The 132,981-nt window shown below is 37.2% G+C and overlaps 2 protein-coding genes across 9 annotated transcripts; both read left to right on the top strand.

Annotated features, from left to right (window-relative positions):
- The first annotated feature begins 28,269 nt into the window (after positions 1-28,269).
- LOC117336217 (fatty acyl-CoA reductase 1-like) lies at positions 28,270-58,269 on the top strand. Of its 7 annotated transcripts, none has more exons than XR_004534560.1 (15): positions 28,276-28,336; positions 32,948-33,159; positions 33,884-34,059; positions 34,954-35,026; positions 35,396-35,505; positions 35,962-36,139; positions 36,530-36,574; positions 38,202-38,320; positions 39,931-39,998; positions 40,951-41,032; positions 43,983-44,072; positions 44,603-44,732; positions 45,872-45,999; positions 53,645-54,861; positions 55,014-58,269. XR_004534560.1 is itself a non-coding variant. In XM_033896674.1 (14 exons), exons 2-14 carry the CDS (start codon positions 32,962-32,964, stop codon positions 53,802-53,804), a joined length of 1,557 nt encoding a protein of 518 aa, XP_033752565.1. In that variant the 5' UTR covers positions 28,270-28,336; positions 32,953-32,961; the 3' UTR covers positions 53,805-58,269. The 7 variants fall into 7 exon arrangements, 2 of the variants coding, with proteins under 2 accessions (XP_033752565.1, XP_033752564.1); XR_004534558.1 differs by having other exon boundaries at positions 54,938-58,269; XR_004534556.1 differs by having other exon boundaries at positions 54,900-58,269.
- A 14,488-nt stretch (positions 58,270-72,757) lies between these two features.
- Positions 72,758-132,380, top strand: LOC117336216 (fatty acyl-CoA reductase 1-like). Of its 2 annotated transcripts, none has more exons than XM_033896672.1 (14): positions 72,758-73,123; positions 99,756-99,960; positions 100,277-100,452; positions 104,672-104,744; positions 105,078-105,184; positions 106,185-106,362; positions 109,025-109,069; positions 112,564-112,682; positions 112,965-113,032; positions 123,950-124,031; positions 124,377-124,466; positions 125,335-125,464; positions 125,674-125,801; positions 126,870-127,233. In XM_033896672.1, exons 2-14 carry the CDS (start codon positions 99,763-99,765, stop codon positions 127,027-127,029), a joined length of 1,554 nt encoding a protein of 517 aa, XP_033752563.1. In that variant the 5' UTR covers positions 72,758-73,123; positions 99,756-99,762; the 3' UTR covers positions 127,030-127,233. The 2 variants fall into 2 exon arrangements, with proteins under 2 accessions (XP_033752563.1, XP_033752561.1); XM_033896670.1 differs by lacking the exon at positions 72,758-73,123 and adding an exon at positions 77,023-77,667 and having other exon boundaries at positions 126,870-132,380.
- The last annotated feature ends 601 nt before the right edge of the window (positions 132,381-132,981 follow it).

Here is a 132,981-nt window from a genome sequence, read left to right as displayed (position 1 = left end):
TATGAATAGCATTATGTGTGTACTCTTATTTGTAATGGAAGTATTTTATACTTTCTGATAATGTTTTAATATTTTGTGAAAAATGGTTTTAATTTACATTTAACTACCTGTTCCAATTAGTCTACCCCTACAATTTAATAGTCCTGCTTAAATTTTGTTTTTTTATCACTCATGGTCTTGAACTTGCTAGTACTTCAAATATTCTATAGATACAACATGATTTATTTTTTCGCCAATGATTTTAACTTGTTACTATTTGGCCAGAACTAGTCACCAGCCTTTATAGTATATACATTTACCAATAGTGACAGTCAGTAAATTTAATTATTATAAGGAAACTTTTACATACATCTTGTTACAAATGAATTTGTATAGACATTAAAGGTATTTAGCCCGGTGTAATCAGACCTCTATAATATACATGACATAGGAACTATATATACTTAGGTGTATGGAACTTTTAATGGCTTTTTGAACTTTATTGGTACTGAATTAACATTTTACTCTTGACATTATTTGTTCTACTGCAGTCATTAATTCTGCATTGGTGATATATACATATTTGAAAAAAGGAGTTGTTATGAAAATTATCTATACAATGTACTGGCAGTGAGTAAAAGAAAATGGATTGTTAGTGAACATGTGTTCTCAGTATTCAGTTTGTGATGCCATTGTCATCATTACCGAGAAGGATATGGTATATGCACATAAATTATACATTAGTGAAAAAAGAGGATGCAGTTGCTTGGTCTAACTTGATAGGATCTGCACTTACAGAGCAAGAGGCCACAAGGTCGAGTCCCATTATTGGCAGGATATTTTTCATTGCTCACAGATTTGGTGCCATGACCAGGATTAGACCCTAGGTTGTTATGTAAACACTACAAGAAACTGAGAAAAAAAACATAAATGGAAAAGAACATTTTAAACAAAACCTGTTGTGCAATCTTTTTCACTTGTGATTGTGTTGTTTAATGAAATACATTTGTATTTTCAAATGAAAAGTGTTAGTCAAGCCAAGAATTTACTTTTGTATACATGTAGTTATTTATGTAGTTGGAGATGGTGTTGATTGTATTAAATAAAAGGTTTGGTACTACTTTAATAGGTCAGTTTAATTTCTGCACTTCTTGGTTATATTTACTCTAATGCATTATATACAGACTTTCATATACATGTATTTATCTGTGGTACTTATTATTGTGTGTAAGTTGAAAGATGCAAGAATCAGAAAAAAAATAGAAATTTACACATAACAGTGTTCTATTAATTATACAAACCACACATTATGCTTAATTTTTCAGAACAAGTACCTGGGCATTCTGTTTTTTGCTTTATTCAGATATACTCATAATGAATAGAAAAATTGACTGCCCTTTTAATAACATGAAAATAACAACCCCCACCCCCGCACTCTTTAAAAAAAAAAAAAATTCTCAATAAGGATCAAAGGCATAGTGGTCTAGTGGTAGGATGCAGGGCTGCGTGACAGAAGGGTCACTGGTTCGAGTACCAGCACAGTCGCTGTAATTATAATTATAACTTTACTCCATTGTGTTCCAGTTGACTCGGCTTTAAATGAGTATGTGGAAGTGCAGTGTAAGAAATATTTCATGTAGGCGGAAAATGGCAGCTCTGGCTGCATGTTCCACAGGAAATTGATAAAGACATTGGCTAGTTGCAAAAAGTCCAATAACCATGGATAAGAATTTGTTAATCGCTTTGAGACAGCTATGTTGCTGAGATAAGCAGTATAAAACTCATTAAAAAAAAACAAATTAAAGTATATATTATCATTATTATTTCCATCACAATTTCTCTCAATTACAAAGTACTGTAGATAACTTATATGCACCAGTGTAAATGTACGTTCACCAAAACATTGTTTCTTTGAATCAAATTTTCATTATAGAAAAGGTATTCTCCAGTATTAACAATTATTATGGCCTTGGAATAAAAAAGCATGTAGTACACCTGAACTGAAAAATTGTCACATCTGAATTATAACTCTGATCAAATTTTCCCCCAAATTATCAATCTCTGTTTACCTAAAATGAATTAACAAATATGGTATGTTCAGTTTTATGGATGAATGTGAAAATGGAATAGCATAAAAGTTATTGACAATAAAGGTGAAATTTGAATTTTCATTTTGAATTTGTATCTTTTGGGGTCAGCTGTGCCCTAAAGAATCTGCTAACTTCAATGTAGTCTGTATATTTTGAACAACAACAACAATGACAACAAAATAAAAAACATATTGCTTAAGGATGTTGTTTTTAGCTCACCTGGACCGAAGGTCCGGTGAGCTTATGCCATGGTGCGGCGTCCGTCGTCTGTCGTCCGTCGTCCGTCAACATTTGCTTCAAATCGCTACTAGTCAAAAAGTTCTTATTGGATTTTGACCAAATTTGGTCAGAATCATCCTTGGCAGAAGGGGATCAGATTTTGCATAAATGGTGACTCTGACCCCCAAGGGGCCTGAGGGGCGGGGCCCAATAGGGGAAATTTATACAATTCCTTTAAATCACTACTAGTCATAAAATTATGAATGGATTTGAACCCAATTTGGTCAAAAACATTCTTGGGGGAAGGGGAACGGATTTTGCATAAATGGTGACTCTGACCCCCAAGGGGCCTGAGGGGCGGGGCCTAATGGGGAAATAGAGGTAATTCCTTCAAATCGCTACTAGTCATAAAGTTATGAATGGATTTTAACCCAATTTGGTCAGAAACATCCTTTGGGGAAGGGGAACAGATTTTGCATAAATGGCTACTCTGACCCCCAAGGGGCGAAAGGGGCGGGGCCTAATGGGGAAATAGAGGTAATTCCTTCAAATCGCTACTAGTCATAAAGTTATTAATGGATTTGAACCCAATTTGGTCAGAAGTATTCTTGGGGGAAGGGGAACAGATTTTGCATAAATTGTGACTCTGACCCCCAAGGGGCCTGAGGGGCGGGGCCGAATAGGGGAAATTGAGGCAATTCCTTTAAATCGCTACTAGTCATAAAGTTATGAATGGATTTGAACCCAATTTGGTCAGAAACATCCTTCAGGGAAGGGGAACAGATTTTGCATAAATGGTTACTCTGACCCCCAAGGGGGCTGAGGGGCGGGGCCGAATAGGGGAAATTGAGGCAATTCCTTTAAATCGCTACTTGTCATAAAGTTATGAATGGATTTAAACCCAATTTAGTCAGAAGCATTCTTGGGGGAAGGGGAACAGATTTTGCTTAAATGGTGACTTTGACCCCCAAGGGGCCAAAGGGGCGGAGCCTAATGGGGAAATAAGAGGTAATTCCTTCAAATCGCTACTTGTCATAAAGTTTTGAATGGATTTAAACCCAAATTGGTCAGAAACATTCTTATGTGAAGGGGAACAGATTTTGCATAAATTGTGACTCTGACCCCCGAGGGGCCAAAGAGGCGGGGCCCCATATGTGAAATAGAGGTAATTCCTTTAAATCTCTACTTGTCATAAAGTTATGAATGGATTTGAACCCAATTTGATAAGAAACATCCTTTGGGGAAGGGGAACAGATTTGCATAAATGGTGACTCTGACCCCCGAGGGGCCAAAGGGGCGGGGCCCCACATGGAAAATAGAGGTAATTCCTTTAAATCGCTACTAGTCATAAAGTTATGAATGGATTTGAACCAAATTTATTAAGAATCATCCTTTGGGGAAGGGGAATAGATTTTGCATAAATGGTGACTCTGACCCCCAAGGGGCCAAAGGGGTGGGGCCCCATATGGGAAATAGAGGTAATTCCTTTAAATCGCTACTAGTCATAAATTTATGAATGGATTTGAACCCAATTTAGTAAGAAACATTCTTTGGGGAAGGGGAACAGATTTTGGATAAATGGTGACTCTGCCCCCCGAGGGGCAAAAGGGGTGGGGGGCCCCATATGGGAAATAGAGGTAATTCCTTTAAATCACTACTAGTCATAAAGTTATAAACGCATGTTGTAAACTCAGAGAGTCTGGACTTCATTATTTCTTTAAAGCAGTTGGGATCCCCACGCTATAACCATATATAGCATTGTTTGAGGTTAACAAACAAAAGGAATTGAACAGGAACATTATTTTGACATTCGGTCAAATCCAACCAGGTGAGCGATACAGGCCCCATGGGCCTCTTGTTTGTTTTCATAATAAAGAATAATTGTAGTAAAGTAACAAACTAAATTATTTCTTTTTGAATAATTGCAAAACAAGTTAAAACGTTAAATCAACTTATCCTTGTTGGTTCAGATGGGAAGTCGCATCCAGGGGTCATTAAATCTGTCAGTTTTCTCTACCTTAACTTCATGTTCTTGATAAAATGTGATAATTAACAAATGTACGACGTGTTTTGGTCTTGCATGACACCTGCAGAGGTAAAAGTAAATCATACATTGATGTAATAGACCTGTGTTCATGTGTACAGGAGGATCTAGTTGAATATACCAAAAATATATTAAGGCGTCCAACATCTGATTTTGTCCAAAGTCCATGATCCACATGCCCGGTTCGTTACAAATGATATATACGAGATAGGTTGTACATATATATAATATTCCTATACATTAATATGTATACTAATGGTGAATCATAATTATATATAATTAATTTAGTTACACATGCAAAGAAAACAGATGTACACTATATGTAACACAAGGAAAATGCAAAGTTTGCCTACATTTCATTTTTTAGCTCACCTGGACCGAAGGTCCGGTGAGCTTATGTCATGGCGCAGCGTCCGTCCGTCCGTCGTCCGTCAACATTTGCTTCAAATCGCTACTTGTCAAAAAGTTCTTATTGGATTTTGACCAAATTTTGCCAGAAACATCCTTGGCAGAAGTGGAACAGATTTTGCATAAATGGTGACTCTGACCCCCGAGGGGCCAAAGAGGCGGGGCCCCATATGTGAAATAGAGGTAATTCCTTTAAATCTCTACTTGTCATAAAGTTATGAATGGATTTGAACCCAATTTGATAAGAAACATCCTTTGGGGAAGGGGAACAGATTTGCATAAATGGTGACTCTGACCCCCGAGGGGCCAAAGGGGCGGGGCCCCACATGGAAAATAGAGGTAATTCCTTTAAATCGCTACTAGTCATAAAGTTATGAATGGATTTGAACCAAATTTATTAAGAATCATCCTTTGGGGAAGGGGAATAGATTTTGCATAAATGGTGACTCTGACCCCCAAGGGGCCAAAGGGGTGGGGCCCCATATGGGAAATAGAGGTAATTCCTTTAAATCGCTACTAGTCATAAATTTATGAATGGATTTGAACCCAATTTAGTAAGAAACATTCTTTGGGGAAGGGGAACAGATTTTGGATAAATGGTGACTCTGCCCCCCGAGGGGCAAAAGGGGTGGGGCCCCATATGGGAAATAGAGGTAATTCCTTTAAATCACTACTAGTCATAAAGTTATAAACGCATGTTGTAAACTCAGAGAGTCTGGACTTCATTATTTCTTTAAAGCAGTTGGGATCCCCACGCTATAACCATATATAGCATTGTTTGAGGTTAACAAACAAAAGGAATTGAACAGGAACATTATTTTGACATTCGGTCAAATCCAACCAGGTGAGCGATACAGGCCCCATGGGCCTCTTGTTTGTTTTCATAATAAAGAATAATTGTAGTAAAGTAACAAACTAAATTATTTCTTTTTGAATAATTGCAAAACAAGTTAAAACGTTAAATCAACTAATCCTTGTTGGTTCAGATGGGAAGTCGCATCCAGGGGTCATTAAATCTGTCAGTTTTCTCTACCTTAACTTCATGTTCTTGATAAAATGTGATAATTAACAAATGTACGACGTGTTTTGGTCTTGCATGACACCTGCAGAGGTAAAAGTAAATCATACATTGATGTAATAGACCTGTGTTCATGTGTACAGGAGGATCTAGTTGAATATACCAAAAATATATTAAGGCGTCCAACATCTGATTTTGTCCAAAGTCCATGATCCACATGCCCGGTTCGTTACAAATGATATATACGAGATAGGTTGTACATATATATAATATCCCTATACATTAATATGTATACTAATGGTGAATCATAATTATGTATAATTAATTTAGTTACACATGCAAAGAAAACAGATGTACACTATATGTAACACAAGGAAAATGCAAAGTTTGCCTACATTTCATTTTTTAGCTCACCTGGACCGAAGGTCCGGTGAGCTTATGTCATGGCGCAGCGTCCGTCGTCCGTCTGTCCGTCGTCCGTCCGTCCGTCCATCGTCCGTCAACATTTGCTTCAAATCGCTACTTGTCAAAAAGTTCTTATTGGATTTTGACCAAATTTTGCCAGAAACATCCTTGGCAGAAGTGGAACAGATTTTGCATAAATGGTGACTCTGACCCCCGAGGGGCCAAAGGGGCGGGGCCCAATAGGGGAAATAGAGGTAATTCCTTTAAATCGCTACTAGTCATAAAGTTATGAATGGATTTGAACCCAATTTGGTCTGAAACATCCTTGGGGGAAGGGGAACAGATTTTGCATAAATGGTGACTCTGACCCCAGAGGGGCCAAAGGGGTGGGGCCCAATAGGGGAAATAGAGGTAATTCCTTTAAATCGCTACTAGTCATAAAGTTATGAATGGATTTGAACCAAATTTAGTCAGAAATGTCCTTGGGGGAAGGGGAACAGATTTTGCATAAATGGTGACTCTGACCCCCGAGGGGCAAAAGGGGCGGGGCCCAATAGGGGAAATAGAGGTAATTCCTTTAAATCGCTACTAGTCATAAAGTTATGAATGGATTTGAACCCAATTTGGTCTGAAACATCCTTGGGGGAAGGGGAACAGATTTTGCATAAATGGTGACTCTGACCCAAGAGGGGCCAAAGGGGAGGGGCCCAATAGGGGAAATAGAGGTAATTCCTTTAAATCTCTACTAGTCATAAAGTTACGAATGGATTTGAACCAAATTTAGTCAGAAATGTCCTTGGGGGAAGGGGAACAGATTTTGCATAAATGGTGACTCTGACCCCCGAGGGGCCAAAGGGGAGGGGCCCAATAGGGGAAATAGAGGTAATTCCTTTAAATCGCTACTTGTCATAAAGTTATGAATGGATTTGAACCAAATTTAGTCAGAAATGTCCTTGGGGAATGGGGAACAGATTTTGCATAAATGGTGACTTTGACCCAGGAGGAGCCAAAGGGGCGGGGCCCAATAGGGGAAATAGAGGTAATTCCTTTAAATCGCTACTAGTCATAAAGTTATGAATGGATTTGAACCCAATTTGGTCTGAAACATCCTTGGGGGAAGGGGAACAGATTTTGCATAAATGGTGACTCTGACCCTCGAGGGGCCAAAGGGGAGGGGCCCAATAGGGGAAATAGAGCTAATTCCTTTAAATGGCTACTTGTCATAAAGTTATGAATGGATTTGAACCAAATTTAGTCAGAAATGTCCTTGGGGGAAGGGGAACAGATTTTGCATAAATGGTGACTCTGACCCAAGAGGGGCCAAAGGGGCGGGGCCCAATAGGGGAAATATAGGTAATTCCTTTAAATCGCTACTAGTCATAAAGTTATGAATGGATTTGAACCCAATTTGGTCTGAAACATCCTTGGGGGAAGGGGAACAGATTTTGCATATAATGGTGACTCTGACCCTCGAGGGGCCAAAGGGGAGGGGCCCAATAGGGGAAATAGAGCTAATTCCTTTAAATCGCTACTTGTCATAAAGTTATGAATGGATTTGAACCAAATTTAGTCAGAAATGTCCTTGGGGGAAGGGGAACAGATTTTGCATAAATGGTGACTCTGACCCAAGAGGGGCCAAAGGGGCGGGGCCCAATAGGGGAAATAGAGGTAATTCCTTTAAATCGCTACTAGTCATAAAGTTATGAATGGATTTGAACCAAATTTAGTCAGAAATGTCCTTGGGGGAAGGGGAACAGATTTTGCATAAATGGTGACTCTGACCCCCGAGGGGCCAAAGGGGCGGGGCCCAATAGGGGAAATAGAGGTAATTCCTTTAAATCGCTACTAGTCATAAAGTTATGAATGGATTTGAACCCAATTTGGTCTGAAACATCCTTGGGGGAAGGGGAACAGATTTTGCATATAATGGTGACTCTGACCCTCGAGGGGCCAAAGGGGAGGGGCCCAATAGGGGAAATAGAGCTAATTCCTTTAAATCGCTACTTGTCATAAAGTTATGAATGGATTTGAACCAAATTTAGTCAGAAATGTCCTTGGGGGAAGGGGAACAGATTTTGCATAAATGGTGACTCTGACCCAAGAGGGGCCAAAGGGGCGGGGCCCAATAGGGGAAATAGAGGTAATTCCTTTAAATCGCTACTAGTCATAAAGTTATGAATGGATTTGAACCAAATTTAGTCAGAAATGTCCTTGGGGGAAGGGGAACAGATTTTGCATAAATGGTGACTCTGACCCTCGAGGGGCCAAAGGGGAGGGGCCCAATAGGGGAAATAGAGCTAATTCCTTTAAATGGCTACTTGTCATAAAGTTATGAATGGATTTGAACCAAATTTAGTCAGAAATGTCCTTGCGGGAAGGGGAACAGATTTTGCATAAATGGTGACTCTGACCCAAGAGGGGCCAAAGGGGCGGGGCCCAATAGGGGAAATATAGGTAATTCCTTTAAATCGCTACTAGTCATAAAGTTATGAATGGATTTGAACCCAATTTGGTCTGAAACATCCTTGGGGGAAGGGGAACAGATTTTGCATATAATGGTGACTCTGACCCTCGAGGGGCCAAAGGGGAGGGGCCCAATAGGGGAAATAGAGCTAATTCCTTTAAATCGCTACTTGTCATAAAGTTATGAATGGATTTGAACCAAATTTAGTCAGAAATGTCCTTGGGGGAAGGGGAACAGATTTTGCATAAATGGTGACTCTGACCCAAGAGGGGCCAAAGGGGCGGGGCCCAATAGGGGAAATAGAGGTAATTCCTTTAAATCGCTACTAGTCATAAAGTTATGAATGGATTTGAACCAAATTTAGTCAGAAATGTCCTTGGGGGAAGGGGAACAGATTTTGCATAAATGGTGACTCTGACCCCCGAGGGGCCAAAGGGGCGGGGCCCAATAGGGGAAATAGAGGTAATTCCTTTAAATCGCTACTAGTCATAAAGTTATGAATGGATTTGAACCCAATTTGGTCTGAAACATCCTTGGGGGAAGGGGAACAGATTTTGCATATAATGGTGACTCTGACCCTCGAGGGGCCAAAGGGGAGGGGCCCAATAGGGGAAATAGAGCTAATTCCTTTAAATCGCTACTTGTCATAAAGTTATGAATGGATTTGAACCAAATTTAGTCAGAAATGTCCTTGGGGGAAGGGGAACAGATTTTGCATAAATGGTGACTCTGACCCAAGAGGGGCCAAAGGGGCGGGGCCCAATAGGGGAAATAGAGGTAATTCCTTTAAATCGCTACTAGTCATAAAGTTATGAATGGATTTGAACCAAATTTAGTCAGAAATGTCCTTGGGGGAAGGGGAACAGATTTTGCATAAATGGTGACTCTGACCCCCGAGGGGCCAAAGGGGCGGGGCCCAATAGGGGAAATAGAGGTAATTCCTTTAAATCGCTACTAGTCATAAAGTTATGAATGGATTTGAACCCAATTTGGTCTGAAACATCCTTGGGGGAAGGGGAACAGATTTTGCATAAATGGTGACTCTGACCCAAGAGGGGCCAAAGGGGAGGGGCCCAATAGGGGAAATAGAGGTAATTCCTTTAAATCTCTACTAGTCATAAAGTTACGAATGGATTTGAACCAAATTTAGTCAGAAATGTCCTTGGGGGAAGGGGAACAGATTTTGCATAAATGGTGACTCTGACCCCCGAGGGGCCAAAGGGGAGGGGCCCAATAGGAGAAATAGAGGTAATTCCTTTAAATCGCTACTTGTCATAAAGTTATGAATGGATTTGAACCAAATTTAGTCAGAAATGTCCTTGGGGAATGGGGAACAGATTTTGCATAAATGGTGACTTTGACCCAAGAGGAGCCAAAGGGGCGGGGCCCAATAGGGGAAATAGAGGTAATTCCTTTAAATCGCTACTAGTCATAAAGTTATGAATGGATTTGAACCCAATTTGGTCTGAAACATCCTTGGGGGAAGGGGAACAGATTTTGCATAAATGGTGACTCTGACCCTCGAGGGGCCAAAGGGGAGGGGCCCAATAGGGGAAATAGAGCTAATTCCTTTAAATGGCTACTTGTCATAAAGTTATGAATGGATTTGAACCAAATTTAGTCAGAAATGTCCTTGGGGGAAGGGGAACAGATTTTGCATAAATGGTGACTCTGACCCAAGAGGGGCCAAAGGGGCGGGGCCCAATAGGGGAAATATAGGTAATTCCTTTAAATCGCTACTAGTCATAAAGTTATGAATGGATTTGAACCCAATTTGGTCTGAAACATCCTTGGGGGAAGGGGAACAGATTTTGCATATAATGGTGACTCTGACCCTCGAGGGGCCAAAGGGGAGGGGCCCAATAGGGGAAATAGAGCTAATTCCTTTAAATGGCTACTTGTCATAAAGTTATGAATGGATTTGAACCAAATTTAGTCAGAAATGTCCTTGGGGGAAGGGGAACAGATTTTGCATAAATGGTGACTCTGACCCAAGAGGGGCCAAAGGGGCGGGGCCCAATAGGGGAAATAGAGGTAATTCCTTTAAATCGCTACTAGTTATAAAGTTATGAATGGATTTGAACCCAATTTGGTCTGAAACATCCTTGGGGGAAGGGGAACAGATTTTGCATAAATGGTGACTCTGACCCAAGAGGGGCCAAAGGGGCGGGGCCCAATAGGGGAAATATAGGTAATTCCTTTAAATCGCTACTAGTCATAAAGTTATGAATGGATTTGAACCAAATTTAGTCAGAAATGTCCTTGGGGGAAGGGGAACAGATTTTGCATATAATGGTGACTCTGACCCCCGAGGGGCCAAAGGGGAGGGGCCCAATAGGGGAAATAGAGGTAATTCCTTTAAATCGCTACTTGTCATAAAGTTATGAATGGATTTGAACCAAATTTAGTCAGAAATGTCCTTGGGGGAAGGGGAACAGTTTTTGCATAAATGGTGACTCTGACCCAAGAGGGGCCAAAGGGGCGGGGCCCAATAGGGGAAATATAGGTAATTCCTTTAAATCGCTACTAGTCATAAAGTTATGAATGGATTTGAACCAAATTTAGTCAGAAATGTCCTTGGGGGAAGGGGAACAGATTTTGCATATAATGGTGACTCTGACCCCCGAGGGGCCAAAGGGGAGGGGCCCAATAGGAGAAATAGAGGTAATTCCTTTAAATCGCTACTTGTCATAAAGTTAGGAATGGATTTGAACCAAATTTAGTCAGAAATGTCCTTGGGGGAAGGGGAACAGATTTTGCATAAATGGTGACTCTGACTCCCGAGGGGCTAAAGGGGCGGGGCCCAATAGGGGAAATAGAGGTAATTCCTTTAAATCGCTACTAGTCATAAAGTTATGAATGGATTTGAACCCAATTTGGTCTGAAACATCCTTGGGGGAAGGGGAACAGATTTTGCATAAATGGTGACTCTGACCCCCGAGGGGCCAAAGGGGAGGGGCCCAATAGGGGAAATAGAGGTAATTCCTTTAAATCGCTACTTGTCATCAAGTTATGAATGGATTTGAACCAAATTTAGTCAGAAATGTCCTTGGGGGAAGGGGAACAGATTTTGCATAAATGGTGACTCTGACCCCCGAGGGGCGGGGCCCAATATGGGAAATAGAGGTAATTCCTTTAAATCGCTACTAGTCATAAAGTTATGAATGGATTTGAACCCAATTTGGTCAGAAACATCCTTGGGGGAAGGGGAAGAGATTTTGCATTAATGGTGGCTCTGACCCCCGAGGGGCCAAAGGGGCGGGGCCCAATATGGGAAATGGAGGTAATTCATTTAAATCGCTACTAGTTATTAAGTTTGAATGGATTTGAACCCAATTTGGTCAGAAACATCCTTGGGGAAGGGGAACAGATTTTGCATAAATGGTGGCTCTGACCCCAAAGGTGCGGGGCCCAATAGGGGAAATAGAGGTAATTCCTTTAAATCGCTACTAGTCATAAAGTTATGAATGGATTTAACCCAATTTGGTCAGAAACATCCTTGGCAGAAGGGGAACAGATTTTGCATAAATGGTGGCTCTGACCCCCGAGGGGCCATAGGGGCGGGGCCCAATATGGGAAATAGAGGTAATTCATTTAAATCGCTACTAGTTATTAAGTTATTAATGGATTTGAACCCAATTTGGTCAGAAACATCCTTGGGGGGAGGGGAACAGATTTTGCATAAATGGTGACTCTGGCCCCCAAACGGGCCAAAGGGGCGGGGCCCAATATGGAAAATAGAGGTAATTCCTTTAAATCGCTACTTGTTATTAAGTTATGAATGGATTTGAACCCAATTTGGTCAGAAACATCCTTGGAGGAAGGGGAACAGATTTTGCATAAATGGTGACTCTGACCCCAAAGGGGCCAAAGGGGTGGGGCCCAATAAGGGAAATAGAGGTAATTCCTTTAAATGGCTACTTGTCATAAAGTTATGAATGGATTTGAACCAAATTTAGTCAGAAATGTCCTTGGGGGAAGGGGAACAGATTTTGCATAAATGGTGACTCTGACCCAAGAGGGGCCAAAGGGGCGGGGCCCAATAGGGGAAATAGAGGTAATTCCTTTAAATCGCTACTAGTTATAAAGTTATGAATGGATTTGAACCCAATTTGGTCTGAAACATCCTTGGGGGAAGGGGAACAGATTTTGCATAAATGGTGACTCTGACCCAAGAGGGGCCAAAGGGGCGGGGCCCAATAGGGGAAATATAGGTCATTCCTTTAAATCGCTACTAGTCATAAAGTTATGAATGGATTTGAACCAAATTTAGTCAGAAATGTCCTTGGGGGAAGGGGAAAAGATTTTGCATATAATGGTGACTCTGACCCCCGAGGGGCCAAAGGGGAGGGGCCCAATAGGGGAAATAGAGGTAATTCCTTTAAATCGCTACTTGTCATAAAGTTATGAATAGATTTGAACCAAATTTAGTCAGAAATGTCTTTGGGGGAAGGGGAACAGATTTTGCATAAATGGTGACTCTAACCCCCGAGGGGCCAAAGGGGCGGGGCCCAATAGGGGAAATAGAGGTAATTCCTTTAAATCGCTACTAGTCATAAAGTTATGAATGGATTTGAACCCAATTTGGTCTGAAACTTCCTTGGGGGAAGGGGAACAGTTTTTGCATAAATGGTGACTCTGACCCAAGAGGGGCCAAAGGGGCGGGGCCCAATAGGGGAAATATAGGTAATTCCTTTAAATCGCTACTAGTCATAAAGTTATGAATGGATTTGAACCAAATTTAGTCAGAAATGTCCTTGGGGGAAGGGGAACAGATTTTGCATATAATGGTGACTCTGACCCAAGAGGGGCCAAAGGGGAGGGGCCCAGTAGGGGAAATAGAGGTAATTCCTTTAAATCGCTACTTGTCATAAAGTTAGGAATGGATTTGAACCAAATTTAGTCAGAAATGTCCTTGGGGGAAGGGGAACAGATTTTGCATAAATGGTGACTCTGACCCCCGAGGGGCTAAAGGGGCGGGGCCCAATAGGGGAAATAGAGGTAATTCCTTTAAATCGCTACTTGTCATCAAGTTATGAATGGATTTGAACCAAATTTAGTCAGAAATGTCCTTGGGGGAAGGGGAACAGATTTTGCATAAATGGTGACTCTGACCCCCGAGGGGCGGGGCCCAATATGGGAAATAGAGGTAATTCCTTTAAATGGCTACTAGTCATAAAGTTATGAATGGATTTGAACCCAATTTGGTCAGAAACATCCTTGGGGGAAGGGGAAGAGATTTTGCATTAATGGTGGCTCTGACCCCCGAGGGGCCAAAGGGGCGGGGCCCAATATGGGAAATGGAGGTAATTCATTTAAATCGCTACTAGTTATTAAGTTTGAATGGATTTGAACCCAATTTGGTCAGAAACATCCTTGGGGAAGGGGAACAGATTTTGCATAAATGGTAGCTCTGACCCCAAAGGGGCGGGGCCCAATAGGGGAAATAGAGGTAATTCCTTTAAATCGCTACTAGTCATAAAGTTATGAATGGATTTAACCCAATTTGGTCAGAAACATCCTTGGCAGAAGGGGAACAGATTTTGCATAAATGGTGGCTCTGACCCCCGAGGGGCCATAGGGGCGGGGCCCAATATGGGAAATAGAGGTAATTCATTTAAATCGCTACTAGTTATTAAGTTATTAATGGATTTGAACCCAATTTGGTCAGAAACATCCTTGGGGGGAGGGGAACAGATTTTGCATAAATGGTGACTCTGACCCTCGAGGGGCCCAATATGGGAAATAGAGGTAATTCCTTTAAATTGCTACTAGTTATTAAGTTATGAATGAATTTGAACCCAATTTGGTCAGAAACATCCTTGGGGGAAGGGGAACAGATTTTGCATAAATGGTGACTCTGGCCCCCCAAACGGGCCAAAGGGGCGGGGCCCAATATGGAAAATAGAGGTAATTCCTTTAAATCGCTACTTGTTATTAAGTTATGAATGGATTTGAACCCAATTTGGTCAGAAACATCCTTGGAGGAAGGGGAACAGATTTTGCATAAATGGTGACTCTGACCCCAAAGGGGCCAAAGGGGTGGGGCCCAATAAGGGAAATAGAGGTAATTCCTTTAAATGGCTACTTGTCATAAAGTTATGAATGGATTTGAACCAAATTTAGTCAGAAATGTCCTTGGGGGAAGGGGAACAGATTTTGCATAAATGGTGACTCTCACCCAAGAGGGGCCAAAGGGGCGGGGCCCAATAGGGGAAATATAGGTAATTCCTATAAATCGCTACTAGTCATAAAGTTATGAATGGATTTGAACCAAATTTAGTCAGAAATGTCCTTGGGGGAAGGGGAACAGATTTTGCATATAATGGTGACTCTGACCCCCGAGGGGCCAAAGGGGAGGGGCCCAATAGGGGAAATAGAGGTAATTCCTTTAAATCGCTACTTGTCATAAAGTTATGAATGGATTTGAACCAAATTTAGTCAGAAATGTCTTTGGGGGAAGGGGAACAGATTTTGCATAAATGGTGACTCTAACCCCCGAGGGGCCAAAGGGGCGGGGCCCAATAGGGGAAATAGAGGTAATTCCTTTAAATCGCTACTAGTCATAAAGTTATGAATGGATTTGAACCCAATTTGGTCTGAAACTTCCTTGGGGGAAGGGGAACAGTTTTTGCATAAATGGTGACTCTGACCCAAGAGGGGCCAAAGGGGCGGGGCCCAATAGGGGAAATATAGGTAATTCCTTTAAATCGCTACTAGTCATAAAGTTATGAATGGATTTGAACCAAATTTAGTCAGAAATGTCCTTGGGGGAAGGGGAACAGATTTTGCATATAATGGTGACTCTGACCCAAGAGGGGCCAAAGGGGAGGGGCCCAGTAGGGGAAATAGAGGTAATTCCTTTAAATCGCTACTTGTCATAAAGTTAGGAATGGATTTGAACCAAATTTAGTCAGAAATGTCCTTGGGGGAAGGGGAACAGATTTTGCATAAATGGTGACTCTGACCCCCGAGGGGCTAAAGGGGCGGGGCCCAATAGGGGAAATAGAGGTAATTCCTTTAAATCGCTACTAGTCATAAAGTTATGAATGGATTTGAACCCAATTTGGTCTGAAACATCCTTGGGGGAAGGGGAACAGATTTTGCATAAATGGTGACTCTGACCCCCGAGGGGCCAAAGGGGAGGGGCCCAATAGGGGAAATAGAGGTAATTCCTTTAAATCGCTACTAGTCATAAAGTTATGAATGGATTTGAACCAAATTTAGTCAGAAATGTCCTTGGGGGAAGGGGAACAGATTTTGCATAAATGGTGACTCTGACCCCCGAGGGGCCAAAGGGGCGGGGCCCAATAGGGGAAATAGAGGTAATTCATTTAAATCGCTACTAGTTATTAAGTTTGAATGGATTTGAACCCAATTTGGTCAGAAACATCCTTGGGGGAAGGGGAACAGATTTTGCATAAATGGTAGCTCTGACCCCAAAGGGGCGGGGCCCAATAGGGGAAATAGAGGTAATTCCTTTAAATCGCTACTAGTCATAAAGTTATGAATGGATTTAACCCAATTTGGTCAGAAACATCCTTGGCAGAAGGGGAACAGATTTTGCATAAATGGTGGCTCTGACCCCCGAGGGGCCATAGGGGCGGGGCCCAATAGGGGAAATAGAGGTAATTCCTTTAAATCGCTACTAGTCATAAAGTTATGAATGGATTTGAACCCAATTTGGTCTGAAACATCCTTGGGGGAAGGGGAACAGATTTTGCATAAATGGTGACTCTGACCCCCGAGGGGCCAAAGGGGAGGGGCCCAATAGGGGAAATAGAGGTAATTCCTTTAAATCGCTACTAGTCATAAAGTTATGAATGGATTTGAACCAAATTTAGTCAGAAATGTCCTTGGGGGAAGGGGAACAGATTTTGCATAAATGGTGACTCTGACCCCCGAGGGGCCAAAGGGGAGGGGCCCAATAGGGGAAATAGAGGTAATTCCTTTAAATCGCTACTTGTCATAAAGTTATGAATGGATTTGAACCAAATTTAGTCAGAAATGTCCTTGGGGGAAGGGGAACAGATTTTGCATAAATGGTGACTCTGACCCAAGAGGGGCCAAAGGGGCGGGGCCCAATAGGGGAAATATAGGTAATTCCTTTAAATCGCTACTAGTCATAAAGTTATGAATGGATTTGAACCAAATTTAGTCAGAAATGTCCTTGGGGGAAGGGGAACAAATTTTGCATATAATGGTGACTCTGACCCCCGAGGGGCCAAAGGGGAGGGGCCCAATAGGGGAAATAGAGGTAATTCCTTTAAATCGCTACTTGTCATAAAGTTAGGAATGGATTTGAACCAAATTTAGTCAGAAATGTCCTTGGGGGAAGGGGAACAGATTTTGCACAAATGGTGACTCTGACCCCCGAGGGGCTAAAGGGGCGGGGCCCAATAGGGGAAATATAGGTAATTCCTTTAAATCGCTACTAGTCATAAAGTTATGAATGGATTTGAACCCAATTTGGTCTGAAACATCCTTGGGGGAAGGGGAACAGATTTTGCATAAATGGTGACTCTGACCCCCGAGGGGCCAAAGGGGAGGGGCCCAATAGGGGAAATAGAGGTAATTCCTTTAAATCGCTACTAGTCATAAAGTTATGAATGGATTTGAACCAAATTTAGTCAGAAATGTCCTTGGGGGAAGGGGAACAGATTTTGCATAAATGGTGACTCTGACCCCCGAGGGGCCAAAGGGGCGGGGCCCAATAGGGGAAATAGAGGTAATTCCTTTAAATCGCTACTTGTCATAAAGTTATGAATGGATTTGAACCAAATTTAGTCAGAAATGTCCTTGGGGGAAGGGGAACAGATTTTGCATAAATGGTGACTCTGACCCCCGAGGGGCGGGGCCCAATATGGGAAATAGAGGTAATTCCTTTAAATCGCTACTAGTCATAAAGTTATGAATGGATTTGAACCCAATTTGGTCAGAAACATCCTTGGGGGAAGGGGAAGAGATTTTGCATTAATGGTGGCTCTGACCCCCGAGGGGCCAAAGGGGCGGGGCCCAATATGGGAAATGGAGGTAATTCATTTAAATCGCTACTAGTTATTAAGTTTGAATGGATTTGAACCCAATTTGGTCAGAAACATCCTTGGGGGAAGGGGAACAGATTTTGCATAAATGGTAGCTCTGACCCCAAAGGGGCGGGGCCCAATAGGGGAAATAGAGGTAATTCCTTTAAATCGCTACTAGTCATAAAGTTATGAATGGATTTAACCCAATTTGGTCAGAAACATCCTTGGCAGAAGGGGAACAGATTTTGCATAAATGGTGGCTCTGACCCCCGAGGGGCCATAGGGGCGGGGCCCAATAGGGGAAATAGAGGTAATTCCTTTAAATCGCTACTAGTCATAAAGTTATGAATGGATTTGAACCCAATTTGGTCTGAAACATCCTTGGGGGAAGGGGAACAGATTTTGCATAAATGGTGACACTGACCCCCGAGGGGCCAAAGGGGAGGGGCCCAATAGGGGAAATAGAGGTAATTCCTTTAAATCGCTACTAGTCATAAAGTTATGAATGGATTTGAACCAAATTTAGTCAGAAATGTCCTTGGGGGAAGGGGAACAGATTTTGCATAAATGGTGACTCTGACCCCCGAGGAGCCAAAGGGGAGGGGCCCAATAGGGGAAATAGAGGTAATTCCTTTAAATCGCTACTTGTCATAAAGTTATGAATGGATTTGAACCAAATTTAGTCAGAAATGTCCTTGGGGGAAGGGGAACAGATTTTGCATAAATGGTGACTCTGACCCAAGAGGGGCCAAAGGGGCGGGGCCCAATAGGGGAAATATAGGTAATTCCTTTAAATCGCTACTAGTCATAAAGTTATGAATGGATTTGAACCAAATTTAGTCAGAAATGTCCTTGGGGGAAGGGGAACAGATTTTGCATATAATGGTGACTCTGACCCCCGAGGGGCCAAAGGGGAGGGGCCCAATAGGGGAAATAGAGGTAATTCCTTTAAATCGCTACTAGTCATAAAGTTATGAATGGATTTGAACCCAATTTGGTCTGAAACATCCTTGGGGGAAGGGGAACAGATTTTGCATAAATGGTGACTCTGACCCCCGAGGGGCCAAAGGGGAGGGGCCCAATAGGGGAAATAGAGGTAATTCCTTTAAATCGCTACTAGTCATAAAGTTATGAATGGATTTGAACCAAATTTAGTCAGAAATGTCCTTGGGGGAAGGGGAACAGATTTTGCATAAATGGTGACTCTGACCCCCGAGGGGCCAAAGGGGAGGGGCCCAATAGGGGAAATAGAGGTAATTCCTTTAAATCGCTACTTGTCATAAAGTTATGAATGGATTTGAACCAAATTTAGTCAGAAATATCCTTGGGGGAAGGGGAACAGATTTTGCATAAATGGTGACTCTGACCCCCGAGGGGCGGGGCCCAATATGGGAAATAGAGGTAATTCCTTTAAATCGCTACTAGTCATAAAGTTATGAATGGATTTGAACCCAATTTGGTCAGAAACATCCTTGGGGGAAGGGGAAGAGATTTTGCATTAATGGTGGCTCTGACCCCCGAGGGGCCAAAGGGGCGGGGCCCAATATGGGAAATGGAGGTAATTCATTTAAATCGCTACTAGTTATTAAGTTTGAATGGATTTGAACCCAATTTGGTCAGAAACATCCTTGGGGGAAGGGGAACAGATTTTGCATAAATGGTAGCTCTGACCCCAAAGGGGCGGGGCCCAATAGGGGAAATAGAGGTAATTCCTTTAAATCGCTACTAGTCATAAAGTTATGAATGGATTTAACCCAATTTGGTCAGAAACATCCTTGGCTGAAGGGGAACAGATTTTGCATAAATGGTGGCTCTGACCCCCGAGGGGCCATAGGGGCGGGGCCCAATAGGGGAAATAGAGGTAATTCCTTTAAATCGCTACTAGTCATAAAGTTATGAATGGATTTGAACCCAATTTGGTCTGAAACATCCTTGGGGGAAGGGGAACAGATTTTGCATAAATGGTGACTCTGACCCCCGAGGGGCCAAAGGGGAGGGGCCCAATAGGGGAAATAGAGGTAATTCCTTTAAATCGCTACTAGTCATAAAGTTATGAATGGATTTGAACCAAATTTAGTCAGAAATGTCCTTGGGGGAAGGGGAACAGATTTTGCATAAATGGTGTCTCTGACCCCCGAGGGGCCAAAGGGGAGGGGCCCAATAGGGGAAATAGAGGTAATTCCTTTAAATCGCTACTTGTCATAAAGTTATGAATGGATTTGAACCAAATTTAGTCAGAAATGTCCTTGGGGGAAGGGGAACAGATTTTGCATAAATGGTGACTCTGACCCCCGAGGGGCGGGGCCCAATATGGGAAATAGAGGTAATTCCTTTAAATCGCTACTAGTCATAAAGTTATGAATGGATTTGAACCCAATTTGGTCAGAAACATCCTTGGGGGAAGGGGAAGAGATTTTGCATTAATGGTGGCTCTGACCCCCGAGGGGCCATAGGGGCGGGGCCCAATATGGGAAATGGAGGTAATTCATTTAAATCGCTACTAGTTATTAAGTTTGAATGGATTTGAACCCAATTTGGTCAGAAACATCCTTGGGGGAAGGGGAACAGATTTTGCATAAATGGTAGCTCTGACCCCAAAGGGGCGGGGCCCAATAGGGGAAATAGAGGTAATTCCTTTAAATCGCTACTAGTCATAAAGTTATGAATGGATTTAACCCAATTTGGTCAGAAACATCCTTGGCAGAAGGGGAACAGATTTTGCATAAATGGTGGCTCTGACCCCCGAGGGGCCATAGGGGCGGGGCCCAATATGGGAAATAGAGGTAATTCATTTAAATCGCTACTAGTTATTAAGTTATTAATGGATTTGAACCCAATTTGGTCAGAAACATCCTTGGAGGGAGGGGAACAGATTTTGCATCAATGGTGACTCTGACCCTCGAGGGGCCCAATATGGGAAATAGAGGTAATTCCTTTAAATTGCTACTAGTTATTAAGTTATGAATGAATTTGAACCCAATTTGGTCAGAAACATCCTTGGGGGAAGGGGAACAGATTTTGCATAAATGGTGACTCTGACCCCCAAACGGGCCAAAGGGGCGGGGCCCAATATGGAAAATAGAGGTAATTCCTTTAAATCGCTACTTGTTATTAAGTTATGAATGGATTTGAACCCAATTTGGTCAGAAACATCCTTGGAGGAAGGGGAACAGATTTTGCATAAATGGTGACTCTGACCCCAAAGGGGCCAAAGGGGTGGGGCCCAATAAGGGAAATAGAGGTAATTCCTTTAAATCGCTACTTGTCATAAAGTTATGAATGGATTTGAACCAAATTTAGTCAGAAATGTCCTTGGGGGAAGGTTAACAGATTTTGCATAAATGGTGACTCTGACCCAAGAGGGGCCAAAGGGGCGGGGCCCAATAGGGGAAATAGAGGTAATTCCTTTAAATCGCTACTTGTTATAAAGTTATGAATGGATTTGAACCCAATTTGGTCTGAAACTTCCTTGGGGGAAGGGGAACAGATTTTGCATAAATGGTGACTCTGACCCAAGAGGGGCCAAAGGGGCGGGGCCCAATAGGGGAAATATAGGTAATTCCTTTAAATCGCTACTAGTCATAAAGTTATGAATGGATTTGAACCAAATTTAGTCAGAAATGTCCTTGGGGGAAGGGGAACAGATTTTGCATATAATGGTGACTCTGACCCCCGAGGGCCAAAGGGGAGGGGCCCAATAGGGGAAATAGAGGTAATTCCTTTAAATCGCTACTTGTCATAAAGTTAGGAATGGATTTGAACCAAATTTAGTCAGAAATGTCCTTGGGGGAAGGGGAACAGATTTTGCATAAATGGTGACTCTGACCCCCGAGGGGCTAAAGGGGCGGGGCCCAATAGGGGAAATAGAGGTAATTCCTTTAAATCGCTACTAGTCATAAAGTTATGAATGGATTTGAACCCAATTTGGTCTGAAACATCCTTGGGGGAAGGGGAACAGATTTTGCATAAATGGTGACTCTGACCCTCGAGGGGCCAAAGGGGAGGGGCCCAATAGGGGAAATAGAGGTAATTCCTTTAAATCGCTACTAGTCATAAAGTTATGAATGGATTTGAACCAAATTTAGTCAGAAATGTCCTTGGGGGAAGGGGAACAGATTTTGCATAAATGGTGACTCTGACCCCCGAGGGGCCAAAGGGGAGGGGCCCAATAGGGGAAATAGAGGTAATTCCTTTAAATCGCTACTTGTCATAAAGTTATGAATGGATTTGAACCAAATTTAGTCAGAAATGTCCTTGGGGGAAGGGGAACAGATTTTGCATAAATGGTGACTCTGACCCCCGAGGGGCGGGGCCCAATATGGGAAATAGAGGTAATTCCTTTAAATCGCTACTAGTCATAAAGTTATGAATGGATTTGAACCCAATTTGGTCAGAAACATCCTTGGGGGAAGGGGAAGAGATTTTGCATTAATGGTGGCTCTGACCCCCGAGGGGCCATAGGGGCGGGGCCCAATATGGGAAATGGAGGTAATTCATTTAAATCGCTACTAGTTATTAAGTTTGAATGGATTTGAACCCAATTTGGTCAGAAACATCCTTGGGGGAAGGGGAACAGATTTTGCATAAATGGTAGCTCTGACCCCAAAGGGGCGGGGCCCAATAGGGGAAATAGAGGTAATTCCTTTAAATCGCTACTAGTCATAAAGTTATGAATGGATTTAACCCAATTTGGTCAGAAACATCCTTGGCAGAAGGGGAACAGATTTTGCATAAATGGTGGCTCTGACCCCCGAGGGGCCATAGGGGCGGGGCCCAATATGGGAAATAGAGGTAATTCATTTAAATCGCTACTAGTTATTAAGTTATTAATGGATTTGAACCCAATTTGGTCAGAAACATCCTTGGAGGGAGGGGAACAGATTTTGCATAAATGGTGACTCTGACCCTCGAGGGGCCCAATATGGGAAATAGAGGTAATTCCTTTAAATTGCTACTAGTTATTAAGTTATGAATGAATTTGAACCCAATTTGGTCAGAAACATCCTTGGGGGAAGGGGAACAGATTTTGCATAAATGGTGACTCTGACCCCCGAGGGGCCAAAGGGGAGGGGCCCAATAGGGGAAATAGAGGTAATTCCTTTAAATCGCTACTTGTCATAAAGTTATGAATGGATTTGAACCAAATTTAGTCAGAAATGTCCTTGGGGGAAGGGGAACAGATTTTGCATAAATGGTGACTCTGACCCCCGAGGGGCGGGGCCCAATATGGGAAATAGAGGTAATTCCTTTAAATCGCTACTAGTCATAAAGTTATGAATGGATTTGAACCCAATTTGGTCAGAAACATCCTTGGGGGAAGGGGAAGAGATTTTGCATTAATGGTGGCTCTGACCCCCGAGGGGCCATAGGGGCGGGGCCCAATATGGGAAATGGAGGTAATTCATTTAAATCGCTACTAGTTATTAAGTTTGAATGGATTTGAACCCAATTTGGTCAGAAACATCCTTGGGGGAAGGGGAACAGATTTTGCATAAATGGTAGCTCTGACCCCAAAGGGGCGGGGCCCAATAGGGGAAATAGAGGTAATTCCTTTAAATCGCTACTAGTCATAAAGTTATGAATGGATTTAACCCAATTTGGTCAGAAACATCCTTGGCAGAAGGGGAACAGATTTTGCATAAATGGTGGCTCTGACCCCCGAGGGGCCATAGGGGCGGGGCCCAATATGGGAAATAGAGGTAATTCATTTAAATCGCTACTAGTTATTAAGTTATTAATGGATTTGAACCCAATTTGGTCAGAAACATCCTTGGAGGGAGGGGAACAGATTTTGCATAAATGGTGACTCTGACCCTCGAGGGGCCCAATATGGGAAATAGAGGTAATTCCTTTAAATTGCTACTAGTTATTAAGTTATGAATGAATTTGAACCCAATTTGGTCAGAAACATCCTTGGGGGAAGGGGAACAGATTTTGCATAAATGGTGACTCTGACCCCCAAACGGGCCAAAGGGGCGGGGCCCAATATGGAAAATAGAGGTAATTCCTTTAAATCGCTACTTGTTATTAAGTTATGAATGGATTTGAACCCAATTTGGTCAGAAACATCCTTGGAGGAAGGGGAACAGATTTTGCATAAATGGTGACTCTGACCCCAAAGGGGCCAAAGGGGTGGGGCCCAATAAGGGAAATAGAGGTAATTCCTTTAAATGGCTACTTGTCATAAAGTTATGAATGGATTTGAACCAAATTTAGTCAGAAATGTCCTTGGGGGAAGGTTAACAGATTTTGCATAAATGGTGACTCTGACCCAAGAGGGGCCAAAGGGGCGGGGCCCAATAGGGGAAATAGAGGTAATTCCTTTAAATCGCTACTTGTTATAAAGTTATGAATGGATTTGAACCCAATTTGGTCTGAAACATCCTTGGGGGAAGGGGAACAGATTTTGCATAAATGGTGACTCTGACCCAAGAGGGGCCAAAGGGGCGGGGCCCAATAGGGGAAATATAGGTAATTCCTTTAAATCGCTACTAGTCATAAAGTTATGAATGGATTTGAACCAAATTTAGTCAGAAATGTCCTTGGGGGAAGGCGAACAGATTTTGCATATAATGGTGACTCTGACCCCCGAGGGGCCAAAGGGGAGGGGCCCAATAGGGGAAATAGAGGTAATTCCTTTAAATCGCTACTTGTCATAAAGTTATGAATGGATTTGCACCAAATTTAGTCAGAAATGTCTTTGGGGGAAGGGGAACAGATTTTGCATAAATGGTGACTCTAACCCCCGAGGGGCCAAAGGGGCGTGGCCCAATAGGGGAAATAGAGGTAATTCCTTTAAATCGCTACTAGTCATAAAGTTATGAATGGATTTGAACCCAATTTGGTCTGAAACTTCCTTGGGGGAAGGGGAACAGTTTTTGCATAAATGGTGACTCTCACCCAAGAGGGGCCAAAGGGGCGGGGCCCAATAGGGGAAATATAGGTAATTCCTTTAAATCGCTACTAGTCATAAAGTTATGAATGGATTTGAACCAAATTTAGTCAGAAATGTCCTTGGGGGAAGGGGAACAGATTTTGCATATAATGGTGACTCTGACCCCCGAGGGGTCAAAGGGGAGGGGCCCAATAGGGGAAATAGAGGTAATTCCTTTAAATCGCTACTTGTCATAAAGTTAGGAATGGATTTGAACCAAATTTAGTCAGAAATGTCCTTGGGGGAAGGGGAACAGATTTTGCATAAATGGTGACTCTGACCCCCGAGGGGCTAAAGGGGCGGGGCCCAATAGGGGAAATAGAGGTAATTCCTTTAAATCGCTACTAGTCATAAAGTTATGAATGGATTTGAACCCAATTTGGTCTGAAACATCCTTGGGGGAAGGGGAACAGATTTTGCATAAATGGTGACTCTGACCCTCGAGGGGCCAAAGGGGAGGGGCCCAATAGGGGAAATAGAGGTAATTCCTTTAAATCGCTACTAGTCATAAAGTTATGAATGGATTTGAACCAAATTTAGTCAGAAATGTACTTGGGGGAAGGGGAACAGATTTTGCATAAATGGTGACTCTGACCCCCGAGGGGCCAAAGGGGAGGGGCCCAATAGGGGAAATAGAGGTAATTCCTTTAAATCGCTACTTGTCATAAAGTTATGAATGGATTTGAACCAAATTTAGTCAGAAATGTCCTTGGGGGAAGGGGAACAGATTTTGCATAAATGGTGACTCTGACCCCCGAGGGGCGGGGCCCAATAGGGGAAATAGAGGTAATTCCTTTAAATCGCTACTAGTCATAAAGTTATGAATGGATTTGAACCCAATTTGGTCAGAAACATCCTTGGGGGAAGGGGAAGAGATTTTGCATTAATGGTGGCTCTGACCCCCGAGGGGCCAAAGGGGCGGGGCCCAATATGGGAAATGGAGGTAATTCATTTAAATCGCTACTAGTTATTAAGTTTGAATGGATTTGAACCAAATTTAGTCAGAAATGTCCTTGGGGGAAGGGGAACAGATTTTGCATAAATGGTGACTCTGACCCCCGAGGGGCCAAAGGGGAGGGGCCCAATAGGGGAAATAGAGGTAATTCCTTTAAATCGCTACTTGTCATAAAGTTATGAATGGATTTGAACCCAATTTGGTCAGAAACATCCTTGGAGGAAGGGGAACAGATTTTGCATAAATGGTGACTCTGACCCCAGAGGGACCAAAGGGGTGGGGCCCAATAGGGAAATAGAGGTAATTCCTTTAAATCGCTACTTGTCATAAAGTTATGAATGGATTTGAACCAAATTTAGTCAGAAATGTCCTTGGGGGAAGGGGAACAGATTTTGCATAAATGGTGACTCTGACCCAAGAGGGGCCAAAGGGGCGGGGCCCAATAGGGGAAATAGAGGTAATTCCTTTAAATCGCTACTAGTTATAAAGTTATGAATGGATTTGAACCCAATTTGGTCTGAAACATCCTTGGGGGAAGGGGAACAGATTTTGCATAAATGGTGACTCTGACCCCCAAACGGGCCAAAGGGGCGGGGCCCAATATGGAAAATAGAGGTAATTCCTTTAAATCGCTACTTGTTATTAAGTTATGAATGGATTTGAACCCAATTTGGTCAGAAACATTCTTGGAGGAAGGGGAACAGATTTTGCATAAATGGTGACTCTGACCCCAAAGGGGCCAAAGGGGTGGGGCCCAATAAGGGAAATAGAGGTAATTCCTTTAAATGGCTACTTGTCATAAAGTTATGAATGGATTTGAACCAAATTTAGTCAGAAATGTCCTTGGGGGAAGGGGAACAGATTTTGCATAAATGGTGACTCTGACCCAAGAGGGGCCAAAGGGGCGGGGCCCAATAGGGGAAATAGAGGTAATTCCTTTAAATCGCTACTTGTTATAAAGTTATGAATGGATTTGAACCCAATTTGGTCTGAAACATCCTTGGGGGAAGGGGAACAGATTTTGCATAAATGGTGACTCTGACCCAAGAGGGGCCAAAGGGGCGGGGCCCAATAGGGGAAATATAGGTAATTCCTTTAAATCGCTACTAGTCATAAAGTTATGAATGGATTTGAACCAAATTTAGTCAGAAATGTCCTTGGGGGAAGGGGAACAGATTTTGCATATAATGGTGACTCTGACCCCCGAGGGGCCAAAGGGGAGGGGCCCAATAGGGGAAATAGAGGTAATTCCTTTAAATCGCTACTTGTCATAAAGTTATGAATGGATTTGCACCAAATTTAGTCAGAAATGTCTTTGGGGGAAGGGGAACAGATTTTGCATAAATGGTGACTCTAACCCCCGAGGGGCCAAAGGGGCGTGGCCCAATAGGGGAAATAGAGGTAATTCCTTTAAATCGCTACTAGTCATAAAGTTATGAATGGATTTGAACCCAATTTGGTCTGAAACTTCCTTGGGGGAAGGGGAACAGATTTTGCATAAATGGTAGCTCTGACCCCAAAGGGGCGGGGCCCAATAGGGGAAATAGAGGTAATTCCTTTAAATCGCTACTAGTCATAAAGTTATGAATGGATTTAACCCAATTTGGTCAGAAACATCCTTGGCAGAAGGGGAACAGATTTTGCATAAATGGTGGCTCTGACCCCCGAGGGGCCATAGGGGCGGGGCCCAATATGGGAAATAGAGGTAATTCATTTAAATCGCTACTAGTTATTAAGTTATGAATGGATTTGAACCCAATTTGGTCAGAAACATCCTTGGGGGGAGGGGAACAGATTTTGCATAAATGGTGACTCTGACCCTCGAGGGGCCCAATATGGGAAATAGAGGTAATTCCTTTAAATTGCTACTAGTTATTAAGTTATGAATGAATTTGAACCCAATTTGGTCAGAAACATCCTTGGGGGAAGGGGAACAGATTTTGCATAAATGGTGACTCTGACCCCCAAACGGGCCAAAGGGGCGGGGCCCAATATGGAAAATAGAGGTAATTCCTTTAAATCGCTACTTGTTATTAAGTTATGAATGGATTTGAACCCAATTTGGTCAGAAACATCCTTGGAGGAAGGGGAACAGATTTTGCATAAATGGTGACTCTGACCCCAAAGGGGCCAAAGGGGTGGGGCCCAATAAGGGAAATAGAGGTAATTCCTTTAAATCGCCACTAGTAATGAAGTGATGAATGCATGTTCTAAAAACAATTCTTGAGGACTTTCAGACCTTAGATAGTCTTGACTTTATTAATCTTCAAAGCAGTTCGGATTCCCACACTATAACCATATATAGCATTGTTTGAGATTTACAAATAAAACAAATTGAATATGAACATTATTTTGACATTTGGTCTAATTCAACCAGATGAGCGATACAGGCCCCATGGGCCTTTTTTTTTTTTTTTCAGTGATTCAAGGAAAATAAAATATAATAATGTATCTTAAAATACAGTACAGTATAACAGTATTTCTACTAGTAGAAAAAACAAAGCTAATAAAATCTTTCAAACATATACAAAAATGTAACTTTGATCACTATCGAAAAATGGTATTGTTGAAAAAAATACGTGATTTTCTCGGTTTTATTCTAATGCATTAATATGTTAAAATCATCATTATTTAACGACTGACGTACAAAATACATGCCTGACAAATTAAAATGAAAGCAAAAACAGTTGCTTCCCTTGAAAGAAATTTGCATTACATACCAGACGGCGTTGATGTATGACTTCCTTTTTCGGGAGCATCACCAAGCCGAACTGTTGACACTTTCGAGTTTCGGGTAAGATTTTATATTTCTCTTTCTAATGACATCAAATAGGCCTATAAGGTCGCGCTTACAAAATCCAAACATGGAATTGAAAGTATTTTAAGGAGCTGTCACAAAAACAAATTAAGTCTGAGCTAATCCACGTTAGTTAGTGTTTACACTGGTTTACGAAATGTCTCTTTGCCAACGGACAGCTGATCAGGTTCCTGACGCATATGTAAACCTATTTAATATTTATGCGTCAGAAACCTATGATCAGATGACGCCAACCGTGCCGGCAGAATACAGGGATTTCGACAGATATTTCGAAAAAGAAAAATAATTTGAAAGGACAGAGGACTATCCAGTGTAGGGACCAGGTCACTTCGGCACTTGGGATTCGAGTTACCTCATGATCAACACTTTTTCCCGGACACCTCGGCACTTTCCTAGACACCTCAGTACTTTTTCGTCATTTAACAAAAAAAATGTTTTAAAGCATGTGTGCCCATTCAATATTTCGAGATATTTCGTTATTAATGACTAGATTTGATATATTTCAAAATGTGATGCAGAATTCCTGTGATCCAATACCATGCCACTTTAATCTAAATAAAAAAAGATTAATAGAAGTTATTAAGTGTCTTTAACTTTCAAATGTGATGTTTTCACAGTAATAATACAAACTACCAGTGGCATACCAGTGGCATACCAGTTAAAACGAATTATTACTCTTTATCGTCTCTCTCTAACAACATATACAATTGCAACAAATTACAAGCAGGTGTATATATTCATAAATATCAAATTCAACAATTAAAAGGTCTCATTCAGCTATTAAGTACCTACTAGTCTTAGAAAGTGCCGAGGTGACCAGGTGCTCAGGGGTATGGCATTCGTTAAAAGCTGCCTAACGTGACCTTAGCCCCAGTTACCATGTCTGATGTAGGGCAAGAGTGTACAACTCTATGAAAAAATGGAATTATCTGACAGTGACACTGCTTGGTATCACTAAGATTTTGGTGCAGACAAAAGAAATATGGCATGACCAAACACCTACCTGAGAAATAACCTATGGTTTATTCTGTCCGTTTAGTCCCTAACTCACGTACCTCTGCTCAAACTTTCACACTGTTGACCAGCCATTTTGAAGTGATAGTGAAAATAACCACTGAATCATATAACGCAAAGGACTTGAAATATCAAGTATCAATTATTGTGCTTTACTTCAGAGTTTATAAAATCAAGAAAACTAAGCATGTTATTTCCAAAAACCTGCTGTATTTAATTATACAAGAATACTTTTTCTTCACATATTATAACTGGTAGACTATATAGAAATAGATGTTGTATTTCTTTTTGCTTCAGCATGCTCTGATATAGGGTACGTAATGAATTAGGCAGACTGTGACCTACATTCCAAGGTAGTTATCAATATGGCATCAAATCAAGTGTGAAATGTTGACCACTGTAAAGCGAGGGTTTATATGCAGACGAAATAGAACATCAATATATAGGACTAAATTAGTGGATTGGGGTAAATAAATAATTTGTTTATCTGTGTATGTACGGTATGTACTGTCACGCCCGATCTTCTTTTATCTGCACCAAAATCTTAGCAATTCCAATGTTGAGATTTAATTTTCATATACGTGGAGTAATGCTCCCTGGCCCTATATCCAAACATGGTCAGGGTCAGAGGAAACACAGGCTAAAATGACAGAATTTGGATGCATTTCGCAGAAAATCTTTAGTACTTAAATTTACATACTCAATTAACTTATAATGAAGTAAATGAAATGTTTGGAATATCTACTGTAAATATGATTATGTCTTCAGTGGGTTTTTTGGGGTTTTTTTTTTTGCATTTGATTTTCTTTAGATTTTCTGATATCAATAAATATAATATTTATTCATAAGAGTCCCTTCGTTAGTGTTACATTCACCTGGAAATATAGCCGACAAATTCATGGAACACCTTATAATTTAAGTCATTTTAGGTAAAAAAAAAAGCTTACAGAAATACAGACCTATACCAGGAATTAGCTGATGTATTGTTATCATTTCAATTTAAAACTGCAAATGCCTGTGACTTAAAGTACATGAGCTCATTTGAAATCAGTGTGTCAGATTTGAGGTGGGTGACCTGTTCCATGTTGCTGATATTTTAATCAGATAGATATACTATGTGAAGAGATAATGTTTTTAGATAACTGCATGAGTTGGTATGTAAGGTTACTGATGATGGCTACATTGATAAGGGTGGAGGTGAAGAGAGTACACATGTACATGTATGAGATAAATCATGACCGAGTATTAGAGATTTAACAGCTAAACATGCCCTTAAAGGGTAACCTGTCAAAGTCCCAAAACAGCGAAGAGTACTTTAAGCTCATAATCCTACTCAAAAACACAACATCATAGTATCATTATAATTACAAATGTATATCTCAATAATTATCTAACAATACACCCATGCACTCTCACAACCAATAATTATCTCACAATACACCCATGCACTCTCACAACCAATAATTATCTCACAATACACCCATGCACTATCAGAATCAGTAACAGTTATTGATTCTGTGAGTGTGTGTATTGTCACAGGGACATGAGAATCTGTTAGTCTCTGTAATAGTAATTGGTATATCATCTCTGTAATAGTAATTGGTATATCATCTCTGTAATAGTAATTGGTATAGCATCTCTGTAATAGTAATTGGTATAGCATCTCTGTAATAGTAATTGGTATAGCATCTCTGTAATAGTAATTGGTATAGCATCTCTGTAATAGTAATTGGTATAGCATCTCTGTAATAGTAATTGGTATAGCATCTCTAGATCTGTAATAGTAATTGGTATAGCATCTCTGTAATAGTAATTGGTATAGCATCTCTGTAATAGTAATTGGTATAGCATCTCTGTAATAGTAATTTGTATAGCATCTCTAGTTGGTATATCATCTCTGTAATAGTAATTGGTATAGCATCTCTGTAATAGTAATTGGTATAGCATCTCTGTAATAGTAATTGGTATAGCATCTCTGTAATAGTAATTTGTATAGCATCTCTGTAATAGTAATTTGTATATCATCTCTGTAATAGTAATTGGTATAGCATCTCTGTAATAGTAATTGGTATAGCATCTCTGTAATAGGAATTTGTATAGCATATTTTGAGACATTTTGGGGGGCTAGATTAAGATTCAGAAAAAAGTGATACCCCTCAGTGTTCATTATAGTAGTAAAAGGAGAAATAAAGCTCTCTGTGAAGAAAAACCAACCCCACCTACATTTCTCGATGAAAAAAACATATTTCTAATGAATGTAGAAAAATATGCTTATGATTGTTGAAAGTATTGATAATCTTTCTTTTAATAATATCCTATGTATACCCCTAGAATGTATTCTCATTACGTCGAAAGCACCTCCATTTCATTCAAAACCGCACACCATTTCTGCAAATTGGAAAAAATCTGAGGTATATGGCAGCACGTATAATATTCATGAAGTCTAGCTGCAATGTCACTGACTGGCTATTTTGTAGCCCTGATCATATTCCTGCCTGAAAATCATTCTGGCTGTTTCATGGATTGGGCCACGGTGGCCGAGTGGTTTAGGTGTCCCGACACTTTATCACTAGCCCTCCACCTCCGTGTTGCGAGTTCGAAACCTACGTGGGTCAGTTGCCAGGTACTGTCTGTAGGCTGTTGGTTTTTCTCTGGGTACTCCGGCTTTCCTCCACCTTCAAAACCTGGCAGATCCTTAAATGACCCTGGCTGTTAGTAGGACATTAAACAAAACAAACCATAAGTTTCATGGACTGATATATTAGACAGAAGTAATTGAATAGAAATATAAAGAATGGACATGATAAACATTGTAGCAGACAAACAAAACATGACTGAATCAAAAGATTTATAGAATTTTGTTTTGGTCCAGGTTTTTGATATCTATATATATTGGACCAATATATATAGATATCAAAAACCTACCCATTGCAAATCTGATAGACCTGCAGTCTATGCTTATGAAAGTCAAGACATAAATAGCGATCACAAGGAAAATAATTGGTTAAAGTGGATATACAGTGTATATGTATCTGTACTGAAGAAGGATTGAAAAATATTTGATCTGCAGCATCCTTAAATTTGTTGACATGGAATTCAATGTTTGGATACTGGGGAGCATTATGGAAAGTAGAAGTAAGCCTTAGTCATTTGACAGTGTTTTCTTTCAAATTTTGGTGACAAGTAACATCCTGGATGAGAGTCCTGAGGATCGAGAACAGCTAGAGCGAAGGAAATTTAAGTACAGGCAAAGGTGTGGTGCAATGGGCCAGAAGGGCATGGTCAAAATAAAAGGAATTCCCTTCTTTGTGGATAATATGGCAAAAAATGCCAAATTTGATCTGGAGTATTTTGTGACGGGGGCTTTTTTTGCATAGACCAAGGGTGTGGCCCTCCATGAGAACAGTGTTGAGGCCTAATATGTTGAGGCCTAATATATAGAGATACATTTTTTAAAATCATCTTTTTATCAATGACTGATGTAAATGATTTCCATTACATCTTGGTTTTGTTTTTTGTACATTGCATTTAACTGAAATTAGTTAATTCATTTTTGCTTTTGTTTAATTTTAGTACAGACTGTCAACATGGCAACCGTTCCCTCGATCCCGCAGTTTTACCAGGACAAAAGTGTGTTCATCACCGGGGCCACTGGCTTTATGGGTAAAGCTTTACTGGAAAAATTGCTGAGGTCATGTCCAGGTATCCGTCGAGTGTACATCCTCATCAGACCTAAAAAGGGCAAAGAAGTCAGTCAGAGACTGGAGGAGCTGCTCAACTCTAAAGTGAGTACAGCGAGGGGGTTTACTTAAGAGGAGTACGGAGTACAAGAAAGAGATAGGAGAGTCACTCAACTCTTGTGAATAAAGGGGGGGGGGGAGGAATTCGACTCTATATATTATAATGTAAGTGCAGCTTAGGGGAGTCACTCAACTCTTGTGAGTACAGCAAGGAGGAGTCACTTAAAAGGAGCAAGTGGTTGGAGGGGGGGGGGGGGGTTGGTTATCACTCAACTTCAAAGTGAGTACATGTACAGTAAAGGGGGAGTCACTCACCTCTAAAAGGGAGTACATTAAGGGGATAGATGAGCTACTCAATACACCTCTAAAGGAAGTGTATACATGTATTTATTATAATTAAATATGAACAAGTGAAAATAAGAGGATACTCATTTAATTAGTGAATATAATCAGTCAAATTAAAGTGATACTCACCAATAAGTCTCCTCCTTATCAAAAAGATGTTTACTGTGTGAAAAAGTGTCATTCGCTAGCATTGCTCTTGACTTGCTGATTTATGTCTTGGGCTTATACTTTGTTACTAAATATTGTACTTTGAGTAATGGATGGGGTGGAATTATAGGTATTTTAGTCTGTTTCTGTATTTTTTCGTAGGTGTTGGGGACGTGTTATAGGTACATATATGTTATATACCTCTGTTTTCTTCCGTAGTTTTTGAGGAAGTGTTATAGTAACATCTACTAATGCATACCTCTGTATTTTCTCCCAGATTTTTGACCATGTTAGTAAGGAACAGCCAAACTACAGGGACAAGGTGTACCCAGTAACCGGTGACATTCTCCATGACAACTTGGGTGTGTGTGAATCAGACGAAAAGTGTCTCATTAATGACGTGTCTCTGGTATTCCATTCCGCAGCCACTGTCAAGTTTGATGAACTAATGAAGTAAGTTAAGGAATTGTTTTCTCTGTATAATATTGTTTATAAGTTTATAGTCAAACCAAAATGACCTGTCGCCTTGACCTTTTCGTGGAATATTCAAAGTGGGAAGTTCCATTTGTGCATAGGTGTAATAACAAAACATATTGATTAGGAATACTACGGTGTCCAGCAGGGTGCTGTTTTGGACCATCCGTTTTTGTTACAATTTTATATTGACAACACAGGGATTGTATCATTTATTTTTGATGCATGGTTAACACATATTCAAGTAACTATGTGATTAATTGTTCACATGTTAACAGTTTTGTCGCTTAATCTGGACCAGTATAAAACAAATGATGCAGCTGATGATAAGGTTTGTTATATTATAAACAACTAACAGATATACATGTATATATACAAAGTACCTATTTCCCCTAAATGACTTTAGACTCGTTTATAATCAATATGCTAATCAAAGTTCAACACGACAGGTCATTCTGATTGGACTATACATCGTTATAAAGACTTGACCATATAATTTTGTCACCTTCCCGTATGTTGCCATGACATTCTAAGTGACCACATAAAAAGTATAAGAATGACTGAGGTTGTAACATTTATAACCTTGGACAGGACTTCCTAGTGATGTAGAGTTGATGATGGGCCTAGGTGTATCTCAGCCATTTTCTGTTGAGTTCGAATCGAAGGGTAAAGGGTTTCAATTATTTTGGTTTTCTAGCTACAAGGTACATCCTGTATCATGTGTGATTAGAAATTTTGATATGCTGAATCCTGTGTGGAATGTGATTGGAGATTGAAATGAACTGTTGCTGGACTGTCTGTCTGCTATATATAGAATGTGTAATGTCACATAGATGTCTGTAAATTCATTTTATTTTTATTTATTTTTTTCAGACTTTCTGTAGAAATGAATGTTGTAGGTGTCAGTAGAATGATAACATTCTGTAAAAAACTTCAAAACCTTAAGGTAAGAAACCTAATATACTAAAGTTATGTATAAACTATACTAGTACAGGTGTGTGATACATTACACATGTTTATGTGTAAAAGCAGATTCTGACAAGTTCTATACTAAGAAATGTAATGGGTCCTCAATATAATATTGTTTGATCTCACACTGGGCTCAAATACAGTTGTCTGTGTTCCAAAAAATTATACAATATCAACCGAGATACTACCTACTTGATAGTGAAATTTTACATACATGCTGGTTTATCAGTAAAATATTCATGAAGTTCAATTACAAAAGAACCGTAAAGTGAGCTTAACATTGGAACAAAAACCATAGTTTCACCAGAGTCCTACAGCTGATAGGTAGATATTTTTTGTCTTGCAGGCCTTTATCCACGTGTCTACAGCATATGCCAACTGTAACCAGCCAAAGAACATTGAGGAAAAGATATATGAACCCCCTCTACACCCGCACAAAATCCTGGACGCTGTTGAGTAAGTCCTCATAGAGTAACTCATATTCATACAAGTGTAAATCTGACTACATGGTGATATGATTTTAAATGATTATGAGAAGTGTAAAATAGAAATGAAAGTGTTATTAGAAGGTATACCCGGTATATGATGTGGTATATATTTCATGATAGAGTGTCATGAAATTAGTAATGTAATTCATTCAGGAAACAACAGTTTGGATCAAATGACAGTTTACCAGCATCAGTGCGTTATAAACTATCCTGATTTTGTGATGTCTTTAAATGTAATCAAACTATTTACTGAAAATTGCATTTAACATGAAAATGTCTTAAAAGACCAGTATGGTAAGTGACATAATATGCATCAAAATAATTTAATTCATCTTGTTTTGAATCATGACCTTAAAAGATAGAACTACAAATTTTGACACTTTATTAAATTATTTCATGTCTAATCACTACCCCCTATAAACAGCTGGATGGACACTGACATACTGAACGCCTTGACCCCTAAGATGATCGGTGACCGGCCAAACACCTACACATACACCAAGTCTATAGCTGAGTACTTGGTCAAGGAAGAATGTGCAGACATCCCAACCGCCATCTTCCGTCCGTCCATCGTTGGGGCCACCTGGGACGACCCTGTGCCTGTAAGTGTAAATGATATTTGTGTTGTATTATGAAGTTGGTTAAAAAACAGATGTGACATATTGCTGGTAGCATATGTGTACATCTCGTTGCAGTTAGCTCTGTATCTACATGCATGACAGCTATATCATTTATAGTGTTTAGCTTATTTCTCAAAGCTACAAACAAAATGTACATTAAAGCAAGTCCCAAGAAGATAACATGAAAACTTTGATAGTTTTGACAATATGTATGCATACAGTTTTATTCCTTACAGTTTTATTCCTTATGTTTGGTAATATGACTGGTAGAAATTTGCAAAAAACTTTGTTTTGCGAAAATTCAACTTTGAACAAATTAACAAAATTTTCATGATGAAATCCTGCATGAATAATGTTCTCTATTACTTGCAGGGCTGGGTAGATAACTACAATGGGCCTACAGGACTTCTAGCAGCAGTAAGTATTTGCCATTTTTGTAATATTATGTTAAACATCTGCTCAATAATAAATTTTAGATCATGATTCAATGAGAAATGCTGTTTTTATGCCCCGCCATAAAATGGGGGGACATACAGTGTTGTCCATGTCCTTCCCATCCCGTCCTGTCCCAATTCACTATAAACACTTGGCAACTTCATTTAAGCAATGAACAGTGGTTTTAATGTTGTTATAATCGATATGGCAGCAAGATGTATGGTGGGCAAATGGCATAGGAACCTGTTAGGGTTCCATGCTACATTTGCCCACCATACATCTTGCTGCCATATCGACTATAACAACATTAAAACCACTGTTCAATACTTATACCGTACTTGACCTAATAAGGGCGCCCCTACCTTTTTTCAAGGAAATAAATCTTTGACTGAGTGTCAAAATGGTGTTCAAAAGTAATAATTCATGTGAAATATTTTGCTACTTTATGTGTTCAATTTTCTTCAGCAAATTAAGTAACTGGAACACATGTTTTCGCCACATTTTGTGCATTCCTACAGGCTACAGATGACATGTCAGTGCAAAGAGCACCCAAAACTAAACACACATACAAATAATAACTTACCATCTTTATTTGAAGATAAAGTAAAGACTTCATTCTTGTTGATAAATAACTTTTGTTCAGAACAGAAAGTTAGTAAAAGACATTGTAAATCAATTATTAGGTCAAAGAAAACAATTTCTGATATGATCTGGGAAATCACCTGTTTCTATAAATAGAACACAAAAGAGTTCCATTTGAACATAAATGGTGGAACACACGTTCTCTGGTCTAAAGATCAGCTGGCATGGTTTACAAGTTTACAGGAGTATTCAAGTCATGTTTAAGCTTAATATATGATAATGAATAGATATCTTCATCTGGAATATTTTTATGACTGAATATTTTACCGTTTCCACAACCTTGGGTATGCTGCTATAAGGTATAGTCTGTTTCATAAAACTTCAGAATAACTAATCTTAATAAGGGCGCCCCCACTGTCAATTACCCGCGCCCTGCGCCCTTATTAGGTCAAATACGGTATTTACATTGTCTTACCATTTTCGTCAACTTTGAAAAAAACTAAACCAACACAAAAAAATCCCGCCTTTTTTAAAGTCACATGACCCACTGGGTGTTATAGCCTGAGGCACTGGGTGTTATAGGCGTATGATGGCAACTGCCTCTTAGCATTGTGTCAATGGGGAAATGTGGAGCAAATGTAAATAATCTTTCGTTGATTTCCTTTCATGGAATTCGGTCAAACATTATGCTTAGGTCATATGACAACAGTAGCTTTTGTGTTTTACAGACATTTTTTAGTTTTACAAAGAACATAAGACACATTGCAGGGTCAGTTTTTTCACAATTTCTTGAATAATTAAAAAAAAAAAAAACGAAAAAGGACACAATACTGTTTCTGAACATAACTATAAATAATAGTTCGTATAATTTGCAAGCTTATATACAGCTGCTGCTATTTTACTTGTTTATGGAACAGCACTACCAGATGGATGAAATACAATAAATCTATAAAATGTTGTTTAACAGTAAGTTTAAGGCCACACACCAATATGCTTGATAATTGTCTGAACTGTATCTCTGTAACAGATCGGGTGTGGCTTGCTGCGGATCATGAAAGGAGACTCCCATGCCACTGCAGACATCATCCCTGTAGACTTTACTGCCAAAATGTTGATAGCTACAGCCTGGTTCACAGTTGTACACAAGTAAGACATTTTATTTGTGTGGGTCACTGACTAGCAGGTGCCCTCCACCTCTGGGTCACAAGTTAAAAACCCATGTGGGGTAGTTGCCTGATACTGACCATAGGCCAGGGGATTTTCTCTGGGTTGTCCGACTTTCCTCCATTTCCAAAACCTGGCACGTCCTTAAATGATCCTGGCTGTTAATAGGAAGTTAAATAAAATTAAACCAAACTAGTATTCTCACCAACCTCTGTTTCTCCTGCATATATCTATACAATGTATTGAGTGTTGCATGCTATTTTAGAACAACACATTCAAACACTGTACATCCCTACTGCTGGGGTGACACTAATTCACTGGTTATACAAATGTTCCAATATGGGGATACTTAGGCCTCTTGATTCCATAGGGAACAAAGGGCTGGAACAAAACTCATACAACAGACTCGACCCTGGGAAATCCCTCTTTAACTCCCCTATGTCATTCTGACTGTCTTCATCTGTGTGTCGATACTCCTGTGCTAAGTCTGCTTTGGTCTACCCACTTTTAGCTTTCCTTGTGGGTTCAGATGGAGGGCCTGTCTGGTGGCATTTGAAGCAGGCTTTCTTAGTATGTGGCCTGACCATCCCCATTTTCTTTTCATTATTTCTGTTTCTTTTGGGGCAAGTCTTGTCCTGTCCCACAGTTGTTTATTGTAGACAACTTCTGGCCACCTGATGATGAGGATGTTTCTGAGACAGCCGTTGAAGCTGTCTGGGCCTTGTGGGTGTTAATCTTGGTTACCCATCATGTTTCTAAGCCATAAAGGAGGATTGACTTTACATATGTATTGCAGATGTGCCTATATGTAGTTAGATATATGTTATTATGTGGGGGACATAGCAGGAGCTCAGAGGATTAAAATGGCATCCAGATAATATGCAACATTCTTTTGTACTATTTTACAAATTATGGCTCAATGGATACAACAAACAAAGGGGGGCTGCAATAGCTCAGTCATTTAGAGTGCAGGCTAGTAACCTCAGGTGAAGATCCAAGGTGTCTGGTTCAACGCTTCCTATCGGTAACAGTTTGTGTTTCTTGGGAAGCTGAGAAATGGCCTGGTCTGTGCTGTCATGGTTGAGTCCTTCGGCAAGACACTTTACCTTGATTGCTCTGGATGGCTTGGCATACAATGGGCCTCCTGTACATATATATGTTGTTCATTGACTAAGGTAGTCGGGGAACTATTACAAGGAGACCCTGCCTCAAAATGACCCTGGCTGTTCTAGGGGAGATAAACCCACAAACAAACAAAAAAGTCAAAATCTTCTCAAAATTTTCAGAGCTGAAACATGAACTTGATATGCTTTTAAAAATACACAGTACTTAATATTACTCTGAAACAGTTATATATATAAGTTTTACTTCTAACAGATATCTAGGTGAATTCTACATCTATATACAAAACAAAGCCTGATTCAGAACTAAAAATTATTTCATTTAATAAAGTAAACATTTATGTTTTGATAAATTTTTCTGTTGGATGTTCATCATAGCCGAAGTGAAGTTGTATGTTTTATTAAAAATTATATTTTTTTTTTATTATCTGAATTACTAATCATTTGAATCATTATCAATTTACTTTTCAGACCAGAAAACTTGAGTGTTTATCACTGCACAACAGGACAAATCAACCGTTTTACATGGGGTGAAATGGGTATGTAATATAATACTATAATACTACAATAATCTGGTACCCACACTGCCTAGTCTCATCCATCACTGTAGACAAGAGTCTAGGTCATGATAGCTATGACGGAATTTCAAGGTTTCAAGTTGATAAGATCTCCTGATAATAATATTGTATATTATGAAAGTTCCAATAAGATTTTGTCAACTATACTCGCAAAGATCTGCAAACCACACATAAATGTTTGGTGTTTACTGTTTGATACAGAATGTAATATGACACATGATTTTCATCAGATTAATGACATTCCAAATTAAACACTTGGTAATTAGAGTAATTGTACTCTTGTTTATCGAGTTAATCCAATTGATTGTAATCAATTTTCAAAAGTACACCCCTTCACTAGCGGATCCAGGGGGCAGTCCTGGGGGCTGCTGGGCCTCCAGACCCCTCGCATTATCACTACATTACTGGACCCCCCCTTTCGAAAATCCTGGATCCACACATGATCCTGAATGATTGCAAATTTGCTATATCCATATTCTGCCTGGGGGCAAAGCCCCCATGGAACCCCCTAAAAATCCTGGATCCGTGCCTGCCCTTCATACATTTTTTAAATCGGATGATCAGGATAAGAATTTCCTACTTATAAGGAAACTTCCATGTCCATCTTTTGATAACCCAAGGCATCATTATGTGACCAAGGTGATTAATATGAAGTATTTATAATGTCCACACAATCATGAATTCTTCCGAAAGTCCCCAAAAATATGGATGTCTCTTATACATGATAAATGTTGCCAAAAAACTGTGAAGGTCTCTTATATTGGATGAAAGTTGTCAAAAATACTACAAAGGTCTCTGGAACATTGATAAATGACACACAAAAAATGGAAGTATCTGGTACTTCTAACTGTGAAGATTAAACTGTGAAACATGCATCTCCAGATTGAGTTATTGATTTATATCTACTCTTCAGAGAAACTGTCATACAACTACCTGATGAAGAACCCTGTTAACACAGTAGCCAGAGTTCCCTACCCAAGGTTTACAAAGAATGTGTAAGTGAAGATAGTTTCTCATCTCAAACATCTGTTTTGATGAAAAAAAATAAAACAAAAATCTATATTGAAGTATTATCACATATTTCAAAATCTATTTTATGTTTTTTTCAAATAGCTAAATTATGTCATCTGCAATGGTAAGTTTCATCAAAATGTAAAGTAACTGGTATTTTAATTTACAACAGTCTAATCTTGTCCTTCCTTCTCATATCCCTCTACTAATATTGACATTCCTATATTGATGACTATATAAACACTGGGAAAGTTTGGAGTCTTTACAGTGAATATAGACTTGGTCAGATTCTGATTGCACTGTAGAATAACCACACGGCATCATACCTACAAAATGTACAAGTTATAAAATGGATGCTTTATTTCTGGGACTATTCATCATGGTTGTAAGTAGTTGGTTATCTATAGGACAACTTACTTATCAAATGGTAACATTCCATCTAGTTTCATTTCTGTTTTCCTGGTTCATTTGTGATTTGTTTCCCTGAAACACTTAACTGCACCATGTGGCATTGAATTGGTTATTTCCCTTTAATACCCCACCACAAACCATATGCCTGTTAATATATGACTGCAAACAACATTTCAGAACACCTAAAAGTATTTTTTCTCATCCTCAATGAGAAAGCTTTTTGTATATGAGAATGTATTCTATGCTGTTTTTGTTGTTGTTTTTTTTTTGTTCATTGGTTTCGGCCAGGGTATTTTTGTCTCAACATTTTGGGATTGAAGAACATTGGTGAATTAGGAAGGAAGCTATCAGGAGTAGACTGCAAATGTTCTGAATTTGGCTTAAATATGAATTATTTTCGATAATGAATAAGGCCAATTATTGGATTCAAAATCTCGTCAGACCACAGGCACTCGCATTTAATATCTCACCCAATATATAATTATATATTGACAGATGACCCAAGTAACTGTGCTCAGACATGAGGTCTCCTCAAAAACTCCTGACATGATAAATCTGCAAATTGGCAGTGACTAGAATCAGTTTTAATATAAAAAAAATGGAAACCGAGATATAAATATCACTACCAGGATGTCATGGGTACTTAGTCAATAGGTCATTAATGGTGTGATATCCTACAGATATTTCATGCTTACAGATGTTAAAGTCAACAACATTCCAACAAAGGTGCTGGTACATGATCAGGTGTTATATTACATGAGAAAAGCCTGAGATTATGAAAAAACAAATCTAGCACATAATTCTGTTAACAGTTGAACTTCACTGACTCACTTGCAATTTGCGGTGATGATGAGTTTCTCAACTTTAAAGTTTTGTTATATCGTGTTTGAAAAACCTCGATGAACACATCCCAGTGTGTCTGCACCAAATACTGCACTGAAAGATGCTTCCAGTCTCCACCTGACATAGCATGTTCACAATGACTTACCAGTACATGATATTGAATGGTCATGTGATGTTTTTCATGGCTAAAAGCAGGAAATGGTCAGTTTCAGTATTTATGAAAATATAGAACAAAACCAGTGTGTTTTGTTATAAACATGGATGATTTACAAGTAAACAACAACAAAACACAAAGAGAAAAAGAGAATGATTTTATTCTGTGATACATATCATATCTGTGATACATATTGTACCCAGGTAAGTAATCTGCAAATCTTGGAGATGTGTTTGCATGAACAGAACTATTTAGCATATGCATACATATACTATCCTAAGTATGGAAAAGACAACATTTTTAACCCGAAATATGGTTTCATTGTAATGTGCTAGACCAAGGAATCCTTATGATGTTGTTCCATAGATACAAAAACAAAAAACAAAACAAACAAACAATGGAACTCTTTGACACAATTTTCGCCTTATTCTGATAGAACTTGACTAAGGTGACTGGTAAATGTAAAACATTGCTGAATCCTTCTGGAGTTCACGTTTCCTTTCAGATATATTTGGTTGATTAAACAAAAGGATTGAGCTTCAGGCCTATACAAGCTCTCTTCATGGCCTCAAGTATACTTTTGATGTTTGAAGACATTGAATACAATATTTACATGCATCATATTTCAATTTATCTCATAACACTTGGGTTCAGATTGTGGGAAGAACAGCAGCTCAACTTTTAATTATCTTTGAAGATTAAAAGACATGGATTAGCAGTTTAACTCAGAGTGATTTAGAAACATTCATAGGATCATATGGAAATTTCCATTTCATATACAGTAAGATTTACGAAAGGATTTGAGAATGGAATTTAAATTTTTGAAGAATGTGTGACAGATCAGTGTCTTACTTAGGTAGTGAAAATTAATTAAAAGATTGATACCTCATTATCAGGAATTTGTCGAAAAGATATTTCAATAAAACATGAGTCATTAATATTCTGAATGTCCAACAAGTAGTTGATTGTTTATAGACGGGAAATGTATTTCAATGTATGTGTTTTATATATACTCTGCCTTCCATAAGTTCCTAACTTGCAGACAATATGTTGGCATTCAGTAAATGTTATTGTGATATTGTGTATTGTCATTTGTATTGTAATTTTTTGCTTGATACATGCACATATCTTATAATGTTTTTATCTTCGTCAATAGTCGATGCAGTTATTGTTGATCTACAAATCCTCAAAAGGCAACTTCTTTGCAATATTTTTTTTTTAAATTGAGAGTATATTTTCACAGAATTACCAATTTTTTTTAAGGGATTATCCATAGTGTAATGTCATTGTACATCTTTAAAAAAAAGTTTTTTATGCAGTTTTAGATGTCTAAAAAAATAGGTCCCTCTCTTGACCTCCTGAAACTTCATCCAGGTGGGTTATTATCATTAAAAAAAAATGCCATTCTCACTGAAAAAATAATAATCTTCATGAAAATGTTGTGAGGATATTTCAACAAGTCAAAACAGTGTGTATAGTTCTTATAAATGAATGGAAGTGTATGACCTCTGGTTTAATCCCTACAGTATCTGGCATGACCTGAATGTGGTGTTCGACCACCTCATCCCAGCCTACCTTATGGACTTCTACATGTGGATCTCAGGCAAACGACCAATGTAAGTAGCAGTTGATGATCCTGGAGGTTGATTTGGTCTACACATCACCCTATTGTGAAATACGGGACAAAATCGACCTGTATGATGTAAACAAAATATTACCAATCCCAATACACTAAATTTAGTGTCCAGTAACTGGGAAAAAATCACTCCAGCCCTTAATTTCTATAAGATGGATATTTTGATTTGTCTATATTGTGTATATATTACATATATGATATTGATTATGAAAAAAAAATGAGAACATTTCAGTAATATTCAGTTGATAATAAAACAATACTGTTGCAAATTTGACATCAATACCAAGGTACTTTTTAAACGATTACATGGAATATGTTTACCATGCCAATTTTAATATTTTTAGATAAAAACATTAGTTATACATTTATGTATTTGTTATGTCCTTTGTGTGCTTAGATATGTCTTTAGATCAGTTTACATTTAGTTTCTATAAAGGATTTTTTTTCTGAACACTGATGTCAAACAAAATTGTGTTCTTTCAAATACTGAGTCTTGCATTCTCATTGCAGCTTTGTGAAGATCCAGGAAAGGTTGAGGAAGTCTGTAGGTAGTCTGGACTACTTCACATCCAAGGAGTGGAACTTCAACAATGCTGGTCTCTACAAGATGCTACAGGTTATGACACCAGAGGACAAGAAGGTATATACTAGATTCTGTAGATCATGAAATTGGACAAATATAGTGAAAATGATACCAGTTCATTTACAGATCATGAAATTGGACGGAAAGAGAGAGAAACAATTCCCATTCATATCTCCATAGCTAACCTTTCCTTGTAGTGCTAAAACTTGACTAAGTTTTTAGCTTAACATCATATCGCTTTTCATCTTTGGTCTGTCTATCGGTCCTTCCATAAACAATCCTTATTATCACTTTTTCTTAAGATTTACCTAAAGGATCTCTCTAGAATGTCATATGTAGCTTCTCCTTGGTCCCTAACATTTTGAGACCGATTACTGGTAAAAAAATAGCCAAAAGTCAGTCATTTTGATTTTGACAATAAAAGTTGGTTATCGCTTTTTCTCCATATGTTCTTCATGGATCTTCCATGTATTTCATATATAAGTTATCCTTGGCCTCAAGTTGTGCATATTGAATTTTGAGGCTGATCAGAAAACAAACAGCTGACTGGTGGCCATTTTGAAATTTGACAGAAAGATTGTTATTGCGATTACTCAGAAAGTTCTTCATTGATCTTTCTCAAATTTCATTTGAAGGACACCCTTTGTCCCTTACTGTACTTGAACGGTTTTGAGTTTGGTCAAATGAAAATTTTGATTTAAGACATTTAATGTTATTTTTCCATTTAAAGTTCTTCACAAATCATTCTCAAATTTTTGCTCTCTTTTTTTTTCATATTGAATTTTGAGACCTAGCAGGAATTAAACTGGCTGGCATATATGGTCCCTATTTTTAAAACTAGTGTATATGATTAAAATTATATAAAGATCTCATTTAATGACAATATAATGTAAATTTTAACTTAGCTTGAAAAAAGGGGAGATAATCCTGCAATTTCTTATTAAAGAGTTGAAAACAAAAAAGCCTTCTCATATTCCTTCTTAAAAAGGATAAGTATATCCAGCTCAACAATGTCAATAAAAGTTTTAATTAACTGATAATAAAAAGTGCCAACTTTTGTTTTTTTCATGTAATATTTCAATGTTTTATTAAATACTTCATTATGTGATACTCTTGAAGACATGCATTATACTTAATGTGAAAATAATTCTTCCTATGAATCAGTTTGTGATCCTTTGGATATTCAAATATTTCAGGAATTCAACTTTGATCCAAAGACAATTAACTGGCCAGAATATATGGAGGCATACTGCCTTGGCACTAAGAAGTTTGTATTGAAGGAGGAACTAGAGGAACTGCCAAAGGCTAGGAACACTCTCAAAAAGTAGGTACACCAAAGGCTAGGAACACTCTCAAAAAGTAGGTACACCAAAGGCTAGGAACACTCTCAAAAAGTAGGTACACCAAAGGCTAGGAACACTCTCAAAAAGTACCTACACCAAAGGCTAGGAACACTCTCAAAAAGTACCTACACCAAAGGCTAGGAACACTCTCAAAAAGTACCTACACCAAAGGCTAGGGACACTCTCAAAAAGTACCTACACCAAAGACTAGGAACACTCTCAAAAAGTAGGTACACAAAAGGCTAGGAACACTCTCAAAAAGTAGGTACACAAAATTCTAGGAACACTCTCAAAAAGTAGGTACACAAAAGGCTAGGAACACTCTCAAAAAGTACCCACACCAAAGGTTAGGAACCTTCTCAAAAACTAGGTACACCAAAATCTAGGAACACTCTCAAAAAGTAGGTACACTAAAAGGCTAGGAACACTCTCAAAAAGTACCTACACCAAAGGCTAAGAACACTCTCAAAAAGTACCTACACCAAAGACTAGGAACACTCTCAAAAAGTAGGTACACAAAAGGCTAGGAACACTCTCAAAAAGTAGGTACACAAAAGGCTAGGAACACTCTCAAAAAGTACCCACACCAAAGGTTAGGAACACTCTCAAAAACTAGGTACACCAAAAGGCTAGGAACACTCTCAAAAAGTACCTACACCAAAGGCTAGGAACACTCTCAAAAAGTACCCACACCAAAGGCTAGGAACACTCTCAAAAAGTACCTACGCCAAAGGCTAAGGACACTCTCAAAAACTAAGTACACCAAAGGCTAGGAACACTCTCAAAAACTACTAGGTACACCAAAGGCTAGGAACACTCTCAAAAAGTACCTACACCAAAGGCTAGGAACACTCTCTAAAAGTACCTACACCAAAAGCTAGGGACACTCTCAAAAAGTACCTACACCAAACGCTAGGAACTCCCTAAAAGTACCTACACCAAAGGCTAGGAACACTCTCAAAAAGTACCTACGCCAAAGGCTAGGAACACTCTCAAAATGTACCTACACCAAACGCTAGGAACGCTCTCAAAAGATACCTACACCAAAGGCTAGGAACACTCTCAAAAAGTACCTACACCAAAGGCTAGGAACACTCTCAAAAAGTACCTACACCAAAGGCTAGGAACACTCTCAAAATGTACCTACACCAAACGCTAGGAACGCTCTCAAAAGATACCTACACCAAAGGCTAGGAACACTCTCTAAAAGTACCTACACCAAAGGCTAGGAACACTCTCAAAAAGTACCTACGCCAAAGGCTAGGAACACTCTCAAAATGTACCTACACCAAACGCTAGGAACGCTCTCAAAAGATACCTACACCAAAGGCTAGGAACACTCTCAAAAAGTAGGTACACAAAAGGCTAGGAACACTCTCAAAAAGTACCCACACCAAAGGTTAGGAACACTCTCAAAAACCAGGTACACCAAAATCTAGGAACACTCTCAAAAAGTAGGTACACTAAAAGGCTAGGAACACTCTCAAAAAGTACCTACACCAAAGGCTAAGAACACTCTCAAAAAGTAGGTACACAAAAGGCTAGGAACACTCTCAAAAAGTACCTACACCAAAGGCTAGGAACACTCTCAAAAAGTACCTACACCAAAGGCTAGGAACACTCTCAAAAAGTACCTACACCAAAGGCTAGGGACACTCTCAAAAACTACTAGGTACACCAAAGGCTAGGAACACTCTCAAAAAGTACCTACACCAAAGACTAGGAACACTCTCAAAAAGTACCTACACCAAAGGCTAGGAACACTCTCAAAAAGTAGGTACACCAAAAGGCTAGGAACACTCTCAAAAAGTACCTACACCAAAGGCTAGGAACACTCTCAAAAAGTACCTACACCAAACGCTAGGGACACTCTCAAAACGTAGGTACACAAAAGGCTAGGAACACTCTCAAAAAGTAGGTACACAAAAGGCTAGGAACACTCTCAAAAAGTACCTACACCAAAGGCTAGGAACACTCTCAAAAAGTACCTACACCAAAGGCTAGGAACACTCTCAAAAAGTAGGTACACAAAAGGCTAGGAACACTCTCAAAAAGTACCTACACCAAAGGCTAGGAACACTCTCAAAAAGTACCTACACCAAAGACTAGGAACACTCTCAAAAAGTAGGTACACAAAAGGCTAGGAACACTCTCAAAAAGTACCTACACAAAAGGCTAAGAACACTCTCAAAAAGTACCTACACCAAAGGCTAGGAACACTCTCAAAAAGTAGGTACACAAAAGGCTAGGAACACTCTCAAAAAGTAGGTACACAAAAGGCTAGGAACACTCTCAAAAAGTACCCACACCAAAGGTTAGGAACACTCTCAAAAACTAGGTACACCAAAAGGCTAGGAACACTCTCAAAAAGTACCTACACCAAAGGCTAGGAACACTCTCAAAAAGTACCCACACCAAAGGCTAGGAACACTCTCAAAAAGTACCTACGCCAAAGGCTAAGGACACTCTCAAAAAGTACCTACACCAAAGGCTAGGGACACTCTCAAAAACTAAGTACACCAAAGGCTAGGAACACTCTCTAAAAGTACCTACACCAAAGGCTAGGAACACTCTCAAAAAGTACCTACACCAAACGCTAGGAACTCCCTAAAAGTACCTACACCAAAGGCTAGGGACACTCTCAAAAAGTACCTACACCAAAGGCTAGGAACACTCTCAAAATGTACCTACACCAAACGTTAGGAACGCTCTCAAAAGATACCTACACCAAAGGCTAGGAACACTCTCAAAAAGTACCTACGCCAAAGGCTAGGAACACTCTCAAAAAGTACCTACACCAAAGGCTAGGAACACTCTCTAAAAGTACCTACACCAAAGGCTAGGGACACTCTCAAAAAGTACCTACACCAAACGCTAGGAACTCCTTAAAAGTACCTACACCAAAGGCTAGGGACACTCTCAAAAAGTACCTACGCCAAAGGCTAGGAACACTCTCAAAATGTACCTACACCAAACGTTAGGAACGCTCTCAAAAGATACCTACACCAAAGGCTAGGAACACTCTCAAAAAGTACCTACACCAAAGGCTAGGGACACTCTCAAAAAGTACCTACACCAAACGCTAGGAACTCTCTAAAAGTACCTACACCAAAGGCTAGGAACTCTCAAAAAGTACCTACGCCAAAGGCTAGGAACACTCTCAAAAAGTAGGTACACAAAAGGCTAGGAACACTCTCAAAAAGTACCTACACCAAAGGCTAGGAACACTCTCAAAAAGTACCTACACCAAAGGCTAGGAACACTCTCAAAAAGTACCTACACCAAAGGCTAGGGACACTCTCAAAAACTACTAGGTACACCAAAGGCTAGGAACACTCTCAAAAAGTACCTACACCAAAGACTAGGAACACTCTCAAAAAGTACCTACACCAAAGGCTAGGAACACTCTCAAAAAGTAGGTACACCAAAAGGCTAGGAACACTCTCAAAAAGTACCTACACCAAAGGCTAGGAACACTCTCAAAAAGTACCTACACCAAACGCTAGGGACACTCTCAAAACGTAGGTACACAAAAGGCTAGGAACACTCTCAAAAAGTAGGTACACAAAAGGCTAGGAACACTCTCAAAAAGTACCTACACCAAAGGCTAGGAACACTCTCAAAAAGTACCTACACCAAAGGCTAGGAACACTCTCAAAAAGTAGGTACACAAAAGGCTAGGAACACTCTCAAAAAGTACCTACACCAAAGGCTAGGAACACTCTCAAAAAGTACCTACACCAAAGACTAGGAACACTCTCAAAAAGTAGGTACACAAAAGGCTAGGAACACTCTCAAAAAGTACCTACACAAAAGGCTAAGAACACTCTCAAAAAGTACCTACACCAAAGGCTAGGAACACTCTCAAAAAGTAGGTACACAAAAGGCTAGGAACACTCTCAAAAAGTAGGTACACAAAAGGCTAGGAACACTCTCAAAAGTACCCACACCAAAGGTTAGGAACACTCTCAAAAACTAGGTACACCAAAAGGCTAGGAACACTCTCAAAAAGTACCTACACCAAAGGCTAGGAACACTCTCAAAAAGTACCCACACCAAAGGCTAGGAACACTCTCAAAAAGTACCTACGCCAAAGGCTAAGGACACTCTCAAAAAGTACCTACACCAAAGGCTAGGGACACTCTCAAAAACTAAGTACACCAAAGGCTAGGAACACTCTCTAAAAGTACCTACACCAAAGGCTAGGAACACTCTCAAAAAGTACCTACACCAAACGCTAGGAACTCCCTAAAAGTACCTACACCAAAGGCTAGGGACACTCTCAAAAAGTACCTACGCCAAAGGCTAGGAACACTCTCAAAATGTACCTACACCAAACGTTAGGAACGCTCTCAAAAGATACCTTCACCAAAGGCTAGGAACACTCTCAAAAAGTACCTACACCAAAGGCTAGGGACACTCTCAAAAAGTACCTACACCAAACGCTAGGAACTCTCTAAAAGTACCTACACCAAAGGCTAGGAACTCTCAAAAAGTACCTACGCCAAAGGCTAGGAACACTCTCAAAATGTACCTACACCAAACGTTAGGAACGCTCTCAAAAGATACCTACACCAAAGGCTAGGAACACTCTCAAAAAGTACCTACACCAAAGGCTAGGGACACTCTCAAAAAGTACCTACACCAAAGACTAGGAACACTCTCAAAAAGTAGGTACGCAAAAGGCTAGGAACACTCTCAAAAAGTAGGTACACAAAATGCTAGGAACACTCTCAAAAAGTAGGTACACAAAAGGCTAGGAACACTCTCAAAAAGTAGGTACACAAAAGGCTAGGAACACTCTCAAAAAGTACCCACACCAAAGGTTAGGAACACTCTCAAAAACTAGGTACACCAAAATCTAGGAACACTCTCAAAAAGTAGGTACACTAAAAGGCTAGGAACACTCTCAAAAAGTACCCACACCAAAGGTTAGGAACACTCTCAAAAACTAGGTACACCAAAAGGCTAGGAACACTCTCAAAAAGTACCTACACCAAAGGCTAGGAACACTCTCAAAAAGTACCCACACCAAAGGCTAGGAACACTCTCAAAAAGTACCTACGCCAAAGGCTAAGGACACTCTCAAAAAGTACCTACACCAAAGGCTAGGGACACTCTCAAAAAGTACCTACACCAAAGGCTAGAAACACTCTCAAAAACTAAGTACACCAAAGGCTAGGAACACTCTCTAAAAGTACCTACACCAAAGGCTAGGAACACTCTCAAAAAGTACCTACACCAAACGCTAGGAACTCCCTAAAAGTACCTACACCAAAGGCTAGGGACACTCTCAAAAAGTACCTACACCAAAGGCTAGGAACACTCTCAAAATGTACCTACACCAAACGTTAGGAACGCTCTCAAAAGATACCTACACCAAAGGCTAGGAACACTCTCAAAAAGTACCTACGCCAAAGGCTAGGGACACTCTCAAAAAGTACCTACACCAAAGGCTAGGAACACTCTCAAAAACTAAGTACACCAAAGGCTAGGAACACTCTCTAAAAGTACCTACACCAAAGGCTAGGGACACTCTCAAAAAGTACCTACACCAAACGCTAGGAACTCTCTAAAAGTACCTACACCAAAGGCTAGGAACTCTCAAAAAGTACCTACGCCAAAGGCTAGGGACACTCTCAAAAAGTACCTACACCAAACGCTAGGAACTCTCTAAAAGTACCTACACCAAAGGCTAGGAACTCTCAAAAAGTACCTACGCCAAAGGCTAGGAACACTCTCAAAATGTACCTACACCAAACGTTAGGAACGCTCTCAAAAGATACCTACACCAAAGGCTAGGAACACTCTCAAAAAGTACCTACACCAAAGGCTAGGGACACTCTCAAAAAGTACCTACACCAAAGACTAGGAACACTCTCAAAAAGTAGGTACGCAAAAGGCTAGGAACACTCTCAAAAAGTAGGTACACAAAATGCTAGGAACACTCTCAAAAAGTAGGTACACAAAAGGCTAGGAACACTCTCAAAAAGTAGGTACACAAAAGGCTAGGAACACTCTCAAAAAGTACCCACACCAAAGGTTAGGAACACTCTCAAAAACTAGGTACACCAAAATCTAGGAACACTCTCAAAAAGTAGGTACACTAAAAGGCTAGGAACACTCTCAAAAAGTACCTACACCAAAGGCTAAGAACACTCTCAAAAAGTAGGTACACAAAAGGCTAGGAACACTCTCAAAAAGTACCTACACCAAAGGCTAGGAACACTCAAAAAGTACCTACACCAAAGGCTAGGAACACTCAAAAAGTACCTACACCAAAGACTAGGAACACTCTCAAAAAGTAGGTACACAAAAGGCTAGGAACACTCTCAAAAAGTAGGTACACAAAAGGCTAGGAACACTCTCAAAAAGTACCCACACCAAAGGTTAGGAACACTCTCAAAAACTAGGTACACCAAAAGGCTAGGAACACTCTCAAAAAGTACCTACACCAAAGGCTAGGAACACTCTCAAAAAGTACCCACACCAAAGGCTAGGAACACTCTCAAAAAGTACCTACACCAAACGCTAGGAACTCCCTAAAAGTACCTACACCAAAGGCTAGGAACGCTCTCAAAAGGTACCTACACCAAAGGCTAAGGACACTTAAAAAGTACCTACACCAAAGGCTAGTAACATTTAAAAAGTACTACACCAAGGGCTAGGAACATTATCAAAAAGTTTGTACACCAAAGGCTAGGAACACTCTCAAAAAGTACCTACGCCAAAGGTTAGGAACACTCTCAAAAACTAGGTACACCAAAGGCTAGGGACACTCTCAGAAACTAAGTACACCAAAGGCTAAGGACACTCTCAAAAACTAAGTACACCAAAGGCTAGGAACACTCTCAAAATGTACCTACACCAAAGGCTAGGGACACTCTCAGAAACTAAGTACACCAAAGGCTAGGGACACTCTCAAAAACTAAGTACACCAAAGGCTAGGAACACTCTCAAAATGTACCTACACCAAACGTTAGGAACGCTCTCAAAAGATACCTACACCAAAGGCTAGGAACACTCTCTAAAAGTACCTACACCAAAGGCTAGGGACACTCTCAAAAAGTACCTACACCAAACGCTAGGAACTCCCTAAAAGTACCTACACCAAAGGCTAGGAACTCTCAAAAAGTACCTACGCCAAAGGCTAGGAACACTCTCAAAATGTACCTACACCAAACGCTAGGAACGCTCTCAAAAGGTACCTACACCAAAGGCTAAGGACACTTAAAAAGTACCTACACCAAAGGCTAGGAACATTTAAAAAGTACTACACCAAGGGCTAGGAACACTATCAAAAAGTTCGTACAACAAAGGCTAGGAACACTTGGTTTTTTCAGAGTCATATCTCTCAACTACATTTCTGGATACATGTACATAAATACCTAACCAGGATAATATAAAACAATAATTTTGGAACACTTCACAAGCAGTTGCACTTGTGTTTACCGGTAAGTGTTTTCCTCAACTGGTTTTGTCTGTAACAGGTAAACTTCACCACATGTGTCTTAGATAACTTACGATTTGATCAAATGTAAAACCATTGATGTACACACCACATATAAAGAATGTGAGCAAGTTATCATCAAATTTTAATATCAATATATTATATTCTGTTGCTAGGTTACAGAGAATCAACATGGCATCCAATGTTGTGTTAATCATTGTCATTTGGCGACTTCTGTACAATAGAGTACCCATCGCCAAGTCACTCTGGAACTTCCTCATCGGATGGGCTATCAAGATCTTCAGACGCTTACCTGCAATGATTAAGTCATCATAGAGGTCAACATGTCACTATTAGAGGTTAAAAACTTAACAAGTTAGTGGGTTACCAGATGGGTAATCAGCTGGAGATGAACAATTCGTATCTGAACCTGGGTAGAAAAGCCACTTTCAGAAGTCTTATGATCAACAAGTCATTAAAAATTTATAACATACCTATAAGCGACCACTTGACCACCTGCGAGGGTCCAATGTCCTGTGTAGTAGCTGTGTAGTTGTTGGCATTATTGAAGCCATTAGAGATCACCAGTTAGGGTTTGCATTTTTGTGTTATAAATGTTACAGGAATTTCTACAATGTTAAATAGAAATTCCTTGAATTTTTTTAATTTTTTTTTTAACACACTCTCTATTATGGTTACTCTTCTAAATGGCTTTGTCATATATCTGAAAGAGTTTTGAGACCCCTTGTCCATAGTCCATTTTAAAACTCATCAACTGATGAACCACTTACAGATCAATGTACTTATAGTTACACAAGAATCATGTAACACTACAAAATTTTGAGGATTCAGTGACTTAATAGATATATAGTTCACTACTTGGTGAAAAGAAAATGACAAACTAATACAATGTTATTATATGTTATGTTTTATCAGACAGTTTTCACTGTGTCGGTATGTGTAGTTGTGTTGTACTTTGTAATAATTAATGAAAATTATATGAAGATCAAATTATTTATTTTATATATATATAAGTAGCCTATACATAAGATATTCCCTACATTGTGTCTTGTTGGACGGTTTTGTGTATTAAACATCCCTGTTACTGTTTTTATACACATAATAAGGCATTGTTTGGTTAGCTGGGCATTTACAACATCTTATCGAAAACAGGAGAACACTTCCTTACTATTTCACTTGTATTCAGCTTACTTTCTGTTCATGTGTTTCATGTGAAGACGAGATGTCACATATCAAAATTATGGAGTTATTTTCTTTTGCAACAATTTTTCAGGAACATAACTGATATATTAAAAAAAAAAAAAAGGTGGCATATACATTGTATGGGTGGTCGGATGGCAAAGTGGTAACACAATGGCCTTTCACTTAGGAGGTTAGAGGTCACCTGCCTGATGGCCTTTCACTTAGGAGGTTAGGGGTCACCTGCCTGATGGCCTTTCACTTAGGAGGTTAGGGGTCACCTGCCTGATGGCCTTTCACTTAGGAGGTTAGGGGTCACCTGCCTGATGGCCTTTCACTTAGGAGGTTAGAGGTCACCTGCCTGACCCATGGGTTTTCTCTAGGTACTCTGGTTTCTTCCCACACAAAGACCCCATGCACACTTCCATCCAAGCCAACAAGAGGGATTATTTTAAGCTGATATAACCAGTCTTTGTTTGTCATGCAATTGAGTCCATATTTTCTCCACAATGAAATATGTGATTTATCCTCACAAAGCGCTATAATTATGTATAAACAGATTGTTGTTTTACAATATTTTAAGACGGGTGTTTAATATGTTCATATTTTAATTGTTTCTTAATTATTACCTGTATTTGTTTATTTGTGATGTGTTTACATGTATACATGTAGATTTATACAGGTTTTGCATAATTCAAATGCTATATACAATCTAATATATAATTTATGATGTACTGTATATTTACAATTGTGTCCAGTTTCTGATGATAAACTGTACTTATAGGCACAGGTTTCACCAACGTTCAAGGTTAATTTCTTACCTAAGATTGCCCTAGGAAAGCATTATTGAGTTTAAGTAAAAAAACTGAGATAAGGAATTGTCCTTGCGTATGCTTCGGTATTTTTTGTGTTTATACATCTAGTACATTTTGTATCTGATATTTAAGGTTGTCTTTACATTAAACTCAACACTTATTACCTATTCATTACTTGCCTGAGAAAGAAACATCTATATTAATGGTCAAGTATAGTTTTGTTGATTCGGTAGTTGTGTGGCTTTAGCAAGGACAATCTTTTCCTTCCTATGTCACCTAACACATTAACTTGTTACGTTTATATGTATCACAGAAATGTAAAATAACACACACCAAAACGTTTATATATATCACAGAAATGTAAAATAACACACACCAAAACTCTATACAGCCAAAGCCATATACATCCATTACTTTTGTAAACCAAAGTTCTTGCGTTCCTTTCATCTTGTGCATATTTTCATCTATTTGTTAAATATCAAATCTGATTACTGGCCTTATAGGATTAGTTTAAATTGATCTATAACTTGTGAAGTGCCCTGTTTCTTGTTTCATTGATGTAGTTACTGTATCTTTCCGGCAGTGCGCACCACGCCTTGTAATAAGCCCACCTATATGTCTATTGCAGTTCAGTAAAAAAAAAAATATATATATATTTTTCCTGTTATAAACTCCACTCGGACATTGACACAATATATTTAAACATCAAATACAAACTGACAGAATTTTAATTTTTGTGTCCTTTATGATTGAAAACTCAAATAACATTTTGTAGTGCTAATTAACAGTGTAGATGAATTATCATTTTCAGAGCAAACTCCTTTTTCAAAATGTAAAATGATGATAATCAAAAGCAAGCGAAAATACCTATTAATATTATCTCAAATTGTATTAATGATAATGATATCAAATTCAAGGTGAACCTAAAACTGACGTTCAAGCATAAAACCACCACCAGATGGTTACATTTTTATCGGCGTTAATTTTGATTTATTCTAGGGGAAATTAATTCGGAAATCTAGTTTGCACATAAATCTCTGAAATAGGAATAAGCATGTATTGACAAACTTTAAGATATGGTTTTTATGCCGTTTTTCCTCAATGGAATATGTCTTAAATATCCAAATCCCAAATATATCAATGTCTTTTACAACACTTTTTCTACCAGCAAAGGGCGATGTAGTGGTAACATTTGACAGCGGAAACTGTTGTATGAATATTGGTTTGAACATAGATCATTATTATTCTAATTTTTAAACTGGTTTTTGTATTAAATATTGTGATCAAGATTTTGTATGTGTTCCCTTTTGTTTTGTGATTATGAATTACAGCATTATGATCATATTTTTTGGTATAATTTGTAATTTACATTTTTTATGATCTCTGTTGTATTGAAACACACATCATAATATACTTATCAAATTGTGGGTTGGATAAGCATTATTATGAAATAATTTTATGCATCGCATTATTTAGATTTATTTGAAGTTATCCGAGGTGCTATCTTAAATATGTTTACACAAACAATCAATATATTTAGCAACATACAAAATAGGACATGTATAATTTAAACAATCAAAAATACATTTCAAGCTTTGATATCTTCGATTTTATAACCAATTTCAACAGTGGCACTGTATCAAAATTTGTTGGCGAATGTCAATTTGTATTTGGATCTTGTAAACATCAGAAAGTTTTTAAGAGCCATAGAATGAACTATAAAGGGGTTCCATCATGTTGTAATTCCAGTTTCTTTATTTTAATACATAGTGGTGTCACGATTCACCGATGCATCGATGTATTGTATCGATGTGGTGCATCGATGCATCGTCTATCCTTGATTTGTATCTCGATACTTGAAAATGTGTAGTTATCTCCCTTGACCAATGTTAGCCTATGTTTTGTAGTAAAAAAACATGGCTGACAAGGCCGTTCCAGCTGCTTATAAAGCTGCCTGTTGGAGTTCTTTCAAATCAAAATTATCTGAATTCAAGAACGTTTTGTGGGACTTTAATATTCTAGAAATACCACAAACAAAACATGACATACTGTACGATGGAATATCAATATATCGCGATACATATCGCATCGTGACCCCTGTATCGCGATACGATTTATATTGCTACCCACTTTGCGATACACAGCTCTTATAATACACAATTGTACTTTTCTGTATAAGTGTTTTACATAGATCTCTTACTGTCATGCATTTCATATGATATTTAAAGCTGATGAAAACTTAAACATTTGAAAACAAAATAGAATTTTAAAAAGAAAAATTACCATAAGTGCAGTGATGTGGGATTTACTGGTGTTGCTATCAAAAATAACTACAAATGCATGCAATTAAAACGAAAGATAGATACTTTTACAGCAACTCTTAAGCTGAAAAAATCATGTTTGTAGTTTTATCGTCCCTATATAAGGGAGATAACTGAAAGTAAAAACAAAAGATGGCTCAAAAGAGGAATTCTTTTGTTCAGTTTCATCAATGTTTATGGTCTTTTATATATCTTCTAGTCAAGATAAACATCTACACAATATTTGATAACTGTGTTTAAAATACTTTTATTGCCACATTTGCAGGTCTGTTCTTGTTTATATATGGCGGGGATGACATAGGATGGCCTGGGCGTGACAGGGACATTTGTGTAAAAATATGGATTATTTCTGTAACTTTAAATGTTCACCACTTTCAATGTCTTTCATACAAACTTGATGTTGTGATTATTAGTTGAAATTGTTTTTTTCAGAACATGGTGAATAAAAATTATGAAATAAACAAATAGTTTAAATTTCTTTTAATTTATTGAAAGTGTCCTGTGTGTAGTTATGGGTATATTGCGATGCCTTATAGTGTAATCCCTCATGGACTCGTCAAAAGGAATAGGGAAAGAGAAATCATACATAGTTGAGTGGATGGATGATCATGCCTCAAGAAATCAAAAGGTTAGAGGTCAATTCTGGTTCCTTCATTGTCCTGGAATCTATCAAAAACTTTTTAGTTTTGCTTTGGCAGTTATGAAGTACATCAGGTGAGCTAAGACTGTTGCCCCTCACCTAAAAATACATTTAGTAAAGACATAACATTGTGTACTATCATATATAGACAGACATTGTGTACTATCATGTATAGACAGACATTGTGTACTATTATATATAGACGGACATTATACAATTATCAAATGGGTATGAGGGCGATAGTAATTTTGTCAGCCTGAAGCAACAACTGTTGCACGAGGGCTTTAGGCCGAGGGCAACAGTTGTTGATGAGGGGCTGACAAAATTACTATTGCCCGAATTACCCCATTTGATAACTGTTTTATTATACCTTTACGTTTTTTCTTGGCATAAAACAGACCATTAGCCTTTCGGATATCTACGTAAAATTTTCTAAGAAATAGGTTAAAATCCGTTGTCGGTATCTTGTATAATGCTTTTATAGTGTTTTGGCTATCTCTGTCCGTTAATAATGACTCGATCTCTACGTCTGTGGCGTTTTGAAATCGTGTGTGTTGATCCATGTTTGACAGTTTCGTGAGAGAAAACAAAAGGTTAAGCTACCATCTGCAACAACAAACAATCTGTGTTAATTAAGCGCTTGCATGTCGTTGTGTCTTTCAATCGTTCTGACGACGTTACAGCAGGGGTGTGACAGTTCGCCGTGTGACAGTTTGCCGTGTAACAGTTTTTTCGAACTGTCACAGGGTGTGATAGTCCTGGAAACACATGCGCAATCCTCTCGAGGCTGATAGTCAAATTATCACATTACTTTTATATAGCGAAAAAAACGTAAAGGTATAATAATGTGTATTATCATACATAGGACAGACATTGTGTACTATCATACGTAGGACAGACATTGTGTACTATCATATATAGACAGACATTGTGTACTATCATATATAGACAGACATTGTGTACTATCATATATAGGACAGACATTGTGTACTATCATATATAGACAGACATTGTGTACTATCATACATAGACAGACATTGTGTACTATCATATGTAGACATTGTGTACTATCATATGTAGACAGACATTGTGTACTATCATATATAGACAGACATTGTGTACTATCATATATAGACAGACATTGTGTACTATCATATATAGACATACATTGTGTACTATCACACATAGACAGACATTGTGTACTATCACACATAGACAGACATTGTGTACTATCATACATAGACAGACATTGTGTACTATCATATATAGGACAGACATTGTGTACTATCATATGTAGACAGACATTGTGTACTATCATATATAGACAGACATTGTGTACTATCATATATAGGACAGACACTGTGTACTATCATATGTAGACAGACATTGTGTACTATCATATGTAGACAGACATTGTGTACTATCATATATAGGACAGACATTGTGTACTATCATGTATAGGACAGACATTGTGTACTATCATATATAGGACATACATTGTGTACTATCATATATAGGACATACATTGTGTAATATCATATATAGACAGACATTGTGTACTATCATATATAGACAGACATTGTGTACTGTCATATATAGACAGACATTGTGTACTATCATATATAGACAGACATTGTGTACTATCATACATAGACATACATTGTGTACTATCATATATAGGACATACATTGTGTAATATCATACATAGACAGACATTGTGTACTATCATATATAGACAGACATTGTGTACTATCATACATAGACAGACATTGTGTACTATCATATATAGACAGACATTGTGTACTATCATACATAGACATACATTGTGTACTATCATATGTAGACAGACATTGTGTACTATCATACATAGACATACATTGTGTACTATCATATGTAGACATTGTGTACTATTATATATAGACAGACATTGTGTACTATCACACATAGACAGACATTGTGTACTATCATATATAGACAGACATTGTGTACTATCATATATAGACAGACATTGTGTACTATCATATATAGACAGACATTGTGTACTATCATATGTAGACAGACATTGTGTACTATCATACATAGGACATACATTGTGTACTATCATATATAGACAGACATTGTGTACTATCATATATAGACAGACATTGTGTACTATCATATGTAGACATTGTGTACTATTATATATAGACAGACATTGTGTACTATCATACATAGGACACACATTGTGTACTATCATGTATAGACAGACATTGTGTACTATCATATGTAGACAGACATTGTGTACTATCATATATAGGACAGACATTGTGTACTATCATATATAGACAGACATTGTGTACTATCATGTATAGACAGACATTGTGTACTATCATATATAGACAGACATTGTGTACTATCATATATAGACATTGTGTACTATCATATATAGACGGACATTGTGTACTATTATACATAGACAGACATTGTGTACTATCATACATAGACAGACATTGTGTTCTATTATACATAGACAGACATTGTGTACTATCATATGTAGACAGACATTGTGTACTTTCATACATAGACAGACATTGTGTACTATTATACATAGACAGACATTGTGTACTATTATACATAGACAGACATTGTGTACTATCATATATAGACACACATTGTGTACTATCATACATAGACATTGTGTACTATTATACATAGACAGACATTGTGTACTATCATATGTAGACAGACATTATGTACTATCATACATAGACAGACATTGTGTACTATCATATGTAGACAGACATTGTGTACTATCATACATAGGACATACATTGTGTACTATCATATATAGGACAGACATTGTGTACTATCATATATAGACAAACATTGTGTACTATCATACATAGGACAGACATTGTGTACTATCATGTATAGACAGACATTGTGTACTATCATGTATAGACAGACATTGTGTACTATCATGTATAGACAGACATTGTGTACTATCATACATAGACAGACATTGTGTACTATTATATGTAGACAGACATTGTGTACTATCATACATAGGACATACATTGTGTACTATCATATATAGGACAGACATTGTGTACTATCATATATAGACAAACATTGTGTACTATCATACATAGGACAGACATTGTGTACTATCATGTATAGACAGACATTGTGTACTATCATGTATAGACAGACATTGTGTACTATCATGTATAGACAGACATTGTGTACTATCATACATAGACAGACATTGTGTACTATTATATATAGACAGACATTGTGTACTATCATATGTAGACAAACATTGTGTACTATCATACATAGGACAGACATTGTGTACTATCATACATAGACAGACATTGTGTACTATCATGTATAGACAGACATTGTGTACTATCATATATAGACAAACATTGTGTACTATCATACATAGACAAACATTGTGTTCTATCATATATAGACAAACATTGTGTACTATCATACATAGACAGACATTGTGTACTATCATGTATAGACAGACATTGTGTACTATCATGTATAGACAGACATTGTGTACTATCATATATAGACAGACATTGTGTACTATCATACATAGACAGACATTGTGTTCTATCATATATAGACAAACATTGTGTACTATCATACATAGACAAACATTGTGTACTATCATACATAGACAGACATTGTGTACTATCATATATAGACAGACATTGTGTACTATCATACATAGACAGACATTGTGTACTATCATATATAGACAGACATTGTGTACTATCATGTATAGACATACATTGTGTACTATCATATATAGACAGACATTGTGTACTATCATATATAGACAGACATTGTGTACTATCATATGTAGACAGACATTGTGTACTATCATACATAGGACAGACATTGTGTACTATCATATATAGACAGACATTGTGTACTATCATGTATAGACAGACATTGTGTACTATCATGTATAGACAGACATTGTGTACTATCATGTATAGACAGACATTGTGTACTATCATATATAGGACAGACATTGTGTACTATCATATATAGACAGACATTGTGTACTATCATATGTAGACATTGTGTACTATCATGTATAGACAGACATTGTGTACTATCATATATAGACATTGTGTACTATCATATATAGACAGACATTGTGTACTATTATATATAGACAGACATTGTGTACTATCATACATAGACAGACATTGTGTACTATCATATATAGACAGACATTGTGTACTATCATACATAGGACAGACATTGTGTACTATTATATATAGACAGACATTGTGTACTATCATACATAGGACAGACATTGTGTACTATTATATATAGACAGACATTGTGTACTATCATACATAGGACAGACATTGTGTACTATTATATATAGACAGACATTGTGTGCTATCATATATATACAGACATTGTGTACTATCATATATAGGACAGACATTGTGTACTATCATATATAGGACATACATTGTGTAATATCATACATAGACAGACATTGTGTACTATCATATATAGACAGACATTGTGTACTATCATATATAGACATTGTGTACTATTATACATAGACAGACATTGTGTACTATCATATATAGGACAGACATTGTGTACTATCATATATAGGACAGACATTGTGTACTATCATATATAGGACAGACATTGTGTACTATCATATATAGGACACACATTGTGTACTATCATATATAGACAGACATTATGTACTATCATACATAGACAGACATTGTGTACTATCACACATAGACAGACATTGTGTACTATCATACATAGACAGACATTGTGTACTATCATACATAGACAGACATTGTGTACTATCATATATAGGACAGACATTGTGTACTATCATATGTAGACAGACATTGTGTACTATCATATATAGACAGACATTGTGTACTATCATATATAGGACAGACACTGTGTACTATCATATGTAGACAGACATTGTGTACTATCATATGTAGACAGACATTGTGTACTATCATATATAGGACAGACATTGTGTACTATCATGTATAGGACAGACATTGTGTACTATCATATATAGGACATACATTGTGTACTATCATATATAGGACATACATTGTGTAATATCATATATAGACAGACATTGTGTACTATCATATATAGACAGACATTGTGTACTGTCATATATAGACAGACATTGTGTACTATCATATATAGACAGACATTGTGTACTATCATACATAGACATACATTGTGTACTATCATATATAGGACATACATTGTGTAATATCATACATAGACAGACATTGTGTACTATCATATATAGACAGACATTGTGTACTATCATACATAGACAGACATTGTGTACTATCATATATAGACAGACATTGTGTACTATCATACATAGACATACATTGTGTACTATCATATGTAGACAGACATTGTGTACTATCATACATAGACATACATTGTGTACTATCATACATAGACAGACATTGTGTACTATCATGTATAGACAGACATTGTGTACTATCATGTATAGACAGACATTGTGTACTATCATATATAGACAGACATTGTGTACTATCATACATAGACAGACATTGTGTTCTATCATATATAGACAAACATTGTGTACTATCATACATAGACAAACATTGTGTACTATCATACATAGACAGACATTGTGTACTATCATATATAGACAGACATTGTGTACTATCATACATAGACAGACATTGTGTACTATCATATATAGACAGACATTGTGTACTATCATGTATAGACATACATTGTGTACTATCATATATAGACAGACATTGTGTACTATCATATATAGACAGACATTGTGTACTATCATATGTAGACAGACATTGTGTACTATCATACATAGGACAGACATTGTGTACTATCATATATAGACAGACATTGTGTACTATCATGTATAGACAGACATTGTGTACTGTCATGTATAGACAGACATTGTGTACTATCATGTATAGACAGACATTGTGTACTATCATATATAGGACAGACATTGTGTACTATCATATATAGACAGACATTGTGTACTATCATATGTAGACATTGTGTACTATCATATATAGACAGACATTGTGTACTATCATATATAGACATTGTGTACTATCATATATAGACAGACATTGTGTACTATTATATATAGACAGACATTGTGTACTATCATACATAGACAGACATTGTGTACTATCATATATAGACAGACATTGTGTACTATCATACATAGGACAGACATTGTGTACTATTATATATAGACAGACATTGTGTACTATCATACATAGGACAGACATTGTGTACTATTATATATAGACAGACATTGTGTACTATCATACATAGGACAGACATTGTGTACTATTATATATAGACAGACATTGTGTACTATCATATATAGGACAGACATTGTGTACTATCATATATAGGACAGACATTGTGTACTATCATATATAGGACATACATTGTGTAATATCATACATAGACAGACATTGTGTACTATCATATATAGACAGACATTGTGTACTATCATATATAGACATTGTGTACTATTATACATAGACAGACATTGTGTACTATCATATATAGGACAGACATTGTGTACTATCATATATAGGACAGACATTGTGTACTATCATATATAGGACAGACATTGTGTACTATCATATATAGGACACACATTGTGTACTATCATATATAGACAGACATTATGTACTATCATACATAGACAGACATTGTGTACTATCACACATAGACAGACATTGTGTACTATCATACATAGACAGACATTGTGTACTATCATACATAGACAGACATTGTGTACTATCATATATAGGACAGACATTGTGTACTATCATATGTAGACAGACATTGTGTACTATCATATATAGACAGACATTGTGTACTATCATATATAGGACAGACACTGTGTACTATCATATGTAGACAGACATTGTGTACTATCATATGTAGACAGACATTGTGTACTATCATATATAGGACAGACATTGTGTACTATCATGTATAGGACAGACATTGTGTACTATCATATATAGGACATACATTGTGTACTATCATATATAGGACATACATTGTGTAATATCATATATAGACAGACATTGTGTACTATCATATATAGACAGACATTGTGTACTGTCATATATAGACAGACATTGTGTACTATCATATATAGACATACATTGTGTACTATCATACATAGACATACATTGTGTACTATCATATATAGGACATACATTGTGTAATATCATACATAGACAGACATTGTGTACTATCATATATAGACAGACATTGTGTACTATCATACATAGACAGACATTGTGTACTATCATATATAGACAGACATTGTGTACTATCATACATAGACATACATTGTGTACTATCATATGTAGACAGACATTGTGTACTATCATACATAGACATACATTGTGTACTATCATACATAGACAGACATTGTGTACTATCATATGTAGACAGACATTGTGTACTATCATATATAGGACATACATTGTGTACTATCATATGTAGACATTGTGTACTATCATATATAGACAGACATTGTGTACTCTCATATATAGACAGACATTGTGTACTATCATATATAGGACAGACATTGTGTACTATCATACGTAGGACAGACATTGTGTACTATCATACATAGGACACACATTGTGTACTATCATATATAGACAGACATTGTGTACTATCATATATAGACAGACATTGTGTACTATTATACATAGGCAGACATTGTGTACTATCATATGTAGGACAGACATTGTGTACTATTATATATAGACAGACATTGTGTACTATCATACATAGACAGACATTGTGTACTATCATATATAGACAGACATTGTGTACTATCATATATAGACAGACATTGTGTACTATTATATATAGACAGACATTGTGTACTATCATACATAGACAGACATTGTGTACTATCATACATAGACAGACATTGTGTACTATCATACATAGACAGACATTGTGTACTATCATATATAGACAGACATTGTGTACTATCATATATAGACATTGTGTACTATCATATACAGACATTGTGTACTATCATATATAGACAGACATTGTGAACTATCATATATAGACAGACATTGTGAACTATCATATATAGACAGACATTGTGTACTATTATATATAGACAGACATTGTGTATTATCATATGTAGACATTGTGTACTATCATATATAGACAGACATTGTGTACTATGATATATAGACAGACATTGTGTACTATCATATATAGGACAGACATTGTGTACGATCATATATAGACACACATTGTGTACTATCATACATAGACACACATTGTGTACTATCATACATAGGACAGACATTGTGTACTATCATATATAGGACATACATTGTGTACTATCATATATAGGACATACATTGTGTACTATCATATATAGACAGACATTGTGTATTATCATACATAGACAGACATTGTGTACTATCATATATAGACAGACATTGTGTACTATCATACATAGACAGACATTGTGTACTATCATATGTAGACAGACATTGTGTACTATCATATATAGGACATACATTGTGTACTATCATATGTAGACATTGTGTACTATCATATATAGACAGACATTGTGTACTCTCATATATAGACAGACATTGTGTACTATCATATATAGGACAGACATTGTGTACTATCATACGTAGGACAGACATTGTGTACTATCATACATAGGACACACATTGTGTACTATCATATATAGACAGACATTGTGTACTATCATATATAGACAGACATTGTGTACTATTATACATAGGCAGACATTGTGTACTATCATATGTAGGACAGACATTGTGTACTATCATATATAGGACATACATTGTGTACTATCATAAATAGACAGACATTGTGTACTCTATCATACATAGACAGACATTGTGTACTATTATACATAGACAGACATTGTGTACTATCATATATAGACAGACATTGTGTACTATCATATATAGACAGACATTGTGTACTATCATATATAGACAGACATTGTGTACTATCATACATAGGACAGACATTGTGTACTATCATATATAGACAGACATTGTGTACTATCATACATAGGACAGACATTGTGTACTATCATACATAGGACAGACATTGTGTACTATCATACATAGGACAGACATTGTGTACTATCATACATAGGACAGACATTGTGTACTATCATACATAGGACAGACATTGTGTACTATCATACATAGGACAGACATTGTGTACTATCATATATAGGAGAGACATTGTGTACTATCATACATAGGACAGACATTGTGTACTATCATACATAGGACAGACATTGTGTACTATCATACATAGGACAGACATTGTGTACTATTATACATAGACAGACATTGTGTACTATCATATATAGGACAGACATTGTGTACTATCATACATAGGACAGACATTGTGTACTATCATACGTAGGACAGACATTGTGTACTATCATACATAGACAGACACTGTGTACTATCATATGTAGACAGACACTGTGTACTATTATACATAGACAGACATTGTGTACTATCATATATAGGACAGACATTGTGTACTATCATACATAGGACAGACATTGTGTACTATCATATGTAGACAGACATTGTGTACTATCATATATAGACAGACATTGTGTACTTTCATATATAGACAGACATTGTGTACTATTATATATAGACAGACATTGTGTACTATTATATGTAGACAGACATTGTGTACTATCATATATAGACAGACATTGTGTACTATCACACATAGTACAGACATTGTGTACTATCATATATAGACAGACATTGTGTACTATCATATATAGACAGACATTGTGTACTATCATACATAGACAGACATTGTGTACTATCATATATAGACAGACATTGTGTACTATCATATATAGACATACATTGTGTACTATCACACATAGGACAGACATTGTGTACTATCATATAGACAGACATTGTGTACTATCATATATAGACAGACATTGTGTACTATCATGTATAGACAGACATTGTGTACTATCATACATAGACAGACATTGTGTACTATCATATATAGACATTGTGTACTATCATATACAGACATTGTGTACTATCATATGTAGACAGACATTGTGTACTATCATACATAGACAGACATTGTGTACTATCATATATAGACATTGTGTACTATCATATATAGACAGACATTGTGTACTATCATATATAGACAGACATTGTGTACTATCATATATAGACATTATGTACTATCATACATAGGACAGACATTGTGTGCTATCATATATAGGACAGACATTGTGTACTATCATGTATAGACAGACATTGTGTACTATCATATATAGACAGACATTGTGTACTATCATATATAGACAGACATTGTGTATTATCATATGTAGACATTGTGTACTATTATATATAGACAGACATTGTGTATTATCATATACAGACATTGTGTACTATCATACATATATAGACATTGTGTTCTATCATATATAGACAGACATTGTGTACTATCATACATAGACAGACATAGTGTACTATCATATATAGACAGACATTGTGTACTATCATATATAGACAGACATTGTGTACTATCATATATAGACAGACATTGTGTACTATCATATATAGACATTGTGTACTATCATATATAGACAGACATTGTGTACTATCATATATAGACAGACATTGTGTACTATCATATATAGACATTGTGTACTATCATACATAGGACAGACATTGTGTGCTATCATATATAGGACAGACATTGTGTACTATCATGTATAGACAGACATTGTGTACTATCATATATAGACAGACATTGTGTACTATCATATATAGACAGACATTGTGTATTATCATATGTAGACATTGTGTACTATTATATATAGACAGACATTGTGTATTATCATATACAGACATTGTGTACTATCATATATAGACAGACATTGTGTATTATCATATACAGACATTGTGTACTATCATATATAGGACAGACATTGTGTACTATCATACATAGACAGACATTGTGTACTATCATATATAGACACACATTGTGTACTATCATACATAGACACACATTGTGTACTATCATGTATAGACTGACATTGTGTACTATCACACATAGTACAGACATTGTGCACTATCATACATAGACAGACATTGTGTACTATCATACATAGACAGACATTGTGTACTATCATACATAGACAGACATTGTGTACTATCATATATAGACATTGTGTACTATCATATATAGACAGACAGTGTGTACTATCATATATAGACTGACATTGTGTACTATCATACATAGGACAGACATTGTGTACTATCATATATAGACAGACATTGTGTACTATCATACATAGACAGACATTGTGTACTATCATATATAGACAGACATTGTGTACTATCATATAGACAGACATTGTGTACTATCATATATAGACAGACATTGTGTACTATCATATATAGACTGACATTGTGTACTATCATACATAGACAGACATTGTGTACTATCATATATAGACAGACATTGTGTACTATCATATATAGACAGACATTGTGTACTATCATATATAGACTGACATTGTGTACTATCATACATAGACAGACATTGTGTACTATCATATATAGGACAGACATTGTGAACTATTATATATAGACAGACATTGTGTACTATCATATATAGACAGACATTGTGTACTATCATACATAGACAGACATTGTGTACTATCATATATAGACAGACAGTGTGTACTATTATATATAGACTGACATTGTGTACTATCATACATAGGACAGACATTGTGTACTATCATACATAGACAGACATTGTGTACTATCATATATAGACAGACATTGTGTACTATCACACATAGTACAGACATTGTGCACTATCATACAAAGACAGACATTGTGTACTATCATACATAGACATTGTGTACTATCATACATAGTACAGACATTGTGCACTATCATACATAGACAGATATTGTGTACTATCATACATAGACATTGTGTACTATCATACATAGACACACATTGTGTGCTATCATATATAGACAGACATTGTGTACTATCATATATAAACACACATTGTGTACTATCATACAAAGACAGACATTGTGTACTATTATATATAGACAGACATTGTGTACTATCATATATAGACAGACATTGTGTACTATCATACATAGACAGACATTGTGTACTATCATATATAGGACAGACATTGTGTGCTATCATATATAGGACAGACATTGTGTACTATCATATATAGACAGACATTGTGTACTATCACACATAGACAGACATTGTGTACTATCATACATAGACAGACATTGTGTGCTATCATACATAGTACAGACATTGTGTACTATCATACATAGGCAGACATTGTGTACTATCATATATAGGACAGACATTGTGTACTATCACACATAGTACAGACATTGTGTACTATCATACATAGACACACATTGTGTACTATCATATATAGACAGACATTGTGTACTATCATACATAGACAGACATTGTGTACTATCACACATAGGACAGCCATTGTGTACTATCATACATAGACAGACATTGTGTACTATCATATATAGGACAGACATTGTGTAATATCATACATAGGACAGACATTGTGTACTATCATATATAGACAGACATTGTGTACTATCACACATAGTACAGACATTGTGCACTATCATATATAGACAGACATTGTGTACTATCATATATAGACAGACATTGTGTACTATCATATATAGACATACATTGTGTACTATCATACATAGACAGACATTGTGTACTATCATATGTAGACAGACATTGTGTACTATCATGTATAGACATACATTGTGTACTATCATATATAGACAGACATTGTGTACTATCATACATAGACAGACATTGTGTACTATCATATGTAGACATTGTGTACTATCATACATAGACAGACATTGTGTACTATCACACATAGTACAGACATTGTGTACTATCATATATAGACAGACATTGTGTACTATCATATATAGACAGACATTGTGTACTATCATATATAGACATACATTGTGTACTATCATACAAAGACAGACATTGTGTACTATCATATGTAGACAGACATTGTGTACTATCATGTATAGACAGACATTGTGTACTATCATATGTAGACATTGTGTACTATCATACATAGACAGACATTGCGTACTATCATACATAGACAGACATTGTGTACTATCATACATAGACAGACATTGTGTACTATCATATATAGACAGACATTGTGTACTATCATATATAGACAGACATTGTGTACTGTCATATATAGACAGACATTGTGTACTATCATATGTAGACAGACATTGTGTACTATCATACATAGGATAGACATTGTGTACTATCTAAATAGACAGACATTGTGTACTATCATATATAGACAGACATTGTGTACTATCACACATAGTACAGACATTGTGTACTATCACACATAGTACAGACATTGTATACTATCATATATAGACATACATTGTGTACTATCATACATAGGATAGACATTGTGTACTATTATATATAGACATACATTGTGTACTATCATACATGGACAGACATTGTGTACTATCATATATAGACATACATTGTGTACTATCATACATAGGATAGACATTGTGTACTATCATATATAGACATACATTGTGTACTATCATACATAGGATAGACATTGTGTACTATCATACATGGACAGACATTGTGTACTATTATATATAGACAGACATTGTGTACTATCATACATAGACAGACATTGTGTACTATTATATATAGACAGACATAGTGTACTATCATAGATAGACAGACATTGTGTACTATCTAAATAGACAGACATTGTGTACTATCATATATAGACAGACATTGTGTACTATCATACATAGACAGACATTGTGTACTATCATACATAGACAGACATAGTGTACTATCATATATAGACAGACATTGTGTACTATCATACATAGTACAGACATTGTGTACTATCATATATAGACATTGTGTTCTATCATACATAGACAGACAGTGTGTACTATCATATATAGACATTGTGTTCTCTATCAAACATAACCCGTCGTGATTTTTAAAGTTGTGGCTTACACATATACACACGTTGGCGACAGCTGTTTATTTGTGCTGTGTGTATATATACATAACTTGTATGTTTAATGCACAGAGATTGTTAATGCACAGTCGAGAGACGATGCTGAAACTTGATACAGTTTTTTTCCTGTAACACGGATGACTTTGCAGTTTATCGATTAGTTAGGAACGCGACAAACTGACAGTTTAGCATTAAGTATAGACAGACACATACAACTTACCTGTGTAAAACAAAACCTGTCTAAAGACGACAAAATTTTGTATTATAACGGTTTTGTAAGAGGATGTGCCTGATATTGGATATTTAGATGAATCTTTTTATGATGATATCAAAATGCTCAGGTGATATAGGAATGTACGGGATACACGTGGACTAGCGGATAAACAGATGACGTCACCCCTTTGGACCTAGAGGACCTACACGTGTACATTACAGGTAAATACATCCCTTTATCTATTTTAACGATTTTATTTTAATGTTCTAGCGGTGTATTTTATTAATGAACACACCACAACATACTGCAATCTTTCGTGAATTGAATTTTGTGAGAAGGGTCATACGATTATACATAATGTAGGTTCTGATTGTCCTAGCTATCATAGAAATACTAACCATAGAGGTACCTACTAAACATTTGGTAGAATTAAACGTCAAATGTCGTAAAACTAATTGAACTTAATTAACCGCGAGTTAAATAAGTACTCCTGGAGCAACTTATGAAATATCTAATATAAAGCTTCGTCTTGCTGCAATAAAAATCAAAAGCATGCACTTGTGGGGCCAGTCACCCGGCTTTGATTTTCTATATTCTGATTCTTCACACGTACTATAAAGTCACGCGCATGTAATTTAAATTTGCGTGCAAAAGTGATGACTCCCTCAGCAATAGTGGAATTTAAAATTGCCCTGTCATATGGCAGACAATATTTCTGAAAAAACGTTGTTTTTATGATTGTTTTGTTGAATAAAAAGATTATGATGCTTATTTGATTATAATTAAATTTCATTTAAAATAAGTTTTGCCGTATGAAAAATAAATCGTTATTCACGTTTTAGATAGAAGATATATGGTCTCATATAACTTGTCTGCTGTTCATATTTTCCGAGCCATTGAAATCCAGACAGGTAATATGAAACTATATTACCTGCCTGAAACCTTAATATCTAATAGTAAGATATATCAAAACATATACAATAACATCTGTATATGTTAATAAGACATGTTTTGATATATATATATATATATCTACACGGGATCAGCTTTGCTCCATGTAGATTTCTATGTAAACGTTCAATTATAGATTATAATTTACACCAGATAAAGAGCTCATTATTTTTATCACGTAACACCATATATAATATACATCATCGGTGATTATGAATATGTACTTATTAATTAACGATGAAATTTCCCGGATGTATTTTACAATACACGGAAAAAAACCACTCGTGACGACCAAAGTCTACATTGGAGTGTTTTAAGTTCTGTCGTGAACATGCACTTAGCTGATGTGTCTCCCGATAAGTCAGGTCTCGAATGATGAAAAATCTAAATAAAACTGCAATCTAGCAAGCAAATCTCTAACATGGTACACTCCTCTCCTTTCTGAGAATATATATAAACGGATATATACGGACATACACACGGAAATACACACTACAAGGAAGGCCGTGCGTTGAATATCAATTATTTTGTAAACAGGTAAAAAGCTGAAACATATCTCATATATCCTCTACTCCATGACTTGTGTTGTATCGTCGTCAACGTCTTAGCACGGTCTTCTTTATTTATTATCCCATTTAAAAAAACAAGTAGACATAGCCCTAATTCCATCACCGTTCCTTAAAATGGGAAAGCATAATTGGATTTAATCGGGAAATCTTAAATATGGAAATTTCGTAATTTTTTTTGTTTTCTATACATGCTTTTAACAATTTGAAGTTGAATTCCTTTAGTTCAGCTATGTTGATAAACCAGATGTACAAGCTGTTTTCTCTCTTCCTCCGCGATGCCGTATACATCTCCTTAGGCATCAATACATTGGCCGGTGAAATGTTAATATTGATACCGACCCCAGGTCGAGTTAGTTTGCCGTAAGGTTACATATTGTGCGGTCTCCGAGTCGTCACTACGTCCACACCTTACGACTATCACCACATAAACCTGTGATGGAGTGATACCGACAATGGTCACTATACACAGGTGTTACAGGTGTGTGGAATCATTCATCACCCTAAAACGAGACGTCAATATCTGTTTATTTATTTTAACTAATTAAATCAATTTATTTTTTTATTTGCTATTTTGGACTATTTCAATGTATTCGGTCATTCGTAGTGTAAAATATTATTTTGTCCCTAAATGCCAGATATGTCTGTAAGGGAATCTATTGGCAGCTGGCGGGCGAAAACGTCCATATACATTAGTCATTATAATCTCATTAACTGTATTGCTGCTAATGGTCTTGTGTGAAGTATCTATACATACAGTTACAGGTAGGTATAATTGCGAACCTCAGCTGATAATAGACTCACAGGTAACGTCGAGCATAAATTGGAATAATCAATAATATTATTTGTCCTCCTTAAAACAAGTTATGTATATTATGAAAGTGCTGTATATCTACAAACGAACACTACACGAATAATGATTGTATATAATATTGTAAATATGTTTTCTCTATGCATTATGTTATGAAAAGAGAAATAAACCAATTTGAATTTGAAAGCATGCTTAATTACACTATAACATATATATTACCATTACTGTCCAAATAATATATATATCTACGTTAGTATTCGACTACCTCACTATGAAACAAAATCGCTTTAAAATAATTCGAAACAGATGTACATATGAATGTGATATATGGTTAGTCTGTGTATTATACCTAAGCCATATTGAAATAGTAAAAACGGATGTCCATACCACTATATACATATATATATAGACTATCATTTGGAAAATCGTGCCAAGCCCCTGTGGTCCATACCCTGTCTACAATACTCCCCGACGACCATCTGTCAGAAATCGTCCGTCTGTCCGTCCGTCATCCAGAAATTGAAGACATATAATTATGTAATTAGGGCATACAAAATAAATCTACCTCGATCGCAACATCTCTGACAACCCGTCAAGGAGTTGAACGATTCCTGACCTTGGCGGTTGTCCATTTCTTGGTGAGTCACTCGCCCCGTGGACAGCTGCGGTCTTTTTAATCGGGTCATTTAGTGGTGGCGGCTACAGTATACGGGATACCCGTCGAATACGATCCATACCAAATGGAGTAGTGTCATGACCAAGGACACAATTACGACAGCAGAGTCCGAGCCTTGAAAAACTGACCGTTTGATGGTTGGAACTATTGTATATTCGATATAAGAATGAAAAAACAACAAGTGTGAATATTGTATCATAAGAGGTTAAAATTTCAGGAAAATATATAAAGTTTGTCATACAACACCTAAGTGAGGATGTCACCTACCGCGCAATAAACCATCTAAATAAGAAAGCAGGTAGTCATAAACATTATGAATATTACTGATATGGAAAATGACTTGCAGTGGCTTTTATGATACTACAATATAATATATATATATTACAATATCAGAACCCCCTGATTATATACGTATCTGGTAAGGCGTTAATGGACACTCCGATACTGAACTGTGGCGAGACTTTATCATAAACTCTACACCTTTTATAAATGTGCTTGTTCCTCTTCTGTTTCATCATACATATGTGCCGTGTTCAAATCGAAGGTTTGTGTAACCCATTTTTCTGGTTTTGGCAGTGGCCACAATAGTCTTGTTAATTGGTCTCTGGTTTCTAAACAAATTTGACCAATCACACTGCTGTGATAATGTTGTACTCCTGAGAGCTGTATGTTCCACGATAGGATTACGAAGGCTCTTCAGTGTACACCTGAATACTGACTCCATATCTCTGTTTGTGTGACCACAATTATACACACGACTGATTCGACCTTTGTCAATGGATATTCAAGGGTGCAGAAGAGAGATATTCAAAGGTTCAATAAAAAGATACACAAGGGCCCAAAGAGATATTCAGGTGTACAGAAAGAGATAGTTTGTATTCAAGGGTGCAGGAAGAGATATTCAAGAATATGGCAAAGAGAAATTAAAGGGTGAAGAAAGAGATATACAGATGTACAAAAAGAGCTTTTCAAGAGTGTGGCAAAGAGATATTCTAGGGTGAAGAAAGAGATATTGAAGGGTTCAGCAACGATAAATTCAAGAGAGAGAAGATATGTACAGAGAAATAGCAAAACATACGCATCATATAACCGTATTAGTCTGTGTATATATAAATCTAGCACATGCAAGCCTAGCTGTCTATATTAATAACCGAATAAGTCCGATAATACAATATTATCACGACGTGATAAACCGCTATGGAAATGCTATCAATGACACCATCCTCTTCACTGATCATGCCAAAATATCGAACAATCACGTGTACAGCACGTGTACATGATGGTGTCTAATTACCGTCCGTGATCTGGTCAGACGCCCATTTTAGACCCTTGTGCGAGTTGTTTGAATCTTAACCCCACATAATATGTTGTACCAGCGAGAGCACTGTCTCTAAAAGTAATCAATTTACCCAAATAACGGAAGCGTCCGTATGATTAGGCTAGGGAAATAACAGCCCCCTCGGACACACGTGAGATGGGATCGAATCACACTGGAAACCTCCACGCTGTCCGACAACACCGTCTATTAAGTGACCTTGCTAGAAGCATGAGTAAACCGGTAACCCTGACATCAATTCCCGCTACTCGTTGTTCCAGAGAATTGGGCGCCGATTTTGGTAACGTGTTTCGATTGTTTGTTGGGACTATGTAAGTTATAGATGACTTTGACTTGTAAGCCTGCGTACACGAGATTGGTCTAGCAGTGTCATACCACACGGATCTATTGGTACTACAGACTTGGATTCTGGCATCACACTGCATGTAAGTGTTATAAAAACTTCCTTCCTTGTTGCGGTATTTTAATTCTAGTCACACTTTTTGAATGTATTGATACGGTTTTTAATGGTTCCACGGCACCGTCCATCAATGACGCTTCCAACCTTCCACCGTTATCCACTGGATGTAGGGAACCTTCCCTCTCCTAAATTATCCCGGTGTACTGTATACATCTGAAGGTCACTTTTTCATTACCGAGGTCTAACTTGTATATCAGTTACTCAGCGATGTATTTCAATTCATTGGTGTGGAACGGCGCACAAATGCTATGAAGCTGTCAACTGATTATTCTATTTGGATTTAAAGCTAATAATAACATTTCTTGTTTAATGGTTTCTGCATTTTTTTCTTTACATGTAGGGTAAACGTCTCAGTAACTTTCTTCAAAGGGGCTAACGATTTCGGGGAACACCGACTGGTATGTCATTTTGTGTTGTCGCGAGATATAAAATGCTGACTCGGATTTTCACATTAACTTTTCACAATTTTGTCATCTGTAGCCACGCATTTGATCTGATCAGATTTGTATTGGGCGTATGATTTTCATATTTTATATTTCAAAATATTTGCATGTCGCACAGTTACTGCTGTCTGCGGGACTATCTTATTTCTCATCAATTAAATACCATGTACACGTAGTTTCACTTACGGAGTTTTACCATCGGTGTTTTAAATAGCGAGAGTCGGGGTGTTCTACAGGATTTTCCTCATTCTACGTTTGTCGTCATGATGACACAATTTCCATTAGTCAAGGTGTTCTACCAGAGAGGCTCCATTCTATGATGACACAATTTCCATTAGTCAAGGTGTTCTACCAGAGAGGCTCCATCCTACGTTTGTCGTCATGATGACACAAATTCCATTAGTCAAGGTGTTCTACAGAGAGGCTCCATTCTACGTTTGTCGTCATGATGACACAATTTCAATTAGTCAAGGTGTTCTACCAGAGAGGCTCCATTCTACGTTTGTCGTCATGATGACACAATTGCCATTAGTCAAGGTGTTCTACCAGAGAGGCTCCATTCTACGTTTGTCGTCATGATGAAACAATTTCCATTAGTCAAGGTGTTCTACCAGAGAGACTCCATTCAACGTTTGTCGTCATGATGACACAATTTCCATTAGTCAAGGTGTTCTACAGAGAGGCTCCATTCTACGTTTGTCGTCATGATGAAACAATTTCCATTAGTCAAGGTGTTCTACCAGAGAGGCTCCATTCTACGTTTGTCGTCATGATGACACAATTGCCATTAGTCAAGGTGTTCTACCAGAGAGGCTCCATTCTACGTTTGTCGTCATGATGACACAATTTCCATTAGTCAAGGTGTTCTACCAGAGAGACTCCATTCTACGTTTGTCGTCATGGTGACACGATTTCCACTCGTCAGGACGTTCTACAGGATTTTCTTCATTCTATGTTGGTCGTTTATTAAGCTGTAGGTACATTCATTGTAGATGTATGTGTTAAACACACATCGACTCATCCGGATAAATATGTCAGTATCGGGGTTTAGTAAACTTTCCATTAGAATAATAAACGTGTTTCCGTGAAAAGTTTTCTGGCTGAAAATTATGGATGACCCTTAATCAAAAGAAGCCACCAAAACAACATCAAAACTGAAGTACAGTCTAACCCACTCATATTGAACTCGGATACATTGAAATACCACTATATAGATATTGCTGTAACGGCCTTTTAGCTTTTACCTGACCTAATTAGCTGGTAGTTTACCTGTAGTGTATCAAAATAAAATTTATTAATGAAATCATTAAAATTTCAATTTTGTAAGTGCAACCAAATAATTAGAATTATTTTATTTATTAATTTTGCTGGATAGTTGTGGATCCCTAGTTGTATGATTACGACGAGAGAGAAAATGCACAGGGAACTTTCTCAATACTAACTCGGAGAAAATACCTTCCCATATTCTGATATTCATAGAAAGTTAGAAAATTAAACACAAAAAAACACACAGTTATGACTAACAATTACTTATAACGTACTGAGGTCCGGACAACCAGCCCCTCGTGTTATATCGAAGTTGGCAACCATAATTGCCTGTGAATGCTGCAGAAACTTGTATCAGTGCTGTATATCTTCTCGGTAAACCCTATCGTCGTTATCGTAATTTTCTTGCTGTTTCCTTTATTCCTAACTTTTTGGATTTTTTGCATCAAAATGTTATTCTGCGAAGGTATCCGCTATGTTCAGCTGCTTATTCTTGAATAACGTACGGAATTATTTTGTTACTAATGTGATGATCCGAAACCAAACTTGTATGACCAACAAGCTCTCTAATATTTCGGAATTCATCTTGACCTTTCCTCTATGTAGATGTTTCGTTTGATTGCTGTCTATACTTACCTACCTTGTATAGTGATATATAGTCATGTTGTCGACAAAATGTTAAGATTCTTGAAAATAATATTAACAATCCGACGAAATAATGAAATATATTAGTTCTATTTTTAAGGTAAACGGGTCCAATGGTAACATAGCAATTATACGAATTATATAATTGTTTACAAGGAGATATTGGCTTTAGTGACCCCGGGGACTATCATTATGGAGCGATTAATGTAAACTTAGTAACAAGATTGATACTACAGAAATACACCACTGTACAGAGACACACATTCAATGACAAATGTCAAAAGTCTACCATTCTGTTATTACGTTGTAGCTTGATCTGTGACTGTGTAATTTGATAATTTACTAGATAGGCAAATATGTTAGTAGGTACAATGTAGTTAGATCCGTTACTTTACAGTTTGGTCTGTTACTAGGTAGTTTGGACTGTTACTAGGTAGTTTGATAATTTACCAGATAGGCAAATGTGTTACTAGGTAGTTAGATCCGTTACTTTACAGTTTGGTCTGTTGCTAGATAGTTTGAACTGTTACTTTACAGTTTGGTCTGTTACTAGGTAGTTTGATAATTTACCAGATAGGCAAATGTGTTACTAGGTAGTTAGATTCGTTACTTTACAGTTTGGTCTGTTACTAGGTAGTTTGGACTGTTACTAGGTAGTTTGATAATTTACCAGATAGGCAAATGTGTTACTAGGTAGTTAGATCCGTTACTTTACAGTTTGGTCTGTTGCTAGATAGTTTGAACTGTTACTTTACAGTTTGGTCTGTTACTAGGTAGTTTGATAATTTACCAGATAGGCAAATGTGTTACTAGGTAGTTAGATCCGTTACTTTGCAGTTTGGTCTGTTACTAGGTAGTTTGATCTGTTACTAGGTAGTTTGAACTGTTACTAGGTAGTTTGAACTGTTACTAGGTAGTTTGAACTGTTACTAGGTAGTTTGATCTGTTACTAGGTAGTTAGATCCGTTACTTTGCAGTTTGGTCTGTTACTAGGTAGTCTGAACTGTTACTAGGTAGTTTGAACTTTTACTAGGTAGTTTGAACTGTTACTAGGTAGTTTGATTTGTTACTAGGTAGTTTGAACTGTTACTAGGTAGTTTGATCTGTTACTAGGTAGTTTGAACTGTTACTAAGTAGTTTGAACTTTTACTAGGTAGTTTGAACTGTTACTTTACAGTTTGGTCTGTTACTAGGTAGTTTGATCTGTTACTAGGTAGTTAGATCCGTTACTATTTAATTTGATCTGCTGCTAGGTAGTTTGATCTGTTATAATATAGTTTGATCTGTAACTATGTAGTTAAATCTGTTACTAGGTTGTTTGATCTGTTACTAATAATTCTATGTAGTTTGATCTGTTATTATGTAATTTGATCTGTAACTATGTAATTAAATCTGTTACTAGGTAGTTTGATCTGTTACTTATAAGTCTATGTTATTTGATCTGTTACTATGTAGCTGAATACTACAGTTAAATCTGTCACTAGGTAGTTTAATATTTTACTTCTAAGTCTGTGTAGTTTGATCTGTTAAAAGGTAGTTAAATTTGTTATAAGATACATTTCTTGTAGTTCGATATTTTTAGATTACCTGAGACAAAGTCTCAAGTGACCTTTTCTAACCGCCTTTTGTCCGTCGTTGTGCATTTTCCGTCGGCTGTCCGTAAACAATTTACATTTTCAACCTTTTCTCCATAACCACCGAACCAAATTCAGTGAAATTTGGCAGGGAGCTTCCATGACCAAAGGACAACCAAAATTGTGAATTATATGGTCCGGACCCCAAGGGACCTGAGGGTCAAATTGACTAAAATTTCAAAAATCTTCTTCTCAACTCCCAGATATGGTAGAATCAAATACTCTTTCTAGTTAGAAAGGTCTTCAGGTCCTTTACCAAAATTGTGAATTTCATGACCCTGGGGTCTCACGTTTCCCCCTTGGGAGGGGGTAAAGTTTACTATAGTTAATAGAAGAAATCACATTTTTTAAACATTATTTGTTCCAATTGTCATTGGAAATTATACTAACTTGGTTAGAACTATCAGTATGGGATGCCTGTTGGTAAACTACATGTAAAATGGCACTGACTGACCCAAGGGGCTTATGGGCGGGGCCAAAATGGGTCAAATTAACTGAAATTTCAAGTAACTTATTCTCAAAATCCAAATGAAGTAGAATCAAATACTCTTCACAGATATAAGGGTCTTAAGGTGCTTAACCTAAAATGTGAATTTCATTAGCCTTGGGTCTCGCGTTTGCCCCTGGGAGGGGGTAAACTTTACTATAGTTTATATAGGAAAATCACATTTTGACTATCATTTGTTTAATTTCTATTGGAATTCATTCTAACTTTGTTAACATTATCGGCATTAGATGACAGCTTGATGCGTGCACATGTTGGCCCTGACTGACCCTCTGGGCTGATGCGCGGAGCAAAAAACGAGCAATTAAAATTAAGTACATGTATTTCAAAACTCAGGTGACCGTTAAGGCCCATGGGCCTCTTGTTTCCCCTTGATTACCACACTTTTGGCGAGTCAGAACGACGAAGAACATTCGGTTTTACACATTTTGATAATCAGAATATATCAATACGTTTGATAACCTTAACTATCAAATGCTGTTGAATACCTGTATATACTACTCAAGGACAGCATTTAACCTGTATGTACATTGAGCGTGTGACACAGACACCAGGCTCAATAATCTTAGATATCTTGCATTTCTATCACTATTCGCTATTGGTCGCCTGAAATCGCTTGTATGTTAATTCGTGAATGATTTGAATACAATATGTAATGGTCATTTTGCAGCCAATTTTCCCCACAACCTGTACATGTGCGGTATGTACTCGATGCACCGAAAAATCAATTAACAGGTTGACATGCCTATGCACAAATAGAATCTCCTACTTTCAATATTCCAAGAAAAGGTCTACGCGATAAGTCATTATTATCGGACTATGTATACTGTCTTTTTTTTTCTTAATTCTCTTTATGCAGCTTTGGGTCCTCCTGTTGAGTATGGTCTTTACATTTGTACAGTCGAGTACATTGTTTAGTTTAGCTTGACCATTTAGGGAACACATCAAACTTTCTACTAAAGATAGAGTCAGGCACCTGTGATACCGGTCACTATTTATTTTCCCGGTATTACTAAGTGATATCAACCGACGAAGGAAAGTAAAATAAACCAGTATTTGTACACTGTACTAAAATCACAATCTCATAAAAATCACCTGATACATATTGCTTCTTTGATTACGTCATTGCGCGTGCGTTGTACACGAAGCCGTGTAACAGATGATTTTAATCAGATTGTTGACTTTAGCGCCTCAATGTTGGCACAGAACGCGCTTATGGTAATAGCATTACAATTTAGTGTTGACAATGACACCGCATGAAACTGTAAATGACATTTTTCACGTTACCATTATGACGTCACAGAGACGTAATGCGACAGTACAACATCAAAATGGTGGTCCATCTCAAGTACGAATTATCTTACCCCGTCTCCTACATCATAAGAGGCACTCGCCTTGTCTGTCGACACACCTGATTGAATATTAGATGTATTGTTAACAGACAAGGTGAGTACCTGTGGTTATACCGCCACATGGGTAATTTACATGTAATATGTTCAAATGAAAACAGAATCTTCATAAAAAACACATGTATCGGAACACTGTAATTAATTTTAAGTCTTTAACTGTTTTACTGTGGTATTCATAGTTGATATAAATGACTTTTCAGATAAACATGGTATCGCTCACTTCAAGACAGTTAAATCCTGAAATATATAGATATATGTATCTAAATGTATTTAACACTTTCGACGTACATGTAGATCCACATACATTTTGTACCAATCACTATATTCCAGATTCGTAACGTCGATTTCTGTTAATTGTTCATGAGTAAATAATCTCATTAACATTCACATTGTGCGGAGCTCACGATTGTGTTGTTTTGTTTTTAGCTCACCTGGCCCGAAGGGCCGGTGAGCTTATGCCATGGTGCAGCGTCCGTCGTCCGGCGTCCGTCGTCCGTCAACTTTTTCTTTAAATTGCTACTAGTCCTAAAGTATTGAATGAATTTTCACAAAATTTTGTCAGGAACATCCTTGGGGGAAGGGGAACAGAGTTTGTATACATTTTTACTCTGAACCCCCAGGGGCCTGAGGGGCGAGGCCAAATAGGGGAAATAGGGTTATTCCTTTAAATCGCTACTAGTCATAAAGTTATGAATGAATTTGAACCAAATTTGGTCAGGAACATCCTTGGGGGAAGGGGAACAGAGTTTGTATACATTTTTACTCTGAACCCCCAGGGGCCTGAGGGGCGGGGCCAAATAGGGGAAATAGGGTTAATCCTTTAAATCGCTACTAGTCATAAAGTTATGAATGAATTTGAACCAAATTTGGTCAGGAATATCCTTGGCAGAAGGGGAACAGAGTTTGTATACATTTTTACTCTGAACCCCCAGGGGCCTGAGGGGCGGGGCCAAATAGGGGAAATAGGGTTACTCCTTTAAATCGCTACTAGTCATAAAGTTATGAATGAATTTGAACTAGATTTAGTCAGGAATATTCTTGGCAGAAGGGGAACAGAGTTTGTATAAATTTTTACTCTGAACCCCCAGGGGCCTGAGGGGCGGGGCCAAATAGGGGAAATAGGGTTAATCCTTTAAATCGCTACTAGTCATAAAGTTATGAATGAATTTGAACAAAATTTGGTCAGGAACATCCTTGGCAGAAGGGGAACAGAGTTTGTATAAATTTTTACTCTGAACCCGCAGGGGCCTGAGGGGCGGGGCCAAATAGGGGAAATAGAGTTATTCCTTTAAATCGTTACTAGTCATAAAGTTATGAATGAATTTGAACCAAATTTGGTCAGTAACATCCTTGGCAGAAAGGAAACAGAGTTTGTATAAATTTTTACTTCGAACCCCCAGGGGCCTGAGGGGCAGGGCCAAATAGGGGAAATAGGGTTAATCCTTTAAATCGTTACTAGTCATAAAGTTATGAATGAATTTGAACCAAATTTGGTCAGTAACATCCTTGGCAGAAAGGAAACAGAGTTTGTATACATTTTTACTTTGAACCCCCAGGGGCCTGAGGGGCAGGGCCAAATAGGGGAAATAGGGTTAATCCTTTAAATCATTACTAGTCATAAAGTTATTAATGAATTTGAACCAGATTTGGTCAGGAACATCCTTGGAGGAAGAGGAACAGAGTTTGTTTAAATCATTATTCTCAACCCCAAGGGGCCTGAGGGGCGGGGGAAATAGGGTCACTCCTTTAAATCGCTACTACTCCTGAAGTATTGAATAGCTTTTCACCAAATTTGGTCAGGAACATCCTTGAGGAGAGGGGGAACAGAGTTTATATGAATTTTTACTCTGTACCCCTAGGGGCCTAAGGGGCGGGGCCAAGTAGGGGAAATAGAGATTAGTCTTTTAATTGCTACTAGTCATAAAGTTTTAAATGGACTTAAACCAAATATGGTCAGGAATATTCATTGGAGAAGGGGAACCGAGTTGGTATAATGTTTTACTCTGAATCTCCAGGGGACTGAGGAGTGGGGTCTGATAGGGAAAATAGGGGTTAATCCTTTAAATCGCTATTAATTATTAAGTTACGAATGGATTTTAACTAAATTTGGTCAGGAACATCCAGAGAGGAAGGGGGGGGGAAAGAGTTTGTATAAATATTGAGGGGCCTGAGGGGCTGGGCCAAATAGGGAAATAGGGGTTACTCCTTTAAATCGTTATTTTCATAAAGTTATGAATGGATTTGAACCAAATTTGGTCTGGAATATCCTTAGGGGAAGGGGGAAAGGGAGTTTATATAAATATTGACTCTGACCCCCAAGGGGCCTGAAGGGAGGGGCCAAATAGGGGAAATAGAGATTTGAGTTTTAAATGGATTTGAACCCAATTTGGTCAGAAACATCCCTGGTGATGGGGGAACAGATTTTGCATAAATGGTTACTGTGACCCTCAATCCCATAACTATGTATAGTATCGCTGGGCATTAAGGGATAAACACAATTTTTATGTAAAAATAGGCCAAAGGGTTTTCCCCACCCTAAGGGACTTAGTTTCTTTAAACACCATTATTGTGTAAAAATAATCCATATGGTCTTTCAGAGAGTACATTTTTGTATATGTATTGACAAATTGAACATGTACATTATTTTGACATTTGGTCAAATCCAACCAGGTGAGCGATACAGGCCCCATTGGCCTCTTGTTGCGTTATCCACCTCTATCAGTTAATCCGTGTCATTATGGCGTGATCGGGTGGAGCGTCACGATATCGTGCCCAGATTATAACCTTTCAGTGAAGTGATACCTAGATAGGAACCCTGAATGGCCGATCACGTAAAGGCCGTATAGCTTTTCAGGGAATTTGTGGCATATACTAGATATGTTCATGCTGTGTCAGGTCAGGTAACCCCTGTTTATATTAATTTCGATACACTTCCCGGACGGTCATCGCCATGCCCCAAAGTACCGTTTATGACAAGATGGCGGTAGGGGTCTCCAGAAGATAGAGGTCAGGACCAACACTGCTATGGGGTTGTACAGAGGGTAGACTGGTCACCAGACCCTAGGCTCTTTTTGTTTAGAATTGTCAAGCTAAATTCTAATACTAGATTATCTGCCCCTAGTTTGAAAATTAGGGTTCTAGAATCAGACATATCCTAGGGATCAAAATCATAAAGCAATTTTATTTCTAATTTTAATATTCTATATAGACAGGGGGCCCGTCTATACAGAGGGAGACAGAGGGATGTTTATATGGGGAGAGCGTATTCGAATATTACTAGATTTTGTACTGGTGTAAAGAAACAAAAGAATCACCCAAGTGTTTTGTACTTGCTTGTTTGTGTAAATAGAAATAAGTGTCAAACCTCCCTATCAGGGACTCGAAGTAAATCTTCAGTTTCAACAGTAAAAATACATAGAAACACACATTGAACTCTAATACTAGGGATATAGTTTTAAAAGTAGGGATATAGTTTTATTACTAGGGATATAGTTTTATTACTAGGGATATAGTTTTAATACAAGTACAAGGGATCTAGTTTTAAAACTAGGGATATACATGTAGTTTTAATACTAGGGATATAGTTTTAATACTAGGGATATAGTTTTATTACTAGGGATATAGTTTTAAAACAAGGGATATAGTTTTATTACTGAAGATATAGTTTTAATTATAGGGATATAGTTTAATACTAGGGATATAGTTTTGTTACTAGGGATATAGTTTTAAAACTAGGGATATAGTTTTAATACTAGTACTAGGGATACAGTTTGAATACTAGGGCTATGGTTTTAATACTAGGGATATAGTTTCAGGGCTCAACTGACTTCTATACGAGAATTGACTTACGTGAATCTTTTTAGTATGTTATCCGAAAGTGTTTTGTTGTATGAACAGCAATATATTTGTGTATAGAAATCACATGTACAGCGCACAGGGACTTGGTAGGAATTTCCAATCCACGGCCATATATATGTGTATGTATTATAGTACCTAGGGTGGCTATATCACACTGAACAACATACGAGATACCCGTCGCGTGCCATCCAGGGCAATTACAGTAAAGTGTCTTGCCCAAGGACACAGCCACGACAGCACAGACTGATACTCCGCTAAGGAACATCAAACTAAGTACCTCGAATCTTCCCCCAAGGTTAAGTGGGCCAACCCTATTGTTTTTACGGACCATGTTGGGGTCAATGTCAGTTTACCTGTACCTATAGCGGTAATACACAGGTTAGGGACACTAGTTATCATATGATATATCAAGAATTTCATGGTAGTGTACATATAAATATAATATCAATATACGTGTCAACTACATGTGTATCTATAATTAACATATACTTCACTACTTTGTCAATACACCTACACGTATAAACAAGGAAAAACTATCATCAAAGGTTAACAGCTGGTTACAAAGGTTAATTACAATTTTAAAAAGGCTAATTACTAGTAAAAAAGATTAATAACTACATGTAGTAAATAAGGTTAACAGCTGGTTACAAAGGGTAATTAGTAAAAAAAATGTTAATAGCTGGTTACAAAGGTTAACTACTATTAAAAAAGTTAACAGCTGGTTACAAAGGTTAAGTACTAGTAGAAAAAGGTTAATAACTACTTACGAAGTCTAATTACTAGTAAAAATGTTAATTACTAGTGAAAAGGTTAGCAGCTGGTTTCAAAGATTAATTAACAGTAAAAAGGGCATATAGCTGGTTACAAAGGTTAATTACCAGTAAAAAAAGGTTAACAGCTGGTTACAAAGGTTACTTACAAGTTTAAAAGGTTAAAAGCTGGTTACAAAGGTTAATTATCTTTTTAAAAAAGGTTAATAGCTATTTACAAAGTCTAATTACTAGTAAAAAATGTTAATTACTAGTAAAAAGGTTAATAATTATTACTAGTAAGTTACAAAGGTTAATAGCTAGTAAAAGTCTGAATATACACCAACATTTCCCGCAAATTTGTTTTACGATTTCATGCAGCTTTCATATTTTTCCCTGTGCCATTTTTTATGGATCGAGGTGTCAGACATGATAATCTAAGCTGGTCGTGAACTGTCATACATTGAACAGAGAATGAATTATACACACCCTGACTGATTCTAGCTACCCCTGTTGTGACACCGCGTGTTATCTTCGGGACAGTACATTGTCCGACCAAAATAAACTGATTTTCGATTTCCAAGCCTAACGTGAATTACATGGATGATAAGTAGTTAACTATGCGTAAAATGAATGAGGAAGTATTTCCCCGTCAATCTGTGCGATCATGTTTCCTGTCACAGCGATGTAATCAAAATGTGGCTGTCGATTTACTAACTTTGATTATATCATGACCGTACAGCCAGACGATTGCTATATTATGTGGCTAATTTCTGTTGCTGGGGCGAGTTTGTGTGACTGGGGCGAGTTTGAGTGGTTGGGGCGAATTTGTGTGGCTGGGGCGAGTTTTTGTGACTGGGGAGGACTGGGGCTAGTTTCCTTGACTGTGTCTAGTTTCTGTTGCTGTGGTTAGTTTCTGTTGCTGTGGCTATTTCCTTGACTATGGTTAGTTTCTGTGGCTGTGGTTAGTTTCTGTGGCTGTGGCTATTTCCTTGACTGTGTCTAGTTTCTATGGCTGTGGTTAGTTTCTGTGGCTATTTCCTTGACTGTGGTTAGTTTCTGTGGCTGTAGCTATTTCCTTGACTGTGTCTAGTTTCTGTGGCTATTTCCTTGACTGTGGTTAGTTTCTGTGGCTGTGGCTATTTCCTTGACTGTGTCTAGTTTCTGTGGCTATTTCCTTGACTGTGTCTAGTTTCTGTGGCTATTTCCTTGACTGTGTCTAGTTTCTGTTGCTATTTCCTTGACTGTGTCTAGTTTCTGTGGCTATTTCCTTGACTGTGGTTAGTTTCTGTGGCTGTGGCTATTTCCTTGACTGTGTCTAGTTTCTGTGGCTACGCATGTGGGTTAATGTTGCGTCCCGTTTTGTTGCTCATTAGTGTATTCATGTAAAATATACATTGTTGTACATTGTTGCAACTTGTACATTCCAATGACGTCACATTGTTTACAGATCCCGCGTTGTGTCTGCACTGCCTGACACGAAGGCTTCATTCTGTGTTTTTTAATGTTTTTGTTAGTTTTCTGATAATTCAATTGATCAGGTATGATTAAACAACCCCAATCAATATGAGGTGTGATTGTAATTTTAAGTTTAAACCGCATGTTGCGAAAAATACTTCAACTTTCACTTTGTCAGTGCATTCGTGATCGCAGCTTCGATCGGCTGTCATGGCAACGACGAGGACGGTGGTTTCATCACAGTGACGAATTTACAAACTTGCATGTGTACAGCCGAAAACTTCTAACTATACCTTATGTCTTTGGAAATCATCTGTAAATAATTAATTGAATTAATTACGATCCATTGCATTCGTTTATTAACGTTTGTTCGTTTCTATATGCCGATTTCGATACTTAAAACACTGAAGAGTTCCAATATTGGAGAATGAACATTAACACTTGCTCTATAAATCGTCCTAGAGCACCCGACTACCCTAAATCAATACTTATGAAACAGGTACGAGCGTGAAGGTAATTGTATGAGAGCAACGAAAAGTGCTGTACATTCTTACGAAATTGACAAACATCGTCAAAATTACTTAAAAAGTAGTCAATTAATCGGCATTTCTTCAATTAACACCAGTTTATAACGCCGTTATGTAACCATACTTGAATAAATAGAAGAATGTACAGCACTTTTTCTCGGTTTCTTAGCACGATGAATAAGTGTATCATATTTATTTGTACGACAAAATACGTTGGTCGGGTGCTCTGGCCATATTTACCGACCAAGTGTTAATGTAGTCCTTCGAGCCGGTCACGTGACCACGCGAGAACACGAGGAACGACGAAAACATCCCGATAAAGACGTTGGACACCTAACATTAAAATCCGATCAAAAAAACAAACAGAACTAACCGGGAAATCATTAAATATTGAATTTATATCAAAACATGACGTTTTTTGTTCTTTTTAATTATAAATGCAACATTAACCCACATGCGTATTTCCTTGACTGTGTCTAGTTTCTGTGGCTATTTCCTTGACTGTGTCTAGTTTCTGTTGCTATTTCCTTGACTGTGGTTAGTTCCTGTTGCTGTTGCTATTTCCTTGACTGTGCTTAGTTTCTGTTGCTATTTCCTTGACTGTGTCTAGTTTCTGTTGCTATTTCCTTGACTGTGTCTAGTTTCTGTTGCTGTTGCTATTTCCTTGACTGTGCTTAGTTTCTGTTGCTATTTCCTTGACTGTGTCTAGTTTCTGTTGCTATTTCCTTGACTGTGTCTAGTTTCTGTTGCTGTTGCTATTTCCTTGACTGTGCTTAGTTTCTGTTGCTATTTCCTTGACTGTGGTTAGTTTCTGTTGCTGTGGCTATTTCCTTGACTGTGTCTAGTTTCTGTGGCTATTTCCTTGACTGTGTCTAGTTTCTGTTGCTGTGGCTATTTCCTTGACTGTGTCTAGTTTCTGTGGCTGTGGCTATTTCCTTGACTGTGTCTAGTTTCTGTTGCTGTGGCTATTTCCTTGACTGTGTCTAGTTTCTGTGGCTGTGGCTATTTCCTTGACTGTGTCTAGTTTCTGTTGCTGTGGCTATTTCCTTGACTGTGTCTAGTTTCTGTGGCTGTGGCTATTTCCTTGACTGTGTCTAGTTTCTGTTGCTGTGGCTATTTCCTTGACTGTGGTTAGTTTCTGTTGCTATTTCCTTGACTGTGTCTAGTTTCTGTGGCTATTTCCTTGACTGTGTCTAGTTTCTGTGGCTATTTCCTTGACTGTGTCTAGTTTCTGTTGCTGTGGCTATTTCCTTGACTGTGGTTAGTTTCTGTTGCTATTTCCTTGACTGTGTCTAGTTTCTGTTGCTGTGGCTATTTCCTTGACTGTGGTTAGTTTCTGTTGCTATTTCCTTGACTGTGTCTAGTTTCTGTTGCTGTTGCTATTTCCTTGACTGTGCTTAGTTTCTGTTGCTATTTCCTTGACTGTGTCTAGTTTCTGTGGCTATTTCCTTGACTGTGTCTAGTTTCTGTGGCTATTTCCTTGACTGTGTCTAGTTTCTGTTGCTATTTCCTTGACTGTGTCTAGTTTCTGTTGCTGTGGCTATTTCCTTGACTGTGTCTAGTTTCTGTGGCTATTTCCTTGACTGTGTCTAGTTTCTGTGGCTATTTCCTTGACTGTGTCTAGTTTCTGTTGCTGTGGCTATTTCCTTGACTGTGTCTAGTTTCTGTGGCTATTTCCTTGACTGTGTCTAGTTTCTGTGGCTATTTCCTTGACTGTGGTTAGTTTCTTTTTTCTGTGGCTATTTCCTTGACTGTGTCTAGTTTCTGTGGCTATTTCCTTGACTGTGTCTAGTTTCTGTTGCTATTTCCTTGACTGTGTCTAGTTTCTGTGGCTATTTCATTGACTGTGTCTAGTTTCTGTGGCCATTTCCTTGACTGTGTCTAGTTTCTGTGGCCATTTCCTTGACTGTGTCTAGTTTCTGTTGCTATTTCCTTGACTGTGGTTAGTTTCTGTTGCTGTTGCTATTTCCTTGACTGTGGTTAGTTTCTGTTGCTGTGGCTATTTCCTTGACTGTGTCTAGTTTCTGTGGCTATTTCCTTGACTGTGTCTAGTTTCTGTGGCTATTTCCTTGACTGTGTCTAGTTTCTGTTGCTATTTCCTTGACTGTGCTTAGTTTCTGTTGCTATTTCCTTGACTGTGTCTAGTTTCTGTGGCTGTTTTCTTGACTGTGTCTAGTTTCTGTTGCTGTGGTTATTTCCTTGACTGTGTCTAGTTTCTGTTTCTAGTTTCTGTGATTGTGGCTAGAGTCTTGGCATCTTCAAATATGTGTAAATAAAAATCTTCGAAGAAACATTTAATGAACGTGTCGAACTTCAATTTTAGCGATCATCAATTGTTAACACAATGACGCAATGCTGATTTTTTTTATCAAATCTATTTTCTATACTCGGAAATATGTTAGATTACGGTTGTTTTGTATCTCGTATTATTGTTTAAAATATCGCCCTAGATAACTACCGAACACTTTAATATTAGGCGTATGTATATAGTAGTTATTCCAATTTATATATTCTAGCTTTTGGCACGGGAAAGACAAAAATGTTACGTTCGTATAAGATGCATGCTTAAAAAAACAATAATGGTCTTGTGATACATTTCAAATTGATTTTCAATTTCAACAAATTGGAACTTTTTGATATTTTATTTTCCTTTTGAAACAATGCGTCCAAAATCACAACAAAATGTTTAACTTGACGCTGGACAACACTGTGTTATTCCGACGTCAAGCACAAGATGGAAATCGAACCATGTTTAAGATATCTGATTCATTTTCAATATTGAGATGTCTCCAGGCATAGCCGATATTAGTTTTCTCCAATTAGTAACAATCAGTTTGTAGTATAGCTTGATTTTTTTTTTCAAATTCTATATAGTAAACACGAATTTGGAGATGAGAACAACGTTTAAGACTTGTTATACCATATCATCTATACTTTTGGAAAACAAATAATTGAACAAACACGACATGATGTTTTCTAACAATTAGAGACTATCCAAATGTGTCCTCTAGTAAACCACATACGAGTTACATCCATGTATGTACATATACACACAATTTAGTTCAAATAAGAGAAGCACTTTGTGAATCATGTATATAAACATAAAAAAGGAAATGAAATTCCATATTATAATCGTTCAGACTTGAAAACGTTAGATGTTATAATTTATAATATGGAATTTCAGTTGGCATGTTAATATTTCTTTTTCATATATATATTTGATAATAAATGGCTTAATTTGACGAATGTTACTAATATATCGATCTCCGATATACATTGTATGTCCGGTATGTCGACAGACTTTCTGTGTAATACACCAGTTTAACAAAGGGGCCACATGTATATAAAATACACTCTCATCAGGTTACTGGAAAAGCGACAATATTTCCATTGTATAAAGCGCGAGTGTCCGTCAGCGTCATGTGATAGCCAGGGAGAGATCATATTCTATCGCCAACTGTCAGTCTCCTCGTTCCACTTTTGTCACAAATGTCAATGCATGGCATGGATCAAGGATGTGGTGTAATGGAAGTTCTCCAATGGCAAGTTTCGTCTGAGATGTGTTTTTAGTATGGAGGATGCTTGACAACTTGCAGTATACGGTGGACAAATTGACAGCGTCACCTCTCCATAGAAATTCTGTAAGGATTTATTGGTACCTTTTCTGACATAGACGACATATTTATTAAGTTTTTTCATATATATCAGAATGATTTGCCTTGAATGCGGATCATTCTCTATCTCATTACATGATGACTTTGTCCGACATTGTCGGCATCAATACATTATCTTCTTTTTCTAGACCTATTAGGCTTATATAACAAAACAGCAAAAAAAAAAAAATATATATATATATATATATTGCTGAACCTGTCCCCTCCTCTCCGTTTCGGTTTACGTTTTCATATGTATTTTTCTTTGCACATTTAAACTCTTAAATGCCGTTATGTATGACGATACTGCAAATACCTAAACTATCTAAGCAAAGTGACGTAATCAACGTGACGCCGTCTGCTACGTTATAACATTTTTTGGAACTTTTAGTGACGTTTTCGTGATGAGTAAAAATCCGAAATTAAGAAGGCTCGTAATGTGCGAATACTGGTGATGTACGGAGGCTGGATATGTACGGAAGGCTGGTAATGTACCGAAGGCTGGTAATGTACGAAAGGCTGGCAATGTACGGAAGGCTAGTAATGTATGGAAGGCTTGTAATGTACGGAAGGCTGACAATGCACGGAAGACTGGTAATCTACAGAAGGCTGATTATGTACGGAAGACTGATTATGTACGGAAGGTTGGTAATGTACAGAAGGCTGGTAATGTACGGAAGGTTGGAGTGTACAGAAGGCTGGTAATGTACGAAGGCTGCTAATGTACGGAAGGCTGGTAATGTACGGAAGGTTGATAATGTACACAAGGCTGGAAATGTATGGAAGGCTTGTAATGTACGAAGGCTGGTATTGTACGAAGGCTTGTAATGTACGGAAGGCTTGTAATGTACGGAAGGCTGGTAATGTACGGAAGGCTTGTAATGTACGGAATGCTGGTAATGTACGGAAGGCTGGTAATGTACGGAAGACTGGTAATGTACGAAGGCTGGTAATGTACGGAAGGCTTGTAATGTACGAAGGCTGGTAATGTACGAAGGCTGGTAATGTCCGGAAGGCTGGTAATGTACGAAGGCTGGTAATGTACGGAAGGCTGGTAATGTCCGGAAGGCTGATTATGTACGGAAGGCTGGTAATGTACGGAAGGCTTGTAATGTACGGAATGCTGGTAATGTACGGAAGGCTGGTAATGTACGGAAGGCTTGTAATGTACGGAATGCTGGTAATGTACGGAAGGCTGGTAATGTACGGAAGGCTGATTATGTACGGAAGGCTTGTAATGTACGGAATGCTGGTAATGTACGCAAGGCTGGTAATGCACGGAAGGCTTGTAATGTACGGAAGGCTGGTAATGTACGAAGGCTTGTAATGTACGAAGACTGGTATTGTACGAAGGCTTGTAATGTACGGAAGGCTGGTAATGTACGGAAGGCTGGTAATATACGGAAGGCTTGTAATGTACGGAAGGCTGGTTATGTACGGAATGCTGGTAATGTACGAAGGCTGGTAATGTAGGGAAGGCTGGTAATGTACGAAGGCTGGTAATGTACGGAAGGCTAGTAATGTACGGAAGGCTGGTAATGTACGGTTTGTTTTGGTTTGGTTTATTTTGTTTAACGTTCTATTAACAGCTAAGGTCATTTAAGGACGGCCTCCCGTGCGTGCGAAATGTATGCGTGTGATGAGTGCGTATGTGTGTTTTGGGAGGCTGTGGTATGTTTGTGTTAAGTCTCCTTGTGATAGGCCGGATCTTTTGCCGATTTAGAGTGCTACCTCACTGAAGCATACTGCCGAAGACACCCAGCATCACACCCCACCCGGTCACATTATACTGACAACGGGCGAACCAGTCGTCCCACTCCTAATTTGCTGAGCGCTAAGCAGGAGCAGCAACTACCATTTTTAAAGACTCTGGTATGTCTCGGCCAGGGGACAGAACCCAAAGCCTTCCTCAAAGGGGCGAACGCTCAACTAAAGGCCAAAAGTGAGGCATTGTCAAGGGAGACATTAGGAAGAAGAAAGTTGTTCAGAAAGAAGAGGAAAGATAAGATCCCAAGTTTAGTCGCCTCTTACGATCATGCAATGGGGCAGCAGGTACAATTCTTACGCCCTACCTGCAGGGCAATAATGTACGGAAGGCTTGTAATGCACTGAAGGTTGGTAATGTACGGAAGGCTGGCAATGTACGGAGGCTGGAGATGTACGGAGGCTGGAGATGTACGGATGGCTAGTAATGTACGGAAGGCTTGTAATGTACGAAGGCTGGTAATGTACGAAGGCTGGTAATGTACTGAAGGCTGGTAATGTACGAAGGCTGGTAATGTACGGAAGGCTGGTAATGTACTGAAGACTGGTAATGTACGAAGGCTGGTAGAAGGCTGGTAATGTACGAAGGCTGGTAGAAGGCTGGTAATGTACGAAGGCTGGTAGAAGGCTGGTAATGTACGGAAGGCTGGACATGTACTGAAGGCTGATTATGTACTGAAGACTGGTATTATACGGAGGCTGGTAATGTACGAAGGCTGGTAATGTACGAAGGTTGGTAATGAAGGTGAATCCGAAGGTTGGTAATGAAGGTGAATCCGTTTCCGTTTTGTTTCGTTTTCTTATTATTATTATTATTCGTATGCTTATGACTGTTGCATCAGTCAGTCACTGATATGAAATCTGGAATGTGATGACATGGCAGTATAGCTTACTCTTCGGCCTAATGGGATAAGGTATCATTTTGCACTCTTGTTGACACGACCTCAACAAGCGTCCTCATATCAACTTGAGTCATATACTACACTACTACATCTTATATTTTTTCCCATAATATGCTGATTATAACACCGTATACAGTCAAACGTCCTTATTTCGAACTCTTGTAACTCAAAGACCATGCTTAACACGAAGTAGAAATTCAGTAACAACATGAAAAACTCTTTATCAAATGTACTCAAATACGCAGGATTTCATGGCCTAACTGATTCGAGATAACGAGGTTCGACTGTCATTGTTTTCGTACGGGATATAAAATAAGGTAAATCAAACTACAGCATACAAATCTACACGAAATGAGATGTTCGTAAAGTTGACGGCCAATCGACTTTGACAGCCATTTCAGGTCAAATAACATCAAATGATGTTCACAGAAAAAAACCCGACTCAAACTAAAAGTTAAAAAAAAACAAAAACTTAGTTTTGAAAACCACTCGGATATCAAACGAGCTGGAAAACCAAACATAAGAGATTCAGAAGCTGAATCAAATAAACTTTACATAGGGGAAGCATTACGTCTCGTTTGTATTGAAATGTGCTCATAGCTTGTGTCATTCTTTTAAGATTGAAGACGATCGACACTACTGGTAGATTTACGTCACTGTGGTTAGTGGTAACCTGCCACGCTCATTGGAATAGTGACACGGTTCAAAACTTTTGAAATCCAATAAAGAAAATTTATTTAATTATGAGTCTTTTGTTCCGGTCTTGTTCTAGTCGGACCGGGTTCGCAGGTTTTGAATTTCGCGCAAACACGCCTTCTAGTAACATCCGCTGTTAATGTAATGACGACATTGTTTTTGAACACTTTTCGTACAAATGATCTTGAGGGATTTGAAATCGCAATTGACTCTTCTCGATTATTAACTCGAAAATATATCCCACGCGAAATATCAGTGATTTACAGTAACACCCACTGTTAATTAAATGATGACTTGCTTTTGAACACTTTCCTTGAGTAATTCCGACTTGCCTATTTTAAACGGAAGCCACATATCCCATTGAGTTCGTAATCCAATCAAAATGTGTTCACGTAGAATAAGTATATTTCAACATTGCCGTTGCTGTGCATGTTTGGCGCGCCTCAGATCTGCCCTGTAATCCCAAAGTCTACACCACCAAGCGCTTGTCTTATAACGCATTCATACCTTTATATAAACTGTTTTACTCCCCACGGGCACTGTAAACATTCCTATTGGTATTGTTTTTGTTGCTGACTATAATGATGTACGTCTTCGAGCAAAAACAGTAGACAGAATCTTTGCGTTCTTACTTCACGAGCATGCCTTGAAAATCGTTTAAAATCTAGACAGGAGATACAGGATTCAAATCTAAGTTATTGACTTTCTCACTAAGAAAACATGTAATTTGAAGATCTGAATATGATTCACTTCCAATATATATGAATGCTTGTAGAGAACATTTAGCCTGAAGTTGGCATTTGAAAATCCCTTCTACCGAATTTCGTTTTTAGTATAACGAGAAACCAAGAAAAGTATATCGATTTAGAATTACTCGTATCAAAACAAGAAAACCTCAATGTTTTATAACCAAAGTTCTCACGGGGCTTTCTTTCCCCTGTCAGCATAGCTTACATTGTTATACAGTCATCTAGCCATCGGGAGTCCAAACTTCCTTTTAAGGATAAATGTGTTTAATAAACTGTATTATAAATTATATTGAGTTTTACGGGGTCATTCCATTTCTAACTGTAAATGTTGTGATCTATCATGTTTGTTGACCCATTCACATCATTGAACTTCGTGAAGCTTACATAAGGACATATATATGTTTGTACATATTATTACCTATGGGAGCGAGCGGTTCAATATACCACTATCTCCTACTGATAATGGCATTTTTATGATGCTCGGAGAGATACTTTTAAACATTTTGGCATATTTTTATCGATAAAATACACCAAACAACTGATGCATTTGGGAGCATCCGTGGAGCCATATGAAGGAAAACCACTTCCCAAATAAAAACGCCAGCTTGGCTGCTCTGCCATAAATCAGAATTTCGAGATCCATTATCAGGACAGATTTTGGAGTAATTTAGTTTTACATGCATTTATTCCTGTTGCCAAGTGCAATTTATACACATCTCGTCCTAGCTAGACAGATATTTGTCTGTGTGTTGTGTCATGACAATATGTCATCTATTACTTACGGCTTGTATGCGTCAGTACCAATGGGCTATCACTTTGTCTAGAGTAGCTGTGGTAAAAAAAAAAAAAAAAACGTTTTTGTTTTTGTTGAATCCAGTGTGTATTAGATAAATTTATAGATTTAATATTTTTATTGCTGGCTTAGCCACTGTTAATTATATGTATATAAAACATCGATGGTCATTCATTTTTAATCAGAACATTTAACTCTAATAAGTTTTAAAAAACCAATACACTTGACAAAAACACACAGAAACCTCATAGTTTTGCATTTTTATGTCACTCCGGTGCTTTATGGATACAAAACCCATTGAGATAATGGCCGATTTATATACTAAATGCGTCCTAAACACGGAAACAGTACACCGATAAAACTTCAAATCCTTAGGGTCACCATATTGTTTGTAATAACTGACCCTGCACGCGACGTTTGCTCAATGTCACATCATCTAGAACTGTTATCACGTGACCCCAATGTTTCAATGCCACCACATCCGGAACTGTTATCACGTGATCAAGTTAGTCCCATGTTCATCATCTGGCAACCTTCCCAAATCATGTGATGTGTACTACAGCAATACTGTTTTAATAGACCGTTTTGAGAAAATTAACCAATTTGTTACCAAAGTAAAAATCGCTAAATCATAACATTATCATAAGCAGAACGTGTACTAATCATGTTCGTTGGTGTCTTCGTCCGTGGGTTGTAATCATTCAATCCGTGGTATATGTGTTCGTGGTTCAATAGCTGCTGCTATGAAAGCTGCTAATATTTATTTTTTAATTGAATATTCACTTATAGCCTCAGTCCATTGATTCTGTTTACACTCCAGAAATATTAACATTCGCATATCTATATGTACATAGAAAATGGCGAGGAAACAAATTGTAGTTCTTTCATTTGGAAGAAATCTGAGATACAATTTAATTATGATATAAGACTATGTATCTAATGACAATATCTATATAATATGTAAAGTGGGCTGATGAACTGATTTACTTTTTACTTTATCAGAGGCACCATGACGTCATTCACTACGATCCCGGAGTTTTACCAAGGCAGGTGTGTCTTCATCACGGGGGCCACCGGCTTTATGGGCAAGACTCTGCTAGAGAAGCTACTAAGGTCATGTCCAGGAATCCGACGGATTTATATCCTCATCAGACCTAAAAAGGGCAAAGAAGTCAGTCAGAGACTGGAGGAGCTACTCAACTCTAAAGTAAGTAGGAGAATGTAGTCGCCGGCTACAATCAACTCCAGCATGACCATATTAATTAACATGAGAGACTGTTCAAAGACACACATGGTGTGACTATATGAAAACGTTATTAGTTTTCATCATAATATGGTTTATAGTAAGCGGAGAGGATGAATCATGTTATTCTATAAACACTAGAGAAGTACAAATTATATTTTTACGATGAAAGAAGTTGAATATCATGTACAAGATAGCCATAAAGTAACGAGACATACAAAAACACAACCAAGGTCATTGGATGTATACGATTCAGCATTCTTGTTTCCTTTACTTTAAGATATTCCAATCATTAAACAAGGAAAATCGCGACTTCCGGTCAAAGATAGTCCCAATAACTGGAGACATCGTCCATGACAACCTGGGAATAAGTACGGCGGACGAACACACACTGATAGACGAGGTTTCTATCGTCTTCCATTCAGCGGCCACTGTCCGGTTTGACGAGGAGTTGAAGTGAGTACATTAACATTTTAAATGTCGTTACCGTTCGTCTCTGTCAGCTTTTTATTTTAAGCGTCATGCCGTAATCTGATATTTGTGATCCAGCGTATACTTTGAAGTTTCTTTTTTGAACGCAACCATGTCATGTGCAGAATTTGAAAACTAAGGTGCAAGTTCATTCTACTGATCTAAACTTCATCACTATTTTTAGCCCACCATCATCAGATGGTGGGCTATTCAAATCGCCCTGCGTCCGTGGTCCGTGGTCCGTCCGTCCCTCCGTCCGTCCGTCCCTCCGTCCGTAAACAATTCTTGTTATCGCTATTTCTGAGAAAGTACTGATGGGATCTTTCTCAAATTTCATATGTAGGTTCCCCTTGGTGCCTAGTTGTGCATATTGCATTTTGGGACTGATCGGAAAACAACATGGCCGACAGGCAGCCATCTTGGATTTTGACAATTGAAGTTTGTTATCTCTATTTCTGAGAAAGTATTGAGGAGATCTTTCTCAAATTTCATATGTAGGTTCCCCTTGGTGCCTAGTTATGCATATTGCATTTTGGGACCGATCAGAAAACAACATGGCCGACAGGCAGCCATCTTGGATTTTGACAATTTGAGTTTGTTATCGCTATTTCTGAGGAAGTACTGAATGGACCTTTCTCAAATTTCATATGTAGGTTCCCTTTGGTGCCTAGTTATGCATATTGCATTTTGGGACCAATCGGAAAACAACATGGCCGACAGGCAGCCATCTTGGATTTTGACAATTTGAGTTTGTTATCGCTATTTCTGAGGAAGTACGGAAGGGATCTTTCTCAAATTTCATATATAGGTTCCCTTTGGTGCCTAGTTATGCATATTGCATTTTGGGACCAATCGGAAAACAAAATGGCCGACAGGCAGCCATCTTGGATTTTGACAATTGAAGTTTGTTATCGCTATTTCTGTGAAAGTACTGAAGGGATCTTTCTCAAATTTCATATGCAGGTTCCTCTTTGTTCCTGGTTATGCATATTGCATTTTGAGACTAATTAGAAAACAACATGGCCGACAGGCAGCCATCTTGGATTCTGACAATTAAAGTTTGTTATCGCTATTTCTGTGAAAGTAATGAAGGGATCTTTCTGAAATTTCATATGCAGGTTCCCCTCAGTGCCTAGTTATGCATATTGCATTTTGAAACTAATCAGAAAACAACATGGCTGACAGGCAGCCATCTTGGATTTTGACAATTGAAGTTTGTTATCGCTATTTCTGTGAAAGTACTGAAGGGATCTTTTTCAAATTTCATATGTAGGTTCCCCTCAGTGCCTAGTTTTGCATACTGGGACCAATACGAAAACAACATGGCCGACAGACAGCCATTATAGCTAAATCATAAATTCTATATATAGGTTCCCCTTGTTTGAATAGTACTAGAGGGCTGTTTCTGAATTTACACAGATAAGTAAGACTTAGAGGAAGGGAAAAGTAGGGAAAAGATCAATCTGACATGGAACCTATAAAGATCATTCAATGGTGGGCGCCAAGATCCCTCTGGGATCTCTTGTTGTTTTATTATGTCACAATATACATCAATCTCACTTAAAAGCGCTCCACCAGAATCAAACATGGTCGGGTAGGCTACCTCGCACTTTTTTTTTTTTTTTTTTACATTTGAACGAGTAATTAAGCCGTTATTCTGATCTCATTTTGAACCCTGTTTCCATTAGACAACATTGTGTACAATACCTAAAGACAATAAACCTATTTAATGACACCATGAAAAGGGAGATTATATAACGGGTGTAACGAATGACGATATACGATATAATGATGGCAAATATATCTCAATATATATTTATACTTACTTTATATAAATATCAACCCAGCCTCTAAGTTGTGAGGTAGCCACCAGCCACTTCATGGGGACTCCGTCAAAACGTTCAGAGGCCATTTTTGTGTCCTTATCAAAACTTGTTGCTTGGGATTGCTTTTCAGGTTTGAAGGTCAAAGGTCAAGGTCACTGTTACTATATATATAGAAAATTTGTTTCCATGTGATAACTCAAGTTTTCCTTAGCCAATCATTCTCAAACTTCAGACAGTGCTTCGTTACCAAAAGTGCTTGCTTAGTTGGCTTATCAGGTTCAAAGGTCAAAGGTCATTGTTATCATAAATAGAAAATAGGTTTGCTTGCGATAACTTGAGATCCCGTTGGCCAATCAAACGCAAACTTGATGCATTGCTTTCTTACAGGAAGTGTTTGCTTGTTTAATATTCATCTCCTAGCTTGCTGCGCAGGCGACACATCCACTTCCGTGGAATTCTTGTTTGTTTTAGGTCTCTAAATCTTTAATACTGCCACTGAAATCAATACAAATACAAAAAGATCTTACTATAACACATTCTCTTACATTCTTTAAATAATAAAATATAACTTTGAGATATGATGTATCAGAAATGCTGCTCAATTGTCAGGATAAAAGCTTTCGCTCTTATATGGTGGTCAAATACGAAGAATCAAATTTAGTAGTATGTAGGATTGTGAATATATCAACCAGCCAATATTTTAAGGTGTTATTTACCACTATTTATACGTTTTGTAAAAGTCATTGTGTTTTAATTCGAGCGCCTTGCATATTGAGGATGAATGCTGCTGTCTCACGATCTCGCATCGCTCTTGAAAAATGTACTGCAAAGGTCTGGGCTCTTTTGTTTCTCGATCATAAAAAAATCGTTAATCATTCCAATTGTTGGAATGCTATTTTTTCCTGTTAACGTTGTAATTTGATCTTCCAATTGATGTCTGTTCATAAATTTACAGGCCGCTTTTATATTCACAGCAAATAAAACGCTAGCTTCCACACGACGGTAATATCATGATGTTGAAATTGTGTTTGACTAAATTATTTATTTCTTCCACACAAACCTCATTAACGAGTTGGATATGACCCTATGGTTAGGACGTGCGAACTTTTGCTGCACCGATACCAACACTTAAAACCACCTAGTACTCCAAATTATCGATTGCTACACACCAGGAACTTCGTGTCATATTCCAAGACCCACCAAGCTGTTCCCTGTTATTTAGACAACTTTCTACAGCATCTTATATAACACTCTAATGATATTATGACAAAATTGTCTTGAGTTAATATTGTTACAGCGATATAAACTGAATAAACCTGACTGAGATACAGGACTGTTGCTACTGTGGCAATGCTATCCCTGCGGAAATTTTACATTATTTTCAGAGGAAGAAATTTGCAGACATTTTGAGATTGCCTATTAAGGCAGTATATGTATGTATTAAGTGTCCAATAGTCGCTATCACATGTGTCTGATGTATGTTTCGAATTGTCGCTCTCATATGTGCTTGATGTAACTTACACATTGTCCATCAGCATGTTACATCAGACACCCGTTATAGCGATAATAGACTGTCAAAGACCTGTTGAAGAGAATTTGTACAGACAATAGAGGAAAGATTTCGCATACAATCATTGACAGATACATCAAAACGAACAATGGATGGATGTATTTTATAGATTAAAACCTCATATAACCATTTACGATAGACCCGCGGACAAAAATGCAACGGATTTCCTACACAGCTGTTGGCCGAGACTCTTCACAGGCATTGAACTATCCTTTACATACAACTACTCAAAGGTACTTCCCACAGAAACAACGATTCCGATTCGTAGCTGTATGCATTTGATGACGATTATTTCAGTATTTTAATTCTATACACAGAAAGAACCAGGGAACTTGGGTCGGTAGCGTCTTTGTCCTTGGTAGGGGTTCTGTTGTTGATTTGGCATTGTGTGACTCTACTGATCTATGACAATATAAGAACAAAGTACCATCAACTGGCTTGGTTTGATATCTTCCATTGTTACCACACTAGTTGATATCTTCCATTGTTACCACGCTAGTTCATTTAAGAATATAACCCAGTTTGACCTAGATTTGTATAACGGGTGTCGACGAAGAAGAAAAGGACGCATCCCCTTCCGAAATACCTCGTATCATTTTCCTTGTACCTTCAGGGATGTCCACCATGCGTATCAATACTGTGTTAATATGTTTTGCTCTCCTTTGACAATTTTGTGTTTGAATTGCGATTTCGTATGTATATCTGGATTCTTTGTTTGTTGTAACGTTATTCACGTGTAAAAGTAGTGAGCATTACATATTGTCAGTTTTGCTTTTCTTCACAAATATTTCGTATATTTTACTTACAGGTTGTCCGTGGAAATGAATGTTTTGGGGGTGTTCAGAGTTATTCAACTTTTGAAGAAACTTAAGCACCTTCAGGTAAGAAATGCACAATTGATCTACTGTAGCGAACACTATTATCCTTTTAAAGAAACAAGCATATTGACATCACACCTTACGAATGGAGGAAAGGAAGAAATATATATTTATGTTGGGTTTTTTATTTTTATTATTTTTTTGGGGGGGGGGGGGGGGGGGGGGGTGTTTTTTGTTTTTGTTTTTGTTTTTTGTTGTTTTTTATTATTATTATTATTAATAGACATTATCATTTAAGGATAATATACTAAGCACATATCTTTCTTTGCTTCCTTATACACAGTTATACATGATGTTTACTGAATGAACATATTAGAATTTCTATATTATTTACAGGCCTTTCTGCACGTGTCTACGGCGTACGCGAACTGTCATCGACGAACTGTAGAGGAACGTATCTACGACCCTCCCCTACACCCACACAAACTACTAGACGCTGTGGAGTAGGTACCTCGTTAATATCAGGTTAAACCTCCCCTACACACACACAAACTACTAGACGCTGTGGAGTAGGTACCTCGTTAATATCAGGTTAAACCTCCCCTACACCCACACAAACTACTAGACGCTGTGGAGTAGGTACCTCGTTAATATCGGGTTAAACCTCCCCTACACCCACACAAACTACTAGACGCTGTGGAGTAGGTACCTCGTTAACATCAGGTTAAACCTCCCCTACACCAACACAAACTACTAGACGCTGTGGAGTAGGTACCTCGTTGATATCAGGTTAAACCTCCCCTACACCAACACAAACTACTAGACGCTGTGGAGTAGGTACCTCGTTAATATCAGGTTAAACCTCCCCTACACCAACACAAACTACTAGACGCTGTGGAGTAGGTACCTCGTTAATATCAGGTTAAACCTCCCCTACACCCACACAAACTACTAGACGCTGTGGAGTAGGTACTTCGTTAACATCAGGTTTAAGTATAGTTACGGATTTTCTTATATAGATTTCCATGGCTTCTTGAATGCGAAATGTGTAAGATCTGGCGAAATCGATCCTTATTTGTAAAGTATGGGTTCCATCGATATAGAAGGTATATATTCGCCTGGGAACAGGGATAATTCCCACATAGAGGAAAACCAGACATTTTCTGTATTCTGAAGTTTAATTCTTTTCCAGTTTTTTTAACTTATACAAAACACAGCCACTGCAGTTAAGGAACTCACCAAGGAAAATAGTTTGAAATAGTGTCATACTAGGAACTGAATTGTGTAACCATTAGCATTTTAGAATTAACGTAAAACAGGTAACATAGTATATATATTTCATCTCATACTATCTGCACTTGGGACTTATTATATTCATATATATGTATACTTTAAATTTTCTTAAGGAACCTTCTTAGCGTCTAAAAGGAACCACATAATATTTGAAATTGAAAAGTTACTTTAAAGATAGTATATTGATATACATATGACTGACCTATCTAGGTGGATGGAGAGTGACGTTTTACAAATACTGACCCCTAAGATGATTGGTGACCGGCCAAACACCTACACATACACCAAGTCTATAGCTGAGTACTTGGTCAAGGAAGAATGTGCAGACATCCCAACCGCCATCTTCCGTCCGTCCATCGTCTGTGCAACATGGAACGATCCTATAGAGGTAACTACATTGTATTAGTCAATATATCGATTTTAGCTCAAAAGAGTTTTCTTGGATCTGCCAACTTCTAAAAAATCCTGATGATTCTTTTATAAGTTGTAATTTTGAAGAACTGCGTCTGAGAAAGATTACATACTGTAAACGTATATATTTAGCGGTAACCCTATTTAAGTGGTTCACGTGCTAGAAGCATTAACGCTAGAATATGATTGTGCTAATTACTGTTACTGTAATTACAGTTATTGTTTCTAAAAGCACTGGGGTGCGCCAATTTGTCAGTGTGGAAATCTGTTTTTAGTCTGTTCATGCGCGGAAAACTCGAGTGCACCAAAATAACCACTTTTACAGTATGACTACTGCTGACCTTCTCAAATATGTACTAGTTATTATATTACATGATTCTCTGATGGTGTGTTCATGATGTGGGTTTTCACGATTATATTTCATCATTACTGAATACATTTCGATGATTTCTGTTGTCCTATCACAAACGGTGTTTGCGTGAATACCATTAAAACAAGGATACCCTACGCCGTTTCCTGATCCAAATCAGTAACGTGTGTGCCCACCACTGGCATCAGTCGCTGCTCTTACTCTCCTTAACATTGACCCCGTCAAGGTGTTTATTGCCTTAAGGGGGATAGTATTCCACTGGGCCGTTGACGCGCTTCCTAACCCTCCTGTCTAGGCTCGTCCCACAAATGCTCGATTGGGGAATATCTGGACTGTATGGTGGCCAATCAAGAACTGGAACGTTGTTTTGAGCCAGAAAGTCACGACTACATAGGACCTAGCTTTGTCTTGCTGCCACGTCAGGTTGCGTTGATGGATAAGAGGAAGAACGTGTGGTCTCAAGACCTGATCCCGATATCTTACTGTAATATTACCATCGATAACCGCGAGAGGTATTTCACGCCTTGAGATATCTCTGCTCATACCATAACAGACCCTCCCCCGAATCTATCGCTTTCCGTTACGCAAGTGTCAGAATATCGTTCGCCATGACGTCGATAGACACGTTGTCGTCACTCTGACCTGTAAAACGTAAAGCGAGACTCGTCAGTGAACAGCACGCGTCTGTAATGGGTCAAACGAAGCCGATAAGGAGCATGTGCAAGCTGCCATTGCATTCGACATTTGCGTCGCCTCTGCGTAACTTGGCGGGCCAACATAGGAACGTCGTGGCCTTAAATGAAACTCTCGCAACCGATTTATAACCGTTTGTGGACATAAGAGCCGATCATAAATGCCAACAATTTGACGTGCCGTCGCTGTCTGAAATCGGTTACGGAGGTGCTAGAGACGCTTGTCTCTATCTTGACGACGCGACCGCATTATCAGAGCAACTATCGCGGCATTTCGAGGTGCAATCGCTTCGAAAAGAAACGTTGTATAACTGATCTGTCCTGTTCCAATGTTGGATTTGTAATCATTTACGAGCACATATGGTGTAAGAATACCCCGGGTGCACGCTTTCTTGAAAAATCTGCTGAAAGCATGCAGCGTCGAGCGAGGTCATCGTCGACTCAATTTTAACTGAACAATATTTTTACAGTGCACGGAGTAAGCTCAGTGTGAAATTTAGATAACACGTGTCTACAAGTTATATTAGAAAAACCGAGCATGCGTTTCTTTTTTCCGCTAGTAGTTATCCCGTATGATTTATGATTCTTGATCCCGAAATAAATACTTTGATATTACCAATGATTATTAGTCCCCTGCCGTTTGAAAAACGGGGAGACTATATGTCTACCCTCCTCCGTCCGTCCGTCCGTCCGTCTGTCTGTCTGTCTGTCTGTCACGCAATAGTTGTATGGTCAACTCCTTCTAAAGTACTACTTTGATTTTAACTAAACTTGGTATACACGATCAGTATAACATGTTGTTGTGCATCCCACATTTTTTCCCGAAAAACCAATTTTTAAAATGGCTGCCGACTTCTCATTGGTTGAGGCTTGTCCGGACTCCTCCTCCTAAAGTCCTACTCCGATTTTAACTAAACTTGGTATACATGATCAGTATAACATGTAGCTGTGCATCCCACACCACATTTTTCCCCCGAAAAAACAATTTTCAAAATGGCCGCCGGCTTCTCATTGGTTGAGGCTTGTGCGGACAACTCCTCCTTAAGTACTACTCCGATTTTAACGAAACTTGGTATACCTGATCCGTATAACATGTAGTTGTGCATCCCACTTTTATTTTTTTTAATGGCTGCCGACTTCTCATTGGTTGAGGCTTCTCCGGACAACTCCTTCTAAAGTACTACTCTGATTTTAACGAAACTTGGTATGCATGATCAATATAACATGTACTTGTGCATCCCACATTTTTATTTCAAAAAAACATTTTTCAAAATGGCCGCCGGCTTCTCATTGGTTGAGGCGTGTCCGGACAACTCCTCCTAAAGTACTACTCCGATTTTAACGAAACTTGGTATACATGATCAGTAGCTGTTGCAATACTATCCATCCTTGTTTTTGCAATATTTCTGTAAATAAAAAATGCCTTTCCTCTTTGCAAACCGTCTACTATTGGTCACTAAGGTAAGGCATTTACTCTATATACTTTCTATACACTAAATATAATATGTAAACACATTTCTAATGTAAACTGAAAATAAGACATGCTTTCAGCATTCAATCCTATTTAACTGTTTTAGGGCTGGGTGGATAACTATAATGGCCCCACTGGTATCATGGCATCGGTAAGTATATTGTCATTTTTTGTTGTTGTAATGCGGCCGTAAAATAGGCCATCTTTGAAACCGAAACGACTAGCACCCTCGAGATATGGCTTGGCAAGATGGAATGTTTTATACGAGCCACCATGCAGATAATACCTGTTTACTAGTCTACACTGTTAGGTTAGCATGCATAACTGACATAAAGATAAAATGGCTCTCGTGGTGGCATAAAAATGGTAAATACGTCTTGTTTTCATCTTAACCTTTTTACCATGGTTATTTCAAGATCATGCATCAGCCAAATGCTTGATCAGGTATTTATGTCTAGAACCAAACGGATGACTATAAACTCTGTTGTGTCAGGGCATATTCCAAAGATAGGGTACGTATATTGATATGAGATGGTGTGCAATCCTTGTATTGTGTCTTTGACGAGAAACAAAAAATTATCATCTGTGTTTTTTCAGTGGTACGTAACAGTAGGAATACTACTAGTGATCAGAATGGTGTAATACCTATAATTCTCTACGGATGTGTTATAGCCTACCCTTCGTCTACACATGATTTTTGCCTCTATAATTACCCTTACTTTATCGCTGCTACGCAGTGCATACTCCATAATTAATATTGACCCCATACCGTCTGTGTTTTCGCCAATTTCAGCACCCGCATCACTCATATTTGTCCTGGAAGTAATGATTTTCCGCAGGAATATGTTTCACACTGTGTTTTTGCCGCTCGTATGTCAATCAAGGATGTCGATTTCACTTTACGGCAATTTTCTGGTGGCAGTCATCTGGCTACCGATCCAGTCGTATCCCGCTCCAAGTGTTGTCAAGAGTCACACGATAAACTGAAGGCTGTCTACAGTACAAACTCATTCCGTATGATTGGCCCCTTTCGTGTCTGATGCCAATGGCGATTTCGAAACAATTTTGCCAAGAAATAACTCATTGAATTATGGGTATTTTGAACCTCCCTATCACAAATTTGACATTTTTCCAACCTATTTCAAGTTTTTGTTTGCCTCCGAGACATCAACACTTACCATCACTGACAAGTCCTAGAATGACGAAACATCTGTATGATATCCCTAATATCACTGACGAGTCCTAAAAGGACGGAACAGTTTATGGTGTCCCTAACATCACTGACGAGTCCTAAAAGGACGGAGAAGTTTATGGTGTCCCTAACATCACTGACGAGTCCTAGAAGGGCGAAACAGCTGCATGATGTCCATAACATTTCTGAGGAGACCTAGAAGATGAAACAGCTGTATGATGTCCCTGGCATCACTGATGAGTCCTAAAAGGACGAAACACCTGTATGATATCCCTAATATCACTGACGAGTCCTAAAAGGACGGAACAGTTTATGGTGTCCCTAACATCACTGACGAGTCCTAGAAGGGCGAAACAGCTGCATGATGTCAATAACATTTCTGAGGAGACCTAGAAGACGAAACAGTTGTATGATGTCCCTGGCATCACTGATGAGTCCTAAAAGGACGAAACAGCTGTATGATGTCCCTAACATCACTGACGAGTCCGAAGAAGGAGTTACTGTATGATGTCCCTAACGACACTTATGAGTCCTAGAATGACGAAACAACTGCGTGATGTCCCTAACGACACTGATGAGTCCTAAATTGACGAGACAGCTGCGTGATGTCCCTAACATCACTGACGAGTCCTAAAAGGACGAAACAGCTGTGTGATGTCCCTAACATCACTGACGAGTCCTAAAAGGACGAAACAGCTGTGTGATGTCCCTAACGACACTGATGAGTCCTAGAATGACAAAACAGCTGTATGATGTCCCTAACATCACTGACGAGTCCTAAAAGGACGAAACAGCTGTATGATGTCCCTAACGACACTTATGAGTCCTAAAAGGACGGAACAGCTGTATTATGCGGTTTTATTCGTTTTGTCTTTCCTGTATCCAGCTCTCAATTTTCTTTTAAATGTGCTAATATCTTGTGTGCATTTTGTTTAATCCTTAGAATAATAGTTGAAACTACACATCGACTAGGCTATAGAGACAAAGACGTTTAGAAAAACATAATATGTATATACTATTACAGTATGTTTATATGTAATTCCAACACAATGTATCATATGCATTATATGTTGTTGATCCGAAGGTAAATTATCTTAATTTCCTGTCGTAATAGCACTGTGTTTAATATATGTAATATGTGCACAGTTCACATCTTTGGCATTATGCTCATGTCAGGGTGACAGGCCAGTAATCACTGCGCCGTTAAAACGTGGATGTGGTGAAGTGGTTTAAGCGGTAAGTGGTACTTCTGGCTAGGCGATTAGGTGCCGTAGATCGCGAGTTGGAGGCCCGGTCGGGGCACGAGCCATAAAAGTTGTATTTTCCTATCGGTGAGCACGTTATACCAGGACACCTCATCGAAGCGTTCTGAACAGTTCTATGAAGAAGATCTGGACTTCTTTACCGTCAAGAAAGGGAATATTGCTTTTCTACGTTTTTCTCGAAACTAATTAATTAAAACCGTTCGGATGGACAAAAGACTATAGATATTAGCACCTTTAAAAACAAATTGATAGCTAGATACCTTAGAGTGAAAATTAATTATCTGCACGAAACAGTTGTTTCGTCCCTCTAGGACTCTTCAGTGATGCTTAGGGAGGCGACCAAAACGAGAAGCGGGTCAAAAGAAATGTCAAAAACATGGTGGAGAGGTACAAAAGACCCATAATTCAATAAATTTTACAAATTAAAATTTTACACTTGCATAACTTCCAAGTGTAGGATTTCAAAAGAAATATTAAATGAATTAAAATGTGACAAGCATGAGTTATGTGTAAATTGATGAAGACGGCTACAATATAATTGACATGTTGGTATATCTGCGAGATGCATTAAACTGTTCAAAGAACAAAAACAATGCATTTCCTTTTTAGTATCATTTCGCTGCCCTTGGCGTATAAACCTCACCGGTTATCATGCATACGTATGTAGCTTCCGGTTAAGCACGCGAAAGCGTTTCCTTCTGACCGGAAGTATGTATTTCTCTGTCCAAGTGAAGAGAACATAATATTCAACAAACAATGGGTCCCAATCGCTCCTTTTCTGAACCAATGTGATTGGCGTCACGTTCACACAGTAAGGGTCGCCGATTCAAAGCTCACTATTTACAAATTATTCAGGGGATAACGATGTCATATAAACAGTATTTCCAAGTACGGGTGTGTAACAGGCATCGCTCAGCACAATTTGTACCCATGTATGAAAACCTACCCGGCCTTTTGGAAGACCCATAGGGGTGCACATGTTGCTGAAGAAGTGCACATTGTATCAGAAAAGACAGATCTCCAAATTATTTTAAAGGAAGAAGCAGATAATGTTATTCTAGTCAGTACCCCTAATAGAGATAAAATAAGAATATACTATCATGTAGTGGGATATAACAGGTTGATTAATATCCTCAACACGAAAGAGAAGAACGTGTTAGTAATTTGATGTGTGTTATATCTCCACAGCTAGGGACAGGATTATTGCGAGTGATGCGAGGGGATCGGCGTGCTGTTTCAGATATCATCCCTGTCGATATGGCATGTAGTATGATGATAGCAGTCGCCTGGTACACTGGTACTCGCAGGTAATAATTCCTTAAGTCTTAATTACGGATATGGATAATATCAGACCTTAATTACAGGTATTCACAGTTAGGACAATTCCAATACCATCAATCACAGGTAAGTCGGCGCCGTTTCCAAATACAGGTAGTCACATGGAAGACGATTGTGTCTTAATTACAAGTAATAAGATCATACAGTCCATGATTACACTCACAAGTACAACGTCAAAACATTAATGACAGCTACATGTAAGAATTTCAACAGGAATCATGAAAAACTAACGGAATCATTTCTATTTTTAGTCCAAAAGAAATGAAAGTGTTCAATTGTACGACGGGATCCATCAACAGTTTGACGTGGGGAGAGATGGGTACGTGAAGTTCGATTTTTTTTTTATCTATTAAATGAAAATGCATATAGCCTCGGGTTCGATATACACTTCTATTGAAGAACGCAATGTATATTCTTTTACTTACATCTAGAGTCTTGAATATGTTAAATATATTTTGAAATCGTGACATTTGTTCTCAGTTCAGATGTGCGAGTGGTTCCCAATAGTTCTGTTCACATCACAGTGTATAAGCAACCATAAAATGCACGTTTTTATTATACTGATAAATTAAACACACACATAATGAAATATCCACACGAGTGCTTTCCGGAAAAAATAGTTTGTGAGATATATCGGGTCATCGTACTTCAGGGTGATAATAAAGTATCAAGCAATCGTAAGTAAGAGGAAGTTTCCGTTAGCGGTTTTATCGTGAAACACGGCATCACATGGTGGCGGAAAAGACACGTTCGACCCTGGCAACAATGCTTTATAAACAAACCTATTCCTGAAACTACTACCACTGCTAAAATGAAGTGAGGACAATGCCTGGTTTACATACTACTTTGATAGACTTATGCTTGCCTTGTTTAAGGGACAAAACCATTAGCCTTCCTTGCTTTGGAGAACGTTCTTATGAAGGACAAATTAAAGGTTCTGTAAAATAAGGGAAAAATACATATGCATAGACAGAGAAAATAAAATATCAAAAATATTCTAGTGAACGAAGATTAGTTTTGCATACAGTACTGTTAAATGCCTCCTACATTATCATACAGTTGTATATATATAGTGTTACATGTCCCCTACATTATCATACAGTTGTATATATAGTCTACATTATCATACAGTTGTATATATATATATATATATATATATATATACTGTTAAATGCCTCCTACATTATCATACAGTTGTATATATAGTAGTGTTACATGTCACCTACATGATCATACAGTTGTATATATATATAGTGTTACATGTCCCCTACATTATCATACAGTTGTATATATAGTAGTGTTACATGTCACCTACATTATCATACAGTTGTATATATAAATAGTGCTACATGTCCCCTACATTACCATACAGTTGTATATATAGTAGTGTTACATGTCACCTACATTATCATACAGTGGTATATATATATAGTGTTACATGTCACCTACATTATCATACAGTTGTATATATAGTGTTACATGTCACCTACATTATCATACAGTTGTATATATAGTAGTGTTACATGTCACCTACATTATCATACAGTTGTATATATAGTGTTACATGTCACCTACATTATCATACAGTTGTATATATAGTGTTACATGTCACCTACATTATCATACAGTTTTATATATAGTGTTACATGTCACCTACATTATCATACAGTTGTATATATAGTGTTAAATGTCACCTACATTATCATACAGTTATATATATAGTAGTGTTACATGTCCCCTACATTATCATACAGTTGTATATATATAGTGTTACATGTCACCTACATTATCATACAGTTATATATATAGTGTTACATGTCACCTACATTATCATACAGTTGTATATATAGTGTTACATGTCCCCTACATTATCATACAGTTGTATATATAGTAGTGTTACATGTCACCTACATTATCATACAGTTGTATATATATAGTGTTACATGTCACCTACATTATCATACAGTTGTATATATAATGTTACATGTCACCTACATTATCATACAGTTGTATATATAGTGTTACATGTCACCTACATTATCATACAGTTGTATATATAGTGTTACATGTCACCTACATTATCATACAGTTGTATATATAGTAGTGTTACATGTCACCTACATTATCATACAGTTGTATATATAGTGTTACATGTCTCCTACGTATACATTATCATACAGTTGTATATATAGTGTTACATGTCCCCCTACATTATCATACAGTTGTATATATAGTAATGTTACATGTCACCTACATTATCATACAGTTGTATATATAGTAGTGTTAAATGTCACCTACATTATCATACAGTTATATATATAGTATTACATGTCACCTACATTATCATACAGTTGTATATATAGTGTTACATGTCACCTACATTATCATGCAGTTGTATATATAGTGTTACATGTCACCTACATTATCATACAGTTGTATATATAGTAGTGTTACATGTCACCTACATTATCATACAGTTGTATATATAAATAGTGTTACATGTCCCCTACATTACCATACAGTTGTATATATAGTAGTGTTACATGTCACCTACATTATCATACAGTTGTATATATAGTGTTACATGTCACCTACATTATCATACAGTTTTATATATAGTGTTACATGTCACCTACATTATCATACAGTTGTATATATAGTGTTAAATGTCACCTACATTATCATACAGTTATATATATAGTAGTGTTACATGTCCCCTACATTATCATACAGTTGTATATATATAGTGTTACATGTCACCTACATTATCATACAGTTATATATATATAGTGTTACATGTCACCTACATTATCATACAGTTGTATATATAGTGTTACATGTCCCCTACATTATCATACAGTTGTATATATAGTAGTGTTACATGTCACCTACATTATCATACAGTTGTATATATATAGTGTTACATGTCACCTACATTATCATACAGTTGTATATATAAGTGTTACATGTCACCTACATTATCATACAGTTGTATATATAGTGTTACATGTCACCTACATTATCATACAGTTGTATATATAGTGTTACATGTCACCTACATTATCATACAGTTGTATATATAGTAGTGTTACATGTCACCTACATTATCATACAGTTGTATATATAGTGTTACATGTCACCTACATTATCATACAGTTGTATATATAGTGTTACATGTCCCCTACATTATCATACAGTTGTATATATAGTAGTGTTACATGTCACCTACATTATCATACAGTTGTATATATAGTAGTGTTACATGTCACCTACATTATCATACAGTTATATATATAGTATTACATGTCACCTACATTATCATACAGTTGTATATATAGTGTTACATGTCACCTACATTATCATAGCAGTTGTATATATAGTGTTACATGTCACCTACATTATCATACAGTTGTATATATAGTGTTACATGTCCCCTACATTATCATACAGTTGTATATATAGTGTTACATGTCCCCTACATTATCATACAGTTGTATATATATAGTGTTACATGTCCTCCTACATTATCATACAGTTGTATATATATAGTGTTACATGTCACCTACATTATCATACAGTTGTATATATAGTGTTACATGTCACCTACATTATCATACAGTTGTATATATAGTGTTACATGTCACCTACATTATCATACAGTTGTATATATAGTGTTACATGTCACCTACATTATCATACAGTTGTATATATATAGTGTTACATGTCCTCCTACATTATCATACAGTTGTATATATATAGTGTTACATGTCCCCTACATTATCATACAGTTGTATATATAGTCTACATGTCACCCTACATTGTCATACAGTTGTATATATAGTGTTACATGCCTCCTACATTATCATACAGTTGTATATATAGTGTTACATGTCCCCTACATTATCATACAGTTGTATATATAGTGTTACATGTCCCCTACATTATCATACAGTTGTATATATATATAGTGTTACATGTCCCCTACATTATCATACAGTTGTATATATAGTGTTACATGTCCCCTACATTATCATACAGTTGTATATATAGTGTTACATGTCCCCTACATTATCATACAGTTGTATATATAGTGTTACATGTCACCTACATTATCATACAGTTGTATATATAGTGTTACATGGCCCCTACATTATCATACAGTTGTATATATAGTGTTACATGTCACCTACATTATCATACAGTTGTATATATAGTGTTACATGTCACCTACATTATCATACAGTTGTATATATAGTGTTACATGTCCCCTACATTATCATACAGTTGTATATATATAGTGTTACATGTCACCTACATTATCATACAGTTGTATATATATAGTGTTACATGTCCCCTACATTATCATACAGTTGTATATATAGTGTTACATGTCCCCTACATTATCATACAGTTGTATATATAGTGTTACATGTCACCTACATTATCATACAGTTGTATATATAGTGTTACATGTCCCCTACATTATCATACAGTTGTATATATATAGTGTTACATGTCCCCTACATTATCATACAGTTGTATATATAGTGTTACATGTCCCCTACATTATCATACAGTTGTATATATAGTGTTACATGTCACCTACATTATCATACAGTTGTATATATAGTGTTACATGTCACCTACATTATCATACAGTTGTATATATATAGTGTTACATGTCCCCTACATTATCATACAGTTGTATATATATAGTGTTACATGTCACCTACATTATCATACAGTTGTATATATATAGTGTTACATGTCCCCTACATTATCATACAGTTGTATATATAGTGTTACATGTCACCTACATTATCATACAGTTGTATATATATAGTGTTACATGTCACCTACATTATCATACAGTTGTATATATAGTGTTACATGTCCCCTACATTATCATACAGTTGTATATATATAGTGTTACATGTCCCCTACATTATCATACAGTTGTATATATAGTGTTACATGTCACCTACATTATCATACAGTTGTATATATATAGTGTTACATGTCCCCTACATTATCATACAGTTGTATATATATAGTGTTACATGTCCCCTACATTATCATACAGTTGTATATATATAGTGTTACATGTCCCCTACATTATCATACAGTTGTATATATAGTGTTACATGTCCCCTACATTATCATACAGTTGTATATATATAGTGTTACATGTCACCTACATTATCATACAGTTGTATATATATAGTGTTACATGTCACCTACATTATCATACAGTTGTATATATATAGTGTTACATGTCCCCTACATTATCATACAGTTGTATATATATAGTGTTACATGTCCCCTACATTATCATACAGTTGTATATATAGTGTTACATGTCCCCTACATTATCATACAGTTGTATATATAGTGTTACATGTCACCTACATTATCATACAGTTGTATATATATAGTGTTACATGTCACCTACATTATCATACAGTTGTATATATATAGTGTTACATGTCCCCTACATTATCATACAGTTGTATATATATAGTGTTACATGTCACCTACATTATCATACAGTTGTATATATAGTGTTACATGTCACCTACATTATCATACAGTTGTATATATATAGTGTTACATGTCCCCTACATTATCATACAGTTGTATATATAGTGTTACATGTCCCCTACATTATCATACAGTTGTATATATAGTGTTACATGTCCCCTACATTATCATACAGTTGTATATATAGTGTTACATGTCCCCTACATTATCATACAGTTGTATATATATAGTGTACATGTCCCCTACATTATCATACAGTTGTATATATAGTGTTACATGTCCCCTACATTATCATACAGTTGTATATATATAGTGTTACATGTCCCCTACATTATCATACAGTTGTATATATAGTGTTACATGTCACCTACATTATCATACAGTTGTATATATATATAGTGTTACATGTCCCCTACATTATCATACAGTTGTATATATATAGTGTTACATGTCACCTACATTATCATACAGTTGTATATATAGTGTTACATGTCACCTACATTATCATACAGTTGTATATATAGTGTTACATGTCACCTACATTATCATACAGTTGTATATATATAGTGTTACATGTCCCCTACATTATCATACAGTTGTATATATAGTGTTACATGTCCCCTACATTATCATACAGTTGTATATATATAGTGTTACATGTCACCTACATTATCATACAGTTGTATATATAGTGTTACATGTCCCCTACATTATCATACAGTTGTATATATAGTGTTACATGTCACCTACATTATCATACAGTTGTATATATAGTGTTACATGTCCCCTACATTATCATACAGTTGTATATATAGTGTTACATGTCCCCTACATTATCATACAGTTGTATATATATAGTGTTACATGTCCCCTACATTATCATACAGTTGTATATATATAGTGTTACATGTCCCCTACATTATCATACAGTTGTATATATATAGTGTTACATGTCCCCTACATTATCATACAGTTGTATATATATAGTGTTACATGTCCCCTACATTATCATACAGTTGTATATATAGTGTTACATGTCCCCTACATTATCATACAGTTGTATATATATAGTGTTACATGTCCCCTACATTATCATACAGTTGTATATATATAGTGTTACATGTCACCTACATTATCATACAGTTGTATATATAGTGTTACATGTCACCTACATTATCATACAGTTGTATATATAGTGTTACATGTCACCTACATTATCATACAGTTGTATATATAGTGTTACATGTCACCTACATTATCATACAGTTGTATATATATAGTGTTACATGTCCCCTACATTATCATACAGTTGTATATATAGTGTTACATGTCCCCTACATTATCATACAGTTGTATATATAGTGTTACATGTCCCCTACATTATCATACAGTTGTATATATTAGTGTTACATGTCACCTACATTATCATACAGTTGTATATATAGTGTTACATGTCCCCTACATTATCATACAGTTGTATATATAGTGTTACATGTCACCTACATTATCATACAGTTGTATATATAGTCTACATTATCATACAGTTGTATATATAGTGTTACATGTCCCCTACATTATCATACAGTTGTATATATAGTCTACATTATCATACAGTTGTATATATAGTGTTACATGTCACCTACATTATCATACAGTTGTATATATATATAGTGTTACATGTCACCTACATTATCATACAGTTGTATATATAGTGTTACATGTCACCTACATTATCATACAGTTGTATATATAGTGTTACATGTCCCCTACATTATCATACAGTTGTATATATAGTGTTACATGTCCCCTACATTATCATACAGTTGTATATATAGTGTTACATGTCACCTACATTATCATACAGTTGTATATATAGTGTTACATGTCACCTACATTATCATACAGTTGTATATATATAGTGTTACATGTCACCTACATTATCATACAGTTGTATATATAGTGTTACATGTCCCCTACATTATCATACAGTTGTATATATAGTGTTACATGTCCCCTACATTATCATACAGTTGTATATATAGTGTTACATGTCACCTACATTATCATACAGTTGTATATATATAGTGTTACATGTCCCCTACATTATCATACAGTTGTATATATATAGTGTTACATGTCCCCTACATTATCATACAGTTGTATATAGTGTTACATGTCCCCTACATTATCATACAGTTGTATATATAGTGTTACATGTCCCCTACATTATCATACAGTTGTATATATAGTGTTACATGTCACCTACATTATCATACAGTTGTATATATAGTGTTACATGTCCCCTACATTATCATACAGTTGTATATATAGTGTTACATGTCCCCTACATTATCATACAGTTGTATATATATAGTGTTACATGTCACCTACATTATCATACAGTTGTATATATAGTGTTACATGTCCCCTACATTATCATACAGTTGTATATATATAGTGTTACATGTCACCTACATTATCATACAGTTGTATATATATAGTGTTACATGTCCCCTACATTATCATACAGTTGTATATATATAGTGTTACATGTCCCCTACATTATCATACAGTTGTATATATATAGTGTTACATGTCCCCTACATTATCATACAGTTGTATATATAGTGTTACATGTCCCCTACATTATCATACAGTTGTATATATAGTGTTACATGTCACCTACATTATCATACAGTTGTATATATATAGTGTTACATGTCACCTACATTATCATACAGTTGTATATATAGTGTTACATGTCCCCTACATTATCATACAGTTGTATATATATAGTGTTACATGTCACCTACATTATCATACAGTTGTATATATAGTGTTACATGTCACCTACATTATCATACAGTTGTATATATATAGTGTTACATGTCCCCTACATTATCATACAGTTGTATATATAGTAGTGTTACATGTCACCTACATTATCATACAGTTGTATATATAGTGTTACATGTCACCTACATTATCATACAGTTGTATATATATAGTGTTACATGTCCCCTACATTATCATACAGTTGTATATATAGTGTTACATGTCCCCTACATTATCATACAGTTGTATATATAGTGTTACATGTCACCTACATTATCATACAGTTGTATATATAGTGTTACATGTCCCCTACATTATCATACAGTTGTATATATAGTGTTACATGTCCCCTACATTATCATACAGTTGTATATATAGTGTTACATGTCCCCTACATTATCATACAGTTGTATATATAGTGTTACATGTCCCCTACATTATCATACAGTTGTATATATATAGTGTTACATGTCCCCTACATTATCATACAGTGGTATATATAGTGTTACATGTCACCTACATTATCATACAGTTGTATATATATAGTGTTACATGTCACCTACATTATCATACAGTTGTATATATAGTAGTGTTACATGTCCCCTACATTATCATACAGTTGTATATATAGTGTTACATGTCCCCTACATTATCATACAGTTGTATATATAGTGTTACATGTCCCCTACATTATCATACAGTTGTATATATAGTGTTACATGTCCCCTACATTATCATACAGTTGTATATATAGTGTTACATGTCACCTACATTATCATACAGTTGTATATATATAGGTGTTACATGTCCCCTACATTATCATACAGTTGTATATATAGTGTTACATGTCCCCTACATTATCATACAGTTGTATATATAGTGTTACATGTCCCCTACATTATCATACAGTTGTATATATAGTGTTACATGTCCCCTACATTATCATACAGTTGTATATATAGTGTTTACATGTCCCCTACATTATCATACAGTTGTATATATAGTGTTACATGTCACCTACATTATCATACAGTTGTATATATATATAGTGTTACATGTCCCCTACATTATCATACAGTTGTATATATATATAGTGTTACATGTCCCCTACATTATCATACAGTTGTATATATAGTGTTACATGTCACCTACATTATCATACAGTTGTATATATAGTAGTGTTACATGTCACCTACATTATCATACAGTTGTATATATATATGTGTTACATGTCCCCTACATTATCATACAGTTGTATATATAGTGTTACATGTCACCTACATTATCATACAGTTGTATATATAGTGTTACATGTCACCTACATTATCATACAGTTGTATATATAGTGTTACATGTCACCTACATTATCATACAGTTGTATATATATAGTGTTACATGTCACCTACATTATCATACAGTTGTATATATAGTGTTACATGTCCCCTACATTATCATACAGTTGTATATATAGTGTTACATGTCCCCTACATTATCATACAGTTGTATATATAGTGTTACATGTCCCCTACATTATCATACAGTTGTATATATAGTAGTTACATGTCACCTACATTATCATACAGTTGTATATATAGTGTTACATGTCCCCTACATTATCATACAGTTGTATATATAGTGTTACATGTCCCCTACATTATCATACAGTTGTATATATATAGTGTTACATGTCACCTACATTATCATACAGTTGTATATATATAGTGTTACATGTCCCCTACATTATCATACAGTTGTATATATAGTGTTACATGTCACCTACATTATCATACAGTTGTATATATAGTGTTACATGTCACCTACATTATCATACAGTTGTATATATAGTGTTACATGTCCCTACATTATCATACAGTTGTATATATAGTGTTACATGTCACCTACATTATCATACAGTTGTATATATAGTGTTACATGTCCCTACATTATCATACAGTTATAGAAAATAAAAAAAATCTATTCAATTCATATATTTACATAACCTTTTTTTAAAAAGATTTTATCGAGAAAACGAAAAATTTTATTAAAAAGAGAAATTTGTCATGTATACGACGAAACGCCAAATTATTAGAACAGCCGAGAGATCCCGTCTATGCACCATCGTTTACCGTGTCCTTCCGCTCCGCAGTTTGCAGTAGTTTATTTATTTATTTTTTGCTTGTTATTTAAAACAAGACATGAAATAACAACGAATACAATAATTTGTGTTAAATTAGATTTAATTTATGTAAATATATTACAAACAAAATATAATTTACGGAAATGAAACGAGGACTATTTTTCAAGCGTATTGATATTTTTCTGATGTTATGTGTGGAAATCAGCACGAGAGACAATGTTTTCATACGGTTTTCATAGTGTATTCATGGTCATATGTTTGTTGTTTTCACTTGGTATGTTCATATCAGCAAACCACATTAGGAATGTAAATATATAGTAGTGTTACATGTCACCTACATTATCATACAGTTGTATATATGGCAGTGTTACATGTCACCTACATTATCATACAGTTGTATATATAGCAGTGTTACATGTCCCCTACATTATCATACAGTTGTATATATAGTGTTACATGTCACCTACATTATCATACAGTTGTATATATATAGTGTTACATGTCTCCTACATTATCATACAGTTGTATATATAGTAGTGTTACATGTCACCTACATTATCATACAGTTATATATATAGTGTTACATGTCTCCTACATTATCATACAGTTGTATATATAGTGTTACATGTCCCCTACATTATCATACAGTTGTATATATAGTGTTACATGTCTCCTACATTATCATACAGTTGTATATATAGTAGTGTTACATGTTTCCTTCAGAGATCTACACAAGACGATACTCCATAAAGAACCCGTTCAATACAGTCACCAGAGTACCAAGCCTGATGTTTACAAAATGTGTGTGAGTACGCCTGTTTTATATATTGATATAGTTTGAAAACTAGATCCAATGTTGAAATAGTTGATCAAATTTAAATAAGTGTTAAGGAATATCAGTGTTTCTTACTGAGAAAAACTACTACACCGAATGGCTTTCATTGATCTTTTAGAGATTGAGACATTGACAAAATTTTTCAACGGCTTATGACGTCATTCGTTGATAATATTTAAACGTATACTGCTTTATTTCTAATTTATGTATTTAGTCGATCTTTGACATGGTTTAATAAGGAAAAATTAATAACAAGGTACAGTATATCAATTAAGACTTGAAAAGTGTAGTAACAACACGTAACTTAATTTGTAGGTTATGGCATGATATCAACGTGCTGTTTAATCAAGTGCTGCCCTCTTACCTCTTGGATATGTATATGTGGAGTACTGGTAAAAAGCCCATGTAAGTCCTAAGGTCATTTCGATAAAATACATTTATCATAGAATTTTATAAGTTTGAAAACAAAAATTAGTCAGTTTAATCTAATATCTTTCGGGTTTTGTTTTGTTTTTTGTTTGTGCCTTCTGAGAATCTTGAAAACAAAATTTTAGAATTCCTTAAATGTCCATACATCTGAAGTGTGTTGTCTTGTCATGAAGCATTCGAAACAGCTGCAAGCCACAAAGGAACATTTCGGGATAGATTCCCACTTAGCAGCTCACATGTTATTCCCCTCATATAAACTACTAGACAGATACCGGGTATATTAGTGGTATTCGTCAGACAATCTCATTACTCATGTGACCGCCACTATGACGTCGAAGTGATTACCGCGGTTAGTGCGACAGTGTATTGGTCAGAATGACTTCCGTGTATTTCATAACACTTTCAATAATAAAATGTATAGCATATAGTTTAGGCGACAAAGAGTCTGCGCAAAGCTAAACAGAGTTAGATGCGCAATATGGCATGTTTGCCTGTAACGCGGTGTCCTTTATAACGACTGTAAACTCCATATAAAGATAGTTTAAGTATGCCGACAGTTTGCTGTATGCATGACACATTCTGTAGATTGAATTCTAAACTGTACGGTCGACCATGGGTATTACATCCATTATGTATGAGGCTAGCCTGTCTTCCTGATCTCCCACAGTGTTCCCTACATCCCTGCTTTAAGGTATCTGCACGTTTCGTCTGGGAAGAAGATGCATATAAATGCAGTGAGGGAATAATTATGTAGCTTAGATAAACGTTCTCCGTTTATGATGGTATGAATTGTAATCAACCATTCCGAAAGTCCAATGCTATCAATTCTTTTTGGTTTTGTCAGATTCCGGAAAATAGAAGACCGCCTCAGAAAAGCTACAGCAACACTAGATTACTTCACAAACAAGGACTGGGAATTCAAATCTGATAACTTACACATGTTATTGGCCGCTATGACTCCAGAGGACCAACGGGTAAGGCTAAAACACAAGTAGACAAACGCGCGTGTCATTTCACGTAAAATATTTTAGTGGAAAGCATGATACATAAGTATATATTTTCTACAGCGGTTTTAAAAAGTCATGTGGAACAAAGTTATCATCAAAGTGTCTTTTTTCAGTTATATATCGCTATTAACTTAGAGTCACCTTAAATATACATCCATTTAAATTATACTTTCCAGACTTTCGATTTTGATCCTCGGAGTATATCATGGCCTAGTTACATAGAATCCTATTGTCTGGGTATCAAGTGTTACGTTATGAAGGAAGAGCTAGCAGAACTGCCTAAGGCTCGAACAACACTCAAACGGTAAGCACGCTGAAGGAAACAGCTACCTTCTCCCTATTTATCCCAACTGTGGTTTGTATTGTGTCGGGACACATGTAGTTAGACCGTCAATAAGTCTATCCATTATTTAGATCGCCAGTCAGCCGTCTTTTCGCGGCATGTTCCATGTGTAAACGTACATATTTTAGCGGTAATAATATTTTAGCGCTTTCGCTCTTGAGGCATTGCGCTAAAATAGTATTGCGCTGATTACATTATATACATGAGCTTTTCCTACAGAAATTAAGAGTACGCGCTAAATTTGGAACTGCGCGAAAATTCGAGTGCGCTAAAATTAATACGTTTATAGTATATTCTTACTTGTATGTTTCCTTTTTCTATATATATACTGTACTCACTGATTTGATTGTCAGTAGGTACATCGTCATCTCATGCAATTGTATGATCAAATGTGTTTAGCCCTTGATTGAATAATTACAACAGAATTATATATTTTCGTTATTTTGTCTTTTGCCTCTTAGATTGGTCCTTTCATCGGAATATTTTCTAAAAACATTCATTTTCTATCAAATAGTTACATGTATTACAGTTAATGAAATACAGAGCGTATGCAAGGGCTAAATGAGATGACATTGACGCCAAATGTACACCCTTTGTGTCATATACTAATACAAAACATCTGGTAACATTAGTTAATAAAGGGACCGCGGTGGCCGAGTGGTTAAGATGTCCCGACACTTTATCACTAGCCCTCCACCTCTGGGTTGCGAGTTCGAAACCTACGTGGGGCAATTGCCAGGTACTGACCGTAGGCCGGTGGTTTTTCTCCGGGTACTCCGGCTTTCCTCCAACTCCAAAACCAGGCACATCCTTAAATGACCCTGGCTGTTAATAGGACGTTCAACAAAAAAAAAAAAAAAAAACTAAACCAAAAGTTAATAAAACTACAAATTGATTTATTAAAATCGAGATCAGATTTCAACACATAACTCAACTCACAAGACATAGACATAAAGACAAAGTTTTTAAATGTTGACAACAAACTTACATTGAGTTGTATGTAATGTGTTTTATTTCTGTCTATTGCAGACTACAACGACTGAGTTTCGCTACCAATGCACTAGTCATCATCATTGTATGGAGAATTCTCATTAATCGAGTCAGCATAGCGCGATCAATGTGGAACTTTCTCATTCACTGGGTCGTCAAGTTCTTTAACTGTTTGCCGAAGATTGCTAAGATAGCATAAACACGAACGGCTTCTTCAATGTCAACAGAGGAGTTGTGTAACCGTCTGTATCGTGTGTGATGCACTTTAAATGCAATCGCGTAATTTGAAAAGGTGGCAGCGGAAAACTATTCTAAAGTTCACAGACGTTCAAACATTATTGGTACCCATGATATTTTTACTTTTATATGTAACAGAGCGCATGATTAATTAAATCACTGCCTCCGCTAGGGATCGAACCCGGGACCTCTGACCTACTAGTCTTACGCTCAACCGATTGGGCTAGATCTCTCTAGCCGAGCGGTATATTGCGGCTAGTACATATATTTCATTCCTTTTCACAAGTTTTCACCAAAATATTTTGTGGCTTGTTTTACAATGAAATTCGTGCAATTTCACAAACGTTTAGAGAACTATTTGCTCCTTTGTCCAATAATATTTGTATAATTTCCGAAGCGGATTTTAAGAGATATTGTACGTCACAATATTTTCATCAATGGTATTTATAATTAAGAATAAAGAACAAAACCACGTAATACTTAAGTTACGGCGGTATGGGGCATACAACCGTCTATTTAAGAAAATTAAGCACGGGAAAAAGATTTAACAATTGGCTAGTAGTATATGAAATTTCATTTAAAATTTCATTAAAACAAAGTAATAATCATTGAATGAAAATTGGTCAAAATGAATGAAATATATATTGTAAAAACATCTTCATGCTTCCCAATAATTTTTGTACCCGATTGTATATATTACAAGATAAATATGGCGATGTGACTTTAAATGCAAAACTCACAGCATGAAATAATTCGGAGGAAAACATCATACCCCGCTAACTGATTAGGGGATATGTTGATACTCTTTCAGTTTCTCGGAATAAATTAACGACGGTTGCACGATCGGGACATTGAAAGAGGATAAATTCTATTTCTTTTTTGACAATGAAGGTTATAGAAAATGGCGCAAATGAACATTCTGGAGCGTTGTGATTGCAGTATGCCATCCTGTGCTACAGAATTTCGAATGACAATTAAAGCTTTCCTCCGATGGTAAATAATGATCAACTTACATACAGGCATCAGGTGATCTTATTTATTTGCTGTAATAATAATTACGTCGTGTCACGTGAGCAGTTGGAATGACGTACGAGTAGCAGTGATTATGGAATAGACTTTTGCTGTGATGTGCAATGCATTGCAGTATTCGTAACAACTGGATATAAAGCACAAATTTTATCTTCAGATACGTCGATTGAGATATTGATTCTGCGGAACGATCGTTCTAATATGTAGCATATGGATGGTAACAGCTGTACTGTTACAAGTGTGAAATCTACCTCGGCCTATATTGTTGTTAGAAAAATGGCTACACCTTTGTGACAACACGGATTAACTACCTGTAAATGATGTACAGATATATACAATAACTACAATGTGTATTCACTATCTACCACCACGAGTGTTCATAGAAGATACAAACCAACACGTGACCTCTATGACAGCTGTACAGCTGTTTTAAGAAGTCCATTGATTGATAGAAATCTGACACGGCTGATTAGAACAACCGACTGGATTTGTGTGCAAAGAATGTATATTTTATAGATAGCCAACCCAGGCAATTAAGACAAACTTGATAAGGACATGAGGTCGAAAATCTCGATCTGTCTCTTGGAAACAAGATCTACACAAAGATACACAAAGTCCTGTTGTGTATCTCGGTGATAAGATCTACAATATAGAGAACACAAAGTCCTGATGTGTCTCTCGGTGATAAGATCTACAATACAGCGAACACAAAGTCCTGATGTGTCTCTCGGTAATCAGATCTACAATACAGCGAACACAAAGTCTTGATGTGTCTCGGTGATAAGATCTACAATATAGAGAACACAAAGTCCCGATGTGTCTGTCGGTAATCAGATCTACAATATAGCGAACACAAAGTCCTGATGTGTCTCTCGGTAATCAGATCTACAATATAGCGAACACAAAGTCCTGATGTGTCTCTCGGTAATAAGATCTACAATACAGCGAACACAAAGTCCTGATGTGTCTCTCGGTAATAAGATCTACAATACAGCGAACACAAAGTCCTGATGTGTCTCTCGGTAATCAGATCTACAATATAGCGAACACAAAGTCCTGATGTGTCTCTCGGTAATCAAATATACAATATAGCGAACACAAAGTCCTGATGTGTCTCTCGGTAATCAGATCTACAATATAGCGAACACAAAGTCCTGATGTGTCTCTCGGTAATAAGATCTACAATACAGCGAACACAAAGTCCTGATGTGTCTCTCGGTAATCAGATCTACAATATAGCGAACACAAAGTCCTGATGTGTCTCTCGGTAATCAAATCTACAATATAGCGTGCACAAAGTCCTGATGTGTCTCTCGGTAATAAGATCTACAATATAGCGTGCACAAAGTCCCGATGTGTCTCTCGGTAATCAGATCTACAATATAGCGAACACAAAGTCCTGATGTGTCTCTCGGTAATCAGATCTACAATATAGCGAACACAAAGTCCTGATGTGTCTCTCGGTAATCAGATCTACAATATAGCGAACACAAAGTCCTGATGTGTCTCTCGGTGATAAGATCTACAATATAGCGAACACAAAGTCCTGATGTGTCTCTCGGTAATAAGATTTACAATATAGCGAACACAAAGTCCTGATGTGTCTCTCGGTAATCAGATCTACAATATAGCGAACACAAAGTCCTGATGTGTCTCTCGGTAATCAAATCTACAATATAGCGAACACAAAGTCCTGATGTGTCTCTCGGTAATATCAGGTTAAAATTTACAATACAGCGAACACAAAGTCCTGATGTGTCTCTCGGTAATCAGATCTACAATATAGCGAACACAAAGTCCTGATGTGTCTCTCGGTAATATCAGGTTAAAATTTACAATACAGCGAACACAAAGTCCTGATGTGTCTCTCGGTAATCAGATGTACAATATAGCGAACACAAAGTCCTGATGTGTCTCTCGGTAATATCAGGTTAAAATTTACAATACAGCGAACACAAAGTCCTGATGTGTCTCTCGGTAATCAGATCTACAATATAGCGTGCACAAAGTCCTGATGTGTCTCTCGGTAATCAAATTAACAATATAGCGAACACAAAGTCCTGATGTGTCTCGGTAATCATATCTACAATATAGCGAACACAAAGTCCTGATGTGTCTCTCGGTAATAAGATCTACAATACAGTGAACACAAAGTCTTGATGTGTCTCTCGGTAATAAGATCTACAATATAGCGAACACAAAGTCCTGATGTGTCTCTCGGTGATAAGATCTACAATATAGCGAACACAAAGTCCTGATGTGTATCTCGGTAATAAGATCTACAATATAGCGTGAACAAAGTCCTGATGTGTCTCTCGGTAATCAGATCTACAATATAGCGTGCACAAAGTCCTGATGTGTCTCTCGGTAATCAAATTTACAATATAGCGAACACAAAGTCCTGATGTGTCTCGGTAATCATATCTACAATATAGCGAACACAAAGTCCTGATGTGTCTCTCGGTAATAAGATCTACAATACAGTGAACACAAAGTCTTGATGTGTCTCTCGGTAATAAGATCTACAATATAGCGAACACAAAGTCCTGATTTGTCTCTCGGTGATAAGATCTACAATATAGCGAACACAAAGTCCTGATGTGTATCTCGGTAATAAGATCTACAATATAGCGTGAACAAAGTCCTGATGTGTCTTTTGGAAACAAGATCTACAATACAGCGTGCACAGAGTCCTGATGTGTCTCTCGGTAATCAGATCTTCAATATAGCGAGCACAAAGTCTTTATGCTGTTCCGTAGCAAGACAGCAAGACCGTACCGAACACGTTTTGAACCCCCCAGCACAATGTGCTGTCTATCATTGTTACTTAAACCTTCATAATTATCGGTTCACGTTATTCTTTTCGCGTGACATTCCTATCGTATGACAACAGATCGTCACTCTCTCTGTAACACGTGTATTCTGGTGGTTTACATCGCTTTTATAGTCTATTACGTATTCGCACGAAAATGAATTGACTCGATTTCGGTAATCAATGCATCTAAGATCTGAACAATAAAATATTCTGAAATCAAATTTGTTAAACAGTTATATTGATATTGTGTAGATTAGGAGTTACATTAAATTGCCATGAACTACAAATGTATCTCTATTATTAAATTACTTGAATGCACCAGATTGTTCCCGAGAGATGGGTTACTTATCGGAACATGTAGCACCTATCGGCTTATTATCATTTTTCTCGTAGATAATATTTTCGGATCATTTCAATTGAAATCCCCAGAGCTATAGCTTGCCAATAGTCATTTGGCTGTTTTTGTTCAATTTAGTCGTTTATTAAGTTATTTACAATTTTATATTACAACAAAGATATTGTTTATCACTTGTACTCCCATAGAAAACGGCGTTTGTTTCTGCTTACTGAATATTTAGGAGTATTTCATGCAACAATTTTCACTTGAAAACACATATGTATTATATTCTACAAGTTATAACTTTGTGTTTTCAATATATATTGTTAAGTATTTTAATTGAATATGACAGAAAGACCGGTTACTACAAATCATTTAATTTTTACAACTAGTTTAAGTGATGTTTTTTCGGCGAATGTTTACAAGTGTGCCACGAATGAAACAACGACCATTTAAAATTTATCTAAAAATGCGTTCCTATGATATATACCTCCCGAAAAAGGAAGTGATTTACAGTAACCAGTGAATCAGTCAGGTCTTTTATATATGAAAAACATACATGTAATGGCGATGGAGTGATGGTGTGGGTATGTGTTCATTCTTGTATATGTGTGCGTTTAGCTTCATGTGCGAACATAATATTGATTCCAATGCCTAAATGCGTGTGTGAGGATGTACATGTGCATGTCGTGTGTATGTAACTGTGTACAGTGTGTATTTGAGGGATGGTGTGTGTGTGTGCATAGATGTAAGGTCTGTATGACTTCATGTGTGGGAATAAGCGTGCATGTACAGTAGATATATATCATTTAAAAGATTTGTGTATGCAATTTCACCTGTATGTGCGTGATGTAAAGTTTGTATGCGCGTGTGTGATAAGCATGTCCGGACGATCTGATTAGTATTGTGATTATTGTAATCATACATATTAATGTACTTAAAGTACGCGAAGATTTCAGGTAAATGGTATGCATTATTGTTAGAAAACGGTATGGTGCATTTTTATTGTTACGATGAAATTCCACTTCAGATTTTACATTTAAAGTATAACATGATTTCTAAATACCAATTGTTTTTCCATAGACTTTCGTGTTAACGTTTTGGAGTATATCATTAAAATTCTTGAATTCAATATGGCAATTATGGTTTATAACAAAAGTTTAGGGTCTCATATAACACGTAATCAACAAAAAAAAGTTGGGTCCTTCAGCTCAAATTTTTTCCCGGGTAGCCATTTTGAAAATGGGTGAATTTCGCAGTAAAAATTCTCAGAAATCTGAAATGTTTACCTGTTAATTATTATTACCTAAACTTTTGGGGGGAAATTTAATCGGACTTACAAAATTTATATCAACATTTCTTATGGATATAGTTACCTATCGGGCTACATATCTATTTTGTTACTGCATCATATACTGGCCAATCAGTGACTGCCAGACATTTTATCCCTGGCTCAACTTTACCTTATACACAGGGGATGTTTCAAGGGGATGTTTAAAAAGTCTATTTTTTCAATTGGTTGGTTGTTCCCTTATAGCGTTGATGTTAGCTACGTGTTTCTTTTGTGTAACATGTACACGGCTTAAAACAGAGATGTTCTAGTTTATAGAACTATTCAGTTACACACATCATACACACGTTTAATTAAACATCTACACGAATTATCACTGGTAACATATTTTAATTTCTAGATTCTGGCGCCTTTGAATGAAAGCTTTTTTACCACTCACAAT

This window comes from Pecten maximus, chromosome 10, assembly GCF_902652985.1.
Source record: "Pecten maximus chromosome 10, xPecMax1.1, whole genome shotgun sequence".
NCBI lineage: Eukaryota > Metazoa > Mollusca > Bivalvia > Pectinida > Pectinidae > Pecten > Pecten maximus.
This window is presented reverse-complemented; position numbering and strand designations above follow the sequence as displayed.

Excerpts from the sequence above, each read along its gene's own strand:
- LOC117336217 (XM_033896674.1), top strand. The coding sequence starts at position 32,962 with ATGGCAACCGTTCCCTCGATCCCGCAGTTTTACCAGGACAAAAGTGTG. Across the intron at positions 35,506-35,961 it reads AAAATCCTGGACGCTGTTGA|CTGGATGGACACTGACATAC; the intron begins GTAAGTCCTCAT and ends CCCTATAAACAG. Across the intron at positions 46,000-53,644 it reads GCTAGGAACACTCTCAAAAA|GTTACAGAGAATCAACATGG; the intron begins GTAGGTACACCA and ends TTCTGTTGCTAG.
- LOC117336216 (XM_033896670.1), top strand. The coding sequence starts at position 99,763 with ATGACGTCATTCACTACGATCCCGGAGTTTTACCAAGGCAGGTGTGTC. Across the intron at positions 109,070-112,563 it reads CCACTGGTATCATGGCATCG|CTAGGGACAGGATTATTGCG; the intron begins GTAAGTATATTG and ends ATATCTCCACAG. Across the intron at positions 124,032-124,376 it reads CTGATGTTTACAAAATGTGT|GTTATGGCATGATATCAACG; the intron begins GTGAGTACGCCT and ends CTTAATTTGTAG.